At 29.2% G+C, this 124,494-nt stretch overlaps 11 protein-coding genes, 2 long non-coding RNA genes and 1 pseudogene across 31 annotated transcripts; 7 read left to right on the forward strand and 7 right to left on the reverse strand.

The window, feature by feature from the left end:
* Window positions 1-10,435: 10,435 nt before the first annotated feature.
* Window positions 10,436-13,365, forward strand: LOC149887296 (uncharacterized). The gene is made up of 5 exons (XM_090091117.1): window positions 10,436-10,578; window positions 11,538-11,633; window positions 11,948-12,059; window positions 12,306-12,389; window positions 12,642-13,365. Exons 1-5 carry the CDS (start codon window positions 10,560-10,562, stop codon window positions 12,850-12,852), a joined length of 522 nt encoding a protein of 173 aa, XP_089947243.1. The 5' UTR covers window positions 10,436-10,559; the 3' UTR covers window positions 12,853-13,365.
* LOC149887297 (uncharacterized) lies at window positions 13,124-14,076 on the forward strand. Its single transcript, XM_090091501.1, has 2 exons — window positions 13,124-13,273; window positions 13,870-14,076. Exons 1-2 carry the CDS (start codon window positions 13,124-13,126, stop codon window positions 14,074-14,076), a joined length of 357 nt encoding a protein of 118 aa, XP_089947627.1.
* Window positions 14,077-17,737: 3,661 nt separating this feature from the next.
* Window positions 17,738-28,591, forward strand: LOC149887298 (TNF receptor-associated factor 5-like). Of its 3 annotated transcripts, XM_090090227.1 has the most exons (7): window positions 17,738-18,304; window positions 18,694-18,748; window positions 18,995-19,093; window positions 21,025-21,189; window positions 22,204-22,281; window positions 25,341-25,418; window positions 27,498-28,591. In XM_090090227.1, exons 1-7 carry the CDS (start codon window positions 18,114-18,116, stop codon window positions 28,161-28,163), a joined length of 1,332 nt encoding a protein of 443 aa, XP_089946353.1. In that variant the 5' UTR covers window positions 17,738-18,113; the 3' UTR covers window positions 28,164-28,591. The 3 variants fall into 3 exon arrangements, with proteins under 3 accessions (XP_089946353.1, XP_089946355.1, XP_089946354.1); XM_090090229.1 differs by lacking the exon at window positions 27,498-28,591 and having other exon boundaries at window positions 22,204-22,304; window positions 25,341-25,359; XM_090090228.1 differs by lacking the exons at window positions 17,738-18,304; window positions 18,694-18,748; window positions 18,995-19,093; window positions 21,025-21,189; window positions 22,204-22,281 and adding an exon at window positions 22,286-22,304.
* Window positions 28,592-29,831: 1,240 nt separating this feature from the next.
* On the forward strand, window positions 29,832-30,927 carry LOC149887299 (uncharacterized). The gene is made up of 3 exons (XR_016453726.1): window positions 29,832-30,139; window positions 30,219-30,316; window positions 30,469-30,927. It is a non-coding gene; the product is annotated as an uncharacterized LOC149887299 (long non-coding RNA).
* Window positions 30,928-32,593: 1,666 nt separating this feature from the next.
* LOC149887300 (uncharacterized) lies at window positions 32,594-33,127 on the reverse strand. The gene is made up of 2 exons (XR_016453665.1): window positions 32,936-33,127; window positions 32,594-32,692 (listed from the first exon to the last, which is right to left on the reverse strand). It is a non-coding gene; the product is annotated as an uncharacterized LOC149887300 (long non-coding RNA).
* Window positions 33,128-33,757: 630 nt separating this feature from the next.
* On the reverse strand, window positions 33,758-34,912 carry LOC149887301 (uncharacterized). Its single transcript, XM_090091503.1, has one exon. The coding sequence runs from the start codon at window positions 34,910-34,912 to the stop codon at window positions 33,758-33,760; it is 1,155 nt and encodes a 384-aa protein (XP_089947629.1).
* A 270-nt stretch (window positions 34,913-35,182) lies between these two features.
* On the reverse strand, window positions 35,183-36,453 carry LOC149887302 (uncharacterized). Its single transcript, XM_090091504.1, has 2 exons — window positions 36,404-36,453; window positions 35,183-35,960 (listed from the first exon to the last, which is right to left on the reverse strand). The coding sequence occupies exons 1-2, from the start codon at window positions 36,451-36,453 to the stop codon at window positions 35,183-35,185; spliced, it is 828 nt and encodes a 275-aa protein (XP_089947630.1).
* A 2,612-nt stretch (window positions 36,454-39,065) lies between these two features.
* LOC149887303 (uncharacterized) lies at window positions 39,066-43,820 on the reverse strand. 3 transcript variants are annotated; one of them, XM_090091812.1, is made up of 3 exons: window positions 43,683-43,820; window positions 43,250-43,501; window positions 39,066-42,409 (listed from the first exon to the last, which is right to left on the reverse strand). In XM_090091812.1, the coding sequence occupies exon 3, from the start codon at window positions 41,660-41,662 to the stop codon at window positions 41,186-41,188; it is 477 nt and encodes a 158-aa protein (XP_089947938.1). In that variant the 5' UTR covers window positions 41,663-42,409; window positions 43,250-43,501; window positions 43,683-43,820; the 3' UTR covers window positions 39,066-41,185. The 3 variants fall into 3 exon arrangements, with proteins under 3 accessions (XP_089947938.1, XP_089947937.1, XP_089947936.1); XM_090091811.1 differs by having other exon boundaries at window positions 39,066-43,386; XM_090091810.1 differs by having other exon boundaries at window positions 39,066-43,501.
* Window positions 43,821-44,610: 790 nt separating this feature from the next.
* On the forward strand, window positions 44,611-56,483 carry LOC149887304 (TNF receptor-associated factor 5-like). The gene is made up of 8 exons (XM_090089470.1): window positions 44,611-45,166; window positions 45,556-45,610; window positions 45,857-45,955; window positions 47,439-47,603; window positions 48,618-48,695; window positions 52,519-52,596; window positions 54,756-54,953; window positions 55,288-56,483. The coding sequence occupies exons 1-8, from the start codon at window positions 44,976-44,978 to the stop codon at window positions 55,960-55,962; spliced, it is 1,539 nt and encodes a 512-aa protein (XP_089945596.1). The 5' UTR covers window positions 44,611-44,975; the 3' UTR covers window positions 55,963-56,483.
* Window positions 56,484-65,742: 9,259 nt separating this feature from the next.
* On the reverse strand, window positions 65,743-69,968 carry LOC149887305 (uncharacterized). Of its 2 annotated transcripts, XM_090089493.1 has the most exons (5): window positions 67,917-69,968; window positions 67,593-67,649; window positions 66,648-66,712; window positions 66,326-66,441; window positions 65,744-65,990 (listed from the first exon to the last, which is right to left on the reverse strand). In XM_090089493.1, exons 1-5 carry the CDS (start codon window positions 67,983-67,985, stop codon window positions 65,974-65,976), a joined length of 324 nt encoding a protein of 107 aa, XP_089945619.1. In that variant the 5' UTR covers window positions 67,986-69,968; the 3' UTR covers window positions 65,744-65,973. The 2 variants fall into 2 exon arrangements, with proteins under 2 accessions (XP_089945620.1, XP_089945619.1); XM_090089494.1 differs by lacking the exons at window positions 67,593-67,649; window positions 67,917-69,968 and adding an exon at window positions 66,923-67,318 and having other exon boundaries at window positions 65,743-65,990.
* A 39-nt stretch (window positions 69,969-70,007) lies between these two features.
* LOC149887306 (uncharacterized) lies at window positions 70,008-73,685 on the forward strand. 8 transcript variants are annotated; one of them, XR_016453084.1, is made up of 7 exons: window positions 70,016-71,505; window positions 71,773-71,829; window positions 71,992-72,066; window positions 72,309-72,438; window positions 72,710-72,774; window positions 72,981-73,096; window positions 73,432-73,680. XR_016453084.1 is itself a non-coding variant. In XM_090089492.1 (7 exons), exons 4-7 carry the CDS (start codon window positions 72,497-72,499, stop codon window positions 73,446-73,448), a joined length of 201 nt encoding a protein of 66 aa, XP_089945618.1. In that variant the 5' UTR covers window positions 70,034-71,515; window positions 71,773-71,829; window positions 72,017-72,066; window positions 72,309-72,496; the 3' UTR covers window positions 73,449-73,676. The 8 variants fall into 8 exon arrangements, 5 of the variants coding, with proteins under 5 accessions (XP_089945615.1, XP_089945614.1, XP_089945618.1 ...); XM_090089492.1 differs by having other exon boundaries at window positions 70,034-71,515; window positions 72,017-72,066; window positions 72,309-72,499; window positions 73,432-73,676; XR_016453085.1 differs by lacking the exon at window positions 73,432-73,680 and having other exon boundaries at window positions 70,008-71,505; window positions 72,309-72,499; window positions 72,981-73,038.
* Window positions 73,686-75,334: 1,649 nt separating this feature from the next.
* Window positions 75,335-83,675, forward strand: LOC149887307 (TNF receptor-associated factor 5-like). 6 transcript variants are annotated; one of them, XM_090089480.1, is made up of 10 exons: window positions 75,961-76,046; window positions 76,130-76,184; window positions 76,338-76,549; window positions 78,975-79,073; window positions 79,282-79,415; window positions 79,488-79,652; window positions 80,017-80,094; window positions 81,908-81,985; window positions 82,373-82,579; window positions 82,687-83,675. In XM_090089480.1, the coding sequence occupies exons 6-10, from the start codon at window positions 79,554-79,556 to the stop codon at window positions 83,149-83,151; spliced, it is 927 nt and encodes a 308-aa protein (XP_089945606.1). In that variant the 5' UTR covers window positions 75,961-76,046; window positions 76,130-76,184; window positions 76,338-76,549; window positions 78,975-79,073; window positions 79,282-79,415; window positions 79,488-79,553; the 3' UTR covers window positions 83,152-83,675. The 6 variants fall into 6 exon arrangements, with proteins under 6 accessions (XP_089945602.1, XP_089945605.1, XP_089945600.1 ...); XM_090089478.1 differs by lacking the exon at window positions 79,282-79,415; XM_090089476.1 differs by lacking the exons at window positions 75,961-76,046; window positions 76,338-76,549; window positions 79,282-79,415 and adding an exon at window positions 75,335-75,742.
* Window positions 83,676-95,550: 11,875 nt separating this feature from the next.
* On the reverse strand, window positions 95,551-98,407 carry LOC149887308 (uncharacterized; annotated as a pseudogene).
* Window positions 98,408-108,166: 9,759 nt separating this feature from the next.
* LOC145189747 (CDK5 regulatory subunit-associated protein 3-like) lies at window positions 108,167-122,367 on the reverse strand. 2 transcript variants are annotated; one of them, XM_090089472.1, is made up of 15 exons: window positions 121,760-122,367; window positions 121,546-121,653; window positions 115,662-115,793; window positions 115,035-115,135; window positions 114,889-114,937; window positions 114,714-114,802; window positions 114,447-114,536; window positions 112,712-112,848; window positions 112,038-112,224; window positions 110,384-110,507; window positions 110,104-110,198; window positions 109,488-109,556; window positions 108,717-108,853; window positions 108,432-108,603; window positions 108,167-108,298 (listed from the first exon to the last, which is right to left on the reverse strand). In XM_090089472.1, the coding sequence occupies exons 2-15, from the start codon at window positions 121,595-121,597 to the stop codon at window positions 108,227-108,229; spliced, it is 1,506 nt and encodes a 501-aa protein (XP_089945598.1). In that variant the 5' UTR covers window positions 121,598-121,653; window positions 121,760-122,367; the 3' UTR covers window positions 108,167-108,226. The 2 variants fall into 2 exon arrangements, with proteins under 2 accessions (XP_089945598.1, XP_089945597.1); XM_090089471.1 differs by having other exon boundaries at window positions 121,546-121,641; window positions 121,760-122,286.
* Window positions 122,368-124,494: the final 2,127 nt, after the last annotated feature.

Here is a 124,494-nt window from a genome sequence, read left to right on the forward strand (position 1 = left end):
AAGGTCCACAATTATTCCATTCAAAGCAGCAACATGTTTCGTAAGAAATATTTTTTCCTGACATTTTCAAAAATGTTTTCGAAAAAAGTCAAAAATATAAACTATACACGCACAAAATATCGGTTGGGTTTACAAAGTGATTTATCAAATAAAGTAATCATACTCAAAATCATACTCAGGAAAAATATTTAGAGTAAAAATTATACTCAAAAAACATGGTTTGAGCTCCTTCTGTTTCTTACATAAAACATTTATTATTCAAAATAGAAATCATCAATATGAGGTATATGTTATTTTTTAGATACTATTGCAATAACCCATAGGTATTTTTTATAAATAAGATAGGTTAAAGGTAAGTACTCATTTTTGAAAATCAAATTTTACTGTAAACCCAGGGCTTTAGCCATTATGAGGCCTAAAAAAAAGCGCTAAATGACTAAACTTTCATTTTTGAGTTGGATTTTGCGACTAAGCCTTTACTTATGTTTATATGTTTTTTTATATTTTAAAGTACTTAACAAGTTGAAGATTTATAATTAAAAAAAATTATGGGATTCCCGCGGCTTTAGATAAAAACGAAGATTCAAAAAGACTAAAAAAAAATTTTTGCGTACTTTTGATGCATGATATTTAGACAAGGAAAAACATTTTATTTACCTGTTTAGTTAATTTTTGGTCTAAAATAGCCCATAAACAATAATCAAGTGAAATTGATATTTGATAGCATATATTTTGTTCTATTTTCAAGTTTAAAAATGCACTTGACTACATTTGGTCAATATTTCAATAAATTTACTCAAACTTTGAAATCCAATATCTAGTGAACCAATGAATATTTTTTAAAAAAATTTTGGAACTGAGCTTCCAGTATGAATAGCAACAACATATTAAAAAATTAGCAATTTTGAAGAGGGTCACTCTAAAAAAGTTGTATTTTTGCCTGATTCTTACAGAAAGTCTCTCTTAAGCTAAATCTTTTTCTTTTGCTGCTTTAGCACTCTTTCATGCAACAAGGGATAGAGCTAAATGGTGTTCATTAACTAAATCTGAAATCTTTGCTCTTTTAAATCTTTCACAAAGATCTCTCTATTCCTTAATTGGTCTTCCTGGTCTAGGATAAGAAGACACATTTTTTCCTAGTCAATTATTTTTGTACTTTAAAAAATTTTCATAGTTTCTAGAATATTTTTTAAGCTTATTTTCAATTTCGAAATAAAAATCTGCACAATTCAATTTAGGTCACCTATTTTATCTTTATTTTATCTTTTCGGATGTTTTGATAAATACGAAAAAAATTTCAGGAAGTACTTTATAATCTGCTTCAAACTTGCAAGTTTTAAAAAATAGATTCAACCTTTTTATTTCACGTTTATAGCTTAATTTCTTTATCACCCAGCGGCGGCGCTTAGCCAATCGTGGGCGTCGGCGAAGTTAGGATTGCGAGGACCTTTTAAGTAAAAAACAACAAAAAAACTAATGAAGGCAACTCTCGATTTGGCCTAATCTCCTGTCTTTCATTTTTATTCAGCACTATATTTTATTGAAAAATATAAACACTTGACAGAACTGTTATTGTTAATTATTTTAAACATATTTATCACTTAACTTTTATATAAGTATTCACAGTTATTTGCTCTTTATATTTAAATACAAATTTTCACTATAAATTAGAGTAAAATTTAGGACTCGCATATGAGTTTTATTGTTAATTATGATATTAATTAAGAACAAAAACTACACGAATAAACACAAATTAAAAAAGGTATACTTTTCGGCTTTTAGCCTCAATGAGTCTTTTCAAAATTGTGTCATAACTAACACCAGCAGCTATTTTAGCTTCAATGGACAAAACGGTTAATGCAGATAGTCTTTCTTGGCTCATCATGCTTCTTAAGCAGGTCTTAATTAGTTTTAACTTTGAAAAGCTTCTCTCAGCAAAAGCTGTACTTACTGGAATTGTGAGCATGATTTTGATTGTAATGTAAAGATTTGGATATATTTCTTGAAAATTATTTTCTAAAAGTGTTTTGTATCATTTATACTTTTTAGTAAAGTGGATTATAAAATTTGCAGTTTTTCATAAACTTCGAAAGGATCTATGTCGTGGTTTTCACCTTCCTGAAGTATTGTACCTAAATCATTACAATTCTTGAGCAGGTCCTCTATTGGCAAAAATTTCAAATTATTGATATCATAAATAAAACCAAAACGATCAAAATATTCATTAAGCGCTTTGAATTGACATTCAGTGTTGACTATGACTGCGTCTACCATTGTGTTGAAGAAAATAATTTTGTACTGTGTCTCAACAAATTGTATAGGTTTATCCGTGTGTTCATAATCAAGCATTCCTTTTTTCTTGCCATTCCTTTTTCTTTAAATTGTGGCTCAATTTTGTTAGCGCTTTTTTCCACTAATAATCAAGCATCTGCAACTCTTTTCTGAAATCTATTATCACTGAATTCTTGAATCCAAGTACAAAATGAGCGTAAAGGATCAACAGCGACCTTTAAGGTCACTTGAATCGATTGCCATAGTTTACTTATATTACTTACATGCAATAAAATCCATACAACTTGTGTATAACAACAATAAATTCAAAAGTTAACATTTCATCCAAAACTGCTTTTCAGTCGCTTAGAGTTTCAGAATCGTCCGTTTTATTTTTCAAGTTATTCACGCATTTGACAGCATCATGATATTGCAACAGTATAGCTTTTACTGCTCCTATTCTACTCTCCCATCATGTCTCTGAAAGGTTTTAGTGCTATTTTCAATTTAGTTTTTGTAAGATCCCAACGCATCTTAACTTCGAGAAGAGCACGGATTTTGTTAATAAAGCCAAAAAAATGTTATAGCCGTTGAAGAAGAATTAGCTGTATCAATTAAAAATAAATTCCAACTATGACATCGGACGGTATGACGAATGCTCTTGGAATGAGGTTGAGTGTTCTTGTTGTGACACCTTTTTTCATGCCAACCATATTAGCGTCATGATGATATCCCTGTCTTCGGCAACTTTCAATATCCAGACTCTCTAGTTCTTGTAATAAAGAACTTTCTAATTATTCTCTTGTAGTTTCCGTAACGGCAATAAAACTAGAAAAATGTTCCTCTATTGCTTTAGTCGAGGAATAGCAAAATCTTAATATTATTGGCATTCGTTCAACACGACTTGCATCTCTGGTGCAATCAAGCAAAAAGGCATAGTAATTTGCTTGTTTAACTCAGTGTTTAATTTCATCAGTAACTGTTTTAGATAATATTTGACAATTTGTTTTCATTAATTCGTTGCAAGTGCTCCCTTAGCGTTAGATCATACTTGGATAACAACTTAAATAAGTCTATAAATTTACCACCGTTTCTGCTATTGTCCAGGTTAAGTGATTCGCGATGACTTCTAAATGCCAGATTTTGTGAGGCTAAAATGTTTATTATATCTATCAATCTTTCAAACCAATTATACCAACATTTTTGAGATTTTATAATCTATCTCTCGTTTTCTTCATCTATTTTTTTTCCGTGCTTGATTCTTTTATAATACTCCATCCATTCAACCATGCACTCCTAGTGTTCTTGATTTTTTTCATATCTATGCAAAATCCGACTCAGATTTTTCCGATCACAACATCCTTTTTTTACCTTCTGAGTCTGCGTATGTGAAAAAAGTCTACAAGGAAAGCAATAAACTTTATCTTTAGACAAGGAATAAACTAATCATCTGCGGTGTTCAATTTCGCCGTTAATCAATTTTCGTGTAAAATTAAATTTAGAAAAATGTCTGTTATTTGCGTCTTTAGGGTAACTTTTATCACAAATTTTGATAGAGACTGTTTGAACTAAATCATGACACTGAGAGTCCGTTATTGAAAATGTCCATTTTCCCACATCAAAGTTTATAAAGGAATTGCGTAAATGAATTGCTCGCTCTTGATATACTGAGTCACAAATCTTAACACTTTCCAACTCTTTTTTGCGTTCAAGCTCTTGGGTCACAACTGATACATTCAACTTTGAAGCTTGTTCTTTTCAGAAACCAAAGAAACTTTACCAAGAGACTCATCAGAGGACTCTGGAGCAGTAACGGTTGAAACGGGTTTCTAAAGAAGTTTTATCATACTGTAACTCATAGCTTGGTTTAATTTCTCCATTTCAGACTTTCTTTTTCTTTTTAATGCACCAGATTCCCATATTCTTCCTATATCTTTGTCTCTCGTTGGTTTTCCAGACAAGATTTTGGACATATGTTTCGACTGATGAAGAAAATAATAGTGAGGTACTTGCATGAATTTTAAGTTTTGATTTTAATTATTTTTTTATGGTACTAACTTTAGGTCAAGATAGTCATAAATGAAGCAGAAAATTTTTAATTTACTTCTGTAATTAATTAAATAAGTTAAATTTTGTTTAAAACAGCTTGTAATATTGACTTACTTCGTTTTTATTTTAATAACAGATTGTAATTATACACAATAACTGCAGAAAAATGCTTAAATCGATCGTTTCATTCTATTCTAAATGCGTTCGGTTCTAAAAAATAATATTTCATCAATTATAAGCAGTTTTTTAACAATTCGTTTCTAGAACATTTTAACAAATTCGATTCTAGCATTAGGCGCAGATTATATGTACAGAATATATGCGTTAAAAATAATTTAATTCCATAAAATGGAGACTTTATTATGGTACGTAGAGAACATTATTTTCAAAATGATGTTTTAAATGAAGACAGGTGAATCCGAAATATCATTAGGGTAAGGTTGCTAATATTGTACCGATGCCTATATTGTACTTTTAACATAACTCGTTATTTTTACAACCCACAAGAAATTTTTTAACTTATTTTTTATCTTTGCTGAATGAAATTAAGGAATCAACTGTTTTTTTTTGTCATCCAACTTCATTAAGGCCAGAGTAAGCTCTTGTTGGTTTGTTATTGGAGATTTCTTATTTTAGTTTTTTATGGCTAAGCATATTTCACTAAAAAAAGCAGAAGATATGATTTGTTCAGTGTATTTAAGTTAAAGCATAATTTATCTAAATTCAAAATAAATACCTAGAATTTAAAATATCTTATTTTTAGTTGTCAAATTTTTTAATTAACTGTATATCAGATTAGTTGCGTAATTTGTACCTCAAGGCATGTCCTAAATTGTACCGACGCAACCATTCTGACCGCTAAAAAACGCTTGTAAAGTTTAACAAATTCCTTTTGAGATTCCAATTAGAAAAATATCCATACTTACAATAAGAACTTCACCACTTAAACAAAAAATAAAAATATTAGTATAACTCTTGTATTGACAAGCAGTCCTTAAAAAGATGCACTCTCTAGTTCAGTTTTACCAATATGTCAAGGCTGGTGTCATGTTGGCTGTGCAGGTGCTTATCAAAAACAGATACAATATATCTAAAACTTTTGCCAAAAATAATGTTTTTATGTATTTTATTTTACAATATTTAGTGTGGTTGCTTTTAAAACAGATATAGTATATATTTTTTACATTATTTAGTATAATTATCTTTAATACCTACCTTCCTCCTCTATTCTAATCTTAGCTAACCCATTGGTAAACATACAACTTAAATAAAAATTGTGCCATATGTGGTGATACCTGTTTTTGGCAATTTCCAGAAGAAAAAAAAGTTCAAGTTGCATAGAGTTTATTAAATAAAAAACTTCATTTCATTACATTACGGGCAGTTAGGTGTTATGTTATGTTATATCAGAATATTTCTAATTGCTGATTTTATAAAAACCATTCCTTTTAATCAGTTTTTTAAATCCCTTAAATCTAAAATCATAAAATATTTGCAAAGTTGTAAAGTAATTGAAATCAAGAAAGTGGTACAATATTGGATTACAACGGTACAATTAAGGATCTAGTTTCCTTAATTGTACTCTTAGCGCTATTTTTTTAATTTGATTCTTCGAGACTTAACGCTTTTTACATTTTGAGTTTTTTTAACGTCTTTACAACAAACAATCCCTAAATTATGAAATTCAAATGAAAATCCATGTTTCCACTCAGTAGATTGACTACATTTTTTAGTTTTGTCTTAGGGGGTACAATATTGGCAACGTTACCCTATAGGTCAATACTACCAATAATACGTTTTGAAAAAGTAATGTTGTTTTTATTATGCATGTATCCGAGAAATTGTAAACAAAAGGATTTGTTAAATTTAGTTACATTTATTTATATTGAGCTTTTTTTTACCTACATATATTATGCATGATTAAATAATTTTGAAATCTGCAAAGAAAGTAAGTTGAAAATAAAGGACAGTATTAAAAACTTTTTCAATAATAAAAACATCTTAACTTATTATATTATAAAAAACTATTTTTAAAACTTTTCTGCTGCGTTCTGCAATTCTGTAAAACTTTCTGTGATGATGATGCAATTTGTGCAAGTGATAGAGACATATCCCTAGAATTGTTCGCTAAGAGCTGTAAATTATTGTTATTTTGACAAAATGCTCATTGTTTCTTTTCGAAATATTTTCAGTCGATTCTGTTCATTTTTTTTTTTGCGGGTTTCTTTTTTTCTTTTTTGATAAGTTAATGTTTTCTAATGCAGTGGATGTAGATGGTATTTAAACAGCAGGCAGTAATTCAGAAAGAGGATTACTAATTGGCTCTGTAGAGTTTACTGTATTTTTTACTAATACAACTTCTCTAACTTCGTCTCCTTCTACCGCTGTCTAGCCTATTAACTCTATTAATCTTTCTTCTGTTCTTGAAAGAGGTTCTATCGATTGCGGACCACCTCCCGTTTAGCACTGATACCTTCTCAATTTCTGAGCCTTGGTTTTCACATGGTACTTCCAACTAATCTAGGCGGCTTTCTATTCTCATCCTTAGCTTGCAATTCTATGAAATAGCCGGTTATTAGTTCTGGATTCGCCTCCAAAAAATCTATCAATAGATCCCATTGCGCTCGCTGTACTCTCGTTCTTTTTTCTATTTTATCAACTTTAAGTTCTATAATGGTAATCATAAAAAAATATTTTACTTTTAGAGAAATAAAATAAACTCATCACAACTGATCTAGCTTAGTTATCCCAAAAAAAAAAAAAATAATGATAATTATAATAAACTGATTTTATTTAACCTCACAAAATTCTCTATTTATGTTATTACTAAAACAAAAAACAGTAGAATTAACTAAAAATAAACTAAAAAGTGTGTTCAAATAAAATTTTATCTTCAAGTTACACGTGTAGTAATATATAGTTTAACAAAATAAATAAAAAAAACTTACGGTAAAATTAGTGAACATAATTCAAACTCAAATTATTATGTTTCTTTACCATATGCAGATTTTTCTCGATTGCAATTTTCTGATCGACAGCGTAGCAATTTGGCTTAAAAATGATCAATAATGTTTAAAATTTTTTTATGTTATCAGAAGCATCTAGAATAAGTTTGATACTTAGAAAATGATGTTTATTTAATGTCGAAGTAATTAATCGGATGAAACCGACTAATAAACATTTTTTTTGTACAGCAAAGCAAAATAAGAAATGCGAAAATATCATTAGTTATAATTAATATATATGTAAAATTTAAATAAATTTTTGTGAGGACCCCTCTAGCGCAAGGCCGTCGGCAGTCACCGACGTCGCCGATGCCTAGCGCCGCCACTGTTCTCAAAATAAAAAGTAAATACTAAGTTGTGTATTATTACAAAAACGTCCAAAAACTGTTTTTAAATTGAAAAGGGAGGGGTGGGTATTTCATTCAACAAAACTAAGCATGAATCTATTTAAAAAATCTTCTTAAGGAGCGGGAGGTTGTAGCAAATACTACAGGGTCTATTTGGCTATAGTTTAGTGGTTTTGTTTCACTAAAATTGAACGTGAAACAGCGTGGAACTATTTTTTCGCTGGCACTTGTTTAAAATTATGCATTAAAATTTTAATTTTCAAAAAAAAAAATTAAAAAGAATTTGCTTTTTAAATCTAAAAAAAAAATCAAACAAACTTTTATTTTCTAAGCACTCATTACTTTAACAAAACTAATAATAATGTTTTGAAAGAAGATGGAAAATAAGGCTACTGACAAGATGAACATACCTTAAATTTTCATAACTTTATGGTGATAAGTTTAACTTTTTACCGAGTGGTCAAATTTCCTAGCAGTCTTAACAATACAGAAAAAGAACAAAGGCCATACATTGAAATGTAATCTTTAATGGAGGATGAAAATTATGAATAGACAAAAAAACAATATACATAGAGTAATAGGGCAAAGTTGAAAGTATTGGTCGAACTAAAGAACTGATGAAAGCAGTTTTAATAAGATGAGGCTCTAGCCCAACAGCTTGCTTAGTCAAACCATCAATGCAAGAAAAAAATAAAATTAAACGACGTGGCCAGCTAGTTTAACAGATTTGCATCTATTTGAACCTCATTGTAATGCATGGTTTGCTTGAATTTTATACAATGCCTGAAATAAAATCCAAAACCCATTTGGGAAAGAGTCTTTGACAAAATTATTTACAACTCATTGCTCTTGGTACAAGATAGATGCTAGATTTATTTAACAGCTGAAGGGTTTTTAGGGGAGAGTGTAAGGAGAGCGTGGAATATATTTTAATTACAAAGTTTACCATTTTTTTTTATTTATGACTCAATTTTTTGGTTTAATTTATTACTTCGATGTTTTAGTTTTGCGTTATTATAGTTTGCAACGAAACTTTTTTTCATACTTTTGTCAACTTTACTTTATAATAAGAACAAGAAACTAAGTTTTTATTCACAGTTCATTTGTTCGGACTTTCGGTACATCGAGTAATCTTTGAGTTAAAAAGTCCGTATATTTTTTAAACGTTGTATATTTAAGATAAATTTTTTTCAACTAAAGATGGGTTTTCATGTTGAAAACGAATGTCCATGTACAGTTCGAGTTTGTGAATATTTAAAAAATCGGCGCACATTTAGAGAAAACTATCATTTCAGAAAATCAATAGTTTCACCATGTAAGTGTAGGAATAAGTGCAAGGTTAACGACTTTTAATTAACACATATAATGATAATCTAAAAAAAAGTTATTTTTTGATGAATCACTATTTGCTATCACTCCATTGCTTATAATTGTTTATAGGTTGTATTAAGTATTTGTATATCAAATGTAGTCTTTTAATTATGGCTGTTCGTGCAAAAGTCATTCGAAACTACAAAAAGTTTCCGAGTGTCAAACTGTTTTTAGCAACGATTATACTGATTCACGTTGAAGAATTGTAAATAAGAAAAAGAAAAATCTGTGCAATTTTTAAGTGAAAAATAAAATGCCATCTTTTAAAACTATTTCAACTATTCTATTGACCAATTGAGCTGTATTATCGTACAGCTTTTCTGAACATGATCTGTTTGTAGGGAGTAAAGAAGGAATGTGATGTCATCTTGATTCTTCCATAAAGAATCCTATTTATTTAGTGATTAAGAAGATTAATAGCGGAGATCATGAGGAGCAGAATTTAGATCAAAATATTGCTTTTTAGGATACAGTTGAGCGCCAGGTAAATGATGCGTTATCTTTGACAGAAAGAACAAGTTCTATTAAAAACGATGGTAGTCTCAATTAGTTTACATGGTTGATAAGGGACTTTCACAGTACCTTTAAAAAAACATCAATTGCAATTGACTCCAGATAGCTCCACAACAACTAATTTTTTCAGGAAATTTTGGTTATAAAATGCGCCTGGTTGTTTATATAAATGATCGTGGTGAGGCAATAGGCAGCTTTCTTTCTCTTTTCTTTCAATTAATGAAAGGAGAGTATGATAACTTGTTGGAATGGACTTTTTCAAAAGTTACACTTTCCGTTCTAGACCAATGTGAGAAAAGGTAACCTTGGGCATATCCATTTTCATCGTCAAGTTCATCAAATGCGTTTGTAAAAGCCGCTTCAAAATGAACATACTGATTGGGGTTTAACTTTATTTATTTCTCATGAGAAACTAACAAAAGATAATTATATTATTAACAATACATTATTTATTAAATGCGAGGTTCATTCTTAAGAAAACAACAATAGTCTAAAGATCCTGTTCTTAAAAGTATTATTAAATCGTGAAAATCAATAACAGCCAGAATTTCTTTGAATTTAATTTTTAATTGAATTACAACGAAGTTTAGTTTCAGAGAAAAGTAACCTTTTTTGGTTGTGAAATGTACGTGCGAACAGTAAAACAGGTAAAAAGAAAAAATGTGAAGGAAAGCACCCCATAAAGTTATTTCTTTCCCTTGCTTTTATACAGATATTTTATTATATAGATGAAAAGCACCTCAGGCTATCAAAGAGAACTTGTTTAACATACCTGTTCAAACAACCACGCTCTTTTAAAATGTTTAGATTACGCTGAGTGCTTACTTATACTGACTCTAATTTTATAAAAAGTAACGGTTTTTACCAGTGAATCGAAAAAAAGCTGTATACTCTATTGGTTTTCAAGATTGATGCCCCTGAAACGCGGTATTATGTTTCACTTTGTTGCTCCAAGAATTTCATAGGTTTAATTGTTCTTAACCCATAATAGCCAACTAAGGAAATGGAATCATATAACATTGGTATAATGTTATGTTCTTTGTATCATTATTCTAAAATTTTTTTTTTCATTTGATAAGGAACCTGTTGAAACTGTTAAAAAAAGTGAAACCGATTTGAAATCGAGTTGATTAAATATAAAACTCATGTATTCGAACCAAATAAGAATTTAGCACGGTAGAATTTTGAGCCACTTGGCATCATCAAATTTTTGTTGTATTCCATAAATACGGCGCGGGACTAGAGTGTCAGGTTTGCTGGGTAGCGACTGATAGCGGTTTAAAATGTTGTGAATTTAATTTATGCACTTATATATAGATTTATTTATAGGAAGTTTTTTACATTTTATGTATTTTCTATTTTTGTATAATTTATGTACTCACTATAATGATTGTTGTATACAAATTAAATTATTTTCAGAACCTGTCAGATAATCTGATAAAACATGTTAACAATTTGTATGAAACACAATTGTGCGATGATAATCATGATGTCACCATTTACATTATCATTTGTCAGAATTTAATCATGGTATCATTTCTAATATATAAATATATATTAATAGGAGTTAAGACATGTCATAAATATCTCAACTTCTGTGATTTGGCACACATTTGGTATATGTTATCACGATTGAAAGCCATTATAAAAAAAATTTAATGGGAGCTGTCATTAATTTACAGGTTTACTTATTTTTATTGTATTTCAAAAGAAACTTTTTTTCTTGTCTACATTTAGATATTAATTCTAATTTTTTATTTAATAAACATTCTTGGCTTTACATGTGTCATTATTTCAAATTTTTCTAATATATATATATATATATATATATATATATATATATATATATATATATATATATATATATATATTAAAAGTTATGTAATACAAAAAAGTTTCTTCTTTGATAAGTTTAGTTGCGATATTAATGTCAAAAGTTTAATTAAATATAAAACTAAATTCAATTTTTTCTATCCACCAGTAAAAGCAGCAAGTAAAGTGTCAAATCTCAAAAAAATATGCAGTAACCCAGAAGAACACTGGCTTTTATACAAAGTACGAATTCTCGGAACTGCAGGTAAGCAATGTTGTTGTTTTTAGAGTTCCTTCTCTGAAATCCTATCTTTCTCTCTTAACAAGATTTTTAGAACTCCTTGAGGGACTCTGGATTAGTCATCGACAAAATGATTTGGAAATGGTAGAAAGGAGAGCACTCTTTTCTCCCATTCCTGAAATATTTTTGCCATGTATAATTTAGAGTGGTCCTCATGTTGGCAAAAAAAAAAAAATTAAAAATTGTTTAGAGCATAATACTTAACTATTGACGTATAAAACATTTTACGGACATTGCACGTTATCGATGAAATGTACACAAAATATAATTTGTTCTAGGCACTCTTAAAAGTGCATATGAAAAAACAAAACGGGCTGAAGATATATCTAATGTTGAATATGACATAGATGATTATAATAACTATAGAAATTTGGAAACACAAAAAATTAGGTTAGAGAATTCAAGTATAATTTGTTTTACTCATGTTCAGAATTAAAATAAATGTAAATATGAATTAATTTTTTAAATCCATTTTTAACTGTAAAAGATTTGTTTTCTGATTTAAAGATCATTTTAAGATTTTTCATACAAGTTATTTTCAGCTTGCTGGCTATTGTTTTAATAATAAAATCAATTAATAAATATTTTTAGTTTAATTTATGATAACAGTTAAAAATAATAGCCTCTTTTGTTTAGAAAAAGAAAACATTCTTTTGACCATGAAAACGATGTTGTTGATGATAAAATTGAAGATAGTTATCAAGAAAACAGATTGATTACGCAAAAAAATTAGATCTATAATGTTCTTAATTTTTTATCTAAGATCATCAGACACCAAAGAAATATAAATAAATAAAATAGTATTACAGAACGGTTTTTGTTATCTTTAAATCTTCATATTTTCGGAGTTTTTTAATTGACGGCAGGTGTGGTTCTTGGTTCTTTAATTGACTGGTTGCGGATAGCTTTAAATGTGAGTATAGTTGCCAAATCTAGTACATTTATACCTATTTTGTTATTTTGTTGTTTCAGAAATATAAGCATCTCTATGGTTACAAAACCAACACCACCTGAACACTTAAGGGCAATACAATCAAGCTTAAGCTCATCTTTGTCTCATAATATCCCTGTATTAAAACACATAACACATTTCATTACCTCTTATCATCAGCCTAATATAATACAACTTGATATGTTACCCAGTAAGTCAAAAAGTAAAATGGAAACAGCAGCTCAGGTATGAAATTTGATAAACTCATGTAAGCTTGTTTTTTAAAGTCACTGAGTTCCATGATTAATAATTTAAAAAAACAAAGACTGAAGTAATTTAAATTAATGTAATTGTAAGATTACAACTTAGATTTTGAAATTGAATTTATGAACCTGTGACTGTATTATGTAATAAACTGTAGAGTACGAAACTAAACTTTTTAAATATAATATACATGTATATGATATAAAGGTTATTAACAACTCTTGAAGAAATAAATGAAACTCCAAAGATTCATTCTGCAATGCTGCAATCTATTATGCGACAAATAAATACACCTCAGTTGCAAAATGACGATAAGTTGCCAATTGACATTCACTTTCCCCTTTCCAATATCAATGATGTTAATGATTTGAAAGAGCAGCTAAAAGATCGATCAATAAAAAGAACATTAGTGAGTAGTTTATTTTCCATGTTTAACAAAAATATTTTTCACAATTTCATGGTTTATTTTATATTTCATGTAATAAATGAGTGATGCGTAAACTATATGTTTTATAAATATACCCTAACCCTAGTCCTAGTCATGATGTTTAACTGTTCCTATATTGAGCCTGGTGAGGTTCTTTAGCTGGGGTAAAATACCTAGGAGAAGGTAAAATTTGAGATAAAGCCCCCAATTTAATTGAGGAGTTTGTAAACTTTGAATGGTAATCCTACTAGTGGTAGTATCACAATAAAATTGCTCAGTTCTTATCCGCAAAACATGTTAACGCGAGGAAAGGCATCCAGTTATAAAAAGTTGCTTAAATTCTTCAATAATATCATATGTTAGTAAGAAAATGGTATTATGGAAACCCATCCAAACCACATAACTGTAGAGCCATGGATGCTAAACATGATAAAAGAAATAAAATAAACTAGGCTTTAGAATTGTCAAAGCGTAATCATATGTGCTACCTCAAAATCTTTGAAAAATGTTACACTAGTAAACGTAATATATATAATTCAATTATTTGCTAATTTAATTCAACTTGATTCTTTTTTCAGACTTGTACTGTATCCACTATTGGTGGAAGCTTGTTAAATGATGCCATTAAAAGAATGATAAAAGTCATTCTCTCTAATCACGTTGGAAGACTGTGTAATCTTTCTGGGCAATCTGGAAAAATTTGTTATTCCAAAATGGAAATAATTTCAGTAGTCTGTGGTATATTATGCTGTTCACATAATAACCTTGAGACTTTTGTAATTTAAAAATTGTAGATAAAGCATCAGACCTAAAGTTTAGTATTTGTTTTAGGTTCCTGATTTAGGTAATTGAAATTTCAGTATTGTTAAGAAACTTCACTGAATTAAGTAACTAAATAACTTTTAATTTAACAAGAGAATAAACTATCAAACTTAGACCCCAGATCCCCCCTGACTACTAACTTAAAGAGTTAATTCAAATTGATAAAAAAATGGATCTCAAATTTATAAACAATTAAAGCAGTTTTTTGAAGGAAACAGCAAAAATGAATCAGAAACTGTCAGAAATTGACATTAGTAAACAGTAGTTCATCTTCAAGGACTTGTTCAACTTTGATGTTATATAGAAGAAGGAGTTTACAAATTGAAAGAGTGAATGCTTGTTTAACATTAGCTCGAGGTTGTAGGTCAAACATAAACTCCTTGAAAGATTTCAAAGAGAATGGGACATTTATTTCTTGTCAGAAGTTTGAAGTTTTTTAAGCAATCATTAACTGTTTCTTTGACGTTAGATATCTAGTAATTTGTTTCAATTTGTTGTTCTTTGGTTTCGTGTTTTCTTTACGATTTGATCTGAAATATGTTTATTGAACTACCGCCTATAATTTTTGAAGTATTCTATTGCAATAATAATGAGTGAAAAAGATAAATACTCTCAGATTTGCTTTTTAAATATTATTAGTATTTTGATTATAAATTTCTGTGAAACTTACGTAGTATTAGAGCTGGAAAGGTTCTACCAAATCAGCCTTCTAATCAATTTAAAACATGATAAATGTATTGTTTATTCTTACTTCATCTTAAACAGTTTTACCACTAACTGTAAGTCCATCAATGTGTCAAGAAAGAAGACCAATCAGTTTTAATTTTGGAAACAAAGTAAAACATTTGACTTAGATGCTATTGATATTAAACTTTTCAGCATTAAAAGTTGGAACTCGGTAGCTAAAGTATTCACTGAGATAATGTCGTTTACAGGTGAATGTGTTAGAAACAGACTATGGGGACAATCTACAAGGTATGAAAACACAGCCTAGAATTTCTAGGTATACTCAGGGTCCGTTTTATAAACAAATACCTCACCATAGTTCACTTAACTTAGTAACCTTAGAATAATTTTTGTTATAAAATGGATTAAGAAACGCATTTTATAAAATACTTATAAAAGTGCAAAGTTCTATTTAATCATATGTTGCACCATTATTATAAGCGTTTGTTTAAAAACTCCAAATAAAACGATCCCAGTATTGAAGAAACATCATGGATAACCTTGATAATGTTATAAAATGCATATTTTATAACATAACTTAATTGGTTTTTATAATCATTCATCTTTTATTATGTCATTCAGTGCGTTGTTTATTGTTTTTCATTTTTGGTTTTTTCGTTACGACCGTCACAGTTACAACCGTCACGACATAAAACTTAATAAAATTCTCGGAAAACTTCAACCAAAAACTATGAAACTCACCATATAGTAATCTCAATGTGTAATTAAAGAACACAGCAAAGGATTTTTTTTTTCACAGTGTAGAAGGCTGCATAAAGATTGACAAAGTTTATTTGTTTAGATTTGTCAAAAAGTAACCGTTACGACCACCACGCTACGTTAAGTTGATTTTTCAATTAAGTTGAACACTTGAATGATTTAACTTTTGCATACTAAATTATATAACAGTATTTTACATTTCCGGAAATTTTCATGTAAATACCATTCTTAGTTAATTTTTAATGGCTAAAAAAGAGTCAAATGTTACAACCGTCACTTGGGTGTATTGCCTTAATGTATGTTTTAAAGCTTGATTCTAGGAAATTTAACTTCAGAAAAAAGCTGCTAACTATCTCTTGAAGAGAGAATTAAAGTTGTTCTTCTCTATGCCAAATTTGAGAGTTCTGAGCAAGTTCAACGACAGTGGAGAAAACAGCTTGGAATGCAGCCACCTTCCAAAACGGCGATTCTAAAGTTGATTGACAAGTTCCAGGAGACAGGCAGCGTTCATGATTGAGAGAGATTGGGCCGGCATCGCTCAGCTGTAACAGAAGAGGCAGTCGAAAGAGTGACTGAGCAACTCGTGAAAACGAGCGATCTCTTAATTCGAAAGGGCGATGCAGCCCTGGGCATGAAACAGACCAGCTATTACAATGCCGATAAAGAGTCAGGCCTTTATAAAGTATATAGTATGTAGAGACAAACCCTCTACACTTGTTGTGCTACGCTGCCGAATCGAGCAAGTCTGTGCGGAGCTACAGCTATCGATGTGGAAAAAAGTATGCAGAAGTGAAACTGATCGATTAAAACTCTGCATATCGGCAGAAGGAGCTCATTTCAAAGACTTTCTCTAATCATATATTATCGATAATTCTACTTTAAAATAAAATACGTATAAACCGGTTATCTTATTTCTTTATTTAACTGTATTTCATCAAAGATTTAAAGATGAAGAGATGAAGAGACTTAATAATCGCTAATACTGAAATTAATAGAATCAAATTAAAAGCGAATGTAAACCTTTTTATATTTAATCTTTAAGAGTATTTAAATAATGATTTAAGAGTGACAGGATACTATTACGATTAGTTATCTTAGCTTTGAAAGATAAAAGAGATCGATGATTAGCATCTAATCTTAAAGGTTTGTATGCGTCTTCTAATAGTTATAGTAAACTGATGGTTGGCTAGATTTTTAATCAAATGTAACGTCCATCCTTCTAAGACAAATGGAAAAAAATTTTCAAGAGAAAATTGAGATTTTTTTTTTAGATTTTTTTTACACCAAACAACGATCAACGAGAAAGTGAGACAATTAAAGGGATTTAAGTCGATGTCACCATAAACACCTTTTTCTGAGCTAGAGAGAGAGAGAGAGATATGAATAACCAGCTTGTATTTGAATACACCAAGCATATTTACAAAAAACATGCAACCAACTTGGATTGTACCATTGTTGTGAAATAACTTTTGCAAGAGCGACTTTAGTATTTACAGAACGAAACAATATACTTTTTTAAGTTTTAAATTTTTCAACCAAATTTTGTTTAACTTAACTTAAATTGCTTTTATAAAATATATTTCTGCTCTGTGTATTTTGCTTTTGAAATATTGATGAAATATAATGCAATAGTACTATCGATTACATCAGTTTATGATTTTTGCAATACACGAATAAAAGTAAAATCACAAATGCCTTGTTTTTTTATCAACGAATCTGAATATTTATCAAGAACTTGTCTTTAATCGTGAATTTATTTCTTAAACCTAAAACCTTAATTAAAGTTTTCTTTTATTGATTTTACGTTAATCGAAAATAAACATTTTGCTTAAAAGTAACCATATTTAAAAACCATGGAAATCCTACTTTAGTTTGCTTAAACATTTTAACATTTTAATATGTGAAAGAAAACATTAATTGTATGATATAGCAAACTAAAATAAAGAGTATGAAGAGTATGCGTTTGGATTTAAGCTTTCTTACCAAAATAAAACTTAAAAATGAGTAGTTTTTTTGTTTTTTAAAAATATATAAACGATATTTATTGCAAAACAAAACAAGCTTTTGTTGCAACACAAAAATACTTCTGTTGCAAAATAAAAGTCCTTTTGTTTTGCAACAAAAGTTTGTTTTGTTTAAGAAAATTTGTTTGCAAACAAACGTCGTTTTTTAATTTCTATTTGCCTAAATGGGGAAAAAAGAGCCAAAGTAAAACGAGAGATGGAGACTTAACTTTAACAAAATGTTGAGCGTATACGAAAAAAAAGTAGTAAGATGTCAGGATTTTCTTTTCTTTTATTTTTTGAATGATCAAAGCATTCAATTGTAAATTTTGAAAGCTAACCACCAAAAGTTTATAACCTATGAAAAAATCTTATTTTAAGGGTTTCATTTTTTATGGATATAATTTATTATTTCGCTTGATTTAACTAAATGCTACTTTGCGTGTAGATTCGTAAATGAACCAATCTTTGTATCTGTCAGCATATGTAAAAGCAATAAATTTCAATTATGCAATCATACAATCGTGTTATAAAAAAGATAATAGGGTTTAATGTTAGCTCTTTTAGAAAAAATAATGGAAATCGCTGAGACACAGACTGATGAAGTGTTGAATGTGAAGTTTTTAAGTTCTTATGCACATGAGTTTGAGTGCCCTATTTGTCGATTGACTTTGCGCGATCCTGTACAAATAAAAGAATGTGGCCACAGATTTTGCAACTCTTGCCTTCAGGAAATGAAAAAGTATTTTGTTTTTAGCAATATTTTACTCTGAAAATATTTTTACTAAAGGTAGCAATTCGGCACAGGTTTCTGATGCTTGTAATCAAGATCAATTCATGAGTGCTGAGTTGTATTTTAAATAACTTTACATATGACTTTAAGTATAAAACTAAATCTATTTTGGATGAGTTGAAATTGTTATAATTTTATAAAACACTCAAATTTTACCACTACAGTTATATAAACAGACAAGAAGCTTTGCTTTCATGTTTGAATCAATCAGAATTGTATTGTTGTTGCTACTTGTATTTATCAAACACTTGCCAGCTAAACGAAGAGAAACAAGAAAGTCTTTCATCAAATGAACATTTTTAAAAAGAATCTTTCTAAAAATGTCCTTTTAATTCTAGAAGCAGTAACAGATTACTCTGTCCATTGGACAGATCAGAAATAACACCGGAGATGGTAAGCTATGTGAAGTGTTTAACTTAAACTTGAAAAGTACATATTCGAATATCACTTACATGAACTTAGTTCGGTAGAAAAAAAAATATCAATATTCTTTTCAGAAACATGCTTCAAAATTTTTTTTGCACTTAGAAATTTTTAACCTTGGGCTTTTAATATAGCATATGCAAAATTTGTTTTTTAATGGTTAATGATATTACCAGAAAAAGGAAGCTTTCAGTCTTCAACAAAATTTCTTCTTAGATATTTTTAGATAAAGGCGCACAAAGACAAATACAGGGATTGAGAGTGTCATGCAAATCAGTTGGTTGTGATTGGACAGGCGAATTCATGTTTGCTGAAGTGAGATTTTGTATTTACTTTTAGTTCACCTGGAATTGTTTAAAATAGTTTGCTTCTAAATTTAAAACCATAGTTATTTTGATATGTATCTTCAACATTTGCTTTTTTGTTTGTAAGATAACATTTTTCAAAAAAGATATTTTATTGATGTTTGTTTTAAAAAAGTAATTCTTTTTAAGGAAGCAGTTTCTTATGAAGTAAAACTAGAAGATTACACACAAGTATCACTCTGCCAAAACAAATGTGTATTAAAGATTAAATGTATCAAATTAAACTAAATATATAGGGCTTAAAGTAATAAAAATCATGAATCATATTGACATAAAGAAATATTTTGTGTAAATACAATCTGGTAAAAGGTAAATTGATAGTTGTGAGGATGTTCTTGCATTAAACAAAAAAATTACATTTTGTTTTGTATCATGTATGGCGTTTAAAGATCCTTACTCTAAAAAATCACATACCATCTATTATCTATTTTGTTTGCCGTCTTTTTGGATTTCTGAATTTCGCTATTTGTAACTATAACTTCACATTTCCATGGCATTTACAGCTCCTTTACTAATAAAAGTATTTGTATAAAGCGTGTACACGAAATAAATGTGAAAGAATCAGCACGTCATTTTTTTTCAGTGGATGTATTATAATCTTTTTAATTGTTTTGTATTTTGTTTACAACAAGTTGTGGTTTCAAAAAAATATTTTAGTTTTTGGATTTAACTTGAAATTAGTTTTAAAAATGACAAATAAAGAAGACGTAAGAGAAAAAATTATGCGCAAATATTTACAAAATCCTAATAGTAGCTAAATATCGATAGCAAAATTATTGCAAATACATCCATACACCATTAGTCGTGTTATTCAATGTTTTTCTCAAGCAAAATTGATCAAACGCAAATCTGGTGGTGGAAGAAAAGAAGGCTTTAAAGATATAAAACCAGTAAGAAAACTGGTTAACAGTTATAAGAATAACCCAACCCTTTCACCAAGGGAACGCGCAAAAATATATGGATTTTCTCATAGTTTTGTTGCAACAGTTAGAAACAAACATGGTTTTCATTCTTTTAAAGCAAAAAAAGTGCCCAACCGTCCTGAAACTCAACAAAAAAGTGCAAGAACCCGCGGCAGAAAGTTGTATGGCAATTTTATTTCCAAAAATTTCTGTATTATTGAAGACAATGAAACTTATATCAAATATGACCATCAACAAATTTCTGGTGCTGTTTATTATATTGCCAAATATAGAGAAAAAGCAGGTAAGAAATTTAAATACACAAAACATGACAAGTTCGCTAAAAAAGCTTTGATTTGGCAAGCTATTTGCAGTTGTGGCAAAAAATTAACACCTTATATTTGTCAGTACACACTTTCTGGTCAAATATATGTTAAAGAATGTTTACAAAAACGCCATTTACCTCTCATTAAATCACACAATAACAGACCTGTGTTCTGGCCTGATTTAGCTTCAAGTCATAAATGTAAACTAGCTATGGAATGGTATAAAAAGAATAATGTGAAATTTGTGCCTAAAATAGAAAATCCTCCAAACTGCCCAGAATTGAGAGTTATTGAAAAGTACTGGGCTATTATTAAAAGAAAAATGAAAAAATGAAAAAAGCTTTGCAGAAATGTTAATGATATAAAAAATATCATTTAAAAAAGCATCAAGTGGTTTCGATTCTTATTCTGTGCCCAAGCTTATGGATACCGCAAAAGCAAAAGTTCAAAATTTTATAAGATTCCCACAGGAATGATTGTTTTTTTTTTTTTTTAATGTTTGATCTTCTTATATTATTGTGTTAAAACTATTACTTGGTTTGAAACAAAAATTGAGGAGTACTTTTTTTTAGTTGTTTTTCTACTTTCACATTTATTTCGTGTTTTCATTTTAATTTGCGACTTGAATGAACTAATATTTCTGTTTGTTTTAGGATCACCAAAAGAAATGCGGTTATGCAAAAGTAAATTGCCCAAATATAAGTTGTCCATATTCTTTTATACGGCATGAACTAAATCAACACCTGGAGTTGGATTGTAACTATCGCACTGTCGAGTGTTTATACTGTCATGAGAAATTTATTTATAATAATCTGCAGGTAACAGATTCATATTATCCTCATGAGATAAATTGGTATTATCCTCATAAGATAAATTGGTGAGCTGTGAGTGATATTGTTTTACTCAAGTTTCTGCATGAAAATATGACAAAAAGTAATTAAAGCTATTAAAGAAATTGAATGTTAACTTATCTTCTTTCAGAAATACTCAGTGCTCTCTTGCAATTAGCTCTTTAAAAATCGTTTTGTTTAATTGTAAATAAAATTACTTCCAAATCAGTGTCATTTAAAATATATTTATTGTGCTCTTAAATGTTAAACAAACCATTTGCTTATTACTAGATTTAATAATATTTCCATTCAAAATAAAATAATTTTTATTACAAACCTGAAAAAAAAGGACATAGAGAAATAATTAACCTTACATGGATTAGGTACTGTAAATTTTTTAAAAAATATGATTTTAGCTTTTATTATACAACATAAATGTAGTTAAACTTGCGACTTAAAAATCCTTTTTAATTTATCTATGTAACTTTTTTGCAGAAAAATGTCGCAATTTTAAATCATTACTCATCAAAGACTCTCTTCTTCAAAAATTTTGCATTCAACTTATGCTTAAAAAAATGCCTCCAATATGTTTAACAAAAACCATTCAAATTCAAATTCATAAGATTTCAAAGAAACTTCATCAATATACAGTCAAGTTTAATCTGAATTGTTTTAATTGCTTTTAACATTTACAAACATAGTCGCATACAACAGATTTTCTTTGTAAACATAATTAGCTTTTGATAATTTGTAATATTATAAGTTTTAGATATATACGTAGATATTGTTCTAAAGTTTAAACTTTTAAATAGACTAAAATTAAATCTCAGAGTAATGTCATTAAGTTTATATAAAGTTTATTATCAAATATAAAACAAGTTTTAAAGAATATGTTAAAACTTTATATTTCAATCCTGTAGAATGTCACGAGGAACTAATAGTAATAAGGAAATATCTTTTTTGAACATTTTGATAATAACGTTAATTTGTTATTACATTTAGAACCACTTAGAAGTTTGCAAGAACTTTCCTCTTGAATGTGTCAATTATTGTGGCTTAAAAAATATCTTACGTGGTGAGGTATATATACCTTATAATGATAGGTATAATTGTTAAGAAGGAGTTTTTAGTTATAAAGTATAGTAGTTTTAATAAAGGTAGGTGTATGAAGGTTTTTTTTTTTTTTCTTTTTTTAAATGTCATAAAACTGTAGACTGTAGCAGTTAATTTCATCTGTGAAAATCCTGTCAGAAATGTGAGAAGCGTTTGTTCTTTTTAATTCTTTTTTAATCGTCAATTTAAAAAAATCTGCGAAATTTGTTAGTTCTTAGAGTTGATTTATGTGTCTTACGAGGTTAATGAGGTCATGGAATGGTCCAGAGTTATTGAACTTACAGCGATATACAAAAAAGTTGCTAAATATTTCTCATAACCAAAAAAGAACTAAAACCTAATTAAAGCGAGTTGTTTACTTAAGAACAGTGTAATCTTCATTTACATGATATATATATTATTTGCCACAGAAGGCGTAATAAGCCATAAAGAGATTAGGTATTTTTACTTTATACTTTATTCTTTATGCTTTGAGAAGTTAAAACTTTGTAAAAGACCATTTTCTTAATTATCAAATAATCTTAGTTATCATAAATATCATTTATCATTACCATTATCTTAGTTATCAAAATAACTCATATACCTCATATTTGTAAATATTATACTCTAAACATTCTAGGAAAAAAATAGAGTTAAAATAATTGATTTGATTATTGTTGTTTTAAATTTGATTTTCTTTTTTATTTATTCTTGCCAATCGACTTTTTTTAAATGCTGGTAGACCCTTCATGATTGCTGTGATAGTTAGGAAGCAGTAAACCTTACTGAGTTAGCTTTTAAAGCAAAAAAAAAAAAAAATACCTTACTGAGTTATCCAATAAAATTGCTGCTTTTACAGTTGACTATAAATATTATCAAGGCTTAAATATAAAATGAAAATCTAATACCAGGGGCAACATTCAATCTATTTATAGGTTATTAAAAAGATAGTTTCCAAAATCAGATTACTCTAGGAGTTTTAAATTTAATTTGCTTCAGACTCTATACACTGTTTTGGACCTTTCCGAAACAGGAGTTTAGGTCATGGTCTCCAGTCTAAAGTGTTTCTTTAAAAAAATTGTATTACCAATATTATATTTGAGAAAATGGAAGAGATACACTGATTTGTTGAATTTTTCAATGTTTCATAGTTAATGGAGTTTACACGAAAAGCAGAATCAAACTTAGACTGCAATTTGGTTTTTTTCAAAAATCAAGGTGATTTTATAATATATATTATAAATAAAAGGAAACTGAACCCTTGTAAAGCATTTGTGCATATAGGTATGAATGTTACTACAGCTCGCAGCTTTCCTTTGTGAAAGTTGCAATATGAGCTTCACAAAAACTAACTGTAATCTGACAATCTATTATTTGTATTTTGTCAATTATTTTTACTTTTGTTGTAACAAATATATACTACTACTAATAGAGGAAGGGGTTTCTTGATGGTGTATGTAATGCATGGGATGCTGCAAATTTTACATTCCTGTTCTTCAAAGTATCAAAATAGTGGAGCTAAGCGCACCCTGATCTTTGTAATAGTTGAGGATGTTCCTGAATATATCTGGAATTAAGGGTTTATTGTATCAAAACAAAAATTGGAGGAAGTAAACTATTAATGTGCTTTAAACAAAAATTTATGAATGCAGTATTTGTTTTGTCTATAAGTGTTTACACTGTACCGGATTATATCCTTAAACCTCTTGAGATTTTAGAACGTTTAGAAATTCAGATCTTGATTACTTTGTTCAGATAAAATAAAAAGGATGAATGCCCAACCTCAAAAACGTTTAAGTATACCAAACTAATTCGTAAAAAATTGATTTATTCCAATTAAAATATTTGAGAACCAATTATTTATAATATTTCTCTACAATTACTAATTTTTCATTTAGTTTTAGGCAAAGTATAAGTTTTCGTCCAAGAATCAGGTTTTAAATCTTGTTTTTTTGTTACCATGTTATTTTTCAAGGCAATCACTGAGTTAGATACGATGAAAATAAGAAAAACAAAATGCTTGAAAGATAGTTTTAAAGAACTTTTGATCAAGGAAATCCAAACATACCAACACCTGATATTAACTGTAATTAGCTGTTTTCGAGCTTTTGAATCATCTAAAGACGCAGCTCCTGAGGGCGGAACTTGAAACAACAATGCACAGTTTTGCTAACAGTTATACATTCCCTTCAAATCGATATCCAAGATTCAAACATCGAGAGATTAGTCTTCTTCACAAAATTGAAAATACATAGTAATATGAGCCAAGTTGTTCTATTTATAAAACATAATACAAAGCTGAAAAGTTTTGAAGAACAGACTGACGAGGTAGTGGATGCTAAATTTAGACCTATGTGGAAGTGATATAACTTAGCACAGAGTATAATAAACTCAGAGAAAAGTTTAAAAAAGCTATTGTCAATCTTTAACGGAGTATAAAAAACTTGAATAGGCAAGACAACAGTGTACATAAATTATATGGCAAAGATGATGTTGTTGGTGGGGCTAAAGACTAAAAATTATCGGAGCAATATTAGCAAGATGAGGCTCTTGCCAAACAACTTGTTCAGTTGAACCACTGAAGGAAGAGAAAAATATTTTGAACGACATGGCGAGCTAATTAACCAGATATGTATCCATTCGAACCTAATTGTAATGTAAGGTTTGTATGGATTCGATACAAATCCTGAAATAAGATCCAGAATTCATTTGGGAAATATTTCTAGGCAAAGTACTGAACAAGTTAATGCAATTGATACAAAATAGATGCCAGATTTTTTCAACATCAGAATGAAAGGGGAGGGGGGGGGGGTGGAGAGAGAGAGAGAGATTTTAATTTCTATGCTTGCTGCTTTTTTGTCAATAAGTCTATTTTTTGGTTAAATTTATTTCTTTTTTGATTTAGTTTTGCGTAGTAAAAATTCTTTTTTTCTAAAAAATAAGGTTTTTTTTCGAATTTTTGGTACATCGAGTAAACTTTGAGTTAAAAAGTCTTAATATTTTTTAGAAGATATTTTACATTTAAGATAATTTTTTTTCTACTGTAGATGAGTTTACATGTTGAAAACGAATGTCCGTGTACTGTTCGATTTTGTGAATATTTAAACATTGGGTGCACATTCAAGGTGAGAAACCTTTTTCGAAAAATGTTTTCACATAAATATATAAGTGTATAAATGTAGGTTAGGGTAATAACAAAAAAAAATTCTTTGTGAAAACACTTGTAATTGAGAAAATTTTATGTGTAATTTAAGAATATAAGTTGATTTTTTTGAAAAAAAGTTCCCCCGCACTCCCCCACCCCCCCCCCCCCCAACCCAATTGGATAAACCTGGAAAAATCAATTAATGTCTCCTTGACTGACCAATGCGTCTCCAAACACTTAACTGCCTTCTTGAATTTTATCTTGGTGAGTAATGTAAAAAGTTCGATGAAGGACGCTTCATTGTAGTGTTGGAAACGGAACCAAACATTGGCCTATTTGTTGCAGATGAAGTTGCATGCTGGAGGGAGGGTGCAGCGTTACTATGGAATCAGAAATAATGCTATGACAGTATATATTGCAAGTGAGTTCTATCTGGCGAGGTGTAAATTTGGGAGTTTCTTCCAGCTGATTCGAGACCTACTTATTTTGTTTTGACTAAATGCCTAACATAGTTCATATAAGAACTTGAAATCATCTCGCCATCAAGGGTTCTTGCCTGTGTTAACATCATCTGTCGAAACAATGTGGTAATCAGCCTGAAGAGAGACATCCTTCAGGCTGATTAAAACATCCTCTTGCACTCTTTTACCATCAAAGTTTTTCACTTTTAGTAAACCCGGTGTTGTTTTGCTTATTCTTTGGTATTTCGGTTTGTATTCAGGAGAAAATAAAATGGATGAAGAGTTTGTCGTCTTGGGTGAAAAACCATAGGTTTCAGAAGACAGTTTTATGTATTTGCGTTGGTTGCGATTGAGAAGAGCTGAGTTGAGGTTGAGTTTTTGATTGTCGGATTCGTTTTCTAGGGTGGATTGGTTCCAAAAGGGCTTATTTAACCATTGAATAACCAATCACTCCTCCACTCTTAATGTGCTTCTGGTAGAGCTCTTTATCATCCTTGCTTTTCCATTCTGTAAAATTACGGAGTGAAAAGTCTAGAATTTCCCTCCAGAGCAAATCTATGTCCGTAATCATAATTTTGATTCGATCTAAACGCCGTTTATCCCTGTTGAAGTGAAGTTTCCAAAAATGTGACGGTTTGTCGCCATCCGCGTGAAATTGGTTAGCTTTTCATCATATGGAATGCTTGGATTCCTCTTCTATTTAGAAGAGGAGGGTATATTCTTCATTCAAATACAGCTGTTTGACTTTACACTGTTGCTGGAATTTCATTAGGGCATTTTATTGTGGTTTAAAAGTGATAAAATGTCTTGCATTTCTCTTCCTCTCTCTAAGGCTTGCAATCGTGCTCTGAAAACGAGATAGTTTATCCAAAATATTCTAAAATATTCCACAATCTTCTTAAATATTCATGAATAAATATTAAATATTCGCATCTGAAACAGAAACTAAAATAAAGTATGATAATAATAAAATAAGTATATATAAAAAACTCGCCCGACGCTGGAGCGAGTTCAAACGGTGCAGCTAGGATCCAAATGACAAAAAATAATTAACAACCATCTGTAAATGAATTGTTTTAAAGAAATGGAAACAGCTGGAATGAGTTTAAAAGCAGTCTAGAATGTCATTTAAAATTTAAATGTAAAATTGCAAACGATAGTTAAACTGAGCGATGTATGAGCAAAAAAAAAATTAAAAGGTGGGGGAATTTTTTTCAAGTTTCTTAAATATTAAATTTGCCACTATCATCTGCAGACAATTGTTCCTCGAATGTAAGGGATTTCAATTTCATAACGAAAAATAATCATAATATTATTATAATAAAATAGTTATTACACTTGTGAAGGTATAGGTGCAAGGTTGACAACTTTTAATTGACAAATTACATGGTGAAAACCCAAAAAAAAATTTTTTTGGTGAATCACTATTATTTTTAACTTATAATTATTTATAGATTTTCTTAAGTTTTTATATATTAAAAGTTGTCAATCAATTTTCATGGCTGTTTGCAAATTCATTTTTAAAACTATTTTAACTATTCTATTGAACTATTGGGCTGTATTAGCAAACTGCTTATCTAAACTTGTTCTGTTTGTAGGGAATAAAGCAGGAACGTGATGTCCACATGATATCTTGCATGAACGATCATCTTTCTTTAGCGATTAGCAAAATTACTACTGGAGACACCTTGATAAGCAGAATTGAGAAGCAATTAAGTGACATTCAAAATCAAAATATTGCATTGGAGGAAAAAGTTGAGCGCTTGGAAAATGATGCAAAAAATTTGACACAAAGAGTAAGTTCTTTTGAAAACGATGGCGGCCGCAAAGAGTTTATATGGGTGATAAAAGATTTTAACAGTATCTTCACTTCAACTGTAATTGACTCCAAAGAGCTGCACAGCAATTGTTTTTATTCAGGAAAATATGGCTATAAAGCACGCCTACTTGTTTATATAAATGGTTGTGGTGAGGCAAAAGGCAATCATCTTTCTCTTTACTTTCAGTTAATGAAAGGAGAATATGATACCTTACTGAAATGGCCTTTTTCAAAGAAAGTTACACTTTCCGTTCTAGACCAAAGTGAGAAAAAACAACATTGGAGTTATTCTTTTTCACCGAATTCATCAAATGTGTTTGAGAAGCCACTTTCAAGCTATAATAAGGGTTGGGGGTTTACGTTATTTATGCCACATAAAAAACTTACAAATGGTGGTTATATTATTGACAATACCTTAATTATCAAATGCGAGGTTCATTCTTAAGTTAATAACGATCGTCTAAAAATGTACATTTTAAAAATGTTGTTAAAACATGAAAATCACTAATAGTCAGAGTTTCTTAGAGCATGAAATTTATTTTTTAATTAAATTACAATGAAGACCATTTTAAAAGAAAAGCATCCTTTTTTGGGCTCAAAAAATGTACGTACAAACAGTAAACAGACAGAAAGAAGTGACGGAAAACACTGCATGAAGTTTATGCTTTCTTTAGCTTTTGCACAGTTCTTTTGTTAGTAATTTAGATGGAAACCACTTTAGGCTATTAAAAAGATTTTATATAATATTTATGTATAAACAATCACGTTCTTTTCAAAAAGTTTAAATATCGCTAAGAGCTTGCTTATTCTAACTCTAATTTTGTAAAAAATAAAGGTGTTAACCACTCAATGGGAAAAAAAACTTATTATTTGCAGTTGTTTATTAGTTGCTTGTGATATGCTCAGATAAATCACATTTGGAAGTGTAAGGTTTGCAATCCCAGTCTGTACATTGTTTTGTTGGTGAGCCAATACAACCCTGGACACACTGAGCAAACTATTAAAAGTGTCGAAAAAAAATATTTTGAGGATGTTTCTAAAGCTGGACTGAGTACCCTGTAACCAATAAATGGCATAATAAAAATATTTTTAAGGTCATAGTGTATTTGGCAGAATAAAAATTAAACAATTTAGTGCTACACACAAAACTTATTTTTTATGAAAAATAAAGAGAAGCCAAGGGTTAAACATATTTTAACTGGTATATTTAAGGTCAATAAATAAAAAAAGAATATGGACCTGATAGGCAAAAAAAATTTTTTTAAAGACCTCAAAGGGTTTAAGGTGAAATATTTAATCAAAAGAACTCATTTGGTGAGATAACTGTTTCCCCCTCATACATATCTATAAAATAAAATTTTCCTTAAATAAATGAAAACATTGTAGATAATAATTGTTTAGTTTTTGGAACTGTACTTAATATATTTTTTGATAACAATGTCAATGTGGAAACTGAACTTGAACATATTTCAAATCTTAGTAGTGATAATTATGATAAAACATTCTCATCAGATTTGACTACCTTATTGGCAGGTTGGGCTGTTCAGTTTTGTGTTAATTTGACAGCTTTGTCATCTTTAGATTCTCGATCTGTTTTATGCTAGTTAGCCAAAAGATGTGACAACTATTTTAAAAACTCGACAGAATTTTATAATTGCGCATTGAGCAGGTGGTAATTATTTTTATTTTGGTTTGGTCATATAGTTTAACAAATATATTAAATCACATTTATGATAAAATTGCAAATTTTTCAACACTTTATGTGCAGTTGAATCGATGGTTTACCTTTGTTTATAAGCAGCAAAGTATCATTTTGGCTAACTCTGCGTTTTTTACAAGGTTTTAGTATTAAAAAACTTGGGTGACTCAAGTCTGTTAGGAATATTTTTAGTATTACATTTAGATAAAGTTGAACACATTGCAATTTTAGATGACAGAATTCTCAACTATGTCTTGTAACAAGTTGATGATGGTTTTGTTGTTTCACCCTTGCTTCAGTTGTTATGATTAAGTGTGTTGAAACCTGTACAATGTTTGTTTATTTATGTTATTACTAACTAAATAATTATGCTTATTTCATACATAGTTTTATATGAGATGGTAAATGAAAGACATTTTAAACTAATTTAGACTAATTTTATTATTGTGTTAAGTAACTTTCTTTCCTAATAGAAACATTTATATACCAACATTTTCTATATTAATGCATTCAACAGCTGCCAATTGGATAAATGATTTTGGTAAATATAAATGGCACTCTCCTCATTTTAGCAATGCACTATAATAGTGAAACTGTTATATAAACAGTTTCATTAGTTTTTTCTCTTTAATTTTTGTTTTCAGGGTCTTCATTGATGATGAAGATGTCTACTGTCAGACGGATTGTTGCTAAAGTGAGTGAAGGTACACTTCATTACACTGGTTAGTAGAAGTATGCTTAGAATTTACACTTTCAGTTATTTTAAGTAATTTTTGAAAATGTTTGTTTTTATTTTACTAGAATTTTAAAAATGAAATTTCTAAGAGATCCTGATTTTTACAGCTGTTAAAAAAGAGCTGCTTATTTCAGTGGAAAACTTGAAAATAAAGCTTTATTGGGTAAAAAGAAGTCTTTATCTTTATTTACACACACACACACACACACACACACACACACACACACACACACACACACACACACACACACACACACACACACACACACACACATATGTCATAAATCATACATTAAAGTTAAATTTTGTATATAGGTGCTGTAAAAATAAATTATTTAAACTCGGGAGCATCAAGAGAGGAGGTTGAGCATTGGCTAAAGAGTATATGGGCAATTCCACGCAAGTGACGGTCGTAACATTTGACGCTTTTTTAGCTATTAAAAAATAACCAAGAATGGTATTTACATGGAAATTTACAGAAATATCATTCAAGTGTTCAACTTAATTGAAAAATCAACTTAACGTAGCGTGACGGTCGTAATTCTTACTTTTTGACAAATCTAAACAAATAAACTTTGTCAATCTTTATGCAGCCTTCTACACTGTGAAAAAAAAAATCTTTTGCTGTGTTCTTTAACTACTTACTGAGATTACTATATGGTGAGTTTCATAGCTTTTGGTTGAAGTTTTCCAACAATTTTGTTAAGTTTTATGTCGCGACGGTCGTACCTGTGACGGTCGTAACGAAAAAGCCAAAAATGAAAAAACAACAAATAACGCAATGAATGACATAATAAAAGATGAATGATTACAAAAACCAATTAAATTATGTTGAAAAAAATGCATTTTATAACATTATCAAGGTTATTCATGATATTTCTTCAATACTGGGATCGTTATATTTGGAGTAGGAAACAAACACTTAATGCTATTTATGCTCCCTGTTTTTTTTTGTTTAGTTAACTCTATTTAACACCACTCAATACCTAGGAGTATGCCCAGTAAACATCGAACAGTTGGTAAGTAGTTGGCCCGATCCTAATAACCAACTATTAGCTACAGTTGGGCCAACAGTCGGCTATTTAGTTGGTACCGTGAAAAAAACGTAACACTTTTACCAACACTTAGCCAACTGTTTTTAAGCAATTGTTTGCCATTAACGGCCCAAAAGTAATAAAACAGTTGGCTAACAGTTGGTACCATTACCGGCCTAACTATAAGATTTTTTTTCGCGATTTTTTAAATTCACTTTTGCGCTTAAATTGAAAGTGCAAAAGTTATAAATCATGTTTTGAATATTGCTTAATAACAAAGTATAACTTTGCTTTTTAATATTTGATTTTCTATCTAATAGTGATTGTTTGTATATCAGATTTTACCAAACAGTACTACTGTCCACACAAAATATTGTATTATTTATAGATAACTTAGTTGAATACAAAAAAAAGAACAAATTTTTTATCATTACACTTTTATTTCGAGACCATTAAAGAAAAATATTTACAAATAAAGAACTAAAAATATTCTATTATTGTAGTTAATATTATTAAAGGTTTGAAACTAATATTGGCAGCTTTAATTAAAAACAATATTTTAAAACGCTAGTATTTAAAAACTTGGCGATTTATTAGATAATTATTAATAATAGTTAAGAAAAATTAGATTTATAAATAAAATCAAGATAAATAAGCTTTTATAAATTTGCAAAAGAAAATAATAACTAAATATTCTTTTCATTGATTAAATGGAACTGATTTTTTATAACCTTGCTTTTCGTCTGTATATTTATTCGCCCATCTCCTTGATCAATTGCGCTCTGAAACCATCTTGAAACGATCGGGTAAATATCTTTATCCTTTGAATTAAGATACTGAATTCTTACCGTTGCTAAAAGAATAAAATGAAAATAAATTTAAAAACTCAATTTATTTTTTGTTTAAATATAAATTATATTTAAGTTATTTTTAAGCTCTTATACGTATACTTTGCAAATCAAGAATTACATTAACTGGTTAGCAGTTTTAAAAATATGTGCATATGATAACCGAGAGCAATTAGCTTATCGGTTCAAGACAAACTTCTATATGCTCTTTAAGAATCATATAGTTGAATACTAATAAATCATGGTTTACATTGGCAATTAATGTCTCTAGTTAACAATAAAATACGGCATTAATAAGTTCAAGTCACCAAGGGAGAACATAATATCTTTTAAATTCACAACTAATGACAACACTGGTAATTGTCATAAGTACTAACATATTGTATTCTTTCTTAGTGTTGTAAACATATTTTTGTAAACATAAAAATTTGGTTGACTTTAACAGACTAAAAATTTACATAACTAGTAATACTTACATAGTAAGCACTTTAACAAAATGATAACATCGCAACTTAATCTTGCCCACTCCAGTAGCTATCATCTTACTGGAAGATCCGTTTAGATTACATAAAACGCTAAAATTTTTGGAAAACATGGCTCCCAACACACGTATTTTGGACGCTCAACTTTACTGCCAATAGAACACAGATATTCGACCTAAAAACAAATAATTCTACATATTACAACTTTTTTTATTTATTTTTATTATTTTTTCAAAGGTAAATGAAAATGTAATGCGGTATAATATAACTAAGGTATTATTAAATTACCTTTGATAAATTACAATTATAAGACTTATAAAAAAACTTATCTTTGATCTTATAAAATAATAGTTACTAGTTTAAACGCAACCTGTAGACTGCTAGAAACATTATAATATAAAAAATAATTTCAAATTACATAGAGAGCCATCTCAGATTTCATCTGTAGCATAAGGTTAAGCCTCTCCAAATCTTCCTTACTTTCCATTGGAAGGCCAGGGGGAACAACAATGTCTTCATTATCCAAAAAACTTTGAACTTCTAAAAAATTATTTTTTTGCTCCAGTTCTGTTAATCTTAACTCCAAAGCTGCCAACTTCTCTATAAACATACATAAGTAATTAAATAATGTTTAATTGCATTTGAATCTTATTGGAAAACTGGTTTCAAAAACACAATCTAGTTATTAAATTGAAGACATACACGGATGAAGGTGTTATGGAACTCAAATATTTGGAGTTAACATTTTAAACATTCATGTTATTTATCCCTGTAGGTGAATTGATTGCTGTAAAAATGGTATTCTAGCACATTTTTGTGCTGTGTTATTAAGGTCACGGAAAAGAGCGTTATTTAAAACCTTTATCTGCATAAAAAAGTAGAAATGTGTATTTTTGTAACATGAAATAAGTATTTTTTTAAAGCCTTCATCCATTTATGACTTTAATTAAAACAAAATTATTTTTTTTTATAAAAAATATAAATAGTTTTCTTTTGTCAATATATGTCAGCATCATAATCAATGTATGTATGCAGAGCCGGATATACAGTTTTAGGGGCCCTAGGCTAAAAAATAGCCTGTGGCCCCATATTTAGAAATAATATGTTAGTTTAAAAAAATATAATCTTAGTTTAACGTAATTAAAAGTTTTATTTCATTTTTTTAAAAATATTGTTTAAAATCTACATAATCTTTTTTCTGTATTTTTCATTAATGAAATCTTTAATCAATGAGTCTATATTAATTGACTTCATTTTGTCTGCGTTGCTTGATAATAATGCAAAATTGTTTAACATTTTTTGTGACAGTTGATCGCAAATCATTTTTTGTTAATTTTAATTTTGAAAATGACCTTTCTCCAGAGCAGTTGGATATCATGAAACATATGAAAATCCTAAGAATGATTTCAGTATTTGGAAATGTAGCCTCCATTTGTTTTTTCTTTATAAGTTTATACAAATCCAAATGGGACAATTCAGGAACTTGAGTATTAAAATGTTCTTTCAAATACAGATGTAGATGTTCAATTTCTGCACATAAATCATCATCAATATCTTCCGTGTAGTTTTCCACCAGACGATTAACACATGTCTTCAGCTTATCTTTGTTGAATCTCGTGTCTATTAAAAATACAAATTTTTCATTCAATTCCTGATAGCATTGAGCTCTTTCTTTTAAATTTGTAGTAAGATTATTGATAGTTTTTAAAAAAACGTTTGTCTTAAAATCTTTAAGTGGACTTAATTGAGGTTCTTCTGATCGGTTTTCACCTAATAGCGCTTTCTTATTACGGCATCTCTTTTGTAAATAATCTATGTCTGGTAACAATAATTTTGCATCTTGTTCTATTAATTCGAATGTGTTAGTTAATCCAAGAAGATAATCTCCAAGAGATGAATAAAGTTCAGCACAAGTAACTAGAGTAATCGTTGCACTTTGCAATAATTTGGAAACAGCATTCATTCGTTGCAAAACTTGACCCCATATTATTGTTTGTAAAGCAAAAGTTTCCATTTTTGATAGTAAGTTTCCAGCCGCAGCTCTTGTTTTTGTTTCAAAACTTTCACACTCATTGATTTTGACCAATCCTTCCATTAATTTATTGTAGTTCTGGTGAATGGTTTTGACCGAGTCAGCATGAGCGCTCCACCGAGTATTCGATAGTGATTTCAATGAACTACTTGCACACTGTTCCAAAACACTCCACAACTTTGTAGAAGCAGAGAAAAAATTGTACAGTTCTTGAACAATACCAAAAAAATTGATTCCCTCGATGCAGCAATCTACAGCAGCCTCTCCTACCAAGTTAAGAGAATGACCTGAACATGGCAAGAATTTTGCCAGCTTATTGAACTCCAAAATTCTAGTTTTCATTCCTTTATATTTTCCAGTCATACTGCTTGAGTTATCATAAGACTGGCTTCTGCAATTGCTGATTTCCAAGTTCAATTTTACGTTTAAAAAGTCCACGGTTGCATTTGCTAAATTTTCCCTGGTGTGATTATCGATGTGAATGAAGTTGACAAATCTTTCAATAGGCTCATTAGAAATTTGATCAATGTACCTCAAGATCACACATAGGTGATCTTTGTGACTCACATCAGGTGTTGAATCTACTGATAATCCATAATACTTAGATTTTAAAACATCGTCGCTGATTGATTGCTAAACTTTTCTTGCCATCAATACGATTAATTCATCACATGTATTCTTTGAGAGGTAGTTTGTTTTTCCAGAACCACTGTCACCATAATTTTTTATGTGTTTGGCCAATAAAGGATCAAACTGAGCAATCAACTCAAGCAGACCAATAAAATTCCCGTTGCTCTCAGACCCAAATTTTTCATTTGAACCTCTAAAAGCTAAGTTTCTTTCAATCAATGTGCAAATTACAGCTGTAACTCTTCTTAGAACCTCTCTCCAGTAGTTTTTTTCTTTGCAAATTTCGTTTAGAAGTTGATCATTTAAAAAAACCTTGTTATTTTTTCTGTGAAAGTATGCTAAGGAAGCTTTTCTGTGGTCTGATGAGTGTTCATGCCCCTGAATTGATGCCCCTGAATTTTTCCAATCTTTATATCCCATAGATGCTAAAGCACATTTTGAGGGTTCAAAAAGCTTGCAGACAAAACAGAATACACAACCTAATGCTGGGGAATATATGAGCCATTCTCTATTAAACGTTTCACCATTTAGTTTTTTCTCCATAAACAAGCTTTTTGAGCAATATCGATCGCGATCTTGATACATCATTTTAGAGGATTTAAAGTCATAATCTGCATTTTGACATTTTAACGGACCGTTCTCTATCCAAAATTGTATATCCTCAGCTGAAAGAGTTTCCCAAAGTCCTGGATCACTTTTCAATGGCAAACCGATAGGGAAACATACCCTCTCCTTATTGAGTTCCGATTGTTGGTTTAAAGTTTGAGATTCATTGAGTCCTCTACAAAATCCAATATTTTTGCCTCTTTACTTATGCCACAGTTAGCAAGATTAGCTGAAGTTGGTGAATTATCCTGACCATGCTCATCAAGTTTAACCATAGAAACGCACATAGCAACGATAAAGCTTCTGCTTATCTGCTTATTTCAGAGGCTCACATAAAGTTATAAATCTGCTTATAAAAGAGGTTTTATCTACTTTGTTTTTACTTTAATTATCTACTCTGCTTAAGTTAAATTTGACTCGGTTGCCTCTAACTATTTCAGTTTTTAAACATTCCTAAAATGCAAATATTTACTTTGTTTATATGAGTTGTTAAGTGTAAGAAGAACATATTTTATTAAATTTTATTAAAAAATAGTCTTAATTATGGAAAGAAAAGATAGAGCTAAGCAAATAACTAGAGTAACTTGAAAGAAAAGATTGTTTTGTGGTAACCAACACACTTTATCATCACCAACACCAATGACAAACTCAAAAAAAGACTCAGACATTGATACTAGTTCATCAAGATCAGCCAGCAAGATTGAGTATATTAAAAATGATATTCCAAATAAAAATGATGAAAAAATAAAAGGTTATAGAATAATTGAGGTTGAAATTTTAAACACTATATTTGAATCTTTATGTTGCCCACAGTGTTTTAACGATTATAGCTTGGTATTGAAAGAAAACTTTATGAAAAAAAAAGGATATCCTTCAAATATAATATGTTGCTGCATTGTTTGTGGATATAGAAAAGATTTTTATACATCTAAAGTTTGTAACCGCACTCATGATATTAATCTTCGTATTGCATATAGCATAAGATCAATTAGGCAAGGGTATTCAGGACTTGAAAAGTTTTCTGCATTAATGAACCTCCCAAGTCCGATGAGTAAAAAAAATTACAATAGTTCTGTAAAGCTTATTACTGATGCTGCTACTACAGTTGCTAAAGAAACAATGCTTGAGGCTGCAAAAGAAATAAAAGGTAATAGCAACAACATTGTTAATAATGGAGTTTCAACTGATGGAACTTGGCAACGTAGAGGATGCAGTTCACTGAACAGAGTTGTGACAACATTGTCAATGGATAATGGAAAAGTGTTAGATGTTGAACCAGAACAGTTAAACATGACACCTGGGGAATATACATCAAGTTTGTGCGATAATCAAAATCGAAAACGTATTTTTTTAGCTGTATATAAAAATCTAGAGTCATCCAAGAAGCAGCAAAAGATTCTACGAGGGTTGTCAAAAGCATCAAAGGACAAATATGAAAACTTTGAGTAAAGTCAGTATGCTCCTGGGTCATTCTGAAACTTTATTTTAAACATAATTTAGTTATATTTTATATTTTTTGTGGAATTAAATTTTTTTTCTTCTGTTTTTGCGTTTTTCTCGAAACAAGGTTTTTAAATGCCCCGGCTGTGATAACTTTGGAACCACTTGGTGTTTAATGATGAAACTTTCAGTAATTGTCCTATTTTATACCTTCTGTGATTTGAACCTCCACTTTTACGAAATACTTGACAGAACACGTTCTACATCAATTTCAGTTGCCTAATTTTGACCAAAATTCATTAAATGACAATATATTTGCCCCCTTAAAAACTGTCATATTTTTCATAAAATTTTAGTTTCAGATCACAGTTCAAAGTATTAGTTAAAGGGAATTGCAATATGACAGTTTGAATATATGTAGTTCTTTGGATAAGTTAGCCGGGGCATTAACTGATTTTTGGTTATTTTTTCAATATTTTCTAAGTTACCATGGCAACAAGACACAATTTTTAAAAATTTTCATTCTGAAATATAAAATTTGGACATTATATATTGTTTAAAATCAATTTTACTGTTTGAACATGAGTTTTAACATTTTTGCGATACTTCCCCCTTAAGATTAAGTAAAATAGCCTACATAAACAAGCGAAAGTTTGTTAAAAATAAACAGGAAAACAAACGTTAAAAATTTATGATTACTTTTTTCACAGCGCGCGTATTTACTTCAGTTAAAAGCGTTCAAATTATCGCTTAAAGTTTAATGCAATTTAAAACAATTACTTTTCTCAATTACTAAGATATTTTACTTAAAAGCGTGCAAAACTTTTCTTAAAATAAACGCATTCTTTTTAATTTAAATCAAATATTTTAAAACATTACGCGCAAATAATAAAAAAAACAAATTTATTAACTACCATTTTTAATATCAATCTGGAAAATTAATCAGGCTGTTTTGCAAATAAATGTTTGCTACTGTTGTAAACCCTAATTAATTAGAAAAACAGCCCTAATTATAGTTATTTTCTTGGCTTGATAAGTTGAACCAAGTGATTCTAGACAATAATATTTTAGAAGGTTCTTGGTTGAACTTTTCAATAAAAAAAAAACGTAATATTATTAAAAAAACGTCAAACGTTGAATAAAATCGTTGAGTTTATTGTTCGTTAAAGTACTAATTCATACTAATGAACAAAATGTTGCAAAATACTTTTTGTTTAATTTTCGTCTTAAAATATTTTATTTTTTTTTAATCACGAAAATATTTAGAAAAATAAAAACAAATTTTTTTAATTTAATTTTTTACACAATTACTTTCTAATGAAAATGAATGCACTTTCCAAAAATTAAAATTTAATTTTGTTGCAATTCGATTTTGGGGCCCTTTTTTTTTGCGGGGCCCCTAGGCCATGGTCTATTTGGCCTGCCTGTAAATCCGGCTCTGTATGTATGCGTAACACATATACAATGTATAACAAGTAGTAAAACAAAAAAAAACAACAAACAAATAATTTATCCAAAACCTTACTTTCCTGATCCCCAAAATTTTGAATAGTTTTCTCATAGTTTTTAGAAGTCGATGTTCCTTTTAATAAAATGCTATAATTATATGCATTATATGTATATATATACACACACATATATATATAATATAAATGTCATGCATGCTTAATATGAAATGTATATGTCATGTTGTATATGCAATTGCATATACCATTAATTTATACTAGCAAAAAGCAACCTGTAATACGGGTTATGGTCGGTCTGTTACTTAATTTATAGTTGCTGTTTTCCTTAAATTAAAGTTGCGAAATCTAAACTATACCTTTTTAGAAAAACGCCTTTAAATTGAAAAAATTAAACCGTCTGTAAAATAAAAATAAAAAGTACGCGGAGGTAAAATAATTTACCAATTATTTGAGTAATTTACAACTGACATATTAGTGTAAGGCAGAACCATTTTCCTCGACATTACTAAGTTCAGAACAATACATTTTTAGTTGCTGACACAAAATAATAACACTTCATCATGCTTTAAATTGACGAAAAAGTAAAGCTAAATTCTTGTTATATTTTTTATAACAGGAACATTTAACAAATGAGATTAATATAAAGCCAACGTAAATTATACATGGGTTGTTAATTTTTTGGTATCCCCTTGATACATGTTTCTTTAAAAACGGAAATTGTCTTAAAAACGTCAAATGCACACAACTAAATAAATTTATTAAAAATAACTGAACATTTGACCTTTACTATATATGGCACTACTTTGACCATTGTTATATATGGCCTCTTTGTTTCAATAGTTTTTAGTAAACGGTAATTTGCTACCATTTACTAAAAATTCCTTTTGTTACTCGAAATTTAACTCTCTTAAATATTTTGACACTACATAAAGGACCTCCCTTCCCCGTTTTTACCTTAATGGTGGTCAGGAGAATAGAGTTATTTGTATTAAGAGTAATCAATTTTTTGACGAAGACCTTTTACCAGAATAATAAAATGTAAAACAATCATTTACTTGTATAATAATTTTTTCTTTTTAATATATGTAAGAATTTTTTCTTTCCTCAAAAGTGTTGCAAATGCAAACTGAGCTAATAAATTAGTTAAACACCTTATAAAATTTAAGTAACTCGATATTTGACAAATGCGTAAAACTACAATATTCACCATTTGTTTAAAAAGATCCCCTAAGTTACGTACAACAAATTATTAGGCATAAAATAGAGAAAAATTTAAAAAAATTGAACTAATTGCATAAATTTATATCATTTTAACTGACAAAAATTTACAATAAAAGGTAATCAGGTTTCTTTTTATAAATCGTATAAATGCGTTAATTGTAAATCTTAAACAAAAAAAAACAACAAAAAAAAGGAATTATGATACTATAATTACAACAACAACAAAAAAAAACACCACATAAAAACTGAAAATCGATTCACCTTTTATAGTAACCTATTTTGACATGGCAGTTAATATAAACATTTATCGAAAATGTAACTATAAAATCTATTTCGAAGTACAAAAGGATTAACAATACCATATAATAATAAAAAAAAATCAAATTAAGAATAAATTGCATTTTAAGCATAATGTTGGCTTTTAGTAAATAAAAAAAAAGCAGTAAGTTCCAATAATGAAACTACCTATTATTCATTTTTAACAATAGTCATCAACATGAAGGTGTCTATTGTTAAAAATGAATATCAAAACAAAACATCACAACAATAACATGTAACAATAGAATATTTACACCCTTGATCCTTAAATCCAGCGAAAATAACAAAACAAATTAAAATATGAAAGGCAAAATTAGAAAATCAATTTAAAGTTAACTATATTTATCTTTTTACTACTAAACATATAAATACATAAGAGTATATTTGTTTTTATGTTCAATATTAGTTATTCAATTGGTTCAAATTTAGGACATTAAAACACCATAGATTTAAAGATCAAGGTTGCATACTCTCATACACATTGCGCCAAACATTAACAGACATAATTATGTGTTTCCAGAATAATTAAAAAAGGCTAGACAACACAACCTAGCTCTAAAGTAGTAACTCTGCCTGGAACTAAATGTTGCCAAGTCATACCTCTGCTATAAGTACGCCACATGGCTGGCAAGGTTATCAATCTTGCTCAACATAATGCCAAGTCACATCACTTTGAAAACATGGAAACAACATAATTTAAACATATATACAACTATAAACAAATATGGTTTTATATAACACATAAAAACACATTTTATAACAATATTAAATGACAGATATATTTATCCATGAGAAACACGGTTTTTTGAGATATACTCCAACTCTATCATATGTTTGACCTTAACTTTTAATTGTCATTGAATAAACCAATCTGACAGGAAACTGACAACGTTCAGAACAAAAGGTAAATTAAAATGTGATGGAGCCAACTGAATTCGAGGAAGAAAAACTCGTTTCACACACCTGTCAAAACCTCTGCATCAATATAATTATTTTGAAGAGCACAAACTTTCATTCGAGTACCATTGCATAACCCAGCTTTGAGATCTATATTTCTAAGTAGCATAATTACACAACCAATTTTCAATTTTAAACAATGAGGTGGCATACCTGAAGGAGTTAAGCTGTTCAAAAACTCAACAGGAAAGTTATTTCTTTCATTAAGGTCATCAGTATCAATTTGATCAGCACTTAAAAAAATTTTGACCTCACCCGGCAGACATTCAAGCACTTCTTCATTGATTGATAATAAATCAACATTAGTTGGTGGAAAAATCACACATTTAGAATGATTATTTTGATCAGCATCTCCTAAAATCTTTTCAACAATTGATTCATTTTCTATAATAATGGACGGATTAGGTATTTCAATGCATCCTTTAAAGGATCCTCTTTGACAGATATTGTTCCATTCCCAAGTATTAGTAGCCATATGGAAAATTCACCTTCCCCATCTTGTACTCTCATATTTTCATTTAATGCAAACTTCTGCACCAATTGCCAATGCAAAGAACATTTTATACATGATTCTTCTATCTCAGCTTGTTGTACTCTTTTCACAACAGGCAGAATTTGCCTAAAGTCACCACCAAAAAGAATGATTTTTCCTCAGAACGGAAAGTTGTTGTTGCAAATATCTTTTAACAACCTATCAATTGCATTTAATTCTTTACATGTTCATGTAAGACATTATACTGCTCGCTTCTCAGTTTGTTTTGGTTATTTCTGATGAAAGCAAAGCGCTGGCCTTTAATTTTAACATACGCATCAATAGCATATTGCTAAAACAGTTTTTTGCCATAAGAGTGAAGAAAAAAATTATCTAACTGAAAGTTTACAACTGTAATACTGAGATAATGTAACATGATTTCTAACCAATGTAGCACGTTCAGGGTTGTGAACCAATTCATTAAGCCAACCAGCATCACCCCTCTGAAAAAATAGAGGATAAACCATAGGATTTAAGTTGGCAGACATACTTGATATAGTTTTAAGAGGATGACCTCTTGGGTAAATAACATATTCCCTGGAAGCAGGTAGTGCACCATCTTCACCAACAAATACAACCGCAACCTCATTAAGTGAAGGGAGATTATAGTGATTTAGAGCAATTATAGCAATTTATGCTGGAACATCATGATTCCAAAATATTTATAGCAAAATCATGTAGTAAACAGCGCTAAAGACAAAAAATTAAATTGAGATAAAACAGATTGTTTATATGGCAAAATAGTTAATTGGCTTTTAGTAAATGATTAAAAGCAGCGATTTTTAACAAAATTACCTATTTAACATTTTTAATAACAGACACAAACATGAAGTTAAGCCAAATGTCTATTAACTCAAAAGATAACAAAAAAAAACATTACAGCAACAACACACAACAATAGCACACACCGTAATTTAATATGTATATAATATAACTTAAGAAAGATAACACTCATATATAACAAAACATAAGCAACAACATTATGCAAAATGTTATTAAAATACATTATTATGTATTTTTAGAATAATCTTTAATAATAAAGGCTTAAAAACAGCAAGACCTAAAGCAATAACAGTTTGACACTAAAAACTATCGTGTAACCCTCTGTTAAAAGTACATCAATTGGCTGGCAAAGTTGACAAACCTTGCTCAACATGTTTACCAAGTCACAGCACTTTGAAAACACGAAAATAACATAATACAAACATATGTACCAACAAAAAAACACAATGTGTTTAAATATTTATGTAAAGTTAAATATATACCTTACATTCATATTTCAACACAATTTAAAAATAATTATATAACACATATTAACACATACACAAACAATAAAAAAACACTTTACATTGCTATAAAAACACATTGATAAAACAACTATAAAGCACTTATTACCAGATACACATACATATCAAAAAAGCATATATGCAAACAATAAACGTGTGCAAACAAAAATTTTAAAAATGATGCAAGAAAATTTAAAAAGATTCAAAGTAAACAAAATATATATTTACAAACAATACTCTTTACCTTCTTCTGTTTTTTTTTTTTTTTTTTTTTTCATAAGAACTGTAATCTTCATAATAAAATATAACCTTTACATACAATAACATGTGACATGCCATGTCAGTGTTGGCACAAACTTTTAATTCATTTTTCTAAACTTGCTAAAAAAGAACAAAAATAGTTAATAGCATCACAGAAATTTTAAAGTAGTAATAACCATTTTATGGAAGTAGCATTAGTATAACTTTAAATAACATCCATACCCCTATTTTCCTTCTAAAAAATAAAATGACAAAAATAAAAATGCTAAAAGAAAAGCTAAAACAAACAAAATATAAACGATTTAAAAAATTAAAATCCTTTCTACTTTAAATCTTTTCTACTTTTTCTAATAAAAATCTAAATCCTTTCTACTTTTTCTAATAAAAATGTATATATAACTATTTTATTTACTTACTTCAATTGTAGTATGATCTTAACGATGATTATTTATCTTAATATGATTCTTTATGTAATATATCTAAACTAATAATTAAATTCCAAAAGGAAAAAGGTTTTGCTAAGAAGATCTCTCTCCAATGACCGCGTGCGTTAAGAAAACGCGCTCTTTCAAAGCCTAGTAACTAATTCAAAGCCTAGTAACTAATGACGAAACGACGTTAAGCATTTTTGTAGGAATTATACAGGGTGACCACAAAGTATCCGCACACGAGACGGTTTCATCTTGTGAAAATATAAGCATAAAAGCACTTATGTATTTTCTTATTTATTTTCTTATTTATTTACTTATAAATTGTTCCTTGGGCTCAAAAAGAACTTGGAAATCGTATTTGGACGTTCATGCAAGATGGAGCTCCAGCCCATAAAAAGAAGACAGTTCAGAATTTTTGTGCGGCAACTTTTCCTGATTTTATCAACTTTTCTCAATGGCCGCCATCGAGCCCCGATCTTAACCCGATGGATTTCTCAGTCTGGAGCGTCCTAGAAGGAAAGGCATGCCAAAAGCCGCATAAAAATATTGAAAGTTTAAAAAAATCACTACTGAAAGCTTGGGATTCTCTGGACCCTGCCTACTTGCTCGCCACCGTCGAAGCATTCCCGAGACGCCTACAGGCCTGTTATTTTGCTGATGGAGGAAAATTCGAATTCAATCTTTGAATCATAATTGTTATAGTTCAATAAATGTTTTAAAATAAAATTTGTGTTCCAAATACTTTCTACATGCTTTTTATTAAGCTCTTTATCTGTGCGGATACTTTGTGGTCACCCTGTATTATAGATAAAAGATAGAAGATAGATAGAGAAGCCTAGTAACTATATCAAAGCCTAGTAACTAATGACGAAACGATGTTAAGCATTTCTGTAGGAATTATATTATAGAAGATAGAAGATACGTTTATAAAACATACGGGAAACTTTAACGATTCAAAAACACGCGGTACACAGTCGGTTAATGGTGGCAAGAAATGCCAACAGTTAGCCAACTATAGCCAATACTGGCCCGTCAGTTGGACCAACTAAAGCATGTTTACTGGGTAACCACCAAAAGTTTATAACCTATGAAAAAATCTTATTTTAAGGGTTTCATTTTTTATGGATATAATTTACTATTTCGCTTGATTTAACTAAATGCTACTTCGCGTGTAGATTCGTAAATGAACCAATCTTTGTATCTGTCAGCATATGTAAAAGCAATAAATTTCAATTATGCAATCATACAATCGTGTTATAAAAAAGATAATAGGGTTTAATGTTAGCTCTTTTAGAAAAAATAATGGAAATCGCTGAGACACAGACTGATGAAGTGTTGAATGTGAAGTTTTTAAGTTCTTATGCACATGAGTTTGAGTGCCCTATTTGTCGATTGACTTTGCGCGATCCTGTACAAATAAAAGAATGTGGCCACAGATTTTGCAACTCTTGCCTTCAGGAAATGAAAAAGTATTTTGTTTTTAGCAATATTTTACTCTGAAAATATTTTTACTAAAGGTAGCAATTCGGCACAGGTTTCTGATGCTTGTAATCAAGATCAATTCATGAGTGCTGAGTTGTATTTTAAATAACTTTACATATGACTTTAAGTATAAAACTAAATCTATTTTGGATGAGTTGAAATTGTTATAATTTTATAAAACACTCAAATTTTACCACTACAGTTATATAAACAGACAAGAAGCTTTGCTTTCATGTTTGAATCAATCAGAATTGTATTGTTGTTGCTACTTGTATTTATCAAACACTTGCCAGCTAAACGAAGAGAAACAAGAAAGTCTTTCATCAAATGAACATTTTTAAAAAGAATCTTTCTAAAAATGTCCTTTTAATTCTAGAAGCAGTAACAGATTACTCTGTCCATTGGACAGATCAGAAATAACACCGGAGATGGTAAGCTATGTGAAGTGTTTAACTTAAACTTGAAAAGTACATATTCGAATATCACTTACATGAACTTAGTTCGGTAGAAAAAAAAATATCAATATTCTTTTCAGAAACATGCTTCAAAATTTTTTTTGCACTTAGAAATTTTTAACCTTGGGCTTTTAATATAGCATATGCAAAATTTGTTTTTTAATGGTTAATGATATTACCAGAAAAAGGAAGCTTTCAGTCTTCAACAAAATTTCTTCTTAGATATTTTTAGATAAAGGCGCACAAAGACAAATACAGGGATTGAGAGTGTCATGCAAATCAGTTGGTTGTGATTGGACAGGCGAATTCATGTTTGCTGAAGTGAGATTTTGTATTTACTTTTAGTTCACCTGGAATTGTTTAAAATAGTTTGCTTCTAAATTTAAAACCATAGTTATTTTGATATGTATCTTCAACATTTGCTTTTTTGTTTGTAAGATAACATTTTTCAAAAAAGATATTTTATTGATGTTTGTTTTAAAAAAGTAATTCTTTTTAAGGAAGCAGTTTCTTATGAAGTAAAACTAGAAGATTACACACAAGTATCACTCTGCCAAAACATAAATGTGTATTAAAGATTAAATATATCAAACTAAACTAAATATATTGGGCTTAAAGAATAAAAATCATGAATCATAATAACTTAAAGAAATATTTTGTGTAAATACAATCTGGTAAAAGGTAAATTGATAGTTGTGAGGATGTTCTAGCATTAAAAAAAAAAAAATTAAATTTTGTTTTGTATCATGTTTGAAGTTTAAAGATCCTTACTCTAAAAAATCACATACCATCTATTATCTATTCTGTTTGCCGTCTTTTTGGATTTCTGAATTTCGCTATTTGTAACTATAACTTCACATTCTCATGGCATTTACACCTCCTTTCCTAATAAAAGTATTTGTATAAAGCGTGTACACGAAATAAATGTGAAAGAATAAGCACGTCATTTTTTTTCAGTGGATGGCAAGTTGTATGGCAATTTTATTTCCAAAAATTTCTGTATTATTGAAGACAATGAAACTTATATCAAATATGATAACTTATATCAAATATGACAATGAAACTTATATCAAATACCATCAACAAATTTCTGGCGCTGTTTATATTGCCAAATATAGAGAAAAAGCAGGTAAGAAATTTAAATACACAAAACATGACAAGTTTGCTAAAAAAGCTTTGATTTGGCAAGCTATTTGCAGTTGTGGCAAAAAATTAACACATTATATTTGTCAGTACACACTTTCTGGTCAAATATATGTTAAAGAATGTTTACAAAAACGCCATTTACCTCTCATTAAATCACACAATAACAGACCTGTGTTCTGGCCTGATTTAGCTTCAAGTCATAAATGTAAACTAGCTATGGAATGGTATAAAAAGAATAATGTGAAATTTGTGCCTAAAATAGAAAATCCTCCAAACTGCCCAGAATTGAGAGTTATTGAAAAGTACTGGGCTATTATTAAAAGAAAAATGAAAAAATGAAAAAAGCTTTGCAGAAATGTTAATGATATAAAAAATATCATTTAAAAAAGCATCAAGTGGTTTCGATTCTTATTCTGTGCCCAAGCTTATGGATACCGCAAAAGCAAAAGTTCAAAATTTTATAAGATTCCCACAGGAATGATTGTTTTTTTTTTTTTTTAATGTTTGATCTTCTTATATTATTGTGTTAAAACTATTACTTGGTTTGAAACAAAAATTGAGGAGTACTTTTTTTTAGTTGTTTTTCTACTTTCACATTTATTTCGTGTTTTCATTTTAATTTGCGACTTGAATGAACTAATATTTCTGTTTGTTTTAGGATCACCAAAAGAAATGCGGTTATGCAAAAGTAAATTGCCCAAATATAAGTTGTCCATATTCTTTTATACGGCATGAACTAAATCAACACCTGGAGTTGGATTGTAACTATCGCACTGTCGAGTGTTTATACTGTCATGAGAAATTTATTTATAATAATCTGCAGGTAACAGATTCATATTATCCTCATGAGATAAATTGGTATTATCCTCATAAGATAAATTGGTGAGCTGTGAGTGATATTGTTTTACTCAAGTTTCTGCATGAAAATATGACAAAAAGTAATTAAAGCTATTAAAGAAATTGAATGTTAACTTATCTTCTTTCAGAAATACTCAGTGCTCTCTTGCAATTAGCTCTTTAAAAATCGTTTTGTTTAATTGTAAATAAAATTACTTCCAAATCAGTGTCATTTAAAATATATTTATTGTGCTCTTAAATGTTAAACAAACCATTTGCTTATTACTAGATTTAATAATATTTCCATTCAAAATAAAATAATTTTTATTACAAACCTGAAAAAAAAGGACATAGAGAAATAATTAACCTTACATGGATTAGGTACTGTAAATTTTTTAAAAAATATGATTTTAGCTTTTATTATACAACATAAATGTAGTTAAACTTGCGACTTAAAAATCCTTTTTAATTTATCTATGTAACTTTTTTGCAGAAAAATGTCGCAATTTTAAATCATTACTCATCAAAGACTCTCTTCTTCAAAAATTTTGCATTCAACTTATGCTTAAAAAAATGCCTCCAATATGTTTAACAAAAACCATTCAAATTCAAATTCATAAGATTTCAAAGAAACTTCATCAATATACAGTCAAGTTTAATCTGAATTGTTTTAATTGCTTTTAACATTTACAAACATAGTCGCATACAACAGATTTTCTTTGTAAACATAATTAGCTTTTGATAATTTGTAATATTATAAGTTTTAGATATATACGTAGATATTGTTCTAAAGTTTAAACTTTTAAATAGACTAAAATTAAATCTCAGAGTAATGTCATTAAGTTTATATAAAGTTTATTATCAAATATAAAACAAGTTTTAAAGAATATGTTAAAACTTTATATTTCAATCCTGTAGAATGTCACGAGGAACTAATAGTAATAAGGAAATATCTTTTTTGAACATTTTGATAATAACGTTAATTTGTTATTACATTTAGAACCACTTAGAAGTTTGCAAGAACTTTCCTCTTGAATGTGTCAATTATTGTGGCTTAAAAAATATCTTACGTGGTGAGGTATATATACCTTATAATGATAGGTATAATTGTTAAGAAGGAGTTTTTAGTTATAAAGTATAGTAGTTTTAATAAAGGTAGGTGTATGAAGGTTTTTTTTTTTTTTCTTTTTTTAAATGTCATAAAACTGTAGACTGTAGCAGTTAATTTCATCTGTGAAAATCCTGTCAGAAATGTGAGAAGCGTTTGTTCTTTTTAATTCTTTTTTAATCGTCAATTTAAAAAAACTGCGAAATTTGTTAGTTCTTGGAGTTGATTTATGTGTCTTACGAGGTTAATGAGGTCATGGAATGGTCCAGAGTTATTGAAATTACAGCGATATACAAAAAAGTTGCTAAATATTTCTCATAACCAAAAAAGAATTAAAGGCCAATTAAAGCGAGTTGTTTACTTTAGAACAGTGTACTCTTCATTTACATGATATACAGCTATTCACGAAAGTTTAAACGATTGCAGAATTTTTATCAAGTATGTTTGGTTTTTGTTTAATAAAGAAAAACTGTAAAATGATATCGACTTAATTTTTTTTATTTATTAAAGAAAAAGTAATTAGCTTTAAAATAAATATGAACATGTTATAAAAATTTTAATATTTACTTAGAAAAAAGCTATTTCAAAAAATCTTATCGGAAAAATAAGAAGCACAAAAGTTTAAACGAATTGCAGCATTCGAACTAAAAATGGAAAAAAAAAGCGAAATTAATATTTGAGGTGTCCTCCTTTATTTTTATAGCAAAGATAAACTCGTTTACACATTGATTCAACTAATTTAATGCACATCACGCGAGGTACCTTCTGCCAGTACTCATTCAAAAGTTGCTTTAAATGCTGAGTTGATTGAATTTCATGGTATGTCAGTTGATTGTCGATCCAAGACCAAATATTTTCGATTGGGTTGAGATCTTGTGATCTAGGGCACCAGGGCATCACATTGAACTTTTTTTTCAAAAAATATTCTTTGATTGAGTGTGCTGTATGAGCTGAAGCCCCGTCTTGTTGAAAGATGAATTGCTTGCTTCTGCCATACAAGTGTCTGATTGATGGAACTAAGCACGTTTCCAATGTGTTCTTGTAGGTGTATTGATTAATTCGGCCTTTATACAGCTCACAAAAGCCTATACCTTTGTGAGAAAAACATCCCCAGAGGCCAACCGAACTTCCACCGCCTTGTCGACGATATTTCAAAAACCTTTCTGAGTATTTCTCAGTTGCAAATCTTTTGACTAAGATTCTTCCCTTGCGGTTTACAACTTGAAAGTTAGCTTCATCACTCCAAATAACTTTTGCCCACTGTTCTACAGACCAGTCCAGCCTTTCTTTGGTCCACACTCGTTGTTTACGTTTATCCGTGATTGAAAGAATAGGTTTTTTAGCAGCTATGTACGTTCCAATACCTTTGTCCGACAATGTTCGTCTCACGAGCTCTCTGCTAACTTTAGGGTTATTTTTTGTCTCGTTGAAGATTTGTGCTAGCTTTTTGTAGCTGAGTCTGGGGTTTTCTCTGCACATTCTGAATATACCATTTTTGTCACGGTTGCTGAGTTTGGATGGTCTCCCAGTACGCGGCATGTCGGAGGCGTCCTTGGTAAGTTCCCAGGTTTTGACGGTTTTTCTAACACAATATTCAGAAATGTTAAGTATTTTGCCTATTTGAACGTTTGTGTGATTTTTTGTCCGCGCCATACCAATAACGTGCCATTTGATGTCACTAGAAACTGATTTTCGACCCATTTGCACGCAATTGAAATTAATTTGAAATTCACAATATTTTAAGTTGATTTTTAATGAATTAAAAGCTGCCTGATGATGTTGTGATGAATTTTTTGATTGAAAAACTACTCAATTATTTGCTAGTTAATTGATAAATTTGCTGCGAAAAAAAATTTCGCAGCGGATTTATCAATTAATTAGCAAATAATTGATCCTAAATAAAATCGTTTAAGCTTTTGTGAAACCTCTTAGTTTGTATCACCTACCTTTTAATGAAATTTCTGAGTAAACGGTAATGAGTCAAAACCTACTTTTTTTTATTCTATTAACAAATAACCTATTTACCAAATTGGAAAAATAATTATTTTGATATCTATTTCCGCTAGATTTTTATTCAAGAAAAATCGAAGATTAGATTTGAAAACTCTGCAATCGTTTAAACTTTCGTGAATAGCAGTATACATTATTTGCAACAGAAGGCGTAATAAGCCATAAACCGATAAGCTATTTTTATTATCCATTTTTTTAATTATCAAATATTCATAGTTATCTTAGCTATCATTTATCATTACCATTATCTTAGTTATCAAAATAATTCATATACCTCATATTTTTAAATATTATGCTCTAAGCATTCTAGGAAAAAAAAGAGTTAAAATAATTAATTTGATTGTTGTTGGTTTAAGTTTGAATTTCTTTTTTATTCATTCTTGTCAATCAACTTTTTTTAAATGCTGGTAGATCATAATTGCTGTAATGGTTAGGCAGCAATAAACCTTACTGAGTTAGCCTTTAAAACAAGAAAAAAAAATACCTTACTGAGTTATCCTATACAACTGCTGCTTTACAGTTGACTGTAAATATTATCAAGGCTTAAATATAAAATGAAAATCTAATACCAGGGACAACATTCAATCTATTTATAGGTTAATAAAAGATAGTTTCCGAAATCAGATTACTCTGAGAGTTTTAAATTTAATTTGCTTCAGACTCTATAGACTGTTTTGGACCTTTCCGAAACAGGAGTTCAGGTCATGGTCTCCAGTCTAAAGTGTTTCTTTAAAAAAATTGTATTACCAATATTATATTTGAGAATATTATATTACCAATATTATATTTTCAATGTTGCATAGTTAATGGAGTTTACACGAAAAGCAGAATCAAACTTAACTACAGTTTGGTTTTTGTCAAAAATTCAGGTGATTTCATAATGTACATTATAAATAAAAGGAAGCTAAACCCTTGTAAAGCGTTTGTGCATATAGATATGGATAGAGGAAGGGGTTTCTTGAAGTTGCATGTAATGCGTGTGATGCTGCAAATTTACATTCCTGTTCTTCAAAGTATCAAGATAGTGGAGCTAAGCGCACCCTGATCTTTGTAATAGTTGAGGATGTTCCTGAATATATCTGGAATTAAGTGTTTATTGTATCAAAACGAAAATTGGAGGAAGTAAACTATTAATGGGCTTTAAGCAAAAATGTATGAATGCAGTATTTGTTTTGTCTATAAGTGTTTATACTGTACCGGATTATATCCTTAAACCTCTTGAGATTTTAGAACGTTTAGAAATTCAGATCTTGTTTACGTTGTTCACATAAAATAAAAAGGACGATTGCCAAACCTCAAAAACCTTAAAGTATACCAACCTAATTCGTAAAAAATTGATTTATTCCGATTAAAATATTTAAGAACCAATTGTTTATAATATTGCTCTACCATTACTAATTTTTCATGTAGCTTTTCGTCCAAGAATCAGGTTTTAAATTTTTAAGAAAAATATTTTAAACGACACGGCGAGCTAATTAACCAGATATGTATCCATTTGAACCTAATTGTAATGTAAGATTTGTATGAACTCAATAAAAATCCTGAAATAAGATCCAGAATTCATTTGGTAAATTTCTATGCTTGGTGTTTTTTTTGTCGATAACTCTATTTTTTGGTTAAATTTATTTTTTTTGATTTAGTTTTGCGTAGTAAAAATTCTTTTTTTCTAAAAAAAAAAAGTTTTTATTCGGATTTTTGGTACATCGAGTAAACTTCGAGTTAAAAAGTCTTAATATTTGTTAGAAGACGTTTTACATGTAAGATAATTGTTTTTCTACTTTAGATGGGTTTACATGTTGAAAACGAATGTCCGTGTACTGTTCGCTTTTGTGAATATTTAAACATTGGGTGCACATTCAAGGTGAGAAAATCTTTTTCGAAAAATGTTTTCACATAAATATATAAGTGTATAAATGTAGGTTAGGGTAATAACAAAAAAAAATTCTTTGTGAAAACACTTGTAATTGAGAAAATTTTATGTGTAATTTAAGAATATAAATTGGTTTTTTTAAAAAAAAGTTCCCCCGCATCTCTTCCCTCCCCCCCCCCCCCCCCTTCCTCCAATTGGATAAACCTGGGAAAATCAATTATTGTCTCCTCGACTGACCAATGCGTCTCCAAACACTTAACTGCCTTCTTGGATTTTATCTTAATGAGTGTTGTAAACAGCTCTTTGAAGGACGCTTCATTGTAGTGTTGCGAATGGAACCAAACATTGGCCTATTTGTTGCAGATGAAGTTGCATGCCGGAGGGAGGATGCAGCGTCACTATGGAATCAGATATAATGCTATAACAGTATATATCTCACGTGAGTTCTTTCTGGCGAGTTGTAAATTTGGGAGTTTCTTCCAGCTGACTCAAGACCTAGTTATTTTGTTTTGACGAAATGTCTAACATAGTTCATGTAAGAACGCCTGTGTTTACATCATCTGTCGCAACGATGTGGTAATCAGCCTGAAGAGAGACATCCTTCAGGCTGATTACTAAATCCTCTTGCACTCTTTTACCATCAAAGTTTTTCACTTTTAATAAACGCGCTGTTGTAGTGCTTATTCTTTGGTATTTCGGTTTGCATTCAGGAGAAGATGAAATGGATGAAGAGTTTATCGTCTTGGGTGAAAAACCATAGGTTTCAGAATCCGAAGATTCTGAGACAGTTTTATTTGTTTGCATTGGTTGCGATTGAGAAGAGCTGGGTTGAGGTTGAGTTTTTTGATTGTCGGATTCGTTTTCTAGGGTGGATGGATTCCAAAGGGTTATTTTACTTTTACTTTTTATTTCTTATTATTTACTTTTACTTTTACTTATTATTTACTTTTACTTTTTTATTTTTATTTCCAAAGGGTTATTTAACTATTGAATAACCAATCATTCCTCCACTCTTAATTTGCTTCTGGTAGAGCTCTTTATCATCCTTGCTTTTCCATTCTGAAAAATCACGGAGTGGAAAGTCTAGAATTTCCTTCCAGAGCAAATATATCTCCGTAATCATAATTTTGATTCGATCCAAACGCCGTTTATCCCTGTTGAAGTGAAGTTTCCAAAAATGTGACGGTTTGTCGCCATCCGCGTGAAATTGGTTAGCTTTTCATCATATGGAATGCTTGGATTCCTCTTCTATTTAGAAGAGGAGGGTACATTCTTCATTCAAATACAGCTGTTTGACTTTACACTGTTGCTGGAATTTCATTAGGGCATTTTATTGTGGTTTAAAAGTGATAAAATGTCTTGCATTTCTCTTCCTCTCTCTAAGGCTTGCAATCGTGCTCTGAAAACGAGATAGTTTATCCAAAATATTCTAAAATATTCCACAATCTTCTTAAATATTCATGAATAAATATTAAATATTCGCATCTGAAACAGAAACTAAAATAAAGTATGATAATAATAAAATAAGTATATATAAAAAACTCGCCCGACGCTGGAGCGAGTTCAAACGGTGCAGCTAGGATCCAAATGACAAAAAATAATTAACAACCATCTGTAAATGAATTGTTTTAAAGAAATGGAAACAGCTGGAATGAGTTTAAAAGCAGTCTAGAATGTCATTTAAAATTTAAATGTAAAATTGCAAACGATAGTTAAACTGAGCGATGTATGAGCAAAAAAAAAATTAAAAGGTGGGGGAATTTTTTTCAAGTTTCTTAAATATTAAATTTGCCACTATCATCTGCAGACAATTGTTCCTCGAATGTAAGGGATTTCAATTTCATAACGAAAAATAATCATAATATTATTATAATAAAATAGTTATTACACTTGTGAAGGTATAGGTGCAAGGTTGACAACTTTTAATTGACAAATTACATGGTGAAAACCCAAAAAAAAATTTTTTTGGTGAATCACTATTATTTTTAACTTATAATTATTTATAGATTTTCTTAAGTTTTTATATATTAAAAGTTGTCAATCAATTTTCATGGCTGTTTGCAAATTCATTTTTAAAACTATTTTAACTATTCTATTGAACTATTGGGCTGTATTAGCAAACTGCTTATCTAAACTTGTTCTGTTTGTAGGGAATAAAGCAGGAACGTGATGTCCACATGATATCTTGCATGAACGATCATCTTTCTTTAGCGATTAGCAAAATTACTACTGGAGACACCTTGATAAGCAGAATTGAGAAGCAATTAAGTGACATTCAAAATCAAAATATTGCATTGGAGGAAAAAGTTGAGCGCTTGGAAAATGATGCAAAAAATTTGACACAAAGAGTAAGTTCTTTTGAAAACGATGGCGGCCGCAAAGAGTTTATATGGGTGATAAAAGATTTTAACAGTATCACCAATTTTTTTGGTGATACCAATTTTTTTGGTGACCAATTTTTTTGGTGATACCAATTTTTTTGGTGACACCAATTTTTTTGGTGAATCACTATTATTTTTAACTTATAATTATTTATAGATTTTCTTAAGTTTTTATATATTAAAAGTTGTCAATCAATTTTCATGGCTGTTTGCAAATTCATTTTTAAAACTATTTTAACTATTCTATTGAACTATTGGGCTGTATTAGCAAACTGCTTATCTAAACTTGTTCTGTTTGTAGGGAATAAAGCAGGAACGTGATGTCCACATGATATCTTGCATGAACGATCATCTTTCTTTAGCGATTAGCAAGGTTAATACTGGAGAGATCTTGAGAAGCAGAATTGAGAAGCAATTAAGTGACATTCAAAATCAAAATACTGTATTGAAGGAAAAAGTTGAGCGCTTGGAAAATGATGCAAAAAATTTGACACAAAGAGTAAGTTCTTTTGAAAACGATGGCGGCCGCAAAGAGTTTATATGGTTGATAAAAGATTTTAATAGTATCTTCAATTCAATTGCAGCTGACTCCGAAGAGCTGCACAGCAATTGTTTTTATTCAGGAAAATATGGCTATAAAATGCGCCTGATTGTTTATGTAAACGGTTGTGGTAAAGCAACAGGCAATCATCTTTCTCTTTTCTTTCAATTAATGAAAGGAGAATATGATAACTTGCTGGAATGGCCTTTTACAAAAAAAGTTACACTTTCCGTTCTAGACCAAAGTGAGAAAAAGCAACATTGGGTTAAGTATTTTTTACCGCCAAAACTATCAAAAGCATTTGAAAAGCCAGTTTTAAATGAAAATAGTGACTGGGGTTTTAAAACTTTTATGCCACGTAAAAAACTTAAAGAAGGTACTTATATTGTTAACAATACTTTAATTATCAAATGCGAGGTTCATTCTGAAGATTAAAGAGCTTTAGTATAAGATTAATGTGATTGAAATTTAATTTTTATTTTGATTATAATGATTATTTTGAGAGAAAGTCTCCTTATTTGGCTCGCGAAATGTACTTACAAACAGTAAACAGACAGAAAGAAGTGACGGAAAACACTACATGAAGTTTATGCTTTCATTAGCTTTTGCACTGTTCTTTTGTTAGTAATTTAGATGGAAACCACTTTAGACTATTAAAAAGATCTTATACAACATTTATGTATAAACAATTACGTTCTTTTTAAAAAGTTTAGATATTGCTGACAGCTTGCTTGTTCCTATATCTAATTTTGTAAAAAATAAAGGTGTTAACCAGTCAATGGGAAAAATAAGCTATATACACAATTGGTTTTAGTGATTGATTCTCTGAGACTTGGTATTTAAATTTCACTTTGTAACTCCACGATATTTATAGGCTTAAATATTCTTAATCTGTTATCATTTAAATGGAATCAAAGAGCATTTGTATAATATTATGTTACTGGTATTATAAATAATATTAGTGTTATTATTACTACTATTCTGAAACTTTTTTCCTCTAAATTTTATAACAAAGTCAAATAGGATAGTTTTAATAATATTGTAGAAAGAATGGAACCGATTTCAAATTGAATCGATTAAATACAAAATTCAAGAATTCAAATTAACTTGGAATTCAAGATAAAGAGTCTTAAGCAACTTAGTTTCATCAATTTATTTTTTGTATTTGTTTTTTTTCCACACTTTTCTTATGATTTAATTATCCAATGGCAATCAAACAAAGGTAGATACTACACCATGAACATATCTAGAATACTAACATAGCTTGAATTTTCTGATAAATGCTAATAACAAATTACCACATGTTAAGTAAGTCAATCAACAGTTTGCTGGATTTGAAAGCTATAAAATGCAACTGATAGCTTATCTCTATTAATTTATGAAAAAGATAGTTAAAAAAAAAGTCCACAGAGAGGGATAACTGAAATCTGATTCAAGAGAGTATCACTAGTAAAAAAAAGACTTGTGATTAACTAGCCTTCCAATTAAGAACAAACCTAAGCAACATTTTTCATCACGATGGCTTAAGCACACCAAAGTTTTAAAATGTCAATTACCTAAAATCCTTCAGAACAAACCTAACTGATACATGTTTAAGACAATCCGTTAATGTATTTGAGCTGTTAAAAATAGTATTTCGATGGTAGAGCTACTCTATATGAAAAACTATTAACTCTAATGAATATGGCACTTAATGAATATGGCACTAAGATAAAAAGTTAACAAGATAATTGATAAATGCTAATTTATTATTTGCAGTTGTTTATTTATTTGTGAAGTGTGAGGTTTGCAATCCCAGTCTGTTCATCGTTTTGTGGATGAGCCAATAACCATGGGCATTACACACTAAGCAACATATTAAGCGTGTCGAACAAAAAAATTTTTGGAGGATATTTTTAAAGCTGGACTAAGTACACCGTAACCAATAAATGGTAAAATGAAAATATTTTTAGCAACATTTAGCTGCATCTCATATATCCTTTGACAATTTGCACTTGAAACGGAAAAGAATCTACGTTGGTAGATTTCATACCGGTTCATGTGCAAATTATCGTAGCAATATAAGGAGGATAGTTAAAATAAAAAAATAGAGGAAATGTAAGAAAACTTAGCAAAACTTAATTTTATATTTCTGTCGGAGCACTCTTTAGGCTCGCTCTTCTCTGATTCTTCTCGCCAAATGAATATCTTTTGGCATGATGGTTACTGGCTTAGCATGGATGGCGCACAAGTTGGTATCTTTGAAGAGACCCATTAAGTAAGCTTCTGAAGCGTCTTGTAAGGCCATGACGGTGGTGCTTTAGAAACGCAAGTTAGTTTTCAAATCTTGAGCTATTTCGCGAGCCAATCACTAGTCGTTAGTTGTCTGATTAGAAACTGTCGATTTTTGGTATCTTTGGATCTCTCTTAAACCTTCGGTACCGGGTCGGTATCTGTGGGGTTTCTTTATTGTGCTGGTAGTCCAAGACGTCACATAATTCACAATCTTTACTATATGATTCAGTGTTTCTAACAATGTGTCCGACAATGTTTTGGAAGCAAAAACTGGTTTATCAAAGTTTTAGAATTTTTTTCTTTTGCAAGTCCAACAAAACCAACAAGCATATCCATCATTGATGGAGCTCCACAAATTTTCCTTTCCTTTAATTCATTTCAAAGCCGCACCTGAATCTGTCCAACAACTAACATTACTAATAATAACTGAATTTTCTATTGCTCGTTTCACTTGTCCTATTAATTTGCTCAAAAGCAAACAACCCAACAGTTCTAACCTAGGAACAGATAACTATTTCAATGGCGCAACCTTTGTTTTCGCTGCCAAAAGTAATACTCTCACAGCAACACTCGTCTTACTTCTAAGATAAACAACTGCACTAAACATCTCTCTTGAGCTGTCACAAAATCCATGTAGCTTTGCCGAAATTATTCTCTCCTCATCTCTAACGAAAGCAAATCTCTTTACTCATAAAACACTCAGCTCCTCAACATTTCTCAACTACTGTTACCACTCACACTCGCATTCTCTCCACTCACCACTCGCACCTCATGTTATCTCTTCACAAAATTTGAAAAATTGTTTTTAGTCTGGCTGTTATAGACGAAACGAGGCCTAACAGATTGTAAATTGATACCGAAACTTTTAAGATATTCCTTTTTGTTGTTTTAAGCTCACGTGACATTTTTATAAAGTCATTATATTGGAAAATAAGTTCATCATTTTTTGAGTCCCATTCAATTCCTAAAACTCTTTTACACTCATGATCACTTTTATCCACTTCTGTTTGTAAGTAAGTGCTATCATCAAGATTGCTTACTTAATTTTTTATTTCCTCATTCAGTGTGGACCAAAGTGACCGCCAGGTTGAGTTGTTCCCCAGGTCTGATTTTTATTTTTCAATATTTTGGTATATTTAAGTTGACATCATTTATAACATTTAGAACATCTAGGGTGTTGGAATTTTCAAAAAATTTTTAGTTTGATTCTTTAAAAGCTCAAGAGATTTAACCAGCTCCATAACAGTACCGAAGGACACATGTTTCAGCTCAATTCGGTCACTTTTCTTGTCTGGAGTCCCAACCACAGTGTTTAAAGGGGAACCTTGAGAAACCAGCTGAAACTTCTGTCCTCTACAAATATTTTCAGCCTCCATCTTTTGCTTAAGTATACCTGGCAACAGACATTAATAAAATATGTTTATTATATGTTTATCATTGTGCTGGTGCCTTATAGTGCTGGTGCCTTTCAAAAACTTCCTTTGCTGCCTGGTTTTTGTAAGCATGGTAGGTTAAAAAAAATGAATGTAGTTAATGATTTTTAAACATAAACTAATATGCATAAATAAATTTACTTAGACCAATCAATTGGTGATTTTTTTTCCATGACAAAATTCACAAAATCGAATCGATTAGGAGTTTATCAAAAAGTGTCTTATGCAGCTTAGTTTCAGTAAACTTTTTTTTTTTTTGTAATTATGTTTAATTCCATATTTTTCTTATGATTCAATAATCTATGATTATAGTGATTCTATGATTACAGGGATATATTATAAAAAGTAAACAAAAGAAACACGGATACTAAACTTACAAAAGAATCTAAAATAATAACTTTGCGTGAATTTTCTGATAAATATTAACGACAAATAACTACACTATTTTAAGTGTATCAATTTGCGAACATACACTATGTTAACTCTATCAAAATGCGAACAGGTAGAGAAAAATAAGTGATGGAAAACACTGCATTACTTATACCACATGAAAATCTAACAAAAGACAATTATAGTACTACCAGTATTTTGATTATTAAATGCCAGATTCATTTTTAAGTAATTAACGAGAGTATGAAAATGCTCCGTTCAAAAATGAAAAGCTAACGAGATTTAGTAAGGATCATTTTTAGAGAACAGCAAATTTTGTGGGGAATATAACATTTTCAACGTGCAATAAAACAAATAGAAAAAAAAAAGTCACGGAAAACACACTGCATGATTTGTTGCTTTCCTTGCGTTTGTTAGAAATTTAGATGGAAACCACTTTAGGCTATCAAAAAGAACTAAACATACCTGTGTAAACAATCACGTTTTTTTGAAATAGTTTACATTTCGATGAGAACTTATGTGTTCTCTCTTGAATTTTGTAAAAAGGGAGTTAATAACCAGTCAATGGGGAAAAGAGTTATATACACGATTAGTTTTGATGATATAACCTTTACAATAATAGAAATGAGTATTTCTTGAAAAAACTTAATGAAAGAACTAATATCTATTCTTTATAGTTCTTATTGAGATGTGGTTTTAAGACTCAAAATCTGGAAAATTTGTGAAATCTTTGTATATTTCATACCAATTTGTGAGCAAATTGTCATAGCCACATAAGGAGGACAAATAATATATAAAAAAAAGAGGGAAAGTAAATAAACCTAGCGAATCTTGATATTTCCATATTTCTTACTTTAAAGCATTTGATTTGCGTAAGACTTTAAAGTTATGCTCAAATAATAAGAAAATCTTTGATATTACAAACTCATCCCATATGCTTCAACAAAATGATTTAATTGTTGAACTATATCCTAATACTTCCATTTAATATAATTTGTGTATTAATAGAAATAAGTGTTTCATGAAAAAACTTTATGAATGAACTAAAAACTATTCTTTGAAATAAAAAGAATGCCATCTTTTTTGCTTTTTAAAATGATACAAGTGTATACATTATTCTTAAGTAATGGAATAGAGGCTTGTTTAAAATTTGATGTTACTTGTTGAAATTCAGTTATATTTTTTACTCCAAAAAAATGAAAAAAATTAAGTGAGGGTGGTCTTTTTAATAGGGGTTTTGTTTTCTTTATGGTTATAGATGGGTAAAGGATGTATGGGTTTTAGGTTTAATTGGAAGGTATGGGGAAGGTTTGGATTAAGGGTGAGGGTCCTTGCATATATTTGTTAGGACTTTGCAAGGTTTAATGGTTAAAAGGTTAAGGTTGTGTTTAGTTCTCAGTATATTCTTTTATACAAATTATTTTAATAAACATTTTGTTAGTGTGTAACGGTAATCACTCTTTATTAATTACATTTTTAAATTACAAATAATATTTTTTGACTCTTTTAGTGTCTAATATTACTTTTCTCAATTACTTTTCTTTAATTTTATAGCTTTAAACAAATATCTTTTCTTCGCATGCTTCATAAGAAACGGCAAAGCCACAGCTTACTTTTTTTTAATCAAATATTCTTTTGACTTCAATTTAATTCTTTACTTTGTAATCAAAATTCTTTCTTTGCTTTTTTTTCAATCACTTAAAAAACATCTTGTTTGTCCAAAAATTATTCAATCACAATAATATTCTCTCTCTAAAAACTGTTCTTAAAACTCATTACTTTGTAAAAATCCGTCTTTCCTTCTTTTTCGTTTATTCAAGAAGCCTAAAAAATTTGTAGCAGTCTTATAGACTTTTGAAACTTTTTATTGAATTTTTTAGATTTGTTTATCATATTTTACATCTGTTTTTCATATTAAAAACGTCCTTGCTTTAAGACAAACCATCCAAAACTTGTCAACAAGTTATTTTTAAAATAGCGTCATGGCAGTGAATAATCATGAAGTATCGATAGACTACATTGATTGCATTACTTGGTCAACACTGGGTATTGATTTAAAAAACACTTCAACAAAGTTATATTTCATTAGAGAAGTCATTTGTTTGGTTAAAAGAAGGAGGAAGATTGATTACTTCATTATTGATATAAAAATCCACTCAAATAATGATTTTTCAGGTGCTGGAAAAGAGTAGGTAAAGAACAAGAAATGATTCTTACTATGTTAATATATAAACATCTTTGCAGTTATAGTTTGATCTGCTCCAGCTCGGTGATTTAGAATAGAGCCTTTTTTCAACTTTAAAGTTTACACTGTCAGATCTAAGAGCAATTTTAGACCAGTACTTGGTGGAAGAAATGTGATTGATTTATCTAAGTCTTTTATCATTTAGTTTAGTAAGAAATAAAGTTTCAAGCGTATATAGATTAAGAACGCTCCTTTAGTGAAATTTTCTTTGAAAGTAGTAACTTTTCCTTATTACGTCTATGCGTTATTATGGATAGCAGAAGGAAAACATTATAATGAGGGATTATGAAAAATATTTTTTTGTATCTTGGAATATTTTTTACTTGTTTTTAGTTTTACTTTACTAAAATTGGTTTCTCTCACAATAATGAACTTTTTCTAAATTTTTGTAAATATTTTGAATTTATTGTTATTAATCTTAAGACATTTTCCTCAGAAAAACTTCTCTTGAAAATTTTCAAGTAAAACGTCTCACAGTTTTAATTGGAAAGAAGAAATCATAATTTATGCTAAGAAAAAAAGAAAACTAAATGGCATATTAATGAAAAGATTTTATCATGAATATTTGTGAAATAGATAGTAAGTAGTTGAAACAAAAAGACAGCCTTTATTAAACATAATTCGTTAGAAGTTGAAATAAAGTTTACATGCTCCTCAGTAAAGTTAAATGATTGTGGATAAGAGGGATTTACATTTAATCGTTGAAAAACAGTTTTTGCCACCTAAGTGGTAAGTTTGTAGCTCAGTTGGTATGATAGAAAAAGTTAAGGATTATAAATTGGTTAACGAATATAGAAAAAGTTTTCTGTTACTTGATTTTAATTTATTGAGCAAAGTATGTAAATTTTCTGGTCTAAGTTTTGTTTGTAGAGGAATTATCAATCAATTTTAATTTAAAGTTGCGTGTTCTTACTTAAAAAAAAAATTAGTTTTCAGAGCTTTGAAACAGTACCGTAGCGAGGGGGAAGGACCTTGGGGGCCTAGGCCCCGAGCGCCATTTTAATAAGGACGGAAAATTGGACACTTTTACTTTCAATGTTATACGTTGGTTAATTGTAAAGATGGCATTTTTGATATATTAAGATTATTTATCTCCTCCCACTTCATCACTCACAAGTTTCTTTTCTCAATATCTTGCACGATTCATAACTTAAATTAAAAAATCTCATTTATCTGATACTTAAATTTTGTAAAAATGTCGTAAAAAAATATATTTTGCGCAATATAAAACTAAAAATTTAAAAATGGCACCTCAAAAGAGTCCATCAGGGGCATATTACAAAAAACAAAAAAGACAAAACGAGAAAGTGAAAAGAAACTGATAGTTTTGCGAGTGCATCCCAAAATGAAAATTTAACTGAAAAAGAAGATTAAGCTGAAATAAACCAATGTTAAATGCAGGCTTTTATGAATTCATCCAATCAAGATATTAACAAAAGTCAGCCTTCCTCGCCGTTATCAAATTAAGATCTAAACAAAACTAAGGTTTTCCAAATTTCATCTGATATAGACAATGCACTTATTCAGGATTTTTCCATGCATAAAAGCATAAATAGTCACTTTCACTTGATCTATATTAAACTTATTTGTTATTGCTAATAAACCTTTAAGTGCTAAAGAATTTTTTTATTGGGACCATTTTCAATTTTTTTGTTACAATCTCTCAAAGGTTCAAATCACAACCTGTAAACGAGATTAGAAGTTACTCAATTAGTTTTTTGGAGAAGGTAGATCATTTTTAAGGGTAGTTTTTTTTTTTTTGAGGAGGTGGGGTGGGTGGGGGTGGCAGGGCTGTTTTTAGTGGGTAGGTGGCAAATGTTCTCAGGCCCTTAGCGCTGTTTTAGCTTGCTAAGGCGCTGTTTTGATATATACTTATTTTTCCACTAATTGAAATATTACCTTAAAAGTTTGGAAATTCGACAATAGTAAAACTTTTTACAGATTTCCAATTAACTGCTAAAGTTTTAAAAGCTCACGAAAAATCTTTTTGTTGGATTTTATTGTTATAGAAATAATCTGTTTAATTTAAATAATTTGATTTTGATTTAAATGCTTATGGTCTGAGTCAGTTTGTAAAAGAATAATTAGGAGCTAATATTGTCTGGTCTTCATTTAAAGTTATCACTTTGCTTTCGTTACATTTTGTGCATTATACTAAAAGTATTCATCAGCGTAACTTTATGCAACTTTTACATTTTTACATTTCATACAATGGTTTTGTTAAAAGAAATATTATAGTTTAATGTTTTCTGTTTCAAAAAAAAGATTTATTCCACCAAAAATGAAGGAAAATGTATATATGTTCAGAAATGAAGAAAAATGTATATATGAGTGAAGTAGAAAGATGGAATCCACCAATAAAAAGTAAATGTGGAAATACTTTAGTGTTAAATCAACTCATGCATATATAAACGTTTTAAACGACTTAGTGAAAGTATATAGTTATGCTACTCATTCTTCGACTAAATTGACTCCCTTTTAAGCCAGCTTAAAAAGTATTATAGTCATGTGGAAATTTTTACACAAAAGTTTAAGATTATAGAAAAGAAACTAAAACCAATGCTTTCAATTGGTGATAGAGTAACAATAATTAAGAAAAAGTCCATCTTTGAAAAAGGTTGCACAACTAGATGGACTGAAGAAGTTTTTACATTATTTCTAGTGCAAAGTACAACTCTAGTGAGATAAAAGATTAAAGGTTTTAATGGTGAGGAAATAGCTGGAACAATATATGTAGAAGAAATTCAAAAGACCAAACAAGATGTATTTGTGGTTGAAAATATCTTGAGAAAAACCAAAACAAAGTCTTTAGTAAAATGGGTGGTTTTCCAGATGAACTTTACTTAAGGATAGATAATAAAGATTTGGTTGACATTCCGCTTTAATTACTGATGTCATTTAGTAAAAAATGATATATCACCAAGCAGTCAAAATGCTTAAAATATTACCACTTGTTGATGAATTTTTAATGGTCAACATAAACATGTACTCATAATATTTAAAAAATGGCCTGTTTCGTTGTAAATTATAGCGCTCTTCGCCGAGGCTCTTTCAGTGCTAATAAATGGTTCAATTGTATCCATTTCTTTGTAGTTGCTAATAGCGTTAAAATAAAATGTTTCGATATTTCTGTTGTTATGAAAATAATTGTTTAAGCTTTATCCATGTTTTTATGGTTGCTTATTTGATAAAAATGGAAAAAATAGAATGTTCTTCTGAAACTTTTTTAACAAATTATTAAATTGAATCAATGCGTTTATGGTTGGTAAAACCGCTGACTATTGCAATATTTTTCTATGGCATGCTAGTGAAAATTGGATGATCGACTTTTAACAACTGAAAAAATATTTCTTGGGATACCCAGCAAACATCACAGCGTTGAATCAACGTTGAAAACCGGTCGCAAAAGATGTTGCGGAAACGTTGACAAAGTAATCGATTTTGCAAAGATATGTAACGTTGTTAAAGACACGTTGATTAAACGTTGTTGCGTAACGTTGAAAAAACGTTACTAAAAGACGTTACAAAAATGTCGCAACTAAACGTTGAAAAAATGTTACTAAAAAAGCGTTGCATAAACGTCGCAACATAACGTTGAAAAAACGTTACTAAAAAAGCGTTGCTTAAGCGTTGTTAAAGCAGTCGATTTTGCAAGGATTTGTAACGTTGATAGTAAAACGTCGATTTAATGTTACTAAAAGACGTCGAATCAAGGTTGAAATATAACGTTGAAACAATGCTTATATGTGTGTGTATATATATATATATATATATATATATATATATATATATATATATATATATATATATATATATATATATATATATATATATATATATATATATATATATATATATCTTGAATTGGCAAATAAAACAAAATTGTTTGTTGAACTCTACACTTGCAATATTTCCAAAATCGATTTTTAATACAACAGTAATATAGAATGATAAATATAAAAAAAGCCTAAAATATACAATTCATAGATATATATAAAAATATAAAGATTTTTTTAAAGATTTATGTGTGTGAGTGTCTGTATATATATTTATACAATATATAAAAATACAATTTACAGGATATCGTATCGATAGGCCAGGATATCATTGAGATACAGAATCTAAACCAAAAAATAAAACTTTTATAATACAATTTATAATACAATGAAAGATTAAATAAATAAACGTGTATTTTAGAAAAAGCGCTTTACACAAGACACAAACAAAATCATATAACATATCCTAAAATGTCATTAAAAAACTCTAATCTTCCGATTTCTGCTTTCTACAAAAATTTATTGGCGAATATTTCAGAACTGATTTTACAGCTTCATAAATCCCTGTTTCATCTGGGTATCTTTTTGAGACACTCTTTAAAATATAAAATTCAAACTTCTTGCTTAAATACTATTAGTAAAAATCTGCATACTTAAAAAGTTTAAACAAAACATATTACCAACTAAAACACGATACAATTTTGTCTTTGAAGAAACAAACTTTTGTTTGGTTTTGTTCGTGGAATTGGTTTGCCCCTTCATGTTTAACAAACAGCGCAACTCAATCGTTAACAGCCTAAAAAGTTAGTAATTATTTGAATCAATATTTACAATATTGTACAATACAACATTCATGCTACAGGAAAGAAAGCATATAATGATATGCTTAAAAAAACGTATAATTATATTTATTATAATAAATATATTTCGCAAACACTTTTTAAATAATCCATTAAAAACCATTGCCATTTTGGCTTGAAAAGGTGTAGAAAATTGACCTACCACTCAATAACACGTTTTACACTATCTTTTAAGTTAACTCCACCAATTTTCGCTATTTGCGATACCTGCTTTCAAAAAAATCTTTAATCAATGTTTAAATAATTATTTAATTAGAGGCAATCTTTTATAAAATCCCTTACATTTTTAAACAAATTAAAAAACATTGAAAGTTGAAAAAACAACAAGTAATTATGTAAAGAATGACAAATTATAATAAATAAAATAAAATTATATTCTTTAATCAACTTTTCAGTTAATAATATAAATAAATTTACCATGACAACATAAAGAAAAATTCAAAAAATTCAAACTAGCAATAGCAACAGGGCAACTTACCCATTTAGAAAAAATGACACTGTCATTTAACGTAGTATCTAGCTCAATAAGTTGTTCTATTGAACTCAATGCATTTATTTGCAGATCTTTGGATACAAATCGCGAGGTTAGAATTATTTTGCTCTATCTCCTATTTTAAAAGTTGGGAGAAAATGAGTTATTAATTTTAGTATGCAATGATTACTTCTGAAATGAGCTCTATTTTACAAGTTTTTTTTCTAAATAATTTGTTTAAACATAAATCATTTAAAGCATAAGTTATTATATCTTTAAAAATTAAGGCTAAAATTTTAAATAATTTTTACTTAAAGAAAAAAATCAAAAACTTTCTCCCAACGTGTAAACTTGGAGATAGAACAAAATAATTCTAACCTCGCGAAATGAAGAAACATTTTGAAGATCCTTTACCATACTTTTAATTTCTAAAAGTTGTTTAAAAACCTTTTTCTGAAATTTTTTAAAAAAAAAAGCAATTTATTAAGCATGTATACACTTTTTTTTTTTAAATACATACAGTTCTTTTTTTTATTTTTATTCTTTACCATATAAAAAAAAAAAGAAAAGACAAATTCAAAAAGAAACCAATTATTCACAAACATAATTACTCACATTCTTCTTCAGATTCCTCTGTAATTGTGAAGTTAACTCCTTCACATACTTCTTTATCTATTAGTAATTATTTAGTAAAATAAATATAAACAATGAATATAAAAACTAAAATGTAGAATAAGTGTAAACAGATTCAATATATATCTAGGCAATAATAATAAAATAAACAGATTCAAAATATTACTTATCCCAAATTAGAAAGAAAAAAGTTTATTTGTTATTGTACTTCACTATTAATATAAAACATTAATAATAGTTTTTTTTATTCATAATAAACAATTAAAATAGCGATGAATACAGTAAAATTTAATGACCTCCAGTTACTTTAATTCTTTTAACTCTGAGCTTGTTCCAGGAATCATCAATTGGAAACTTATTATAGGCAGCTTTCATTGCATGAACACCAGTTGGCCAAAATAACCATCTTTTACCCAACAAGATGGAACAACTGCCTCTGTTTCAATCTTATTTTCAAAATAAACAACTAAAGCCCAAGATTGTGAAGCCATTATAATAGATTATCTAAATAGATATATATTTTTTTATTTACACACACACACACACACACACACACACACTCACATATATATATAATTTACATGTATATATACAAATAGCTGTCATGTTTTGAAAATGTTTGAAAAACTTTTCTACCACAGGATGTTTGCCCACTAAAATACCTCCTCCGACCAAAAGTTTTTTAATGGTTTATTACTGCAACAACTAATTTAAAAATGTCCAAAGTTTGCTACTGACTGAGCTGAAATTCATTTTGTGTAGATATATTTATATACATTTATGTGAAATTTAAAAAAAAGCATGTATATATTATACAGACAAACAAACACACAATATGTCTCTAAAATTTAGTCTGTTAAATTACCAAATTTAGTCTGACTTATTATATATTATTAGTTTTGATATTACTTTGTACATCTGAACATTATTAAAATAAAGTACTATTTCTAACTAAGAAATAACATTTTTTTAAAAAGTTGAGTATTTTATTAAAATGGTCAACTTAAAATAAAGTAAAAATATAGACAAAAATAACCTGAATAAATCGAATTTACCCTGAGATTTATGTATATTATATACAATTTGATATAAAATCTAAAAGTTTTAAATTAGTCGCAATAAAAATAGGTTATAAAATATAACTTTAAATTATTTTTTATACCATCTGCATGCATTCTATTAAATTTTCCTTGCCTTTCCATTACGGCAAATTTTTTTTCTAATGGCTACATCAATGAGACAAAAATTGTCAATGTGCTACTTCCTCAACGTTGCAAAAGCAACGTTTTATTAACGTTGGCAGAAAAACAACTTTTTCAACGTTTTTTAATTACCACATTTTCAACGTTGGTATATGTAACGTTGAATAAACGTTGTTTTATAAATAGCTTAAATACGTTGAAAAAGCAGCTAATGTGTAACGTTGATAAACCTTAAACTTTGCGACGTTTTTACTGTGATTATTTGCGTACTTTTATTCAACGTTGAATAAACGCGATTTTTTTAGAAGATAATATACGTTGAAATTTATACGCTTTTTCAACGTTGAAAATGTAACGTTTAAAAAGCGGTTTATTTTTAACGTTGATAAAGCATAAATTTTGAAACGTTTTTAAAATGGCTTTTTGCGTAAAGTGATTCCACGTTGAATAAACGTTTCATTTTGAGAAGCTAAATTACGTTACAATTTCAACGCTTATTCAACGTTTCAATTTACCGCGATTTAGTATACAAAAACGGACATTGATTCAACGTTGAAAAGACGTTGTTTTTGTCACTGTAACGCTTTTTCTACGCTGCGACCGGTTTTCAACGTTGATTCAACGCAGACATGTTTGCTGGGTATCGATGCTTCATAGCTTTTCACTGCCATAACATAACTATCAAACACACCCTGGTACCAAATTTTGAAATGTCAGCCTACAAACAAGGACTATTTTAATGACATATAGATTTACTGAGCTAAAATGTTCAATGGTGTTTCAAAAGTTACACGAAGTCTATAAGACTCCTATAAAATTTCTGAATATTTTTCTAGACACGCTCAAGATATAAATATACATGCGAAGTACCTTGGAACAAGACATTTAAATATGGAACAAATAACTTTATATATTAATTTTAAAAAGAAGCCTGAATTGCACTTTCGAAATTGTTGAATTTTAACTGAGCACTAAAAAGGCGAAAACTCTAAATTTGTGACCTATGGCTATGTCTAAAATAACTTCTCTGACTGAAAAAGTTGGAAAAATTCTACCGAGATCCCGAAACAGTAAATTGCTTTTTCAACTAGTTCTAGAAAAAGACGGGAGCTAGTTCAACCTATTTTTCGACCACGTACCATCCATAAAAAAACTACCCAGCAAACATGTCTGCGTTGAATCAACGTTGAAAACCGGTCGCAGCGTAGAAAAAGCGTTACAGTGACAAAAACAACGTCTTTTCAACGTTGAATCAATGTCCGTTTTTGTATACTAAATCGCGGTAAATTGAAACGTTGAATAAGCGTTGAAATTGTAACGTAATTTAGCTTCTCAAAATGAAACGTTTATTCAACGTGGAATCACTTTACGCAAAAAGCCATTTTAAAAACGTTTCAAAATTTATGCTTTATCAACGTTAAAAATAAACCGCTTTTTAAACGTTACATTTTCAACGTTGAAAAAGCGTATAAATTTCAACGTATATTATCTTCTAAAAAAATCGCGTTTATTCAACGTTGAATAAAAGTACGCAAATAATCACAGTAAAAACGTCGCAAAGTTTAAGGTTTATCAACGTTACACATTAGCTGCTTTTTCAACGTATTTAAGCTATTTATAAAACAACGTTTATTCAACGTTACATATACCAACGTTGAAAATGTGGTAATTAAAAAACGTTGAAAAAGTTGTTTTTCTGCCAACGTTAATAAAACGTTGCTTTTGCAACGTTGAGGAAGTAGCACATTGACAATTTTTGTCTCATTGATGTAGCCATTAGAAAAAAAATTTGCCGTAATGGAAAGGCAAGGAAAATTTAATAGAATGCATGCAGATGGTATAAAAAATAATTTAAAGTTATATTTTATAACCTATTTTTATTGCGACTAATTTAAAACTTTTAGATTTTATATCAAATTGTATATAATATACATAAATCTCAGGGTAAATTCGATTTATTCAGGTTATTTTTGTCTATATTTTTACTTTATTTTAAGTTGACCATTTTAATAAAATACTCAACTTTTTAAAAAAATGTTATTTCTTAGTTAGAAATAGTACTTTATTTTAATAATGTTCAGATGTACAAAGTAATATCAAAACTAATAATATATAATAAGTCAGACTAAATTTGGTAATTTAACAGACTAAATTTTAGAGACATATTGTGTGTTTGTTTGTCTGTATAATATATACATGCTTTTTTTTAAATTTCACATAAATGTATATAAATATATCTACACAAAATGAATTTCAGCTCAGTCAGTAGCAAACTTTGGACATTTTTAAATTAGTTGTTGCAGTAATAAACCATTAAAAAACTTTTGGTCGGAGGAGGTATTTTAGTGGGCAAACATCCTGTGGTAGAAAAGTTTTTCAAACATTTTCAAAACATGACAGCTATTTGTATATATACATGTAAATTATATATATATGTGAGTGTGTGTGTGTGTGTGTGTGTGTGTGTGTAAATAAAAAAATATATATCTATTTAGATAATCTATTATAATGGCTTCACAATCTTGGGCTTTAGTTGTTTATTTTGAAAATAAGATTGAAACAGAGGCAGTTGTTCCATCTTGTTGGGTAAAAGATGGTTATTTTGGCCAACTGGTGTTCATGCAATGAAAGCTGCCTATAATAAGTTTCCAATTGATGATTCCTGGAACAAGCTCAGAGTTAAAAGAATTAAAGTAACTGGAGGTCATTAAATTTTACTGTATTCATCGCTATTTTAATTGTTTATTATGAATAAAAAAAACTATTATTAATGTTTTATATTAATAGTGAAGTACAATAACAAATAAACTTTTTTCTTTCTAATTTGGGATAAGTAATATTTTGAATCTGTTTATTTTATTATTATTGCCTAGATATATATTGAATCTGTTTACACTTATTCTACATTTTAGTTTTTATATTCATTGTTTATATTTATTTTACTAAATAATTACTAATAGATAAAGAAGTATGTGAAGGAGTTAACTTCACAATTACAGAGGAATCTGAAGAAGAATGTGAGTAATTATGTTTGTGAATAATTGGTTTCTTTTTGAATTTGTCTTTTCTTTTTTTTTTTATATGGTAAAGAATAAAAATAAAAAAAAGAACTGTATGTATTTAAAAAAAAAAAGTGTATACATGCTTAATAAATTGCTTTTTTTTTTAAAAAATTTCAGAAAAAGGTTTTTAAACAACTTTTAGAAATTAAAAGTATGGTAAAGGATCTTCAAAATGTTTCTTCATTTCGCGAGGTTAGAATTATTTTGTTCTATCTCCAAGTTTACACGTTGGGAGAAAGTTTTTGATTTTTTTCTTTAAGTAAAAATTATTTAAAATTTTAGCCTTAATTTTTAAAGATATAATAACTTATGCTTTAAATGATTTATGTTTAAACAAATTATTTAGAAAAAAAACTTGTAAAATAGAGCTCATTTCAGAAGTAATCATTGCATACTAAAATTAATAACTCATTTTCTCCCAACTTTTAAAATAGGAGATAGAGCAAAATAATTCTAACCTCGCGATTTGTATCCAAAGATCTGCAAATAAATGCATTGAGTTCAATAGAACAACTTATTGAGCTAGATACTACGTTAAATGACAGTGTCATTTTTTCTAAATGGGTAAGTTGCCCTGTTGCTATTGCTAGTTTGAATTTTTTGAATTTTTCTTTATGTTGTCATGGTAAATTTATTTATATTATTAACTGAAAAGTTGATTAAAGAATATAATTTTATTTTATTTATTATAATTTGTCATTCTTTACATAATTACTTGTTGTTTTTTCAACTTTCAATGTTTTTTAATTTGTTTAAAAATGTAAGGGATTTTATAAAAGATTGCCTCTAATTAAATAATTATTTAAACATTGATTAAAGATTTTTTTGAAAGCAGGTATCGCAAATAGCGAAAATTGGTGGAGTTAACTTAAAAGATAGTGTAAAACGTGTTATTGAGTGGTAGGTCAATTTTCTACACCTTTTCAAGCCAAAATGGCAATGGTTTTTAATGGATTATTTAAAAAGTGTTTGCGAAATATATTTATTATAATAAATATAATTATACGTTTTTTTAAGCATATCATTATATGCTTTCTTTCCTGTAGCATGAATGTTGTATTGTACAATATTGTAAATATTGATTCAAATAATTACTAACTTTTTAGGCTGTTAACGATTGAGTTGCGCTGTTTGTTAAACATGAAGGGGCAAACCAATTCCACGAACAAAACCAAACAAAAGTTTGTTTCTTCAAAGACAAAATTGTATCGTGTTTTAGTTGGTAATATGTTTTGTTTAAACTTTTTAAGTATGCAGATTTTTACTAATAGTATTTAAGCAAGAAGTTTGAATTTTATATTTTAAAGAGTGTCTCAAAAAGATACCCAGATGAAACAGGGATTTATGAAGCTGTAAAATCAGTTCTGAAATATTCGCCAATAAATTTTTGTAGAAAGCAGAAATCGGAAGATTAGAGTTTTTTAATGACATTTTAGGATATGTTATATGATTTTGTTTGTGTCTTGTGTAAAGCGCTTTTTCTAAAATACACGTTTATTTATTTAATCTTTCATTGTATTATAAATTGTATTATAAAAGTTTTATTTTTTGGTTTAGATTCTGTATCTCAATGATATCCTGGCCTATCGATACGATATCCTGTAAATTGTATTTTTATATATTGTATAAATATATATACAGACACTCACACACATAAATCTTTAAAAAAATCTTTATATTTTTATATATATCTATGAATTGTATATTTTAGGCTTTTTTTATATTTATCATTCTATATTACTGTTGTATTAAAAATCGATTTTGGAAATATTGCAAGTGTAGAGTTCAACAAACAATTTTGTTTTATTTGCCAATTCAAGATATATATATATATATATATATATATATATATATATATATATATATATATATATATATATATATATATATATATATATATATATATATATATATATATATATATATATATACACACACATATAAGCATTGTTTCAACGTTATATTTCAACCTTGATTCGACGTCTTTTAGTAACATTAAATCGACGTTTTACTATCAACGTTACAAATCCTTGCAAAATCGACTGCTTTAACAACGCTTAAGCAACGCTTTTTTAGTAACGTTTTTTCAACGTTATGTTGCGACGTTTATGCAACGCTTTTTTAGTAACATTTTTTCAACGTTTAGTTGCGACATTTTTGTAACGTCTTTTAGTAACGTTTTTTCAACGTTACGCAACAACGTTTAATCAACGTGTCTTTAACAACGTTACATATCTTTGCAAAATCGATTACTTTGTCAACGTTTCCGCAACATCTTTTGCGACCGGTTTTCAACGTTGATTCAACGCTGACATGTTTGCTGGGTAGGCTCTTTTGATTACAGTCTAATGTCAAATTGATAAATTGAGCATAAGAGCATGCTGCTTCAGCGATAACAAAGTTATATTTTAGAAATTAAGTCTACTTGTGATATGGAAAATGTATAAGGGAAGTTCATTGATTAGAAGATCAACGAGGAGGACGATTGATTACCTGATTATTAACACAAAAATCCACTCAAATTTTGACTTTTCAGCAAAAAAGTCAACATTTGAGTGGATTTCTGTGAAAAGCAGGCAAAAGACAAAAAGTTATTTATTTCCACTATACATACTTGCAACAATAGTTTTATCGATTCCTTAGTCCATTAGAATGGAGCATTTAACATATAGAATAACTAGATTGGAGCGTTTTCTCAACTTATAAGTTTATATTGTCAGATTAAAGAACAAAATCGTACCTATAAATGGTGGGAGAAATATCACTGATTTATTTAAAGCCTCTTATTATTTAGTTTAGTAATAAATAAAGTTGTAAGCGCATATGGATTCAGAATCCTCGATATAAAAAAACTGGAATTTGCAAATAACAGTAGAAGCTTTATTTTGTTTCATTTATTTGTCATTGAGAGTTGGCAAAAAGTAAACATAGAAATGGTGGGTAATGATAATAACTTGATATATCTGGGTTATCATTTCTTTTTTAACTTTACTGTAGTAAAACTCGTTTCTCTTACACTTATGTATTTCATTTCTTTATACCGGGTAAATATTTGTGAAGCTTTTACCGGTGCATACCTCAGAAAATGTTCTTGGAGTATTTTCTCTTGTAAAAACTAAAATAGTTGTCCTATTTCAACTTAATGCGTGTCATACCGAAAAAAAATTAAGCAGACTTCAGTTAATTGAAATCTATTTGATATCTATTTTTCGAATAATTGAAATATTCATTTGACATTACCAAACTTGTAATGATTTCCAATTTACTGCCAAAGCTTTAAAAGCTTTAGATAAACGTTTTCGTAGGATTTTATTGTTATGGAAATAATCTACTCGCTCGTTTAATTAAGTTAAATGCTATTTCAATCATTTGATAAGAACCAATAGTTGTTTTATTAACTGTTTATTGACTAATCTTTTCTTTTCTTTTACCATGGCATTTAGTTTTGATTTAGATGTTTATGAAATGAGTCGGTTATTTAAGAAACATAAGAAGTCAATAACTTCTTGTTTTAACTTTAGACTTGTTAATTTGCATGTCACATTTGTGTTTACTAATATTTGTGTCCATCAGGGTATTTAAGTATAATTTATATAATAAATAATTATATAATTCAGCATGAATTAAGAATAACTAACTACATTTATTCAATAATTCAACAGCATTATTTAAATAATATTAAGTGTGTTTTAGAAAAAGATATGGAAACCGATGAGGCAAGGACGAATGGTGGGCTCGATCTGAAGTTTGTAGATTCTAATTCAGATGAATTTGAGTGCCCTGTTTGTCTATTGACATTGCGCAATCCTGTACAAATAGTCGGATGTGGCCACAGACTTTGTAGTTCTTGCCTTCAGGATTTGAAAAAGTATTGTATTTTAAGCAATAATTTGCTTTGAAACTCTTTTAACTTAAAGGTACCTAAGGTGCTCAAGTTTCGGACGCTTGTAATCACAAACAATTCATAAATGTAAAAATGCATTTTAACTACATTTATATATGGATTTAGAAATGAAACTGAATGCAATTTTGATGAGTTTAAATTGTTTCAGTTTTATAAAACCCTTCAAACTTTATCACAATATTTATTTATACAAACACAATGCTTTGCTGTCATACTTGTATCAAGAACAGTTTGGTGTTGCTACTTGTATTTATCAAACTTTTTTCAGGTAACAAAAGAAAAAAAGGAAAGTCCTTTATGCTATGTACACTTTTAAAAGGAATCTTTCCAAATTTGTCCTTTTAACTTTAGAAAAAGTAACAGATTACTCTGTCCATTGGACCGAAAAGAAATAACATCAGAGATGGTAGGTTATGTAAAGTGCTTAATTTAAATTTAAAAAGTGATTCTAAGACTTTTGCTATAGTATGTTAATAAGTTTTCTAAGTTACTTGAGTTTACAAATGTTAACCTACCAACACGGACAACGCAAGTGTTTTAAATTCCCTTTGATATATAGATGAAGAAGTTTTAACTCTCCTTAACATTGACTATCCAAAGACAAAATAAAGTTACCTCCAAAAATGCTACCATCATATAAATCATTATATCCAGTCCAAACATCTTTACCAAAAAAGCAGACAGCAACAGGTGGAATGCTATGACACAGACGGTGTATGCTAGGCACAGACTGGTGTATGCTAGGGATGGACAATTACAAACAAAAAGAACGTGAGCTACTTTATAAAACTAACATATAATCCCACAAGAAGCATAATTAGGGACATTTTATACCATTTTAATTGACTATATATTTTATACCATTTTAATAGACTATATATTATTTGCCACCACGTGATTTAAAAAATATTTCTGTTTCACTTAAACATAACATAAACAAATTAGATTTACATTTATTTCCCATACTTGCTCTCACAGTTTAAAAGTAAATAATTCAAAAGATTTAATGTGCAAGTATCAGAACACTGTGATTTGGAGATAAATAATACATTATTTAAAATATGTACCAATTTCTTTACAAAAATATAAAACTTTGGTTGAAATAAGTTCCAATAACATATGATCTAAAAAACATATCATAATGAAATGAATTTCAAAAACTAATTTCAGCAAGGTAAGCACATCTGGTTACTTCATCAAAAACAACAATTTCAATAAGAAGCCCATAAAACATCATAACATAAACATAAAACATATATTTTGACATTAAAATTGTTTAAAATGGTATTACATAACCCTATGTTTACAGCAGGCAGATACTTAAACATATTTTGAAATCCTTGGCTTTATCATTAGAAATTTGAGCACACTAGTTCAAGGCAGAAGCCGTTGGTGCAACTGCAAGAAGTCTTGCCACAGCTAATAAAGAACGTGGGTGGTTAGGAAGGCGCTAAATTCGTACTTCTAAACAAACATCAGTAAATGACTTTCTGTAGTATATGTGATCTGAAAACTCTGCCTTGTATAACAGATGTTTTATCTGGGAATAGGAACAATATTATAACTAAAATAGTCTACAATAGCTGAAGAATGCTTCAAATCCAATCTCTTCATTCGTTAGACAGAAAAGGATTTCTCTTTCAAATATCAGCCATTGGACTGGTTAAACCAAATATTTGGACGAAATATTTCTAGAGGAGCTAGTGCACTGTCAATTTGAATATGTCTAATGTCAACCTCTGGTATAATAGAATGCCCTGATTTACAAATCTCTGGCTTTGTTACCCTGATTTTTAGATAACATATCAAAGACTCACGTAAGCCAATAGACATGTGACTATTTCTGTTTTGAGACAGGCAGGAATCAATTAATTTAATGAAAGTTATTATAATTATCATTATTATAGTTACTATTATTATTATTTTAACTTTTATTATAATTATTATTATAATTATTACTATTATAATTATTATTATAATTATTATTATTATTTTAACTTTTATTATAATTATTATTATAATTATTACTATTATAATTATTATTATAATTATTATTTTTATTATTATTATTATTATTATTATTTTTATTATTATTATTATTATTATTATTATTATTGTTATTGTTATTATTATTATTATTATTATTTTTATTATTATTATTGTTATTATTATTATTATTATTATTATTATTACTATTATTATTACTATTATTATTATTATTATTATTATTATTATTATTACTATTATTATTACTATTATTATTATTATTATTATTGTTATTATTATTATCATTATTATTATTATTATTATTATTATTATTATTATTATTATTATTATTATTATTATTATTATTATTATTATTATTATTATTATTATTATTATTATTATTTGCGGTAGTAGCAGTAGTAGTAGCAGTGATGGTAGTAGCAGTAATAGTAGCAGTGGTGGTAGTAGTAGTAGTAGTAGTAGTAGTAGTAGTAGTAGTAGTAGTAGTAGTAGTAGTAGTAGTAGTAGTAGTAGTAGTAGTAGTAGTAGTAGTAGTAGTAGTAGTAGTAGTAGTAGTAGTAGTAGTAGTAGTAGTAGTAGTAGTAGTAGTAGTAGTAGTAGTAGTAGTAGTAGTAGTAGTAGTAGTAGTAGTAGTAGTAGTAGTAGTAGTAGTAGTAGTAGTAGTAGTAGTAGTAGTAGTAGTAGTAGAAGTAGCAGTAGTAACCAAACACCTTTTTTTCAAAAATAAAGATACTTTAAATTAGATTAAACCACCGTTTTTTTCACCGGTTTTTTCTCTCTTTTTCTCCCAATCTAAATTTTTAACGATACTAACCATAAAGTTTCAGCGATGAGTTTTAGTTTTCTAAATGTATTTCTTATAAATATGTTTTGCGTTTATGTGTAATGAATATTTTTTGTGCTAATTATTTCTTAAATACAGCCCAGTTTATTAACAATATGTTTGTCAAACGCATAATTTATAAGCATATTTAATGCTTAAATAGAAACTTTTTCCTCATGGGCATCTACCGAGAAATAGTTTTGCTTTTCCTAATTTGAAGACTTATTTTGTTCTTTCTATTTACTGCTTAGTCCTGACCAACCAAATGTAACATATTTTCAAATAAAAAGATGTTGGTTTGAACAAAAATAAATAAATTGAATCAGAAAAAAGATATTTCTAGTCTTCATCAAATCTTTTATTTAGATATTTCCAGATAAAGGTGCACAAAGACAAATACAAGGATTGAAAGTTTTATGCCAATCGATTGGTTGTGATTGGACAGGCGAAGTTATGATTTTTGAGGTGAGACTTTGTATTTACTGTTAGTTCATCTGACAAATTTTAAAAACTGATTGTTTTTGAAAAAAGGCTTAAGATGTTTTCAAATACATCATTAGCATTTTAAGTTTTATCAGTTGTTTGAAAATTGGTGAAATGTTTTCGAATAATTTTCTAATAAGAAATAATTCGATTGATGTTTTTTTGTAAACGGTACTTTTTTTCCATAAAGTACTTCTCATGAAACAAAAATTGATGAATGTTGGGTGTATTGCAACTGCATTTCCAAAGCGTAAATATTTATCAATGATGAGTAAAAAGTATAGGCTTCTTAACCATATGAACATCAGAATCAATTGATTTTACGTAAGTATTTAGTTAGCACAGACTTTCTTTTGAAATAAAGCTGAAGCAAATTAATGTTTCTACTTGATTTAGGATCACCTAAAGAAATGTGATTACGTAAAACTACATTGCCCAAATAAAAGTTGCCTTGACACATTCATGAGGCATGAGCTAAATCAACACCTAGAGTTGCATTGTGATTATCACACAATAGAGTGTATATGGTGTTATGAGATATGCATTTACAAAAACCTGCAGGTAACATTTTTTAAAAATAGAAGCAAAGAGAGGGAATCCTTATTGTTACTTTTAAAGTATGATTTTGTAGACTACTCATATATTCCTCACAAGGTAAATTGATGAGCAACGAGAGAAAGTATATTGCCCAAGTCACTACATGATATTTTAATAAAAAATAAAATTCATTTTGTTTTAGAAATTGAGGACTAACTTGTATTACATAAGAATCGATCAGTGTTTTCCTATTAGCATCTAATTAGCTTTTTAGTATTTTATATTTTCATATTGCAGAATGCCACAAATTAATTAAATGCTGCCAATCGTAAAAATGAAATATCTTTTAGTCATTTTGATCATGACATTTTTTTACAATTACATTTAGAATCACCATGAAATTTGCGAGTTATTTCCAATTGAATGTGTTAATGACTGTGGCTCTAAAGATGTCCTACGTGGCGAGGTATTGCAGTCTTTATAATAATAAGTGTAGTTGTTAAATAGGAGCTGATAGTTGTAGAGAATATTTATATTTAAAAAGGGAGGTGGATGAAAAGTTTTTTTGAGTTTTTTTAAAGATTCTTTAGAAAGTAGGCGTGCCATTGAAGTTTTTTTATTCTCTGAAAATCCTTTTAGAAATGCGTTTTTTCGTAAGGGCTTTGTCCTTAAAGCTCTTAAGATCTTCAGGCATTTTGAAATCTAGCTCTTAATTAATGAGCTCAGATATGAAATAAAATTATGAATGTCCTTCCACAAAATATCAAAGCATACCGATCAAACTTGTAAAAGATTACTTTATTTGGATGAGAATCTTTAAGAACTATTTATAATAAGATAGCCATAAAATTATTATTTATTCATAAGATAACAACAGTTTTAAGAAAATTATTAGTGCTGATCTGAGAATTAGGTTTTAAATCTTGTTGGTCTGTTTATCATATTATTTTTCGTTGCAACCACGGATATGAATGGGATGGAAATAACTAAAACAGAATACTTGAAAGATTATCTTGAACAAAGCTGTGATAAGGGATATCACAACACCCGGTATTAACTCATATTAGCTGTTTGTGAGCATTTGAATTAGTTAAAGATGCAGCTCCTGAAACCGGAAGTTGAAACACCAATCAATATTTTTGCTAACAGTTGTAAGTCTCTACAAAACGAAATTCAAGATGCAAACCTCGAGATATTAGCATTGTTAACAACGTTAAAATGCATATTAATGTGAACGAAGTTGTTCCATTTATAAAACATAACTTAAGGCTATAAAGTTTTGCCGGATCGGCTGACGAATCAGTGTATGCTAAGTTTAGACCAACGTGGAAGGGACATAAAGTCACCTCAGAATATAATAAACATACAAAAAAGTTTTTAAAAGCTGTAGTCGAATTGAACACAAGAAGAGTCAAACAATATTATCCACGTTATGTATTCTATTGCAAAATATATCTATTTTTTAAGTTGACTTCATTTCATAATAAGGATTTTTGTTTTTATGTTAAGCTTAATTGTTTCCCATCACTCAGTAGAGAAAATGTTAGGCAGACTTTTTTAAATGGCGTTATGTTTAACCTGGTGTTCAGATTTCCTAGTACTGTTAACAATAGAGAATGTAGAACATAGACTATTCATAAAAACTTGAACTGGCAAGACAACAGTGTACAAGAGTTGTAGGGCAAAGATGGTAGGGTTGGTGGAACTAAAGACTGAAAGTGATGGAAGTAATATTAGCAAGATGAGTTTCTTAGCCAAACAGCTTTCTCAACCAAATTATCGATGGAAGAAAAAAAGTAATTAAACAATATGGCCGGCTGAATTACCAGATTTGTAACCATTCAAACCTAATTGTGAGTTAGGGTTTGCTTGAATGCAATACATAGCCTTTAATATGATCCATAACCCATTTTGGAAAGACACAACAAGTTAATGCAAATGGTACAAGATAGGTGCAGGATTTATTCTACAGCAGAAAGTTATTTGGGAAGAGGAGGTTTAGGAGAGTGTGAATTATATTTTGATAAATAAGTCTGCTATTTTTCTATTCATGAGTCATTTGTCGATATAGTTTATTACTTTGTTGTTTTAGTTTTGCGCCCTAATAATTCGTAATAAATCTGTTTTGGATATTTTTTCTAACTTAATTTATAATAAGTACAAAAAACTAAATTTTTATTAGATGATCATTTGATTGGATGTTCGGGTTAACATTGAGTTAGGAGTCTTGATATTTTTTTAGAAAACATGCATTTAAGATAACTTTTTTTCTTCTAAAGATGGAGATCCATGTTGCAAACGAATGTCCGTGTACTGTTCGACCTTGTGAATATATAATCTTCGGGTGTAAATTCAAGGTGAGAAACTTTCTTTTTAAGAAATCAATATTTTCACAATTTCTTTGGTGAGTTATTATTTGCGATCTATTCATCATTTATAATTATTTATAAGTCGTATTATAAATTTGTACATCAAAAGTTGTCAAAATAAATTTGTACATCAAAAGTTGTCAAACAATTATCATGGCTGTTTGCTAATTTATTCAAAACTATAAATAGTTTTCAAGTTTCAAACCGTATTTAGCATGAATCGTAAATTGACTTCATGCCAAGGAACTGTAAATAAAAAAAGAAAAAATCCGGGCTAATTTAATGTGAAATGTAAAATGCAGTTATTTAAAACCATTTTATTGAACTACTGGACTGTATAAGATAACTGCTTTTCTAAAATTTTTTTGTTTGTAGGGAGTAACGGAAGAACGCGATTTCCACATGATATCATCCATAAAGGATCATCTTTCTTTAGCAATTAGCAAGGTTAATAGCGGAGATACCATGAGAAGCAAAATTGAGAAACAATTAAGTGACACTGAAAATCAAAATATTGAATTGAAGGAAAAAGTACAGCGCTTGGAAAATGAGGTTATATCTTTGACAGTACAAATAAGTTCTATGGCCATGAGAAGCGAAATTGAGAAACAATTAAGTGACACTGAAAATCAAAATATTGAATTGAAGGAAAAAGTACAGCGCTTGGAAAATGAGGTTATATCTTTGACATGGCAAATGATGGCTGCAGAGATTTCATATGGCTTATAAGAGACTTTCACAGCATCTTTAAAGAAACTGTAACTGACTCTGAAAAGCTGCACAGCAACTATTTCTTTTCAGGAAAGTGTGGTTATAAAATGCGCCTGATTGTTTATATTAATGGTTATGGTTTGGCAATAGGCAATCATCTTTCTCTTTTCTTTCAATTAATCAAAGGAGAGTATAATAACTGGCTTAAATGGCCTTTTTCAAAAAAAGTTACACTCTCTGTTCTAGACCAAAGTGAGAAAAAGCAACATTGGGCTCAATCTTTTTCATCGTTTAAATCATCAAAAGAGTTTGAACAGCCGCTTTTAAATGAAAGTAAAGAGTGGGGTCTTACATTCTTTATGCCACGTAAAAAGCTTAAAGAAGTTGGTTATATTGTTAACAATACTTTAATTATCAAATGCGAGGTTCATTCTGAAGATTAAAGAGTTTTAGTTTAACATAAATTTGATTGAAATTTAATTTTTATTTTAATTAGAATCATTATTTTGGTACGTACAAACAGTAAAACATATTTAAAGAGGAAAAATGACGGAAAACACTGAATGAAGTAATTGCTTTCCTTAGCTTTTGTACTGTTCGCTTATTATTCATTTAGATGGTAACCACTTAAGCCATCAAAAAGAACTTATTAAACATTTTTGTATAAACAATCACGTTCTTTTGAAAAAGTTTAGACTTTGCTGAAAGCTTCGTTGTTCTAACTCTAATTTTGTAAAAAATGAAGGTGTTAACCAGTTAACGGGAAAAAAATGCAACATACACGATTGGTTTTAGCAATTGATGCCTCTGAGACGCGGCATTTATGTTTCACTCTATTACTCCATGATATTTTACAGACTTAATTATTCTTAATTTGTAATAGCCCATCATTTAAATGGAATCAATTGGTATTCGTAAAATATTGCTCTTTGTATTATATATAATATTAGTGTTGTTATTTTTACAATTCAGAGACTTTTTTCTTTTAAATTTGAGAGCAAGTCAAATGAGTTAAACTTAATAATATTGTTGAAAAGAATGGAATCGATTTAAAATCAATTCAATTAAATAGAATGTTCACGAAATCAAATTGGTTATGAGTTTAGCATGGCAGAGTTTTGTGCAACTTAATTTTATCAAACTTTTTTTTTTTGTTTATATGTTTTTTAATTTTTGTAATTAATCGATTATATCTATTTTATCTATTATTATCTGTTTATCTATATTATCTATTTAATCTACGATCAATGATATAACTATTCTATGATTATAGGGTTTTCAGATTACATGGATATAAAAAAGTAAATCAAACAAGAAGGATTCAACACCATGAAAAAAAATTTAAAATAATAACTTTGGTTTACTTTTATGATTAGTAAATCGAGCTACAGTTAGTACAGTTAGCTTATCTCGATTAAGAAAAGAAAATGTAGTCGAAAAAAATTTCCGAAGAGAGGGATAATTGAAATCTAATACAAAAGAGTATCACTCACTTAAAAAAGATTTGTGATCAACTAGCCCCTAATTCAAAACAAACCTAACAAACATTTTCTATCACAATAACTGGAGCACACCAAGATTTTAAAATGTCAATCATCTAAAATCCTTAAGAACGATTCTAACTGCTTCGTTTTGTATTAGAGTAGTTAAAGCATAACATTAAACTGAACAAACAAACTTTCTATGGTAGAGCTACTGTATATAAGAACTTAATTACTTTGATGAATATAGCACTAAGGTAAATAGCTGACAAGACAATTGATAATTTTGAACTTAGCATTTGCAGTTGTATTGTGGTTGCGGATAATATGCTCGGATATGTCATATATGAAAGTGCAAGGCTTGAAATCCCAGTCGTTGTTTTGTTGATCAGCCGATATAACCCCGAACAAACTGATCAACACATCAAACGAACCGAAAAGCTTTGAGGATGTTTCTACAGATGGACTAGGCACACTGTACACAATAAATGGCTTGATGAAAACATTATTATCAAAATTTAGCTTTAAGTGTCATGTCTCAACCTTTTAATAAAATAAAAAATCAATATTTAAATCAATAGAAAAAGAAAACTAAGTAATATATAAATGATAAGATTCGGACTTAATTGTCTGTGAAGCAGGTTGCAGGCATGTTCTGTAGGTAGCAAGTAGTTAAAAAACGAATAAAAGCTTAAAGATAGCGTTTAATATAATTTACTACATATAAGATCCTGTGTTCATTTAATTCGAGCATAAAAACACTTAAGAGCGTGGATAGCCTCCTTTACTCCCTCGATGATTTTCCATTCTAAAAGAGAGTTACAATACCTCTGATTTAAATCAACTTTTTATGCTCTTTGGTAAACTTTTACTATTACAGATTAAGAGGTATTGTCATTTAACCATTGAAAAGCTGCTTTTCCAACAAACATTGAAAGACTAAGCTCAGTTGTTATAATATAATTTAATTAAACGCGAGATAATGCTGGAAAAATTTCTCGTAATTGTTTATTTGATTTCGAGATATTTTTCCGCGCGTAACTTGATTCAAGTTAAGTGAGCAAAGCATTTAAAATTCCTCGCAAAGTTTAATTTTTTCAGGATTTATTGTGCTATAACATTTAATCCACCAATTTTAAAAACGAAATAAAACAAGACAAAAACAACAATCCATATCGTCAAAGCAAATGAAACGGACTTTGCCACCATATTTGTTTTGCTTTAGCAAACCTAGTTTGTAAAAAAAAAAAAAAGAGAGAAACGAGAAAAAAATTCAAGGTTATTTTAACAAAAACATAACTTTCTATGTTTGCTTTTCGAAAACAATGGTGAGTTACTTGATTCTTTCTTTTTTTTTAGTCCACTTCTTTACCTTGACTGCCAATTCTGTTCAATATTTAGAAGTTTATTAACTTGATCTGACTAAAGCTTGGCTCGCTTTAACCCCTCACAGGAACAAGGAGATGCAAAGAAACTTTCTTGCTTTTTTAGCGAAGTTGGGAATTTAACTATTATTTACTTTCCACCATTCCAACATTGACTTCATGGAATTGACTTAATCGTAAGGGAAAGTGTATGAAGTTTTAAATTTCTTTTTCAATCCGTGATAAGTTTTTTGTTTTTTGACTAAATTTTGGGCTCGCTGAGATTGCAAAAGTTGCTCCTGAGGATCATCCTCTGCCTTAATCACTCTAGACAAGATTTCAAGGTAGTGTTTGGTTTTTTTAAAAGTGTGATGGTTTTTGTTGATTGCTTTACGAATGACATCAAACTGATTATTCACTTTAAGGACACTATTTCTGTAGTAGGGATCAAGCATCAGACCTAAAATCTTGTATTTGTTTTGGGTTCCTGATTTTAGAAATCAAAATTTCAGTGCTTTTCAGTGCTGCGAAGAAATTTCACTGAATTATGTCGACATGATAACTTTTAACACTTTTAATTTGACAAGAGAATGAACAACCGAACAAGAACCCCAGATCCTCCCTGACTACTCAATTCAAGAGTCAATTCAAACTGATCAAAAAATGTGTCTTACGTTTATAAACAATTCTAAATAGTTTTCTCAAAGGAATAGCTAGAATAAATGCTTCAAACCACACGAAAGCTCCAAGGTCAGAAATTGACTTAAAAAGTAAACAGTAGTTCATCTGCATGTACTTGTTCACTTTGATGTTGCTATATAGAAGAACGAGTTTATAAATTGAAAGAGTGAATGCTCGTTTAACAATTGCTCGAGTTTGTAGTTCAAACATAAACTCTTTGAAAGCATCCGAATCAACTATAGAAAATGGGAGACTTATGTCTTGTCAGAAATTTGGAGCTTGTCAAGTCAATCGTCAATTGTTTCTTTGACTTTTATTTTACGAAATTAGTAATTTGCTTCAAGTCGTTGTTCTTTGCTTCAAATATTGCAGTTTATTTTGGATCCTTTTCGGTGTTTCCTTTATTATTGGACTAAAAATATGTTTATTGAATTATAACTTATGTTTTTTTGATGAATTCTATTGCAATAATAATGAACTAAAATTAGATAAACAATTTATCAAAATATATTCAATTTTATACTTGAAATAATAATAGCAGAATTTATGAATATAAATTTCTGTGAAACTTACCTAATATTAGAGCTCAAAAAATGTTACCTTTATTGTCTTTTGATCAATTTAAAATATGATAAATATATTAATTGTCAATTGATCAATATAAAATATGATAAATATAGTAATTGTCAATTGATCAATGTAAAATATGATAAATATATTGTTTCTTGATCAATGTAAAATATGATAAATATATTAATTGCTTATTCCTACAAGATCTTTAACAATTTTACCATTAACTGACTATCCATCAATGTCACTAGGAAAAAGAGCAATAGGTTTTGAACTTGGAGGCAAGGTATCGTTTGACTTCTGCTAATATTCAACTTTTGAGTAATAAAAGTTGGAACCCGGTTACTAAAAGGTTTACGGAGATATAGTCATTTACAGGTGAAAGCTTTAGAAAAAGATTATGGGGACAAACTACAAGGTATGAAAGCACAGACTCGAAATTCTATGCTTACTCAGCAGCATTAGGTCTATTTTATAAACAGCTAAACTACCATGACACACTCAACGAAGTAACCATAGAATATTTTTCGTTATAAAAGCATAAAAATCACATTTCATTAAATTTTTAATAAAAACAAAATACTAATTAATCATATACTATACCATTGTTATAAATGTCGCATCAAACCGCTCTGTCATTTCTTTTGTAGTTAATTGGCAAACATGCGCTCCACAAAACATTTTAGTGCAGATTGTATTAATATTATTTTTAAAGAAAATCAATTTTCTCGCTTGTTCCTGAGTATTTGAAAGCCTTTCGATCACATCATTTGTATCTTCATAATTTTAATCAACTTCTTGTTCAAACTTGACTCGGTCAAGCAGATCGAAGTCTTCAAAATTTATTTCAAATGATCATTTGATTGTGCATTCATTTATAGCATTAGATACTTTGATCATGTTTTTACCTGAATCCAAACAAGTTGAGTAAATATCATCTGCCCCTCTCCCTACTTTCGCAATCAGAGTAATTTGCTGATCAGCTAAATCCGCTCCAAGTTTACCATCTGTGCTGAGTGAGCATTCCAAAAGTTCGATTGTGCAATTTTCTATCTTTTGTATACCGAATACTTGCAGAAAAAAATATTTGTATTGAGACGAGACGCTGAGTCAAACAATTAATGGTAGATAAACATTTTCTATATCATTTGCGATAGTTTCATAAATTTGATCAGCAGCTTTAAGAATAATTTATTTAACAATTTAAGAAAATTTTATGAAATCTCATACTGTATCGTTAATGTCGAAGTCAAATTTAATTTTTTCACGTAAAACGAAAGTAACATTTTTGTTTCACCCTGAGTTTGGTTTTTACGCAGAGCCTGGCTTGGGGTGCCGAACTCGGGGTAGGTTCCCCGAGTTTGACACGCATACTTGGGGTATGGATATTGAAAGTTTTTAAAATAATTCTTTTTGCGGATGTTGAAAGTTTAAAAAGTAATTATCTTTTTGAATTGCTGATTTTTTTAATAATTTTTTTTTTAAGGTTTGATCCGTAATATAATTTAAATGAAATTATTTCTGATTATTAAGGTACAAATTTGTGATATATTGGTTATTAAAAATACAGCTATTTATTGCCGATGCCCTTTATCAAAAGGTTTTTTCTCTAAGGTTTTTAAACAAAATGAAATAAACATTATGACAAACTTATGCCAATGTGTCGGACAAGCAAATGTCCATGCGTGCTTTTTATCTAGAGTTGAATTAATATAATAATAAAGTTATAATAAGAAATTGCTCAAGTTTAGTACCATATTAGTTTTTGACCGCATTGGAGCTTCCAGTAAATTGCCTGCATTCTTTACTCGCTCTTGCTGAATTTTTATTTTCTACTGAGGAGGGAAACTTTTAAGCTCAATATACTAAAATTAACCCCGATAAAGGGTCGTCAATAAAGTACTTACGCTTATAGGGGAAGGGAGGGGGTCAAAAAACAACGTACTTCACCGCATGGGTGATAAAATATTAAGGTACGTAGGCAGTTTTTATATTATTGTTTGTTTTTCAATTATAACATACAATAATTAATGGTTTTTAAGTATGGGGGTAGGGTATCTAATAAATTGGATGCTTAGCCCCGGCATCATGAAGTCTCTGTGCACCTCTGTTAGGACACATCACTCGCGCTATACACAGGAAGTGTATAGCGCTAGGTGTATATAGTAGGGCGCTATTATAATATATATCAACTGTATATAATAGCGTGCTATTTCATTTTATTACATCATAAAAAATAACCGGATACGTTTATTTGGCACTTCAGCGTATCCTCTAGATTTTTTAGACTATTATACTTTAAAAAAATTAAAATTTTATTACTATATTTAATTCTTAGGATGGGGGAGGACATTTCAAAAGCGTACGTACTATTTAGGGAGGAGGGGAACTTAGAAGTATAAATTTTCAAAATTTTCGGCATACTTTTTGGACGATCCCTAAAGAGAGCCTAAAAGCGAAAGGTTTTCCTACTGACAAATAGAACAGATTTAAACTTGAATGAAAATTCTTTATGAAAACGATATTTATTGCATATTACTATTGCATTGTGAAAACGATAAATAGTTAAGTCAAAACTAGACATTATATTCATAGACATTCAAATGACTATTTTTTTATTATATCTAAAATTGTAATATAATAAACTATATTTTAAATCATGAAATATTTTTAAAATTATTATCTCTTGTGCGTTTGAATTTTGAAGGAGTAAAACTAATTTAAAAACTCGCTACAAACGAAATTCTAAAAATTAATTTGCATTAAAAAGTCACTCACTTTAAGTGAAACATGGTCTACCCCGAGTTTCAACGAAAAACCGCACTCGGGCTGAAACATCACCCCAAGCCCGGCTTCGTTTAAAAACAGACTTAGGGTGGTACATTTTCTTCACCGTTACATTCATTATTATTGCTATTTCAAACTTTATTCGAACTTTCCAATTTTCCAAGTTTCCGAGCAACTCGAAAAAACTATAATATAGCAATATCCTCGTGTTTTGAATCCACATGGTTTTTCAGATGAGAGCATATCCGGCAAGAACTGCTGGAATTTGTTCTGGGCACACTTTGCGTTTTCATTTGTTATTTTTAGTCAAAAAATATTCTTTAACATGTGTGTTTTGCATTTTACTCTATATGAAGCTTAAATTATTTTAATCAAATTCTCAGCAAAAAGGTTAGTTAAAAAATGATAATAATAAAATAAAAAAAGCTATTGCCTATTACTCGAATTTCAACGAGTAAGAACTTTAACTACAAAAACTCCATCTCTAGAGATACTTTTCGAAAAAAAGCTTACTTTTATGTTTTTGTACAAGTAAGACTTTTTCATATTGGTGAAGTACAAGTTTTTGTACCAATAAGACTTTATCATACTGGTGAAGTACAAGATTTTTACTCCCAGGTTTTTTTTACTCCTCAGTAAAAATCTCATACTAAGTTTTTACTAACAAGAAAAGATTTTTACTCTTCATGTAAAAGTTTATCGTGAGACCACGTATTTTGCCAATACTTTTAAACTTTGCATCGTCAGGGTAAATTTTGCAATAAAGTAATAAGCTTATAAATTTATAGTTGTTTAAAATAGTTATATTAAGTTTCCAATTGTATGATACTTTTATAGCTGTGCAATACTAGCTTAACTTAGCCTGTACTTTAGTGTGGTGCAGCTTATAACTTAAAAAAATTCAAAATTCAAAAAAAAAAAATAGTAATACCATATAATTTAGTTTTTGAAAGAAGGTAATGATACTTCCAATGAGGCGAATGCAGTATCTGGCCGCATTGCCATCATCTCTTAAACAGAACATATTCAAAATTTATTTCTTTTATGGAATTGTAAAGGATATTCCCACTCATGTTTCAGAATTTAATAACTTTCAAAAACTAAAAAGCAAGAGTCTTCGAGTGAAACCATTGTAACAAATCATTTCAATTCTAAAAAGTTAGAATGAAGCAGGTTATGATTGATTTGATTCAACTGCCAGAAGTGAAGTTATAAACATCTGATTGTTCTAGTAAATTGTTTTAGCAAATGGTTAGAGGTTGAAACTCTTTTTGATAAAACTGAAAAATCTGTGGCATTATTCTTGTGCAAGCAATTGTGTCAGCATGACTTTTTTTAATTTTAATAATTTTGAACTTTTTTAATTTAAAAACTGCTCCGCACAACAAAAGTACAACCATCCCAGCTAACACAAAACGTTCAAGTACGTTCGAAGAACGTTGGAAACGTTCTTAGAACGTTCTTAGAACGTGCCCGACCTATTCTAACGTTCTACGGACGTTTCTTGAACGTTTTGTGTTAGCAGGGATATTAAGCTAGTATCACACAATTGGTACCATAAGGTTAATACAAACAACAAAGCATAAACAACTACAAATATGTAAACATTTACCTGATCACCAGATTTACCAAGATGACACAACATTATTATTAATTATGAATGAATAACTTGTTTTTCTTAAAAGTGTAGATTTATCACCACATTTTTACTAATAGCTGTCTTTTGACATATTTTGTCTTTTAAAAAATACAAACGTTGGCAAATTCCAGTGTGCAGCGTAAAGTTTTTAACAAAGTATTGCATTAAAACAGAAAAAATTTAAACATTATTCATATTAAATGGAATCGCTTATTTATTGCTTTTCAAGAAACCACAATCTTTAATACGATTAAAAGTATTGACAAAATACGACATGGTCGAAAAATACACGTTGTCTCAAAATACATTTTTACTACTTTTACTAGGAAAAACCTTATGATGCCCGTAAAAGTTTAATGAGATTTTAACTGGGAGTAAAAAAATTCGGTGGTAAAAATTTAGGCCGTTGCTACTTAGAGCGCAATGCGCTCTATGCAGCCATATGCTACTCGGAGCGCAGTACTTTGTACGCATGCGCTAAATTTTTTTTTTTAAAATCTTGTTGATGTTAACCCTATCCCTATCCCTATCCCTATCCCTATCCCTATTCCTATCCCTTTCCCTATCCCTATCCCTATCCCTATCCCTATCCCTATCCCTATCCCTATCCCTATCCCTATCCCTATCCCTATCCCTATCCCTATCCCTATCCCTTTCCCTATCCCTATCCCTATCCCTATCCCTATCCCTATCCCTATCCCTATCCCTATCCCTATCCCTATCCCTATCCCTATCCCTATCCCTATCCCTATCCCTATCCCTATCCCTGTCCCTATCCCTATCCCTATCCCTATCCCTATCCCTATCCCTATCCCTATCCCTATCCCTATCCCTATCCCTATCCCTATCCCTATCCCTATCCCTATCCCTATCCCTATCCCTATCCCTATCCCTATCCCTATTCCTATCCCTTTCCCTATCCCTATCCCTATCCCTATCCCTATCCCTATCCCTATCCCTATCCCTATCCCTATTCCTATCCCTTTCCCTATGCCTAACCCTAACCCTTACCCTAATCACTTATCTAACCAGCATTATTGTGAAATATAAGCCGCACTGTTATAATGAAATAATTGCGCTTGCGTGTACAATATAGCGCTCTGAGCAGCTTATGGCTACGTAGAGCGCATTGCGCTCTATGAAGACACTTCGAAAAATTTATACCGGAAGTTTTAACAGCTAAAAAAATCTCCATAGTATATTATTTTTTATTTTCTTTAAAGACTTGTTTTTTTTTTTAGCAGATCAATATGAGTGGATTTTTTGCTTAGGGTGGCCATTGATTTTTTTCAAAAAAACAGGAAAATTTGCAAAAAATACGGGATTTTTGCTTAATATGCGGGACATTTGCTAATGAAATTTTTTTTGTAATTATGTTTTAGAAAAAAAATAGTTTCTAATTTATTTTTCGAAATATTTTAAATTTGGTAGTTATTTTTAAAAAAGTTGCTCAGCATTTTCAGATATAATTTATTTCTTAATGAATGACAAAAGTGCATTTAAGTAAAAAAAAAATTGAGATTACATAACCTTATTGTACTGTAAAAAAAAATTTTTTTTCGTTTGATTTAAGTTTAAAATTTAATTTAATGGCTGAGAAATTCAGTATTAACTGTGAGATATTTTTTTAAAAAAAATCAAGTTTTAAAAATAAATTTACTTTTATTTTGAATATTTTTCTTTTGAAATAACATTATTAAGGAAAGAAGCATTACCCTTAATTAAATTATAAAAACGTTAGCATTTTAAGTTAGAATTGTACTTGATAGTTTTCAATGAATCAATTGTCTCAATATCAAGTTGATTTTTGTTATCATCCCAGATCTGATTAATTATCAAAAACAATCTCTCAACTTCTGCTGATGAGCCAGCTAAACAAAATGCAAGCTCTGCTAATTTTTCTAAACTTGTTAAAGGTGTTGAACTTTCTCTAAAATTCATGAAAATCGTAACCCAAATGCTTTTTGGTGAAAGTTTTAAGTTTGACCAGCTTAATAAATTTTGTATAACATAATCACGCATTAAGCCATATTCATCAAATAGTAAATCAACATAATAGTATTATTGAACTTCTCTCCATATCTTTTCTTAACACGTTGAGTTGATAATTTGACATTATTCCAATCAGGATTTTTATTCAATATCATCCATATAAAAACTTGCGAACCGTCTATTGTACTTTCCCATAGCTATAAAATCGATTATAGTTTCATAAAAATCATTCACTTTGATCATTACTTCATTTTTCGTAGATTCACACATCAAATTTTGAAATTCAGGTTTGGAATCGGTAGGTAGAAATCTAAATGCTATTCTATTTATTACTTTTCCTTTCAATATTTTCATTTGATTTGCTCCTTAAAAACTTTTTATTGAATCATTGAAATTTTTAGGCTGATTTGTAATAAATAACATCCAAAGATTATTTTTACTGTTGTCAAAAAAAGATTTGATAGCTGGTGGACACTTTGTTAACGATGTAAAGTAATCCTTCAAAGGATTGTAAAACTCAATGAAACTAAATAAAACTCAATTAAACGAGATATTGCAGGTTGAAGTGTTAAAAAGCGTGTGCTTGAATGGTTTAACAAAGGTTTATAATATGAATTAACTTCATCACAAAACAGTTTGAATTTTTCTATTCTCACAGTGTAAATATTGAAATGTTTACAAATTTTAACAACAATTTCTTCAATATCAATATCAAGCGTATCACATCCTGCATTTGAAGCATTATGTGCTATATGAGCCATACATCCATTTCCAAAAATTTTTTTTTTTGAAATTGTTTTGAAGCTTACGCCAGACATTATTGACACCATTACGATTGATTCCAACAAAGTTCAAACTTGTATTGTCAGCTGTGAATGCAACTACTTTTTCCTTTAAATTCTGTTTTTCAATTATTTCTATAATCAAATTAGAAATTGTTGTTGACTGTTCATTTGATATTGTTTGGAGTGAAATTTGTTTGTTGAGAACACCAATGACTGGATTAAAGAGTCTTGCAATTACAGGCAACATGTTAATGCTCTTATGATTGGAAGTATCTGTTACGAGAGCTATAAAATTAGCCTTTTCTTGCTCACTTTTTTGTTGTCACATCAATAAACGGTGCAATTACTTTGACAGCAGTAGTTTTAGTTTTTCCAAGTGTAAAATTTTTTTAAAAAAAAATTCGTACTAATTCTAAAGTAAAATCATTAGAACAAAATGAAAAATAATCCTTAGCAGTATGATACGCAAATGTAGCTTCATTAGCAGCAATTTCAAGATTATTATTTGATGGATCTATTTTTTTGAAGAACTCATTTTCTTTCCTGTTTGATGATCCAGCAGCAGCTAACGACTTATGCTTTTTAGTATCAGTTTGTTGAACAATATCACTTCGACCTCCAAATTCATCTGAAAATTCTGCTGAACATAAATTGCAATACGCTTAACTGTCGTTTCCGACCACTTTTTTAATAAATTCAAATTCAGTTGCATATTTGTCACTCCATTGAGTTTTTCATTTCTTTTTCTCAGACATGATGCTATAAGAAAGTCAAGTTTTAATTAAAAAAATCTTAATTATATATTTTTTATTTACTATCTTATTTGATATAACTAGTTTAATATATTATTTAAAAACTTTGGCATATAAAATTCGCCGAATGGTCACACACGAGTAGTGAACGCCTGAGGGAAGAAATGAAATACATTAGAATGAAGGAGAATTATTTTTCGAACAAAGCATATTTACTTACTTTTATTTAATATAGCTAGTTTAATATATTAATCTTATATTTAGGAATTACAAATGTAAATTTAAATATTAAAGTAAATAATTTCTTGTCACTTTAAAAAACTTTCAACGCGGGTTAAGATGATGCGACGAAATTTGAAATTCGAAAGAAATTCGGCGGTATCATAAATTGCAAATTTGTTTATAAAAAAAAACATTAAAATTTTCATTAAAAATTAAAAAATGAAGTTTGTACTAAATAATTCAAAAATACGGGGCAAATGTGGCCAAATAAAAGACACGGGACATTTTGTAAAAATACGGGACTGTCCCGGCTAAATACTCGCTGATGACCCTACTTTTGCTTCTTTCACTAAGGTCTTCCCTGTCCTTGTTCTTTGTACCTGGACCTGCAGCAACGTCTTTTCTGTTAACTGTTTTTTCTTTATCCAACCAGGTTTGCTCATGCTCAAGAAGTCTTAAGAAGGTTCTTGAATTTTTCAGTAATTTAGATTTGAATTTACAATTAAAAAAAGATAGAGTTTCTTGAGATTTATCATTTCAGGTTTATCAATACTTCCATGGTCTAGAACCTCCGATCTATGAAATTCAAGTAAAACTCTTGAATGCACAGTGTGCCCAGAATGTGGTTTTTTGGAAAAAATTCATAAATCCATTATTTGTTAATGAAATCTTGTGAAAACTTTAATATATTACTTTTTTGGGTTAAAGAATCTGATTCTGAGGTTAAATGTTTCGTGTGTGCACTCTGACCCAGAGAATGGGGCAACGGTGGGGAAGGGGGAGAGCCGCCGATAGTCATGCTCTTACTTTTTTTAAAATTTTCAAATAAACTGTAAAATATAAATTAAAAAATAAAACTTTTTTAAAAAAATTTGTCTTCGACCGCCCCCTGCCCCATAAAACAAATAGGCCCTCGATCCCCGTGACCAGCAAGCTAATAGCTGGCTAGGTTGCTCGGAAAAGGATATCATATCCAATTCATAATGAAATATTTTTTACTATTATTAATTTCAAGAAATTCATAATAAAATGTATTTGAGTTCATAATAATTTAACATCAAACACAAATATACACAGATATTAGTCTTATTGATTTTATATGGTCACAGAAAACATTCTTGAATTATCATTTTTTCTTCAGTAAATACGTTGTTCACGTCTACTTTACACCCTCTTGTGGTATGTCCAAATTTTCCACAGGTTCCACATTGCAAAAGTCTTTTTTTACTGGCAATAATTGGATGTGTCCTTATCATCAGTCTGCAGTAAATGTCATGTGTATTAATTTGCAAAGACATCTGTCTGGCTTTACAACTTGTTCCTGATTTATAAGCCTTAATGTATTTATTCCAACTTTCGCTTGACTGCTCGGAGTACTTGGCAATGGGTGATCCACCTGTAAAAATAAACAGTTCCCAGTGCACACATTTGATGCACGCTGGGGCTAAGCATAGCTCATGGAAATGTCAGTTTATGGAATATCATCAATCCATAATCAACTTTTTTAACTTTAACAAGATCAACTTTTTTGCTAACATCAACATGCTGATTAATGCTAAGGAGTATATTGAACTTAGATAACAAAGTCGAGAAGCTATCTTGGTCTTCTGTTTTAAAAAATATGGAACAGACTTTCTTCCTTTTTGGCTAAAAAAACGATCCGCTATTGGTCCATTGTTAGTGTTACCACCACTGGAAGTAGAAGAATCAAGAAGCATTCCTGTTTTATCACGTACGCTTTGAATAACTTTTTTTTTGCGGTTTTTAGAGCAGTTTTAACCATTATGTCCTGCTCAGACCATGTATGGGTTTGTTGGCCCACAATGTGATATAAGATTTTCAGACAGTGGTCAAGTGTACGTAACTTTTGATGTAGAATGGCAAAAAATTTTACATCTGATTCAACTATAGGTTCATGGCATTGTCCATGTCTTTCAGTACTTTTGTACGAGATTTCGCCATTTTCTAGTCTTCTCCAAGTACTAAGCACATCATTGTAGTTTTTATGTATGGTGAACCCATGTAGTATACATACCAGATCATTGGCATCACTTCTGGAACATTTGCAGTAGTGACAAAAAGCTCCAGAATCACCCACCAATAAACCTACCATTTTGCCATCAACCATACTAATTTCTGTTTTTACAAATATTTGTAAACCATTTTTTGAAAGAATAGGCTGAGTTTCATTTTTAGCCAGTTGACTCAGAGTTGGTTTAAAATACTCCTTTACACTCTCCCTAGTTTCTTTTGCTTTCACTAGAATAACAGGCCTGGCAAAAATAATGGAGTTAGGGGTTGGATTAGTCCAGATTACTTGGTTTTTTGAATCTTTAATTTCAAGAGGACAACAAAAGGAATAATATAATTTGTTCCCTTTAAGTCTGCATCTTGAGGATTGGAAAACTGATGACGATAGCTGTGGTTTCCAGATCCATCAAGTCCAAATTTACCCTCTACATGTATAGAATGATTTTCAGCACAAAACTCGGATATATCTAGTAGAGACTCAACAGTGTCTTTGATAACATTGTTCATAGGGGATAAAGTCTGCTTGTCGTCACTGCTTAATTCTTTTGGTAGCAAAGTACGTTTAAAGGTATCTACATCATTCTTTGTTGGCAACATTAGTTTTGGGAAATGCTCAAGTCTCAGTTCCTGGGGAAATATATAAAATTCAAACGTACAATTATAAAAACAATTAACTACAACAGTATTTGATCGCATATTTTACCTAATATTTATTTATGGATAGATTCAAGTTGTAAATTAAAGCAGTTGCTTCCTGTACCGATATTGTTTGAAGTTTTACTCCTTCCACCTTCCCCCATCTTTTTCACATCTTTGGACAACTTCTTTTAAGTATTCTGATTTATCTACTCCTTGTTCACTCGCATGTTTTTCCACAATATCCACAAAATCATCCAGAATTTTGTTATAGGTACGTTTTTCAGGTTGATTACTGAATTAAATAATAATGTTTTATAAAAAATAAAAATATAGCTACTGGGTGTTCCAAATAGCATGATGCTTAAGAAATTCAAATAAATGTCAACAGCTAAGCCTTTACCTTAGTCTTTTCGATTTCCGTACTCTTTTAGCTTGTGGAGCTCCATTTTCTTCTACATCACCCCTGGATGATGACGACGCTGCAACAGGTAGATTTCCAGGCAGTATTATCCCAACTTCGTTTCTCCAAATTTCCAATTCGGCCACAAGTTTATTTTGTTTCGACTTTAAATATTTTTTTACTTGTCTTTCAAATTGCTTTAGAATTTTCTTGATGTTATCTTTTTCATCTTCTAAAGTTAGATTATGTCTCACTTTGATTGTTTTTAAAATTAGCTTTGATTTTTCTAATGAACTTAATTTGATGCTCAAGGTTAGTAAAATTTCTTCTAATTCTTCTTTTTTAATCAATAACATTTTATCGCACATAATCAACAGGTATTCCTGAAAGTTGATTTTCATTATGACGCAACCTCGAATATAAAACTCGTAAGAACAAATAAAATTCAAATTTAAATTACTCAATTTCCGGGGATAACTGGACTGAGTAATTTTTACACATAAAAATAGAAAGTCTACATTTTAAGAAACATTTGAGTTTATTTGCGGCCTCCTGCGGCCTTTTTTTTCCTGTTACTTTGTTTTTAATAAAGTTAATATATTTTTATATATTTTATAATTTTTTTTAGGTATAAACAAAACTGCACAAAACAAATGTTTAAACTTCAATTTTTATTTTTATTGAAGTAATTCGCAAATTAAATATTATTTACAGACCAGGATAGAAAACGCTATACATCAAAATCGACTGCATGAATTTTTTTTAAATTCATGCAGTCAATTTTGATGTATAGCGTTTCAAAGTTATTGATAAAAAACAGCATTGGTACAATTTTAAAACAAATATTTTGTGTCAACTTTTTCTTCAACTTCAAACAACTATAAAAACAAAATGGTTTGATGAATTTATAAATTTTTTCGCACTGACCTACATTTGTCCTAAACAACATAAATTTACTATTTAAAGTGAAAAAATAAAAGGTCAGAAAAATGAATTTTTTCATGTCCTGGACACACTGTGGAATGATAGGAACTAAATGCATTTTCATGATGAATGTAAGTAATGAACTATTATTCGTTATTTTGTACGTAAGTTTTTCTTTTGAACGTTTAATTCAGGCAGTTGGTAGTCAAATCATGCAGCTTTTGTTTTTTGAGGTTTGAAATTTAGCATGATTTGTTTGAGTTTTTGAATGTTGGTTTTTGAGCTATGAAAAATTACCTCTGTAGTGCTAATGGTGTGTGAAAAATGTATGAAAAACATTTAGCATCAAATTTTACATTTGACTTTTTTTAAAATATTGCATATTGAATTGAGGCAAGTTCGGGCGACTGATTTTTTTTGTTATGTTTTCATATATACCTATCAATGGAAAGTTGTTAAAACTACCGTGGAATCTGGTGGAATCTCTTAGTTTTTCAACCAAACTCATGATTAAAATATCGTTTATAAATGCCAAATGTTTTAAACATATCGCTTCAAATTAAGCTTTGAACTATTTTTACCCGTCTCAGCCTTAAAAGAGGACACGAGTTTCGCAATAAAAAAATAAATAAAAAATGTCTCAGAAAAAGGTGAAAAAGTTAGTGAAACCTTAAAAATTAACCAAAAAGCAATCAGTTCCAGTTTTATGATGGTATTAGTTACATTATAACTCAATTTATTAGTTCCTAGAAAATTGTTTTTTTTTGGGGGGGTTTTGCCAGTTTTTTTGTATTTTGACTGATATTGACTCTGTATGACGAGAATACCTCACCAAAAAAGTGAACATGTTAGGTGACTAAGAAGCTAATTGTTAAACCCAAAAAGATTGCATAAAACAAATAACACTATGTATATAAACGGTTGTGTAAATAAACCACTGTTAATAAGCGGCAATATATCACCATAACCGTCGAGAGAAACTTCGGGCCCTGGGGAGGTTTTCTTAACGGGCCCTCATTATGATCAATCATATACCCAGGAGCGCAAGAAGCGGCAATTAAAAATTTAAAATGAAAATTAAATTTTTTAAAAGTCAAAACTGTTTAAATCTTTTAAAAGTTAAAGTATGGAAAAAGTGTACAAAAAAATTGTTTAAACACTATTTCATAATAGAGCTTTGCGTGCCTTACGACTCGCAAACAAATTAATAACTTTTTCAAAATTAATTTTCATAACCGTTTCGGCTTAAATAGATACAAGTCCTAATTCATTTTAACGATTTTGGCTGATTGTTGATGCAAATAAGTTTTTTATTCTTTTCAACACACTGAAAGATCTTTCTGCTTGGGCAAATGTCAATGGAACTGTGCAAAATAGCCTTGTTGCAATTAAAATGTTTGGAAACAGCACATCCAGTTTTTTTTGTTTAATTTCATTTAATAATTCAACGAGCTGAAGTGAATTATTTTGTATATTGGCATTATAAATTGATTTAAAATGTAGTATTTCATCTCTAAGATGATCATCGATTTCATTTTCATACATTTTCTGGAACTTTTCACACTTATTTTGTATTTCTTGATCATTTAAGTCGCAAAACAACCATAATAAGCATTGAATAAAGAATCTACTTCTTTTGCTGCATTAAATCTTCTTGTCATACTTCCCATGATTCTGTTCATGAAAACATTGAAAATATTACTTCTAAATTCTTCTGTCGGCGTCCTTTTTAACTCGTGTGCTTTTTTTTCCTTTAAGTATACTTTTTTCCTGAAAATTCTGTGTTTATTTATAAAGATGTGCCCAACAATCTGCATTCATGTGCCCGACTATCTAAATTTATTTAAAATAGTATCCCACCTATCTCTTATTGTTTTCAATTATATTGTATTTGATTTATTCAACAAATATTGTATTTAATTCAACATGAAGACGTGAAAAATTGGTTATTTCTTCATCGATTGTTGCATTGCGAGCTTGTAAAATGGTACTTCTGTAATTTATAGCTGCAAGAACTTTGTGCCATACTTTTTGCCGGTACAAAGCATTAAAAAGATTCCGTATACTTTTTTATTCCGTTAAGATCTGATCGAGATTCTGACGATAAGTTAAATTCCAAAACAGTATCTATTGCTATTTTAATTTCATTAAATTTTTCAGCAAACAGTTTAACACTCTCAATTCTTACAGACCACCGTGTATTTGGCATAGTATGCAAAGAATATCCGGTATTATTTTTAAGTATTTCCCATCTTTGTGTGCTACTTCTAAATATATTGTATAACTTTTGTATGGTGCCGAAAAATCTTACAACTTTAATAGAAGATTTTGCTGCATGAACACCACATAAATTTATAAATTTAAAATATGGCATGCGCAAGGAGAAATTATTGCCTATGGATTAGTTTGCAAAATGTGAGCTTGTGCATTTTTATATGATCCACTCATATTGGAGCAGTTCTCATATCCTTGTGCGCGACAATCACTTATAGGAATATTATACCTTTCTAGCATTTCAAGAATTAGATTAGCAATATCTTTTCCAGTCTTCTTATTGCAGTCAACAAACCCAAAAAATATCTCCATAATTTCAAATTTGTTGGACTTAATAGTAACCTACCGTAAAATGAATGTACTTTGTTCTATATGCGCAGAATCGGGTGTTGCGTTTATAATAAGAGAATAATATTTCATAGTTTCACTTTCCTTTAAAATACAAGTTCTCAAATAACCAGCACAGCATGATATGAATTCATTTCGAAAGTCTGACGATAAGTAATGTGCTTGCAATCTCTGCTTCTCGTTTTGTGTCTACTTTACGTTTTTTAAATGTTCTTCTAAAAGCGGATCGTAATGACTTAAAAGTTTAAATAATCCTAGAAAATTTCCATTGTTCAAATCTCCAATCAAATGAGTAACACCCCTTAAGGCTAATCCACGTTCAGCAAGAAATAGAATTACATCTAAAAATCGTTTTAATAAATCTTTCCATTTCTGTGTTTCATTTTGTATTAGTTTTACTGCAAGGCAATCAATTCTGTTATATTTATTAATATTTTTGTCTAAATTTCGCCACTGGATATAACAAGATTTATGATTGCTAAATTTTTCATGGTCATTTCATATAATTTTTTGTACCCTCTATTAGTCTGCCAACCATATTCTGTAGTAAAAATTGATCTTTGCTCACGAAATTTATAAAATAAACGTCAAGGAAAACAAAACAGAACATTTTTAGATTTGCTCCAAACTAACCAATCACAAGGAACAAGGAACTGTTTCTTTACTTTTTTAAAGAAAGCTTAATAAATACGATAGCGGAACTGTTAACATTTTAAAAAGAAAATTAACAAAAGAAAATTTAACGGCATCGGTTGAAAATTTCGAATTTTAGTTTCACAAAAAAAAAAAAATAGAATAAAAAGAGCCATGTTAGGTTAAAAACTTTTTGTCTTTAAGGTGGTTAAAAAAGAGCCATGTTATGGTTAAAAACTTTTTGTCTTTAAGGTGGTTAAAAAACACTAAAAAATCAAAAAAAAAAGAAAATCTGTTATCTTCTTTGAAATTTATTCTAGATTCAGAAAATATATATCTTTATATAAATTCAAACTCAATATTATGAGTAATATCCTTTTTTTTAAGGTAGAGTTTTTTCAGCTTCTATAGCAACGCCCTTAGCAACGGCGATTTCCTGTCTTTTTATTCAACTATATTAAATTTACAGTACCTAGTTGCATTTCCAACTTAAAAACTTGATAGTGTGTTTGTACCTTTATATTATCTACTTAAAAGTCATAATTTGAAAGAGCAAGCAAGCAGAATTTAATCATTTCCAAAGTTAGATTTCTAAGTGGTTGTTAATGAAATTACTTTCAGACTCTAAAAAAAATATAAATAAGAAAAAGAAAAGAGAATTCCGTGGAAATCAACATGTTAATGTATCAACATTATCAAGCAAAAAAATGCTTCCCCAGTATCAACTGGATTTCAAACTTCTACTCAGCCTAATAAAACTTTAAATGAATTTAAAACTGGTAGTGATATAAATGATTTTTGTTTTATCAGGTGTCAAAAAGGGATTTACTAATAAAGAAAAGGATGTTGAAGGTGGAAAATTTTACTCTTCAGGAAAATATTAGAAAATATATTTTGTATATTTTTTAAATGTGTTTTTTTACAGTATTGTTTTTTTTGATATTGCACAAAACTTAAAATGGGTTTTCTTAAAAAGTATAAAAGTAATTAACTTTAAATTTTCAGGGAGTGCTCCTTAACAATTACTCAAGGGACTGTAGCAGAATTAAACAAAACTAATAGTATTATTTTAAGTTTGGAATAATTATCTTAAATAAAAAATGGATTTTTATTTTGCTTCCGTTGCATTTATCCGCCAATTTTTAAATAAAAATTTTTATAAAAAAATTCTGCTACAGTCCCTTTGTGTTAGAATCATAAAGATATTCTGAAGTTTTTAAGTTCATTAGATGCATATTTTAGGAATTATGCAGTTTTAAAATTGTGTTTACATTTTACTTATTTTTTGCTGACTCAGCAAAACAAAACAAAAATTAGAGTTTTTTGAGTGTATTTGTTAATAAAAATAATTACTTTTTTCATTTAAAGTTATTTTGAAAAATTTATCTTTAGAATGCAGAAGCTATTTTTTTTAACCATAGAGCCACCTTAAGATTTTTTGGAAGCGATAAATAAGATATAATAAGTGATAATAAATAAGACTTCATGAAAAAAAAATATTTGTACGTACAAGGGGCCCCGGGAAATTTCCCCGTCCACATCCCAACCCCCTATTGGTGGCCATGTATATCACATAAGTACAAGTAAATAGTTTTTTTGTAAAGCAGCATTTAAAAAAGTGACTGTTCTTCAGTTACGTCTTCCAAATCATGTATTGTAGTTTATCGTCCTCCAGCTAACTGCCTTGTGGATTCATGCCTGGACTCCGGACTCTGGACTCCGTCCAGAGAAGACCCTGTGAGCGTCGCCCTAGAGTTTGCCCTTCCTTCAGGAAGTAGACAAAGACTTGCCCTCGTCCGGGTTGGCATCCTGATGACCGTTTATAGGAGGGCAAACCCCATGTTAATCAGGTTTACTTCCCCGTCAGGTAAGTATTTTCCAATCAGGTCAATCAGATCATTAGGTTCCAATTTCCCGTCAGGTAAGTATCTTCCAAATCATATTTCGATATACGCTCACAAGCGCACAGTGGTCCAGAATTGTCACATTAGAGGCAAAAATCATATCTTCACCATTTTTGAAGCTAAAACGCTAAAATTTTCGGTGAATATTCATTATACCCTGACCCACAAAAGCAGCTATTATAATGTCCCTCATCATACCTCTGAAGGACACGCCAACGACACGAAGCCAAGGACAAATGACACAACGAACAATAAACATGTGACACATATTTCATACTTAATTTTCAATGAACTATTGACTATAAATTAATAGAACATTGAATTGATTCTATTGATTAGTAACCGGCATGTATGATAAGTTTTTGCTCGATTGGATAAATATCATACAAGTGCAGAACACCAAGAACACATAACATAAAACTTACATTTAACAGACTTATTTTAACACTTATTTTACGGAAGAACTTTTAACTTAATATTCTCTGGAGAAGATATTTCATTTTAACATAGTGGTAGATTTAGTGTATAGCATAAATAAATTCTAAAATACCACACCAAGGACACATGACATAACATGTGACATGCTTTTTGTAATTACACCTATATTTTTAGATCTATAAGTTAAATTTTATTTCCATAACATATTTGACTTCCTGGTCGATTAAACAACAAAATCTTCAAGGAGACTAGACCAAGCACACATATTTTATAATTACCTAGACATGAATATTCTGTGCATATGGTTGCACAGCAAGAACATACGACAAATTAAAAAGTGTGTGTAATGTTGGTTTTATACCAAGATTATAAATAACAATAAAGTTTCTTAAATATTTCTATATTTAAACCATTTTTACTAAACTGAGCTATTTGGAAAAATGTAATTATAAAGGTTTTGAGTTTTTAAAAAATAGCAATTAAACATGTGTCACATCCCTACTGTAAAAAAAAAGTACATATACCCCTATTTTAAGCATGCAGCTTTTTACAGATTTCTTCAAATAAAGTAAATAGGACCCATACTATCAATACATCAATTAGATATGAAGAATATAATATTTTTATGAAAATTACAAAAGAAGGTCTAAACATTCTTCTGGAAGAGCAAGCTCCTTCTTTGATTCAGAACTTCCCCTCATAGAAGTGATAAAGGGGTCTGATGAGTAGAGCAATCTTCTCATTACATCTTCATTTGTAACTTTTCGAGAATATTTTCTTGTAAAATGTTTCGAAAGTTTTTAACATCTTTATTTCTACTTTCCTGAGCTTCTTCAGATAAGAGTCCAATTGGAACCGGCTTGTCTCTTACAACCTGATGTGAATGTACAATCATCTTGTGAACTCCAGCAGGCATAGGATACCATTTAAAATGTGTTACATATGTTTTAAATGTATATTTGCAATATATTTCAAGTTTATCTGGGTCAATTGGGTGCTTACAGGACAGCACACAAAGGATAATAAAGAATCTTTTAACAAGACCTTTATCAACTCCAAGTATTTCAGCAAAAGTTTCATGGCTTCTAAATGCCCTTCTTGCTGTGTTTCCATCATTGGATGTACCAGAGCCACCACTTCTTGGCACATCAACAACAAGTCCAAGTGTATTTTTAATTTTTATCTGAATTTCTTTTTTTCTGCTTGCAAATATTTGCTTCTTTTCAGGTGTATTTGCATGAAAAAATCCAGAATCATTATATCCTGGTCTTCTTCTCTGTCCAATATGTAACAGACATTCAAAACAGCGAATCCAGAGATGGAGAGTGTGGATTCCCAGGTCTAAAGACATCTGATTAGTTTGTCTATTATAAGCAATTTCAAAGTCATTCATTTTTTTAGGCGTTAATCCGCAAACATTGCAAACTTGATAAGAATCACTTAATGGAGAAAGAAGATTCTAACTTGTGCTTGACTTGAAATAAGTCTATGGTTGTTGCTCTCAGCTCAGTTGACATAAAAAAATCATATTCTGCTTTAACAATTTGCTGATTTTCTTTAGCGAATTGCATTCGAACAGGGCGACAATATTGGGTTGAGGATGTTTTGGGGTTAGTCCAAAGAATAACATTAGTTTCCTGTATTTTAAGTTGCACAGGTACTGTACATGAAAGAAACAAAGATTCTTCAACTGGAACTGGAATTCTGTCCTCTTCATCTTCAGTTCTCTGTTTATAAACAGACTGTTCAGTTGAACCATCAAATCCAACTTTGCTTATAAGAAGAAGAGTATTGCAAGGCTCAGGTAGTTTTGATTTATCCATGACTTTCCAAATCCTGTTTGCAGTGTGATCCATTATTCCTTGAAGATTCACAGAAGCACTGTAGTCTGAGGTAACAATTCCGGAATCTGGAATGCAATCATTTTTAGCTTTCACAATATAATTGTAGGCAGGGTATAACATGCAACCTTTATCTAAGGCCCCTTGTCGAATAGTTTGATAGTCAGCCCTACTCATTCTACAGTCTAACATTAAAGCTAGAGCTTCTTCTGGTGAGTAGCTTTTAGAGCATGATATATTTCAGGATCCATCAATTTTACTTTCCATCAAATGTTTCAGAACTTGGGCGTCTTTAATTCGTCCTTCTTTGTTGAGATTAAGAATAAGGGCATGAAACAGGATTTCATTGGTAACTCCTAATTTTTTAATAATGTCTGACGATCTTCTTTTCTTAGACCTTATTGAGAGATCTTTAAATAATTTTGATGGTGCACCTCGTTGTAAATTGTTTATTATAACTTGCTGTTGAGGTTCATTTACAATAAATTCCATATGTAACCATTTCTCGTAACGATTTATAAATCTTGCTTTTTGTCTACCTATTTGATTCCATTTCTTTTTAAAGTCTTTCATAAACTTTTCAGTTAACCTAATCTGATTGTGCTTGGGATAACATTGAGAAAACAATATACTAATTTCGGTTTGTGCTTCCTTACTAATTAAACTTACATATTTATTCTCATATTTTCCTTTAAACAAGTAATCAAAAATGTCTTTGTTCTTCATATAAAAACTTGGTTTCACCACTTATTAGTTACTTGATTTTTTGTGAATGTTATTTGTTTTGATTGTTTTGTTTATCCGTTTTTTCCGCTTTTATTTTGGAATATTCCGCTATTCGTTTTCACGGTTGAAACTAGAAAAAACAATATTTCAAAACATTGGGAGTCAGAGGGGAGATGCATTTTAGTCTAAATACATCATGTTTGGACTAACCCTACAGGTACAAAAGCAAACAAAAGCAGCCAAAACTTTTTCTACATTTTTCTAAACACGCTATTTTTTCAAAAGCAAAAAATTTCAAAGTGGGCAAACCTGGGCGAAAATTTTCCTGGTCGATCAAAGTTTTATTTTTTAACAATTTATTTAAAAAAGTGTTTAACAAGCGGTAAGTTGTGTCTTTTGTAAGCTTTTTTACATTTCTAAATTATTTTATGCTGACCTTCTACATTTCCTAAGAATATTCAAAACAATTTTCATAGCTTTGATATCTGTAGGAGTCAGCATGTATAAAAGTTTGTAGACAGATTTTTGCCCGAAAAAATGTAATTTTCTTCAGTCTTTGAACTTCAAACCCTCCTTAGACAAATTTTTAAAAAAATTACGGACCTTAAAAATTGAAATATGGTCTTCACATAACATATATAATTCAATTTTAAGTTTTTATTATAAAACAATATATAATTTTTTATTTATGGCATGGTCCTGGACCACTGTGCAGTGTAGAACAATATAAGAACGATACTGAATTATCAAAAGTAATAGTAAATAAAGAAGCAAATTTTACACCTGTTATTAATTGGAGAATTATGAAGCGCTGCAAATCCTACAACACGGACGCAAAAAGTTGCATGCTGTGGCTGTATGAAAAGTACGTGATAATAAAGTATGAACATGAAAACTTACAAAATAAAAATGATAAAATGGTTTCCTAATGCAGGCGCAAAGACAAATTTCATCTTTCACAATATGATACTGTTTTATTGTTTTGTATATCATGACTGATGATTGCCGCAAGCCATGAAACATTTAATATTGTTTAAATATTTTCTCATTTAAGTTATTTTACACTGTTTGATCTATAAGAAGACAATTATATTGTATTTATTTCACCCATAATATTCACTCGTCGGTCTTTGTACCTTGAACTGATCTCTTTCTCAATCTAAAAAAAATAGACATGACTCAATCTATAAGGCACGACTCAAAATTAATCAATATAAAATCTATCACCTGTTAGATATTCATTACCAATCTGCCAAACTTATTATTGTAATATAAGTAAAATAAATAGACACCTGGCGTTGCAATTCTTTTGTCTTTCGTATGATAACTTCCAGTTTCGGTTCAGTTTCAGCTTGTAAGGTTTCAGCTTTTTGAGAGCGTTCTTCAAGAACAACTATCTGTTTCAAGAGATTCTCAGAAATAGTCAATTTCTGAATTAAAGAATCAGCGATTCTATCGACATATCTAAAACCCAAGTGAAAAGCGTTATAGATACATTCGATCAACACGCACCAACCATTTTTTAGCCGTCTTAAAGATAAAAGAGAATAACTTTAGAAGCATTCTAAGCCACAAACCTAGGAGAATTTTGTATCAAATAAAGATTTTGCATTTTCACCGACGTCATTTCTGAAAGTATCAGCGTCACGCGCGATAATTGTTGAAGCAACCAATCTTTTGTTTGCTTTTGAACAATATCGGGAGCCAACTGAAACTAAAAAAAAAAGAAATCGGAGTAGACCGAGGATGTTCGAAATGAGAATAAGAATTGAGATCGCAAATGACAAGTATACAAATAGGTACACTTATTAGTGTACCTATTTGTATACTTGTCATAACTTTATTAACGGCAATTTTCCGAATTTGGCAAATGCCAGACTTCGTAAAGAAAACAGCAGTTTCCGTTTTCTTTACGAAAGTGTACACTTATTCATACTTTGTAGTTGAACGTTATAAAAAAAGAAATTCTGCATCAACAACACGCTTGATATATTCGCTCTAAGTTGACAAAAAAGAAAAATCATCAAGTGTTTTTTTTTTCGTGAAGAAAAGAGTGCTTTAATTCATTTTCCTTAAAAACTTTGTTGTGACCTACTGACTTCTACCTTTAATTCGGAGAAATGAGCAGAAATAAAATTATTAAAACTTATGTTTTATAAACTATTTAAAGTATAGTCTTTATGTTTCAACATCATAAAAACGTATAGTAATATTTTGTTAAAACTCTCAAAGAAAAGAACGAAGCGAGGAATTCGAATCAAGCTAGAACTACCAGTATCCTTAAATGAATAAAAATGAAATCGATTATATCATTTTCATTTTATGCAACTACATTTCATAAAAGTTACCTGACTGATAGTAATCATATCTGCATCAGAGCTCATCTCAATAACACGTTGTTCCAAGAATGACTGAATCTAATAAAAACAAAATTTACATTTTTGATTAAAACAACTCTCAAAATTTTGTCTAAGAGTTAGAAAATTTAAACTGATATAAATTAATAGAAGATATTTTAAAACGAAAAAAAAAGCAAAAATAACACATAACTAAAATGCACAAATAATTATCTTAAATCTGAGTTTTCCAGCAATATTGGTTTTAAATATTTGGGGTTATGGGCAAAACAAGAATTGGAATTTATTAAACAAATTACAGTTTATAAAATAGATATTAACAATTTTAGGAAACACGTTCATACTTTTTAACTAAACTTTTAACTGTCACAAATACAAGATCTTTCTTAATTATCATGCATTAAAAAAATACCCCCTTAAGCTCTAACTTAAAACTTTTTATGTTTATTACTTTTATAATCATTAAAATTTTAGATGTAAAAAATGTTAAGGGTTAAGGTTAAACGCTTTTTAGTTTTGTGTATAAAAACTAACGTAAGGGTTATAGATAAAACATATAAGGTCAAATGAACGTTTTATTAAGTAGTCGTTTCGAAATGTAACTGACCTCAAAAAGTTCATCAATAAAAAGATTTCTAGTTGAAGTGTTCTCTAGCACACTTAAAGCTTCATTGCCACTTGCAATACCCCCAATAGGATTATCTGAAATATTAAAATAAAATCAAAATCTCTTTAATGAGACATTATGAAATGACAAACGAAATTTATATGATATAAAATGTTTAATAAAAAATAAAAAATGCGTTGCTTTACTTTTACATAACCAAAAGAAAGCAAAATAAAAAAATATTTAAAAAAATTGGATTAGATAAAAGCTTAAAACGAACCTTGCCCGTCTTCCTCTATAGTTATGGCAGCAACAGAACTTGCAAGATCATCACTAGTTCCCCAGTCAATATCATCACAACCAACTTCAAGATTCTCAATATTGCTATCACAACCCCAATCAATCTGTAAAAAATGATATTAAAAATTGCTAGTTTAACAGAACTTAAATAAATTGATTAACATAATAAGATTTAGGCAGTATGCCATTCACACTAAACTTAGCACTATTACTTTCAATATTTTGAATAGATATCATTGAATTTGATATTTTTCTAATTATCTGTAATACATATCCAAATAAAAGATAGATTTAGCACCAAAAATAAAGTTACACCTTTACAAGGCATTACATCCAAGAACATTATAGTAATGTCAGAAATAAAAGGACTACCAACAACATAAGTCAATTCAAGAAGTTTGTTCATATTGCAGCAGTGGAATAAAATGCCCATTGACTAAGAAATGTACCAGAAAAAATCTGTGTCATGTGGTGTTTATGGTAACCGTGCACTACTTTAAATAGCTACTTGTATTAAAGTGTGATTGTATTAGTGTTATTCAAAATTTAAACAACTCTGTTATTAAGACAATTAGTTTTTATTGAAAACGTCATCAAATCAAGATGAGAAGCAAGAAAAAATTTTGAAATATCTCGCTGAAAATCGTGGTGAATCAAACAAAAATAATTTCTAAAGAGTTGTAGATTGCTTTGAAAACAGTGTAGAGCATTTTGAAATTATTTAAGGACACTGGTACAATTAAAAGGAAATTCTGAAGTAGAAGCTAAAAAAGTTTGTTTGACAATATCTTGTCAAAAAATTGAAAGATGCCTTAGGCAGTAATCCGGAGATTTCTGTTTGAACTTTAATGAATAAAAGACAAGTGCTTCCATTATATAAAGAGTGAAGAGAATTTGTGGCTGTAAATCTTATAAAAAACTTTTAGTTTGGCAAGCAATTTGTGAATGTGGTGAAAGAACTCTTGTTTTGTGACTACAAGAACAATTAACAACAAAATGTTCATCAAAGAATGCCTCAAGAAGCGTCTTTTGCCGTTTTTAAGATCTCATACGGGTAGTCTGTTATTTTGGCCCGATTTAGAATCGTGTTACCACTCTGGGACAACTTTAAACTGGTGTAGAGAACATAAAGTATATTTTATTAAAAAACACTGCAATCCACCAAGTTGTCCCAAATTAAAAGATTTTGGGCTACTGACAAAGGAAAACTGAAGTTCAATATTAAAAGAAGCTAAAAACAAACATTCAAGACTTCAAAAATAAATAGATTAGAGCTACCAAGTCCAGTCGAAGAATATGCAAAAGCTGATGCTGAGTTTAAAATGCAAAGTGCATGAGCTCTCACATTCACAACTTCACAAACTTACTTAAGTGAAATTCAAGAATATTAACATGTACTTTCAAAATATGTATAAAATTCAATATCAAAATACAATAGTTGCAAAAATATCCACGCAGATTTTTTCTGGTCCATGTCTTATTTCAAGAAAACCTTGTAAGGGGATTAGGACCACAATGCCAATTGGTCTCATTGAGTAATATATTTGAAAATCATGTGAGAAATCTAAGAAATAAGTTAATTTTTCAAATCAATTTTTTTCAAATAGAAAATGAAAAAGAAAAAGTTACTTTACTTCCTCTTGATTTTCAGTGGTAATGGAACCCTCACTCAACTTCATCATTTCATCCATATCCACAGATTTTAAAGAATCTACAACTTTTGATGGTACTTCACCTGTTTTCCATTGGTAAACAGTTGCATTACCATTGACCATTAAAAAGTGAAGCATAGAGCATATATCTTCAACAACAACTAATTCACTAAAAGTCAAGATTTTTTATAAGCATTTTGAGCTTTATGAATTGATAACTAGGATTTTATCATTTTATTTTGACATATAAATAAATCCATAAACATTTCCTTTCAGCAAAAACTAAGTTAAAGATTAATTTCTTAGTTGTATTGACTAATTCCATAAAAAAATACGCTCTTTCAAGTAAATTAAAGCTTATTTCCCCATAGTAATATTTATCTTTAAGATGGAAATTGTTCTTTTTCAATCATTTAGAAATTAAATGAAGCAAATATTAATACTTTATAACAAATATAAAATATATGTATCATAATATATAGAGCAAATTTTTAAGGTGATTAGAAAATAACACATGATTTGTTTCTTTAAACAGAATTTATTTTGTTGTTTTGAAAACATTATATAATTACTTATGCAAATCAATAGAAACTTATGTAAATTTTTTACCCAGAAAATTACTTTACTTATGTTAAATTAACTAATATACTTTATACCTTTGGGATACAAACTTAACAAAAGCTCTGTAAAAGTTTAAAACATCTGACAAATCTTTTAACTTGTGTGACACAGAAGCAAATATGACAGGTAGTTCATTTACTTGCTCCAAAAGTTCTTTGCGCACATTATGGCCCTAAAGAAGTAAAACTTTTATATAACCTTAAAAAGTTATAACAACCAACCATTTATCAAAAATAGATTTTCAGAAAACTAAAAAATTATATTCAAAGTACAAAAAAAGATAAAACAATAATTCACTGTGTGCTATATAAAGCATCAGCTTAAATATCTTGCCAACTTTAACTATTATATCATTAGTTGAACATTTAATAGGTTTAACTACTATATCATTAGTTGAACATTTAATATAATATATTATTGCCAACTTTAACTGTTATATCATTAGTTGAACATAAAAATAATATATTACAGTTTTATATTATTGCCAACTTTAACTGTTATATCATTAGTTGAACATAAAAATAATATATTACAGTTTTATATTATTGCCAACTTTAACTGTTATATCATTAGTTGAACATAAAAATAATATATTACAGTTTTATATTATTGCCAACTTTAACTGTTATATCATTAGTTGAACATAAAAATAATATATTACAGTTTTATATTATTGCCAACTTTAACTGTTTAATATATTATTGCCAACTTTAACTGTTATATCATTAGTTGAACATAAAAATAATATATTACAGTTTTATATTATTGCCAACTTTAACTGTTATATCATTAGTTGAACATAAAAATAATATATTACAGTTTTATATTATTGCCAACTTTAACTGTTTAATATATTATTGCCAACTTTAACTGTTATATCATTAGTTGAACATAAAAATAATATATTACAGTTTTATATTATTGCCAACTTTAACTGTTATATCATTAGTTGAACATAAAAATAATATATTACAGTTTTATATCTAGTATCTATTTTATATCTATATTATATTATATTTATGCTTTAAAAGCATAAAATATTCTCATTTTCTCCTTTTGTTTAACAAAGTTGTTAACAAGAGCAAAAAGTGTATTGGTGATTTTACATTTTTATTTCAAATATATACTAAACTATTTATTACATTGAGATAAATGATTAATACAGTCTTCTCAAATATGACTATTGAAGTACAAATGAACAACAACTTGTAGTATCAGCTGGCAAATAGAATCTTTTTTTTCAAATAACTGATCAAATTAGTTGAACATAAAAATAATATATTACAGTTTTATCAAGAAAAAAATCATATCAGATTTTTGTTTAAATTGTAGCATAAGCTTTATTTATTTAAAACAAAGCTTATGCTACAACTCAAATAAAATAAAAAAATGGCTTTATACTTTTTAGAAATCAATATTGAACTTTAAGTTTTTAGAAATTTAATTTTTTAGAAATTATTATTGAACATTTAAGCTTTTTTCAGCTTTTTAAAATTTGAAAGTTAGATAGGGACAAATGTTTTGATACCTTTGATTACTTAATGAAGAATGGTAGCTGATGTCTGCAAATATATAATATGTATATTTAATATTATTTAATAATTTAAATATTTATAATACTTTTTAAAACAAAATTTTATATTTAAGAGATCATCAAAACAGCCATTTAATAGTTAAGGACAATAACTATTCACACTGTATTAGAGTATGTTGTAAAATATACTGTGCAATTATTTTTATAATATAAATAATACTTTATAACAAATCTACCTTTATGCCTATCTGTTTACAAACTCTATAGTATTTATCCTTGAATACAGAGGAATTAGCTGCACATTCATTTACTTTTCTTAAACATTCCTAAAAAAAAAATTAAATTAAAAGTTTAATTTCAAAGTTTTAATGTTGTATTATTGCTCTAAATTTTTATCAGCATTTTTTTTATATTAATTATGATCCTTGTATAAACATCCTCTTGCAGTAAGAATCATATTCAGAATAATTAATGCAGAATCATTAAGAATAACAAAAACTAACTCTTTGTATTTGTTGACACTTGCTTATCTGGCGCTTCAGTGCTGGAATTTCAAAGTTTACATTTCGAATCAGCATGTTTGCTGATTCAGCTAAAAATTTAAGAGGAAAAAAAAATAAAAGCAACATCAGCAACAATTGCATTAAAGAAAAAAGGGATGAGATGTAAAAAAAATACCTAAATAAACATTTTCATGGCTGTAAAGTTGCACAATCTCTTGCCAATCCTAAACATGAAATAAAATGTGAAGCTCTTTGTTAAAATAAATTCTCATCTTTAGTTCTTATCAAATTCTTTTTTAGTGCAAAAAAATTAACAATTACCTTCATCCTTTTTGATGAATATTGCCCAAAGAAATTGGTACTTCCTTCTCCACATTCTTTCAGTAACTCAATAATAAGTTTGCAGTGGAAATAATTAATATCTAAAAAAATATATGTATGATATTCATTTAAGTTAAAAAGAAAAATGAAACTAGTTCATTTTTTATTTTAACTCAAATATAAATATAACGTAAGTATGTTAACAATATATTGTTCAAGTAAAATATATTTTAAATATTATCAAAACTGTAAACAACACTGAAATGTCCTAAGAAAAAGAATTTTAATGTTTTTTTATCAAAATTATCATGTAAAAAGAATAATATTATAAAATTAAAATTGAGTATTAAGATCTTTGAAAGCATAAACTATTCAAGGTTAAACTATATATGTTCTTCAAAAAAAAACTTTAAACTGATCTCAATGACAAGATAATTAATGGGTTATTGAGATTTTGCAAGAAACTTTACATAGCACTCTTGGATTGGTTAAGCTAAAATTTGCATAGCAAAAAAAATTATGCATATGATAAAATTTTATATAAAATGCTCATATTTTATACATTTCTTTTATATCTTATATATTCAAAAGTTGTTACATAAAAAAGAAAAGTAATTATTTTTTTACATGTTCCAGAAAGAAGAGATGCTATTTCTTCGTTTGGAGGCATGTCTTGCATAGCTGAATTTATTTTCTCACGAATCAATGAAGCATTTTCTTGCCATTTCAAATTACAATGTCTCCTATCAATGAGCCAATCTGAAAAATATATAAATAAATTGCCAAATCTCAGAAATTATTATCATGAAATCATTTTCTTTTCATTTTATCAAGAAATTTCATTCAATCATGAATTTATTGTAATTTTGAGATTTATTCTGTTTAAGTTTAGCATAGATATTCTCACAAAAAATGACCTTTTGGAAATAAGTGGTCTGAAAATGAAAAGGAAATGAATTCAAAAGAGATGCTTAATTAGCAAAGAAGCACACTAACTTTTGTTGCAGCAATTATTTGGTACAAAATTTATGTTGGTAAAAGACAATTCTTTAGCTTTACCTTTAATTTTGCTCATTTTTAAATTTTAAAAAAGCCATGTTTTAAATTAATCTCAGAACACCATATCTTTTAAAAAATAAATAAATAAATTCAATATTGTACTTTGAATGCACTGTGTCTAAATGTGCCTTTTCATTTAAAGTATTGTATATTTAGTCAACATGAAAGATCATAATTTCTCAATATATTACCAAATATTTTTAACAACAATTAATCCATTTCAGCTTTAACATGTTCTTTTTAGAAAAATCTTTTTTTTTTTAACCCTAATGCAAGTGTAGGAAGTTTCTTAATATTCAGAATGACTAATTTACAAGCAATTATCAACACTAAATTAAATATATGATTGTAATTAAAGCATTTAGAGTCCTAATAACACATTCAACAAGCTAGGGTGTGACTGCTTTATTGACAATAAGAGGTTTGCTGACAATATAACAAAAGATTGATTGTCATAAGTATATATGCTTCAATAACTAATGTTAATGAAAGATGTTATCTGCATATTAAAAGCAATTAACTATGGGAGTAGCATATCATCATTACAATAATAAAAAATTCCATTTATCTACAGTGACTATTACATTTCTTCAGACAACAATAACAAGGATCATTTGATTAAATAGGTCACATGATGCGTAATTACTCTATTCTATAATACGTAGGGGAAGGTGGGGTACAGTGAATCACTGGTCACAGGGAATAAGAGGTGTTTTCTCAAAGATTAAGATCTTGTTCATCATGATAATGTCATCATTTTATAAGCTCATATATCAGCCATATTTATTTATAGTTATTATCCCATAAATTTTGACTACCAAGTTTTTAGAAGTTAATTTTTGTTTTTAGCTAGCTTGAGTAAATTTGTTTACATTCTTTTTATTTGTTATGAAGATCATGGTTGAATTATTTTTAAAATTTGAAGTTTTTTATTCAGATTATTGATATTTTTGCTTCCTTTTAGCAGTTTGGCTTTTCTTTTACAAACATTTGTACCCCAAGAAATTAGACTTGAATTTAATTCACACATTTTCAACAAATCAGCTACATAGTTTCAAATTATGAGATATTGTGTTATCATTATTTTCTACTTTTTGAACAACTTTTAAATACATGAATATAATAAAAACAAATTTAGACTAGCTTTTTTAATTTCATGAAGTAAAAAAGTTTTGAATTAAGTATTATTTCATTATGGTTTTATAATATTTGATGTTTATATTATTTTGACAAAATAGCTTAACAAAATACTACCCACATAATTTCATTGTAAACAATGATGGTTGTTTATGTTTTATTTGCTTTAGTCAATATATTCAGAAATCGAAAACAGATTGACAAAAAAATTGGTAACACAAGTTCTGTAAACATGGAGGCAGTGCATGTGGTACTTAAGAAAGGGCAAGTCATTTCTGCTGTAAGCAAACATAGTAAAATTGTAGCTTCAGGTTAACGCCAGTAAGTAGAAAAAGCTAAACAATATGGTCTTGATGAAATAAATTACACACCAAACTACGAATGCAGACAGGTTTTCACTAATGAAGAAGAAATATTGTTAAAAGATTATGCTGTGAAGACTTCTTTGATACATTAGAGACTTAATTGCATTCAGTTAAAAAAATTAGCTTATGATTTTGCTGACCATAACAGGAAAATTTTTCCCCAATTATGGACAAAAAACCTGACTGTTGGAGAAGATTGGTTGTATGATTTTATGAATAGATTTAAAGATCTTTCTTTACGTAGACCAGAAGCAACCAGTTTGTCACATGCAACAAGTTTTAATAAAACAAATGTTGCAGACTTTTTTTAAAATCTGGAAAAAATTCTTAGAAAATGTAATTTTAATCCTAATGACATCTATAATGAAGATGAGACAGGTTGTTGTATAGTGCAGAAAGTAGGGAATATAAAAGTTATTGTCTGTAAAAAAGATTTAAAATTACTTCAGCAGAGAGGTTACAATGGTTGCTGAAGCAAATGAATTTAAATCCTTCTACAATCATGCTGTAAATGCTTTTATGGTGAACAATCCAGGTAACAATCCATAATAATTTTTTGACATTTAAAGCTTGGTTGGTAATGCTTTCCCTTTAGCATTTACTCCTATAAATATAATGTCAGAATTTCAATTTACAGGGATTTTTCCATTCAATCCAATTGTTTTTAGTGATGAAAACTTTTTTTAGCTTTTATGTCACTGATCGTCCATTGGAAAAATGCAATGTTGATTTCAAATTTCAAAATCAAAAAATTCCATCATATCAGGATGTTGAAATTTCAAGTTCCAACTTCAAAGAATTCATAATGCCAGAATCTTCAACCCAAAATTATCTTCTGAAGAAAAAAAAACCCCTTTTTCACAAGCACCAACAAGAAAAAACAAAGGTAGAAGAAAAAAAAGGAAAAACAATAATTATAACAGACAATCCTCTAAAAGAAGAACTTTATCAAGCAGAAAAATATAAATTCACTAAGAAAAGTAAGACTGAGCAGACTTGCAAAAAACAACTGCAGCTAAAAAACTAATGAGGCAGTTGATGCAATTTTCTTAAATTGTGACTTAACAGATAGTGAAAGGGATGGCACCAGTGGTCTCACAAATGAGACCTTGTTTCAAAACCAAAACAAATTGATTTCTAGTGGTTACATTTTAGTCAAACTTACTACTAAAAAGAATTTAGTTATTTATGTTGGTAAAATTATTAGCACAGTGACGATATGTGTGAGAATTTATTTGAAAAAACCTTTTTTTCCTTTATTCTTCCCATAGTTGATCATATTTCTGAAACGTCACTTAAAGATATTCTTGGAAAATTACCCAGACCACTACTTAATGGAGGGACTGCTTAAGTTCCTTGCCATTTTATCTTTCTTTTGGAGTTAATAGATTATGATGATGCACTCTGTAACTATGTTTACTTTTTTAAAAATGTTGTTATTTAGATGGTTGAATAAGTTTCTTTATTAATAAAATCCTTCTTTATTTTCTCAATTTTCAATGCCTATTTTTTCGATTTTATATTAATCTAGTTTCCAAAATACAGTACTGTGAATAAGTTTTAGCCCACTTATTAAAACTCATGTTTTTTTAACAGATTTTGAATAATAGCTTCCGATTATTTTTTTATATAAAATAATGTCTAACTTCAAACAATACTAAACACTATTTTAACAAACAAAAGCAATATTTTTCAAAATTTTACATAGATTTTTGTATTTAGATATCTAACATGTTTTTATTGTATGCTGATCTAAACCCAATTCATATCAGCTGGTTTGTTTTTAGTTTGCTCTTGCATTTTTGTTTATTTATTGCTGTGAAGGCTTCATATTAGATGATAGTACAGGTTACAAAGATATTTCATAGATACTGTGTTTTTTTTTTGTTTTTTTTCTTTTTTATTATTATTTTTATTGTTATTTAAGTAATAAAATGGGTAAAATTCCACTAATAGAATGTAAAAAAATTATCGTGCTTCATGAAGAAGGTTATTCTCAATGACAATTTGTCCAAAAAAACAAAATATTCAAGGACAGCCATTAGAGAAATTATTAAAAAAATTTAAAAACACGGGATCTCTTGAGGATAAAATTCGAAGTGGAAGACCTCCAAAGCTTACAAAACATGACATAAAGTATTTTAAAAATGTGTCTCTGCGAAATAGGAAAAAAAACCTCCAGTGAACTAGCCCAAGACATTCAGGCTGCAACTGGGACAAATGTTTCCTCATCTTGCAGTCGACAACATTTGCTAAAAGCTGGGTTAAGAGGGTGTGTTGCAGTTCGAAAGCCTTTACTATAAAGAAAAAAGACTTAAATATGCAAAACAGCATAATAATTGGACGCAAGGAATGTTAAACCATGTACTATACACAGATGAATCAAAATTTGAATTGTTCAGTAGCAGAAGATGACAGTATGTAAGAAGAAGGGTAGGAGAGGCTTGTCGCCCTGATTGTCTACATCCAACAATCAAGCATGGGGGAGGTTCTGTTTTAGTTTGGGGTTGTATTTCATCATCTGGAGTAGGTGATTTAATCAGAATTGATGGCAAACTGACAGGAGAACAGTATAAAGAAAATTTAAGACATCATGCAATACCATCTGGAATGAGACTAATTGGTAATAATTTCATTCCACAGCAAGACAATGATCTCAAACATTGTTCCCGAGTGGCCAAAAAGTATTTACAGGACATGTGTGAGGAGGGAGTTCTCAAAGTAATGAACTGGCCTCCTCAAAGTCCAGATTTGAACATTATTGAACATGTTTGGGATTATTTGGATAAAAAAAAGGCTGAATATAACCCCAAAAATGTTGAAGAATGTCTTTGAATATTAAAAAGAGAGTGGGACAATATTCCACAAAATTTCATTACAAATTTATATGAATCAATTCCCAGGAGATTCGCTTCTGTGATCAATGCAAAAGGTGGACATATGAAGTATTTATTGTTCTTTCTTTTTGTATCATATTTTATCAAATTATTTCTAGATATTTTTGTTTAGAATAAGTGTCTATAGACCTGATTTTTTTTTACTTCATAAGTTCTTTACATTTTTACAATAAAATCAAAAATAATTATAAACTTATGGTGGGCTAAGACTTATTCACAGTACTGTATATGCCAAAAACATAGTGAACAGTGTCTTTCCTCCCTCAGCCTCAAAATTATCAGGCTTTTTAACTATTCACTACTATTCACAGTGAATCACTTAATACAACTTACTTTAAACCTCTCTGTGAGCTGTTAGATAATAAATATTTGGGTTTTAGTGATTTCTTATCATGAAGAACATATATCTCAATCCATTCACCTATAAAAAGATAAAATATAGATTTTAACTTTTACTCAATTTAAAAGATAAAAAATCCGATCCACTGTGCCCCAACTTTAACTATACCTTGCATGGTTTTTAGATCACTTAAAAGAGTTTTTGTAAATTTGTAATAAAAAGTAACTTATATTATTATTTCAGATTGCAGCACCTGTCCATGAGATCTGCACAAACATTAGGATCTACTTCACATCATATGAGGTGTAATAATGTACAAAAGGTCCTAAGTATACTTGTTCAACTACAACAATATATCTTTTTAACTCTATAAACTTTTTGACTCGTCAAAAACTTACTCTTTGACTCTTTAAAAAACTACAAGTTATACTATGCTTTCAATTTTAAAACATTTAAGAAATACTCACCTAAAAAGACTGCTTTCTTCTTAGTTTTTTTTGCAATGAGGGTAGCCAAAATTATATCATGGATTTTAAATCTAACTTTATAATATTATTAATTTTTGCTGGTACACCCTAACATACACAGTTGTTTCTCCTTATCAAAATTGAAGTATTCTATAAACATATGATATGTATTTAAGTTGAAAAAAAAAATTCTTTAGCTAAACCTGAAAACTAACGAATTAGTAGTTGAAAACAAACAAAACTTACCAAGAAGTTTATTATAATAAATGTCAATAGGAATATCTTCTTCAGATGGCATATTGACACCTTTTTCTTTTACTTAGTCTTCTAGATGAGGAAAATCTAAAGAAAAAACTTTGAAAGAGACAATTCGATTTTATAAAACTTTGACTAGCATGAACAACTAAAAAAAGTAATTGATCAAATAAAAATTTCTCTTTAGTTAGTAGATAACACTTACTAGAAGATACTTGCTCACTAAAAGTAGACAAGTTTTGGATATTTATTCAAGCCAATATTCTTCGATACTTGCGTCTTCTATTTACATTCAACACTGTTTTGTTTTGTTTTTTACTTTCAAATGTTTAAACTTTTCTGACTAATAAAACGTTTTTTTTTTTTGTTTTTTTTTTAGTATTTGATTTTATGATTGAACACCGTTTTTGAATAAGTTTTTTCGTGGCTATCGAATAGGAAAAAATATACTTGTTAAGTTTATATAAATAATTATAACTTTTTTAGATAGAGGTGTACGAGGTTTTCTAATTCCAGTCTTTAACTCTATTGATGTGAAAAAATTTTTAAATTTAAATGTATGCCATTTTAAATTAAAACGTGTTATTAACTGTATATAAACAAATTCCGCGCATTATTCGCTTTAAGTTTCTCGATATACCAAAATAAATCAAAAAATTTTTTTGGCATATAGTAAAAAATATTTGGAAAAACTAATTTAAAAAGCTAATTTTCGCCATATTTAAATGTTATTTTTTGCGCAATCTGATCTTCGTTTTATAAATTGTTGATTCTGCAACTCTCATGTTGTTATAATATCAATCCACTCTTTCTTTTTCAGAAAGGAACTGTTTAATGGTTTTTAATAGCACTTCCGATAGAAGTTCCGATACTCAATATTCCGATAGTAACGGGTTAAGAAAAAAATACCGACATTGAATATATGTAACGGACTGACTTCGATTATCGGACTGACTTTTCTATTTCCACCTTTCTTATTTTTATATAAATAAAACTTTTGTGAACAAATCCAGATTTAAATTTTGTGACGACGATACTTGAGGCTTATGGATTTGTTCCGCAGCAAACTCGACTGGGATTAGCATGCTTTTTTGTTTGTTTTTTTTTGCTGGGGTACTATATTCTCTCTGTGCCACCATTTTGTTTGTGCTCAATTTTCATCATGTTTCCTTTAAGTAATCAGGCATTTATCTTAAAAGATGTCTGTGCAAGTGGGTATAGCGAGGTAGAGCAGTATTCTGTAAGTAAATGTAAATCATAATAACTATAGTCTGTTTTTAACAAGATAAAAATTTGTTGTTTTTTTTTTTGTTTTTTTTTTGCTAATTTATCTAATAATGTAATATTTACCGTACGTTGTTTATTTGAAGAAACTTTGATACTTAAATGTTTTATTAATGAATTTATTTTATTGTTTTATTAAATCTAAAAGTCTATAAACGATTACAGATAAATACCATCATACCAAGCCGAAATGGACAAACATTTTGCATCTGCGTCAAGCCGGTCTCCTAATGCCATAAGCTACAGCTATACTTCAAGCAAGCTTGACTAAGAGGAGGGGATAATGCTTGGCAGCTAAGAAGATGGATAGCTTTTTCCATGACAGTAATTTAAGGCCTGAAATTCCCAGCCAGAGAGACAATTGAATTTTCACACGCAACGAAGTCAGCCTGTCTACCATGCCACCATCTATCTTTGAGAACATCAGATCTTACTTCGCCCTAACCGAATAAGATGTCCATAACTTGGTTGGTCAAGTTGGGCGGCAATGTATTCAAGCTACTGTACTCAATGTAAATCTTAAGCCGTTCCTTCAAATTTCAAAAACCTAGCGAAAAGTTTGATTTTTTTCTAAATGGTTAAAAAAAACTATAAAATACTTTTGATTTTTTTTTTTTGTGATTTATCGGACTATCGAGGAAGAATTATGGTTTAAACTATTGGACTGTCGGAATATCGATTACTTGACTGACGAATCTGGAAAACTATTGGACTATCGGATGTATAATTAAGAACTCAAAATATCTGACTATCGGAAATGAAGTTTAAAAAAAAACTATTAGTTGCCCACTTTGGCTTTTAAAATGAATTACTAATGCTTGCCTGAAATGGTTGTCGTCTACAAGAAAGGGCACAAACAGCAGTTAGGGTTATGGTAATGTGGTGTTCTAGGGCGCCCTTAGTGTTTTTCATAGCTGTTTTTCTACGCTAAAGTTGAGGTGAATCATGATGCAATTTCTCTAAATAAATCATATTCAATGCCTAGCATGATGAGAGAGAGCATGATGAGACCATCATCACGCATGCCAGATTTTAATTCAATTTTTATACATCGCAATTTCGAAAATATAAAATTAAGAATTGATACATACATACATACATACATACATACATACATACATACATACATACATACATACATACATACATACATACATACATACATACATACATACATACATACATACATACATACATACATACATACATACATACATACATACATACATACATACATACATACATACATACATACATACATACATACATACACACATACATATACGTGTATACATATGTGTATACATATACACATATACGTGTGTGTGTGTGTGTGTGTGTGTGTGTGTGTGTGTGTGTGTGTGTGTGTGTGTGTGTGTGTGTGTGTGTGTGTGTGTGTGTGTGTACACACACATAATCATATCAAAATTATGTGTGTGTGTTTACACACACACTCACACATAATCATATCATATCACAAAATATACTCATATATTTTGTCATATGATATGATTATGCGTGTGAATATACGCGAATCTAAGAGATGGTCATTGTGGCAATGGCCATATATATAATTTTTTCGGCAGCCACGTTAGTTTTGGGTTTTTTCGCTTTAGGAATATCCCTAAAAATTTAGATTTGTGTGCCGTAATTTAC

The sequence above is a fragment of the Hydra viridissima genome, unplaced genomic scaffold (assembly GCF_058129835.1).
Source record: "Hydra viridissima isolate aposymbiotic clone 2 unplaced genomic scaffold, HvirCarnegie_v1 scaffold_6, whole genome shotgun sequence".
Classification (NCBI taxonomy): Eukaryota; Metazoa; Cnidaria; class Hydrozoa; order Anthoathecata; family Hydridae; genus Hydra; species Hydra viridissima.

What these genes read in the sequence shown, in the direction of transcription:
- LOC149887296 (XM_090091117.1), top strand. An exon ending in ACGAATTCTCGGAACTGCAG is followed by an intron (nt 11,634 to 11,947) that starts GTAAGCAATGTT and finishes AATTTGTTCTAG; the next exon opens with GCACTCTTAAAAGTGCATAT. An exon ending in TTGGAAACACAAAAAATTAG is followed by an intron (nt 12,060 to 12,305) that starts GTTAGAGAATTC and finishes TCTTTTGTTTAG; the next exon opens with AAAAAGAAAACATTCTTTTG.
- LOC149887297 (XM_090091501.1), top strand. Translation starts at nt 13,124, where the DNA reads ATGCTGCAATCTATTATGCGACAAATAAATACACCTCAGTTGCAAAAT. An exon ending in GATCAATAAAAAGAACATTA is followed by an intron (nt 13,274 to 13,869) that starts GTGAGTAGTTTA and finishes TTCTTTTTTCAG; the next exon opens with ACTTGTACTGTATCCACTAT.
- LOC149887298 (XM_090090227.1), top strand. Translation starts at nt 18,114, where the DNA reads ATGTTAGCTCTTTTAGAAAAAATAATGGAAATCGCTGAGACACAGACT. An exon ending in AAAATATCTTACGTGGTGAG is followed by an intron (nt 22,282 to 25,340) that starts GTATATATACCT and finishes TTTCTACTGTAG; the next exon opens with ATGAGTTTACATGTTGAAAA. An exon ending in ACATTGGGTGCACATTCAAG is followed by an intron (nt 25,419 to 27,497) that starts GTGAGAAACCTT and finishes TTCTGTTTGTAG; the next exon opens with GGAATAAAGCAGGAACGTGA.
- LOC149887301 (XM_090091503.1), bottom strand. Translation starts at nt 34,912, where the DNA reads ATGACTGGAAAATATAAAGGAATGAAAACTAGAATTTTGGAGTTCAAT.
- LOC149887302 (XM_090091504.1), bottom strand. Translation starts at nt 36,453, where the DNA reads ATGTCTGAGTCTTTTTTTGAGTTTGTCATTGGTGTTGGTGATGATAAA. An exon ending in GGTGTTGGTGATGATAAAGT is followed by an intron (nt 35,961 to 36,403) that starts GTGTTGGTTACC and finishes TGGATTTTGTAG; the next exon opens with AGGACTCAATGAATCTCAAA.
- LOC149887303 (XM_090091811.1), bottom strand. Translation starts at nt 41,662, where the DNA reads ATGGCTACTAATACTTGGGAATGGAACAATATCTGTCAAAGAGGATCC.
- LOC149887304 (XM_090089470.1), top strand. Translation starts at nt 44,976, where the DNA reads ATGTTAGCTCTTTTAGAAAAAATAATGGAAATCGCTGAGACACAGACT. An exon ending in AAAATATCTTACGTGGTGAG is followed by an intron (nt 48,696 to 52,518) that starts GTATATATACCT and finishes TTTCTACTTTAG; the next exon opens with ATGGGTTTACATGTTGAAAA. An exon ending in CAAAAAATTTGACACAAAGA is followed by an intron (nt 54,954 to 55,287) that starts GTAAGTTCTTTT and finishes TTCTGTTTGTAG; the next exon opens with GGAATAAAGCAGGAACGTGA.
- LOC149887305 (XM_090089493.1), bottom strand. Translation starts at nt 67,985, where the DNA reads ATGAAAGCTGCCTATAATAAGTTTCCAATTGATGATTCCTGGAACAAG. An exon ending in TCAGAGTTAAAAGAATTAAA is followed by an intron (nt 67,650 to 67,916) that starts GTAACTGGAGGT and finishes AATTACTAATAG; the next exon opens with ATAAAGAAGTATGTGAAGGA. An exon ending in GTAAAACGTGTTATTGAGTG is followed by an intron (nt 66,442 to 66,647) that starts GTAGGTCAATTT and finishes CTAACTTTTTAG; the next exon opens with GCTGTTAACGATTGAGTTGC.
- LOC149887306 (XM_090089487.1), top strand. Translation starts at nt 71,437, where the DNA reads ATGAAAGCTGCCTATAATAAGTTTCCAATTGATGATTCCTGGAACAAG. An exon ending in TCAGAGTTAAAAGAATTAAA is followed by an intron (nt 71,506 to 71,772) that starts GTAACTGGAGGT and finishes AATTACTAATAG; the next exon opens with ATAAAGAAGTATGTGAAGGA. An exon ending in AGAGGAATCTGAAGAAGAAT is followed by an intron (nt 71,830 to 72,709) that starts GTGAGTAATTAT and finishes TTTTGAAAGCAG; the next exon opens with GTATCGCAAATAGCGAAAAT.
- LOC149887307 (XM_090089474.1), top strand. Translation starts at nt 75,874, where the DNA reads ATGGATTTAGAAATGAAACTGAATGCAATTTTGATGAGTTTAAATTGT. An exon ending in ATTTATCAAACTTTTTTCAG is followed by an intron (nt 76,047 to 76,129) that starts GTAACAAAAGAA and finishes TTTTAACTTTAG; the next exon opens with AAAAAGTAACAGATTACTCT. An exon ending in AAGATGTCCTACGTGGCGAG is followed by an intron (nt 80,095 to 81,907) that starts GTATTGCAGTCT and finishes TTTCTTCTAAAG; the next exon opens with ATGGAGATCCATGTTGCAAA.
- LOC145189747 (XM_090089472.1), bottom strand. Translation starts at nt 121,597, where the DNA reads ATGCCATCTGAAGAAGATATTCCTATTGACATTTATTATAATAAACTT. An exon ending in CCATGAAAATGTTTATTTAG is followed by an intron (nt 114,803 to 114,888) that starts GTATTTTTTTTA and finishes TTAAATTTTTAG; the next exon opens with CTGAATCAGCAAACATGCTG. An exon ending in TTATTGATGAACTTTTTGAG is followed by an intron (nt 109,557 to 110,103) that starts GTCAGTTACATT and finishes TGTTTTTATTAG; the next exon opens with ATTCAGTCATTCTTGGAACA.